Genomic DNA, 124,844 nt, shown 5'->3' on the forward strand with positions numbered 1-124,844 from the left:
AAGATCCACGCGACACCGCAACACAATCCAAACTCGCATGGTACGACTACAGACAGTGATAGTAAGTGTATGGTAACACCCATCCCCCGTATTATTCGTGGTATACATTATGCTCGTTCCCTCCCTTTGAAACCAACCCCCTATAAGGACTGCTTCAATTTCTGAACCATTCTTTCGCGGGTTTTTTGCAAGCTTTTCCTACCTGGGAGACCTTCCTAAATCCGAACACTGCTCCTTGCATCCCTATATCAGGTGAGCTGTCATAAAACCTAATATCTCAAGACAAACATCCCCACTACATCTTAGTTAAGCAGTCAGTCATTAGGCCCACAATACCGTGAACATATTTTTTGTATTCAAAATGGAATCTAAGAACTCATAAGAAATCAAACAGAAATGAAAATATAATTATATTAATGCTTGTTATTAAGTAATGGTATAAGTCCTGTTAGGTCCCTATTAGCACAATTTCAATGGTTACAGCCCAATAGGTCAGAGGTGCCGAAATACTATAGTGTGTCCACAATACCTGTATTTTGTTATCGTCATATTTAGTTCAGACATAATAAAATGAAAGGGTGAAGGTCTGGGAAACGCGAACATTTTTGGAACGTATTTGCGGTATGTAAATCTTCGGTTTATCGGACCCTCGGTATAGAGATCCCCTCGTTTCAACTTTTGTTACTTTTCATGATCACTTGTAACCAAAATCACAGTGGGATAACAGCGAGAACAGGATAATAACAAAAATTGTCTGAACACTTGCACATGAGGTTAGAGTGATTGCATTAGTATGATTTTCGAGATATTTTATACCATTTTTTATTCTTAAGGGGTCAAAAGAGAAGAGAAAAACACTCCCTTTTTAGAAATCTCCGGGTGAAAATCAAATACATCCCACTTTCCTTTCTTTTCTTTTCTTTTTTTTTTGTTTGTTTGAATTCTCTGGCCTGATTTTGTCGCGCAAGAAGTACCCCTTTACCGGAGATACAAACTAAGGCTAGAGGAAGGGGGGGGGGGGGGACGTGACAGGGCTACTCTGTGGTTCAAAGGGAAAGGACCATCATTTTCCATTTCATACCCAGATCAAGTGCAGAGTTTGTCGAGTGTCGACTTTTAATAACATTAGATAGGTGTATTTTGTCGCAGAGAATGATGGGATATCTTTATAGAAGTTTACTCTTTGGAATTGATGAATATCAGGTATAATTGTTGGGATTACAGTCTAATCTATATCTATGCCGTACTAAAAAGTTACATCTGGAACAACCGACCTATCATTCTCTTGATGGTATTGGCATGTGTACATGCATGCATTGCTTTATAACATGTGCTTTGTACTGTTACACTGGACAAACTATGAAAGTGTCTTCCCATCATACAAACGCATATAATGAATGATGGTCCATAAAACAAGTACCTCAATGTCACCTACAAGTTTTTAACGGTTACAGTAATGTTTGATACGATAATCAATTTTTTAATATGTTTAAAACCTGATACGATTTTGTCTTCAATTTTCATTACAAACGAAACATTTCAGGATAGTCTGGTATTGACAGTTTGACTAGTTAGAAATCTATTTAGTCAGGAATCTTTACTATGGTTTCCACAAATGGCAATAAAGCTTGCTGTCCTTTGAGTAAAAGAGTTTAAAATGAATGTGCGAATTTGTTTGTTTTGAGGCAATGTATGGAATGGTGAGGCAATTCGTTCCCTTTGTTTGTTGCTTCATTGTATACCGTTTATACGTTCTGTGATTCGTTAAACTTGTAAGAGATCTTTGTGTATGACGTTAACATAATCATGTCATTGTTTCTGCATTGGCATGGGCCCTGTGTAAAACAACATTTATGTATAGCTGACGGAGGTATGCCAGACAGTGTTGATAAGTAAAGTAAATTTGTCATGGCAGCATATTTTTTTATACGTATAATAGCGATAAAACATAACTGATGTGATTTGACTATATCCCACATATACACACTTTCTTTGGAATGGAATCCATGAATACTTTGTGTTATTTTTTCCCATGATTATCATTTTCTCCATTCCCATTCGTACATTAGACAGTGATAGCTGCATGGTAATACAATAATTGTACGTAGTCAAACGAACGAGTTGCTTTTATTACAAGTGGTGAAACACACATGCAGTATATTTAGGTATATAGAAGCATAATCAAACTCATACCAAGTGTGCGCCTAATTGTCTGAATATGAATTGACTCAAAATCATTAAGAATATTTCTCGAGGGAAGGGCAGCCTGACGTAGGGATTATGTTACTAGGATACCATCTTAGAATTGTTTTTCATGTGCTGTGTAGGCCTAGATAAGTAGAGACATCTTGCGAGGTAATGTCAAATCTTTACAGATGAATTCTTTTTCTTCATACTTCTGCCTATCAAAATATCCTACTTTATCTTCACAACGAGAATGGCGTTAAGGTGCTTCGAAGATTTTGGCTTTAGTGACAACTTAGCGCCCTTATATCGTTCTCACCCGACGATGTAAAATAATGTAGACCAGTTCATGGCAATAGACCAATCGTGTTCAAATCCCACTTTTGATGCCTTCACACACACACACACACACTAACACTAACACACACATAGATGGACAGACAGACATAAAGACAGACAGAGGATGAGGAATGACCTAAATGAGGAAAGATTGAAAAATGTTCCCGTCAAGTATCATTGTCTTCTCGTACATTATCGTACTTGTCGCTTGTTGCGCACTTCAATGTCTATAGTTTGACGTCGTAGATTAATGTCAATAACTCGCAGGATCACCGGACCAGATAATCACTTTATCCGTCTGTTTCCATTCCTTGCCAAGTCACTTACAGATGACGCGTGATCCAGTGTAAAGACTGCACTAAAGAGTCTCGTGTCCTGCTCCAAGGGATCGAATGTGTCGTCATCATCTTGCTCGTCATCCTCTGCATTATCATCACTATTAACCCACTGAAGAGTATTCCCGTGTATACTCCGCCAGGTGTCTATGGGAAATGTGTAATATGGCAAAATCAGCTAGTCCTCAACGGGTTAACACCCCCTCTCTCCATCTCTCCACCATCTACACTGACACACACGAAAACGCATGCTCACAACAATTTTAGAAAGAGTTTGTTGACCAATTATCTCATCTGTGTTCTGCCATACTGTAGTCTATTCCCCGTGAGGATGGTGAGTTAATAATGAGGGTATCAATTTCGGTCATCGTCCATTAGATCACCAAGCCATTTTCCCCGTTTTCTTGTCGACGAAACGATGAGGGTGTTTCAAAATCTAATTTGAAGATATTCTTAGAAGTGTAATGTTAGTGAGTTCTGTAGATAAATTGTGTATGTGCTAAATTATGATAAGGTTGGAACTTAAAAGGATCTTGTCTTTGTCTTCTTCTTGGACTTGTTTCTTGCGTAAACCATTTATTTTTGGAACCCTATTAAACAACCATAATATCATTAATGTTGAGGAAAACTTCATAATTGCTTACGAAGCAAAGGGAGATAATTTCTCCGCAATGCACGCATCATAAAATGTTAATAGTGAATGGTGAAATTCATCGACATCACTGAGTGAAGGGGCAACACACACCGAGTAATTTCCTGCAAAATTTGATAAAGACTTCTTCCTTAATTGCCGCCACATTTCTATTCTTCTTTTTATTTTCTGCCCTATTATTCGCGTTGCATGATTAGTCAATGCTATAGGCAACTATTCAAGCATTTTGATCTTTACCAATATATATATACATGTAGGCCTATATATATATATATTTTTTTTTTGGGGGGGGGAGGGGGCATGCTTCTGAACCTCACAACAGCTTATGTATCTTCTTGATAACATTAATGATTATGTTGTATACCATTAATTTTTTCCGTTATATATTTTGTTATCGCCTTCTCTATTATAATGAGTGTAATTATCCTTTGTTCAACCGGGCCCCATTTATTACAAAAGACCAGAAGTGAAATCATTGTAATTACAGTGTACTGATGATGGCCTCCAATCACATAATTACGCCATCCTGATTTCCCCCATACTTTACCCCTTTTAGCTGACATTGCACAGCGCACGCTTTTAGTGCAAATAGAGATCATTACCGTCATTACCGCAGCAACTCGTCACGACACACTTGTATACGTGTTATAGTTCATCCCAGTATATAGCTTCTTGGAGCTGCAAGTGAGATTACGATATAAAATATCAAGTATCGATAGATTGTGAAAAAAAAATGCTTTAAAATGTTTTCCGTTTGCCACTGAAATATCCACAATTCATTATAGATTTGATTTCCAATCCAACGGGGTAGTAGTATTTTCCCGTTGCCGACAATCGAATGATTCTACTGTCGATATCATTATGCCAACGTTCATTATTCCCATGAATCAGACGAAGGAGTAGGATTACATAATTATTATGGTGGTATAGCAAGGCTCGGGTTTAAAAAACAGAAGGTCTGGGGTTCGGCTTCTGCCCAATGACTAGACAGGACGCGTCCTAGCCCCAAACTTTTCTTTCAAAGGTTTGGGTGATATCTACGCCCTTTTTTGTGTGTATAAAGTAGAAGCATACAAATTATCGCGATCATTGTTTACTATGCATTGCTATTTCAAGAATTATACCATATATAGACCGGGTTATTAAAATATTAAAATGCTTACCGCAATAACAGAAAGTTTTTCCAACAAACAGAGATTTCGCCCAAGGAATGCTATATATAGCCACAACAAATGCATGCATGCATGCTCTCGAACTAACTTTCGTAGACGTGGATGGAATAGCCTGTAACTATAGGTTCCCCTATATTCCCATATCCCCCTCCTGAAAAGAATTGATAGATTTGAATGTACGTAACACGCATGATGTGAACGAAAATTGGATTGAAGACAACAAGGGGCTGCATAATAATGCCTGATGTTTCCTCTAACACAACAGAAAAAAAGTCCGATTTCCATTAAGTTAAATTTCAAAACATGCATTTTATTCTCATTAGTAACCGGGGAACGTGTCGTTCTCTTTGAGATGCATTCTCCTGTGCCGTATAAAAATAAAAATTCTAATCATTACAAATCGCAAGCTCTTAAATTACGCGCCTGTCCTTCGAAGCGAAGTTGCAGACTCTTGCAGCTTGTTAGTCACTGTTAATCAGAAATGCCTATCACGCGCATTTTCGAACCATTTTGGAGTCGCATCCATGCTCCGTGCTAATCGCGTGCGTGAGTGGCAAAACATTCCCAGTGCATTCATCTTCGAAAGTGCTCGAAATATAGCGACGGTTAACTCCCCCGGGGAATTACGTAGGTGCGTTGGTTTGAAGATTTTCAATGCACAGTATACGCTGGTTATTGTTTAACCAAATGCCAGGTCAACCGGGACGGGTTGTGATGAGGGCCTGGACTCGAAGGGGCGGAGAAGGGGATTTTTCCGGACACACCCACTCTCAGACGCTTCTCAAAAAACGGTGATTAACAAGAAAACGACAGAGAGAGAGAAAAAAAACATACACAATCCGTTATCTAAATGTGACGTAGTCACTCATTACAAACTGTAAAAACTCAACATAATTTCAAATATGGTGGACATGAGACAACATCCCTTTTATGGTTATGATGCTAAAATTGTATAACCAGAAAAGTAACGTATGTAAACATATGCATAATTTAACATCAACCTCTTAAGCTGATAAATACCAAATGAATCGCAGCAGATTAATTGCAGAATTAGTGTTCGAAGATATTTCAGTTCTGGCATAAGGAGCTTCGTTTTAAGAGCCTTGTAAGGTCACAAATCTATAAATTGAATAACGTCGCAACAACGGCATATAGTGCGCCTCGATGGAACGTTGTTGAACTAAATAGTGAGCGATCATTGAGAACGAATGTATAGCGTTAGATCAACGTCAACGACTTCGCTCTACAATAATATTGTAGGATTTTTTTCAACGCCAGTGAGGTAGGAATCTCTCTCCATGGCAACCTTGTAAATCGGTACTTTTCAACAGCCAAAAGCCGTTAGCTTCATTAAGCATTCACAGCGGGCAGCCATGAATTGCTTTGCAGCGTAATGATATGCGAAAGGGACTCTGTGAAGTTAGAGGATGAACAATGATACACATGTATAATTAAGATGACATACAAGCTGGATATTGCCTTTCCTTCTGGAATATTATACTTTTCCATTACTTCGTTCTTTTTAATTTGTTCTGACATAACACATTATCTGCATGCGAAGTCTTGGAGCCCTAACCCCCCCCCCCCCAAAAAAAAAAAAAAATAATAATAATAATGAAAATAAAAATAAAATAAAAATAAGAGGAAGATTGAAGGACTTTTTTCAAGGCCAGCATTTTTCTTTTTGTATCGAGATACAGTTTACGTTTATAGGGTTGCATAAGAAAAGCTCACAAAATAGTACGGATATTTTGCTTCACAAAACATATATCTACACTTAATTAGTAGTGTTTTCTTCATATGTGAAATAAGTGATGGCTTGTTTGATTAAATTCGACTTCTCTTTTTTTACAGTGCAATTGTTCCGCTTTTCAACTTCCTAATCCCTAGTACAAACCAATGTACATTTCACACACTCGAAACAATTTCTATAATCACTTGTAAGGAGAAATGGCAACACTAATTAAGCTGAATTATTACTGCTACTCTATGATCATCAAAGGAACTTGTGAATGATATTAAATCAATTATTTTCGAAACTGTTTCCAAAGCACTTGATTCTCAATTCTGAACCCAACAAACTTGACTAAGAGGGGAATACCATGTGAAAAATTATTTCAATTTGAATATATCCACGACACCAAGAGAGTGAAATGAATAGTATAATACACCTGGGTACAAAAGTACTGATATGTCAAATTCATCCTTAAGTAATATCGTCTAAAATTAATTCCAGTTGCAACGTACGATACATCAAAAGACATTGTGCGTTCCCAACCTGCATATCAGGCGACATTTTATAGGCGAGTAACTTGAACTACAATGAAGAAGAATTTCTCACATACAGTCATGTGAAACGTTGCGCTTGCACGCTTATGTTCCAGAATGTGTATTGGTGATGGTCGTATCTACGTGTGTGCGAATGCCACTAATTGATTATACGTCATTGCCATGGTTACCCGTGAGATAAAAATCAAGTTAAGTCGAAGTAATGGGATGCACTGTATGTACGTAATAACAACTGTTGGTCGTTGACAATACTATCAAACTACGCCTCTGATGCAATTTGCTGCAATACATAGCATGAAAACTTCACCCACACACGTAACAGGCAGGAAAATTCTCTCTGAATGAGAGAAATTAAAAAGAAAAAAAAAATGAACGGTTGCGAAAAACAGGATCACACATCGGGACTTGGGTGTAACTGACCCTCCCCGTTTTTTCTGATTTTTATTTTTTACATGCACAACCAGCTGGTTGCTAGGATTTTCTTGGCATTTGTATTCATTGTTATACTTTCCAGCAATTGCCAAGTTTTGAAGAAAAGGGAAGAGCATTTCCATTGCACAAAGTAAAGACCTAATCAAATTTGTGAAAGGTCATCGTTCAAACTGGGATTTTGTGATGGCAATCATCCTAATTTTGTGAGCGAAATATAAAACTCTGCGAAGGAAACAATATTTTGATGTCCGTCTCTTTAAACGTAATCGCTGTCAGTGAATAGTAACGTAAGTAACAGCTCCCCCAATAAACATATTCATATATTTGAGCATGAAAATACTTTAGCCCCCCCCCCTTTTTTTTTTCCACACCGAGCTGACAGTGGGGGGGGGGGGGGGGGGGGGGGGGGACAATGGGAAACGCACAACTTGAGGCGATCCCGGCTTCTTTTCCATAAGAGTCACTCAATGATCCTGGAAGAATGTCATCTGCAAGGGTGGCGGTTCCCCCCCCCCTCTCCCCTCCCCCTCCCCCTCCCCCCTCCCCCCATGAAAGAGCCTTCCAACATGAATAGATAACTCCTGTTGCAAAGTTACGTATTCGCCGGCGATTGAGGGTGGGCTGCGATTGTTAATCAATTACGAAATTTCATTGCACGTGAGACCCTAAAGGGCATAAATCAAAATTATTTGAAAGATAGAAATTGTGTTAGTATATCATAGAGCAATTTTCTTTTCTTCGTACCCCGACCCTCCGTCCTTATGGCATCTTAACAGGAAAATCCACCTCCGTATTCCAGTTGACTTAAATAATAAGAAGAATACATATAAATTGAACAGTAACAAGTCTGATGGAATCGGACCAAAGAAAAAAGAATTAAGGACCACATGTTTTCATGATACTTCGTTATAGATAACAGTATGTAAAGTGATGAGGTGATAGCGTCAGCATCTCACAACCCTCTCATTGGGTAAAAAAGAAGAAGAATATTTTAGGGGCCAATAATTCAACCACTAAGCAAAGCAACTGAATCATTACTATTCCGTTTGTTTGAATTCACCACTTTGATTTGACTCTACTTTAAAAAGATGTTATAGTGTTTTACTTGAAGTGATTCGTTCAACTTTATCAATAATTGTTAATATACAATCCACGTTTCAGGACAAGTAATACAGAAAGAAATAAGCACAAAATGCATGTCATCACCGGCTCATTAAAAGTCGTCAGAAGAGCAAAATCTCTACCTTTTCCCCCTTTGAAGATTCATTAAAATTGATATCCCATGATCTCAACGTTGGGTCCTTGATAGATAGAAATGTAAGTTCGATGTGATTTGTACTCATTAAAAAGTTTGTTGGAACAAAATAAATAACTTGGTGTTTCTCATCCTTGGGGAGTCCGTGTTACTGTGATCCATGACTTCACCTCTTAAAGCGGCTCAAGAAAGTCGTGATTTACGACAAATGACAAGACTACAAGTAAAACACTCCGGCCGCTTTAATTTACTACCTTCTTGCTGTTGTTGAGACTTGCTGCAGTTGCATTGCGTTCTACAGAACACGACTTGGTGATTTTTCCCCTCCAAGTTGCTCCAACACTTTAAAAAAAATTACCATCTGAGAAATTTTATCTGGCAGAGGGTATAGCCGTTAGAAAGGAAATAATCTGCTGAAATTGATATGACAGATCCATTCATGAATACGAATGAAAACTACTGTTTTCTGAGAAATTTCAGTATGACGAAGGTATGTGGTTACGTATAGCGCAAGGTGATTTAAGTTCACACGTTTTCCTTGTTTGTTTGTTTGTTTGTTTGCGTTCTTTTCTTCTGGCAACGAACGCTAGAGCATAAACGCGTCTATAAACTTATGCATAATATTCTCGTTCACTAAGATTGTGATAATGGTAATTGATTCACCCAGGAAATGGCTATCCTGATGCAAGTCACAGCAAGAATGCAAAACGTTCACGAAACTGAAAACTCTTCGGGTTATGGCGTTTTGCTGATGTATGCATAATAAATGAGGAGCAAGCAATTTGACCTATTCCATAAACGGGACCATCACCGATCACGCAAATGATGCCCTGGAGTTCCATCATTAATTCTACTGTATTCTAAACTTCCAAATTTCGTAGGGAGATGGGTTTTTATTGCTTGACATTTTGCGTCAGCATCGTAATCAGATAATGAATTATTCTTGTTGAATAAAAATCCAATTATGTGGGTTGTAATTTTCTCCGGAAAAGAAGTGGTCCTGAGATGATCAAAAAAAAAATCAATCACAAAACACAGAGGCTCTGTATGATTTATTCTGAGAAAGAATAAAAGAAAAGGAATATAATGTGCAGTTCACATCAGGTTGATGATTCTAACATACTTATTACATTGTAACCAAAAGAATGTGTTTCTAGCAATGACTGCAAGATAGTCAGCATTCGATATTAATACATTGAAATAGTCTGTCGTCATTATGACAAGATGTTTTGATCATGTCCATGATTCGAACAGTGAATAGACCTCCAGTGGTAGAAATCAGGCTACCATGTTTAGTTCTATCATGTTTGAACTAACTTGTCTGTCGTTGTGTCGGGTATATACACGTGTATTTGCCTGCCATAAACAGAGATTGCAATATTTTCGGACAGGTGCATGTCCGGGGAAATCGTGTGAGGCGACGGTGAGATATAAATAGCAAATTAGACCGTTTTTCTATCATTCATTTTTGTCCCTTTTGTGTTTGTGTATTGGACAAAAAGAAAGCTCGTGCAGTACGAGAGTTGCATGTTCGTTGGTAGTAATCTAATTCTTAGCAGACATCTATTACACACAAGTTCGTGCCCTTATATCCTACTGTATTTTGTTACGTAATGATCATTGCTTGATATGATTTCTACTCTTTTCAGTGGGAGTTTATTCTACACCTAACACTTCTTCACCTATGGTTTTATTTTCACCTTGTTTTTATGCCCAGATTTCGCCCTGTGCCATTGCTGCAGAAAGCTGTTAATCGAGTGATTCAAGCTAACATCCAGCACTAACGCCTATCAGAAGGAATCGGACTTTACATGATGCTTTAGGCCCTGGCTCATCGCTCCCAAAGAAGAACCATCTCAAAGGGACATTGCCGATATTAGCAGCACTACCAAGTATCAATATAATCGGGAACAGCAACTAAGTGTTCTCGTTTGCGTGAATTTTTTTTTACAGGCACATCGAGAGATATTTCCATCGGAAAGATACACCATTGTGGCAGTTACAGCAACTGTAAACACATTTCTCTTGTGGATTATACCGCTTATTGTATTGTGAGAAATATAATCTCTGATTAACGCAGTCATCGTCCACCGTTGCCAGGCAACTTGACCCTCGACGGATGTTAGCTTGTTAAGTGCAGTCTGTACAATGGGAGTTGTACCTAGCTGCTACCCTACAAAGTCGCAGCGGCGAGTGACGGCCGCCACGCAGCCGTACGACACGCGGCGCTTACTGTCCGAACTCATTACCGTGCAGACTGCGATAGTCTTGAACGAAGACGCTACCAACGAAACTGCCATCCTGCCCCCAGGCGTTGTAGGGGAGGAGAGCGAGCTGGGTGCCGAAAACGCAGACCCCTCTCTACCGGTGACGCCCCAGCGACGGGGCTCCATACGAGAGTCGCGGCGTCGTAGTGTCGAATACACCATCACGAGTAAGACATCGCGTGGTTTCCCTTGCGATCTCAGTTCGACCACTACCACCACCACGACCACCACCTCCAAGTCTGACGTCTCGACGATGAACACGACGCTTGGTCAGACTGCAGCCGACCTCGTAGGCTCGCACATCGCGGCGCACAATCGTGACCTTCAGCGGGCGACAGAAGAAGGGAAGAAGATGCCAAGTATTAGAGAAATGACCGAGACAAGCGTCTGGTAAAAGAGGCTACAATATTTCTTTTTACAACAACCGAAGCAAAATTACTACAACAGTATTAAGTCCCCAGACGGCGCCTGAGTCTAGGTTGGTGATCCGTGCTCTGGAAGAACAGGTGTGCCATTTCGCTGATATCATTGGTCCTCCTCAATGCCATGAGATGACGTTGAATTAACGCAAGTTTCGAGAGGAATCCTAGTCTATTTTTCACTGTTAATTGTGGCTCTTTTCTCTGTGAGGGGTGAACTAGTCTTGCTACCTAGAAATATCTTTGTTAGATAATTATCATTATGTTAATGCACACAGTAACCCACCAAAAATTTCAATCTTCACTGTGAATATGAGTAATGTTATCTTTGTTAGATATCAATACAGTATATTCATACGCACAGTAACCAACCAAAACTATCAACCCTTACTACAAATCTGAATATTTCTTTCGCTCTTTATGTGTTTATGTTTCAGCAGATGATAATTCGTCCAATTTGCAGGGAACAGACAGCATTGCATTCCACGCAAAAAGCCATGATATATATTTTTATAACCTTCACGAGAGTCTATTTAAAGCTATTGACAAGATATTTGTTCGCCGTCCTATTAACGATACTCTGTGCATTACATTACACGTGAAGCGTTGCCTATACTGATTGGTCAAAATTATCATTTACACTCGAAACAAAATCGCATCTCGTTCAGTTTCTCAAGACAAAACTAAACGAACAAACGTGACATGTAATCAGATACGGATCAGAATGAACTGATATTTGGGTTCTTTCATTAGTTGAATGTCTGATATTTACCACTTCCTGATACGTGAGCCTTCTACATCGTAGAACATTAAAGAGAGACCAATCAATGTCAGTTGACTTCAATCTCAGTGCCTATCATAAGGCAGATGTGTTTTAAAATGGTGGAACAGACACACACACACACACACACATATATATATATATATATATATATATATATGTATATATATATATATATATAATATAAGTTCCTACAGGGAGGTTATAGGAGTCTCACATCCCTGGTTCCTGTGGTACACATTAACTGTGAACCTCCAGCCACCTGTAATTCGCACCCCACAATCAAGTGCACCGTATTGTCATTGACGCTCCAGGTTTGACTGTATCACTCGTTGGCAGTTTCTAGCACACACGAGTAGTATTCTTACAGTAGATACACCTGTCAAACCGGTAGTTGAAGGCCGTGCGTGGACGAGCGATCCGCAATATTATGCTAATTTGTTGACATAAGGCAGAAAAACCTCGTAATTTTGTACGTCTTTTCTCCTCCGATGCCGTTGTTAAAGAGATCTTTATTTTTGAAAACGGAGCTTTCATTACACACATTTGTATCATCTTGCTATAATTGTCAAATAATTCCGACAAAGTTCTCTTCTTAAATACAAATATCTTGAAGTTGAAATGTAAATATAGGCACATGTAGTCTTATTTGCCTGATACCAGTAGATCGAAGTTTAGTAAGACAAAAAAATAGAATCTAAAGAATCATTCAGACTCTGTGTGGTGATACGCAAGAACGCAAGATCATTGCTGACGATACCGCATCAGTATTATCTCACGCTGAGCAAACGCACAGGTTTAAACAATTTAAATTTTAGTTCATTAACATCAAACATGTTCTTTTTAAATAAAAGAATAACGATATTGATTTCAATACGGATTTAATTAGACGAAGTTATTACAAGTCAGTGTGAACAGGAGTTATAAATCAGACAAGAGTATTTATACAAACACATAGTATGTGTAGTGTTGGAAAAAGCTTCCTTGCTTATTTTGTGCACGATCTGTTGCGAATGAATTCAGATTCAATGCCCTGACTTGTGGTGCCTTATTGATGCTTGCTTTCGATAAGTAAAGACATTATGTGAATCAGTCCTTGAGAAATTGAGTACAAATTGAATCTTTAAAAGTTTAGTATTCAAATAGCACATTCTGAGAGGTTCAGGTAACTGAAAGGGAAATTCCCGATCAGTTGAATAAAACTCAGTCAGAAAAAAACGTGTAAAATACTTCATAAGAAATAGAATTTGCTCAGAATCGGATAAAATATAGGGGAGATGATATATTGTGAGGGTTTGCTAATTTTTACAAAACAATTATGGCAATTTGTGATTCGATGGCATCATCATCTCACTAATTTGCTTATTTATATTGACTGTTCAAGAACTGGTTTTGTGAAAATTAGCGAACCTTCACTAGTTAATAAGTTTCTCAAAGTTTTTATCTGATTTTGATCACAATTTCATTGTTGTGCGAATTGAAATTACTCTTTCTTATCAGACTATAAACTTGTAATACCATAGTCGGGAATTCATCTCTAACTATTGCAACTTCTTCCATGTGTTATTATGGTTTACTGCCAACAGTGAAGGAGAGTGTGTGTTTCATCGTTCCTGCCTGGTAATGTTTTATATTATGATCGTCAACGTCATTCATCGCTGAGCAGGGGACAATTTCACGCTGCTAACTTACGTCCAGAGCGACAAGGATGCAATGTTGGTAATAAACGATTACGCCGTATAACTCCCGAAAGTATATCATTAAAAACTCAACGGGCCTGCTATCTTCTCAATACAATTAATGTGCGTGTAGTTATCAGATCCTTAATGAAAGTAACCATGGCAATTCCAGTTGCGTAAAAGTTCCACGCTCAGAAGATGGCCACCGTGTATATATAATAGGTATCATTAGTCTCCGACGTAGCCTCTTTCTATCACAACCCCCCTCCCCCTAAAAAACAATTTTACGATAAAACAAAACAAAACAAAAAAGAAAAAAAAATACGGGAAAGAAATCCCTCTTCTCATCAGATCATTTTCCCTTCCCTTTTCATTCTGTCGACTCGTGTTTTGGAAACAGCTTTATAAATGGAAAGATACAAATTGGTGTAAAGGTTCCTTCATGATAGTTATGCAAGAAGCTGTACCCAACTTATGTTTAGTAAGCATATTTGGGCCAACTGATTCCGGTGACAACACATTAAAATAAAGATTTAGCAGAGATATAAAAAGGAAAGATATTATATTCTTTTTTTGGGGGGGGGGGAAAGATGTCAGTAAAAAAAAAACAAAAAAACTTGAGACAATTAAAAAGCGGATCCGAGTTTTGAGAAGACGTTGCATGATATATAAATGATTATTGCATCCGAAAGTATCCTTTTACAATGACATGACTGGAATGGAATCATAAATGCGGTCATTAATACATTCATCACTGAGCAGTAACAAGCATTGCAGTATATACCAATGGCACCTGTAGACCACGGTCAATGTTTGACATACACATATACGTATACAGTACATCTATTGTCGTACTCCCTAGTTTTTTTCTATTGATTGTTATTAGTAAAACGTAAAGTTTTGTCAAATTTCATTAGATTTATCATCGTCAAATTATTGATACATCGTATAGAACGCAAGTGAACGACACCCACTTGGAATCAAATTTCAACTTTGAAAGATTTAGGCCGAATAAAACAATGGGTTTAGAGTTTTATGTAATAACAGCCATGGCTGAAGTGCACTCGGAATTCTGTCTCGCTAAGTTGACCACAAGGCGAGTTGAGACAAACAAACACCGTTGTATTGAGGGAGGTTGCATAATCAAGCAGAGTCGGGCGAACAAGGTGAAGTGGCCATTCCTTTTGTGAATTCTCGATTGCCTATGGGGAAAAATGTGACTGGGCATTATAGAGAATACAGGTTGCAAACTGCGATGCTATCGTATGTCTAAGCCATATGATAAAATATAACATAATATAGTATAGTATAATATAATATAATATAATATGATATGATATAATATGATATATATATATATATATATATATATATATATATATATATATATATATATATATACATACATAGATGTTTTGCGTCCTCTGTCAATGCCGTACGCAGGTAATTATCTGTTAGGTTGAGAGGTATATTATCTAACCTCAACTATTAACTTTGAGCCCCCATCCCACATTAGATTTTTCTAAAAAATACTGTTCATTTCGTATCTGCCTTACTGAGTATTTCGGACCATCTGGGCGTGCGAAGATAATACCAACGGTTTTGAAAGATAACTTATACAGACTAAGCTTAATAATTTGCCATTGAATGCAATTGCCTAAATTTCAGGGTAATGTAATGTCCAAGTTATTCATGAAATTGTTTGACGATTTGAGATGTGTTATCTAATTATTGTCTAAGTAAATTAACAGTGTCGCATGGCATCAATCAAAGTATTCCAGAGTCTTGTAAAGGCCTATATAGAGAAGGACCAGAGGGGAATTTCATGATGCATTTTTTCTGACAAATTTGTCAAAAAAATTTGCTCTCAGCCAATCAGGTGTAAGGACAGTAACCTAGAACAGTTTGTCTGGAAAAAAAAAATATCTGACAAAATGCTTCATGAAATGCCCCCCTGGTCTAAGGGCATATAGTGACAGCTTGCTACATTTCCGAGTATCACGTCACAAAGGCTTGCCAGTCGAAAGTCAAGCACGAATTTTCCCACTCCAATTTTTGATGCGATACCTCATCTCGAGCTATTTTCTGGGGAAAGGTATAAGAGGAATGGCCCAACACTGTATGAGTGTTAGAAACTTACAAACGACCTCAGTCCGTCTTCCGCATAATGGTGATTCATGGCCGAACTTTGATATCCGATATCAAAAGATTCAGGTAGAGTAATTTTAGTTTCTTCCACTAAAACTGTAACGCTAAAAATAGGGAAAATTACGTTACGTTTCTAGCTACTTTTCAAGTATGTATCTAAACCCATAGGAGTGAAAGTTGTCTGAGCGCAACCATGTACAGAGTACATATAGTTTGATCTAAATTACTGTCATTTTTCATAATACTATTTTTCTCCCGAATTGCAATAAAACTATGTGCGATAATCTGGGCAAGGAGTTCTATAATCATCTTGGACATTCCATTGAAATTTCAACGTGCTCTTTGCGAGTTCAAGTTACTCTATGACAACAATGATATTAAAATGATAATGAAAAAGCAATATGCCCTAACCGTAACTAACTTTGATTAACATCAAACATACTGCACATAATTGTTTTGAGATGAATACATTGTTATAAAAAGCCATGGTGGGATAGAACTATATAAGTACATCTGTTACTGAATCCAGGCATCTGCAACTTTTGTAAGCTGTAGCACAAGGCATGGGAAAATTCGAAGGTACGTTAATCCGAAGACGAAATAAGGTTCGTTTAGTATAAACACACTTTCTTTGAAATTAATGAGACTTCGGAATAACGAACTTTTTTTTTTCCAATTTCTGGATGAACGAATCTTCGGTATCACGATCCTGATTTCATTTTCAGGTTAACGAACATTCGGAATTTTCCCTTATAACGATACAAATTGAACGCGTCGTCACTTGGATTACACACCGGTTCATATGCATATTCAAATCTTGTACATATAGTATACTTGAGAGGTTGTTTCTGACAACAATAAAAACTGTCTTGCTATCGAGGCTTGCACGAGATTTTCGCACAAGAGTTTAGTGCTTTATCAAACTCCCTTTCTTTGTGGGAATGCCAAGCAACCCAACCATTTTATCAGAAATGCTTTCGCAGTATGGGCGGCCCATTACATCGGAAGCAGAATCGAATCTTCAAGCGAGATTTTTTTTTTTTTCATACTAAGGAAGTGTCCAGACATGCCCCCAACACAGCAGGCCAAATTTCATGCGTAATCGAATCAGTTGTGGCACATTGCATCTTCACTTACACACACAGCCTGTGTGAAGGTGAAGATGCGACGACAGTCTAGAAGAAATAATTCTTGTTGTGTACTGCAATCGAAGTGTAAAAGAAGTGTTGTCAGTGTAGATCCGTGTGTTATCACTGTTTGCAGAAGCTACCCGGCGAAGGCAGCAAAATTTTCGAGCTCCGGCTGCGGGCGCAATTCAGAAGAAAACAGGTCATTGGACCTGATGTTAAAGTGAAAAACCACTCGATGTTCAATTAGAACTTTAAAGGGACTGTGCAATAGCATTTTTGACTTGCATTGATCCATAACACCCTGATCACCACTTTTGGCCAAATGAATATCTAAACATGTGCCATATATCTTATAATAATTTTTCTATTTTTCTTCAGATTCCTTCTTCAGAATATGCTGTGTGGGTGTTTTTTTTTTTCTCCAGATTTAGACATCATTTTCGGCCACATAAATGATGCTGAGGGTACAATATATCATGATTTCACACAGGTCAACGTGCATTTCGTTGCATATTTAATTGATTGACATGATTGAGTGGAATAAGATAATCAGAATGGTAAAAGTTTAGTCCGATACAAGTTAAATCAGACATATAAAAAAATGAGATATGAAATCTTGATTTTTGCAGGTTTTCTCTCACTGTCATGACTGCCGCAGTTTAAATATGATGTCATCACCTCACAACTTGGTTTGCACAGAAATCCTTATAAAAATCTTGTTTTTGGTCTCAAACCAAGTGAATATAACCCCTTCCTATATAGTCAATGTTTTATAGTTGATGATATGACTTTTCGATACTAATAATAGATTTTCTCGATTTCATCTCCAAGAAGTGAATTTATTGAAGATTCCATACCTTTCTATATTGCCTAATTTTACAGCATTTTAGAGCTCTAGTGCTTTTTCTCACTTGACTTTATACTGGTTCAGTCAATGTTTACCATCGAGGGGTTTTGTGTTTGTTAGCTTTTAATTTTTGGTCAAATCTAAAAATTGTTTACAGGTATAAGACTATGTTTCATTTTGATCAAACACATGAATATTCAAAGGAGAACCTGTAAAACAGAGATGTGAAAAATCGATGAAAACATTAAGATCGATATTCAACGATGCCGTATACATGTCATGTAATGTATCAGTGGAAATTTGTTCGCTGATCACTACATTCTTTTATACGTTGCTTCACTGCATTGATTGAATTTGAATTACGTTGAACTCAGTTGTATTCCACCTGCAGCTCAACAACAAATAAAATGTGGTTACCATTTGTCCTTTACATCGGTTAACCTGTAAAACAGAGATGTGAAAAATCGATGAAAACATTAAGATCGATATTCAACGATGCCGTATACATGTCATGTAATGTATCAGTGGAAATTTGTTCGCTGATCACTACATTCTTTTATACGTTGCTTCACTGCATTGATTGAATTTGAATTACGTTGAACTCAGTTGTATTCCACCTGCAGCTCAACAACAAATAAAATGTGGTTACCATTTGTCCTTTACATCGGTTAAGTAATAGTCAAACTGTTTTTACTGTATATATTGAGTAAAGAGTGCAACACACGTATGTGATCATAATTATATTCTATATAAAAACTGTCCTGTCATGTCCGTTTGTTCCCCGTGGTGTATCTCGTAGCTAAATTAATGTGATGTGATTTGACAACTTCTTCAACATGACAAGGTGGTAATATGAAAGGGTTACAGCTCGTTATTCCGAAGGTTCGTTATTCCGAAGGCTATTTAGTCCGAAGATTCGTTATTCCGAAGGTTCGTTATTCCGAATTTCATTTTCAGATTAACGAATCTTCGGAATAACGAACCTTCGGAATAACGCCACAAATGTTCGGATTAACGAACCCTTTTTCATTTTCGGATTAACGAATCTCTAGGTATAGGGAATTTGCGTGTTTCGGATTAACGAACCTTCGGAATAACGAACCTTCGGAATAGCGAACCTTCGGAATAACGAACAGCACCCATATGAAAGTGGACAGTGATGGAGTGTGTTGCAGTGACGGTGATGACAGATGTCACATGAGTGGTAGCACACGCCAATAATGGCATAAAAATACTGTAGTGTATTTAAAAAGAAAACAAACATGTTGATGTTTTCAAGAACTGGATATCTATAGAATAAAAGAATTCGTACAGATAAGGAATGTGATCCGAATGGATCCTCGGATCACCTAATAACACAGGCAACACAGAGAGAATACGTACATAAAAACAAACAATAGTTAGGTATACAAACATAACGCACACCCTTGTAATGGCTGACATTCTATCTAACGTTATTTTACCAGAACATGTCGCACATTCAGACATATAGCTTATAGGCGCACTACAGAATACCATTGAGCTACAGAACATAAGGCTTCCTCATATTGTAATCCGTGCTATACATGCATCATTTTTATTGACAATGAATCGCCTGGTAAAGAAATATGGGTCTAAAATCCTTCTTTAGGTTATGTCATTTGATATTTCTCCTTGCCCCTATAGATGCTTACAAACTTCAGTGGACTTGTTAAACTGAGGCCCACGCAGTCATTTGGGTTCATTAGGATGCTATAGAGGGGATGCTTCATGGCTAAGATTGACGCACACTCCACGCTATTACCATGGACACCAATCTCGCATAGAAGCAATGCATACCAATTGAACATTATCATATTCTTTTTTAACCTGGAAAGGGAGAAAATACCTATGTTTTCATAACATGTTATACAACCAGTGTTGTATGATTATTTCAAAGATGCCCACCACACAAACTAAGCCACTCACTCAGACACACACGATTTTGACATGCATTACGTAATACATTGTACAGGTGAAGTGGAGGATAGATGGAGGGAGAGGAGAGAGAAGATGCGTGAAGGAAGGTGAAGGAAGGTATGTTAAAGGGGAAATCCAGTCCAAATGTAAGTTAGTCTCATTAGAAAGAGTAAAATATTATGAGTTCAACAGTAAAATTTTGATCGACATCGGGTGAAAAATAAGGAACTTATGACATTTTGAAGTTTTGCTAATTTTTCAGGAAACAGTTCTTGAACGGTAAATATGAATATGCAAATCGCAAAGTAAGCATGTAATCCCCTCACAACTCCTTATATAGTTTGTACATAAAATTGCGAAATTTCCAGTTTTTCATTCAAACGCAATTATGCCCGAGACTCAACCTAACTGATCATTATTCTGCGATTTTTCAACCAGGAATAGCATCATGTTTCAGACTTCAATGACAGAAATATTGAATTTTCATCATTTTTTTTTTTTTTTTGGTACAAGATCAATGGAAAATTGTGAGGTTATGACATGGTTAGCTCACTCATTTGCATATTCATATCCACTGTACAAGAACTGTTTTGCAAACATTAGCAAAATTTCAAAATGTCATAACTTCCTTGTTTTTCTTCCGATTTCGGTCAAATTTTTACTGTTGAACAACTTTACTCTTTTTTAATCAGACTAACTTATACTTGTATTTGGACTGGATTTCTCCTTTAAAAAACAAAGATAGCGATGGAGAGAGAGAGACGAGATTTTGTTCCTTGTTAAAGAGATATCATAATAGAAACAGGCAGTAATCACAAGCTTTGCATCAAGGTGACGGGTTTGGACTGCACCATGCACAAGGGCGGATCCAGGAATTCCGTAAAGGGGAGGCGCCTTTAAAAAATCAAAGGGGACGCACGCCCCCCCCCCCCCCATTATTCTGTTCTTTTAAGAGGGGGTGCGCGTCCGGTGGCCCCCCCCCCCCCTCTCTCTCTCTCTCTCTCTCTGGATCCGCCACTGATGCATTGATCTGACAGTGATCGATATAGGCATACAGTAGATTCCCGTTATAACGAATTCCTGGGGACCGGCAGTTTTCTTTCGTTATATCGAAATTTCGTTATAACCGAACAAATAAACAATAAAATACATAAAGCGGATAATGTTCCTGCCTGAATTTGTACTTCCTTGTAACCGGAATTTCGCTATAACCGTGTTCGTCATAACGGGAGTGCACTGTAATGAGTTTTAGTGCACGCGCTGACCGAGAAACGGTTGTATCCAGTCCTCTTTTCAAGATTACCCTACTGTTATTATTTGCTACAGTCTTCTCCAAAAATAATGACACAAGCCTACTTCCATTGTCCTGAACAAAACTCATGCAGGCCGACATAATGATTGTGTACCCCATGTTCATAACATTATTCATTCTCGTCCAGCTGTGATGGTAAAATAATATGCCTATACAGTATAATAAATACGCAAACCCCTTTAAAACAAACAAAACAAAAACAAAACAAACAAACGAAAACTTACCACGACCATGCTGGTATAGTATATTTACATAATATGAGTCTTTCTGTTACCGATGTACTTTGTAGTTGTTGTTTTTTATCCTTGAATAAATGCACTCGAATTACTTTCTTCGAATATTGTTTATATTTGCCTTTCATCGCAATGTGATTTTTGAGCGAAAATTATGTAACACAAAGTAATGAGAGAATGACCAGTGTTAGTAAGAAGAAATCATGTCTTAAAGATGATATTCACGCATGAACAGTAGGCCTATACAGTCCGACCTCTCCTATCCGGTCTCCCTTTATCCGGATCTCTCTATTATCCGGATATGGATCTCGCCGTGATCCTTTTTCAAACAAAAAAAACAACTAATAATTACGGGGGAAAGGAGGATTTCAATCTCAAACAAAATTCCTACACAAACTGACTTGGATTAGATATCATCCTCAACATATAGTTTCATACATTCACATCAAATTTTCATCTAAATAACGTACATTCAGACATTCACTACCCCAAAATCACTGCAAAATTCTGGACAGATAACTTTTCATTAAATGAGGGCACAGTCCAGGCAATCGTTTATCGAGCAAATTATCTGAGAATTCTGAATGCTGACCAGCTGATGAGGACGTGACATGTTCAAGCAAAATTGATGTGCACGACTGTATAGTTATATACCATTGGGCAGGCTGCTGAGTGTATTGGTCTTGAGTCTCCCATAGGCTATCCGGCCAAATCTCTCATCCGGATGAGCGCCGGTCCCGACGTGTCCAGATAGGAGAGGTCGGACTTTACATTCTTATCAACAATGAACACAATAGGAACTCATCTAGTTCACACTTTTTGTGTATATCTAGATCTCAAACTCCAAGTAACGAATGTAAAAGAGGGGTAATTAAAGCCTAAGCTTGCTTTGTATGTGTTTAGTTTATGGATGGGGCACAACAAGTGTACACATTTACAATTTTACATGCCTGCCCTACCGTAAATACGGATCGAATAGATGGGGGAGAAATCCACGACACTTAACCGTGGTATTCTTACGCAATCCGTATAGAAAACCCGGCTTGCATTATCCATTGCGCACTCCAGTCTTTTGAACTTTAATCCCCGCCCATACTGGAAGAATACTTTGGTTTCAAAGTTCCTGTTCAGTGACAGGTAAGGTCTACCAATAGGTGTATTGAAATTGCCATCGCTGTTCAAAACCTGTTGTATATAATCACTCGAGCTCTGGGATTGACATGTAGTTTCGAGGGGGTTAATGCGTCAAAATTCCTTTTCAGCGACGGATAAGGCCTACCAACAGGTGTATTGAAATTGCCATCACCATTCACATCCTATTGTACACAGAATCACTGGAACTCTGGGATTGTGGTTTCGAGGGGGGTTAAGTTTGCATTGTACCTACATTGTGGACACTTAATCCAGACAATAGAGGGTTTGGTCTCCACGCGCAAGACTTTTTCACATTACCCAACATAATGTGGTTGTGCTGTTTGAATGCTGTCCTTTCTAGATTTTAGAGAAAGCGGCTGGTAAGAAAAGACTAGGCTACTTTGGAAACCATTCATGCAGAACACCAAGAAGTCAATAAAAGAGATGCAACCCCCGGATGGTCGGGCGGAATTCTCCCTGGTGGTCGTCACGAGCGGACGTGCAGCACAAGCGCCCCACGACACCCCAGATATGAACAAACACACACCACCACCACCATACACACGCCCAGCAGCCCACATCACCATCGCAACACTATCTCGAACAAACCCTACAGCGAAACTGCTGAAGCGCGACATGCATGCCACGATACCACAGATGGCAACAAACAGCAACAAACACACACACCACTTACCACAGATGGAAACAAGAAGGAACAACACGCACACACCACCGCCATCATCCTCACTCACCCTAGCAACCCACATCACCATCACACCACTTAGTATCCCGAACACAAACCCTACAGCGGAACTGCTGAAGCGTGACACGCATGCATCTGCAGCCAACAGCAGACACGCCACATTTCACCCTTCGAACGTTCATGGTTCATTTTTCTCCAACAGGCAAAAAGTTTTTAGAGGCTGCTGACACGACATTTGATGATGATATGCAACTCGTGAAATCCTTGGGCACTTTGAGATATTCAAGATGGCAGCCAAAATAGCTACCGAAAATTATTTAAAAAGAAATGACTTGTTCAGATCTGCATCCGAACATCAATGATTCAACTTTAACAAATCAATTTGTTCTAACTTTCAACATTTATAGAGAAATATGGTCTGTCTGGGTTCCAGGGGCTGAACCTTGTTTTACTGTCCGCCAAATGTTTTAAATAGTTATACCCTATTTTTAGGGTGCTGAATCTGCATGATGCAAGCCATGTATTCCTGAGGGTTTTGAAATAAATGTATTGAAAATGCCCAACAAAGTGGGCGTCAAAACTGAAATGTTGTTATTTCCTTAATAAACCCTATTTCGAGGGAACTGAATCTGAATATTGATGATGCAGCTTTTTCGTCCTTACATGTTTTGAGATAATTAACCCTAACTAGGCTGGAGGGGGGGGGGGCACGACGTTCCGCGCGATGTATCGCCATCTCAAAAAGCTATCGCCGCGATGTTTTGTGACCATTTTCTTTCGAGTCTCCCGCATCTTTTGACACCAAATTTGCAATGGCCGGGTGCGCGGTTCCGAAGTTACGCACAATTATGTACACGCATGTCAGACCAAAAATTGCTCAAAAAGGTGAATGCATGTACAATTTCAATGCAAACTGTGCTTACAGGCAAATTTCAGAAAGCATGATTATTTTTGGAATCTGTTGATTAAAATCAATTAATAACATAATTTCACATTCGGAACAATATCACGCACAAATTTCATCGAAAAAGTCAACTTCACAGTAGTTTAGATTACATCACAGGCAATGTGTGTGCCAATTTTTGTCGCGATCGCGCGGTCGACGGCTGAGATCTGGAGGTCCCCCACCATTTCAGTTTCTGGTGGCCATTTTCAAAATCTCAAAACCCTCAAGGATACAAGAGTTGCATAATCTACATTCTGATCCAACATAGGGTAAAACTATTAAAAAACATCAGGCGGACAGTAAAACAAGGTTCAGCCTCTGGCACCCAGACAAACCAAGAAGGTAACAGTTGCAAGTAAGTTAGCAGGATTGTTATACTGTCACACTTCATGGTATACCGTCAGCACTAATTGGCTAAATCCCACTACAAGGCCTAGCAGCGTGTTATCCAGCTCTTTGTCAACGACATTCAAGTCTCATCTGCGGTGCACTGGACAAAGACATGAAGTTCTTCAGTTGTGCTTACTATTCTTTTTTTTTTTAATGTGTTAGCTTGTGAGTATTATGTGTATGTGTATGTGTGTGTGTGTGTGTGTGTGTGTGTGTGTGTGTGTGTGTGAACATGTGTGCAATAATTACAATACAAGATATATTAGATAACGGTCATTTGAGATCTCAGTCACATTTTCAAAGCTTGGGTCTTGGTTTTAAGGTAGAAGAATTGCTTAAACTGAATGATATATTTAATGCTATACCCCAGAAATGGAAGGACTTTATGAGAGCAGGTACACTTCAGCAAGTTGATTCCACAAACTTTGACTTAAAATTGATTTTTTCTGGTCAGAGAGTAAATTTGCAAGTTTTAAAATCGAGAAAAATATATGAGGCTATGGTGGAAGATTTACAGTCATCTTATGTTTTACAAATTAAAGATGACCACAGTAGCTATGATTATACAAACAAAGAAATAAAAGATCTTTTTATTAAACCGAGTAAGTGTACATTGATAAGAAAATATAGAGAATTTCAATTTATGATGTTACATGGCGTAGTTTACACTCAGGAGCGTTTAATGAAGTTTGGTTTTGTAACAGACAGCCTTTGTTCCTTCTGCCAACATGAGCCTGAAACTTATCTGCACTTATTTTTACACTGTGTTAAAGTGAACCCGTTATGGGAATTCATAATTAATTATTTTGATATAAATGAGTTAAGGAATATGGATTGGAGAGATATATTTGGGGGAATCTCGGGTTATTCAAATAGATCAAAATGTGTAAATACCTTGATTATCTTAATAAAATACATCATTTTTAAATCTAGAATGGGAAATAAGTTACCCACTGGAGAAAAGATGCAAAAGATTATTGTTGAATTAATAAATGAGGAAAAAATCCTTGCGACCAAGGCTGGGAAGCTACATGTACATTTACAAAAATGGGAATATTTTGAGACTTCGTTGAATAAACCAGTCTGAAGCTACGTGCAACGTCTGTGACTTTTATGAAAATAGTAATGTTTCCATAGTATTCCAGTCTTTCTTTTCTTCATTTTTTTTCCTTTCCTTCATTCCTCCTCCTCTTCTTCTTCTTCTTCTTCTTTTTTTTTTTCTCTTGTGTTGTTTTGTATTTTCTCCCCCTCCTTTCCCATGCGTTCCTGTCAGCCTGTTGGCGGGCTGATTATATAACTATATTTACTATATTGTGATGTGTAGGCAAGAGCAGTTAACCAAATTAGGTGCATGTGTATGTGTGTGTGTGTATGGGTGTGTTTGTGTGTGTTTGTGTGTTGCAGGTGTACAGATAGGGGTGGGGGAGGAAACAGGAAGGGAGGGAACTGGTGGGGGTGGTCATAGGGACTCAGGAAGGGATATGAGTTAGTAGGTGGGCGGGTATTGGTTGATAAATAATATGGTTCCATTATTTATTACTGTATAATTTTGCTGCATAATTCATTTGGATGATTATTAAGATTAATGCTAGAAGAATTGAATTATCACTGTTAAATTTAAGCAATTTTTTTTTTTTTGAGAGCACAGGGGAAGTGACTGTATGTAAATTGATAATTGTTCATGAAAATGTAATTTTTGTTATGTCATTATGTACAGCAATAGCAAATTTGCTATTATGATCACAAATGTATATTTTCGTCATTTCAATTGTAGCAAATGAAAATTGTTATCTTTTTTCTATTACTTTGAATGGAACAGAATAAACATCGTTGAAAAACAAAAAAAAAAGTGCATGTGTACTTGAGATAGTGTGTGTTCATGTTGTGGTGTGCCAGTGTGTGTTTATGTGAGTGGGAGGCAGTGACAAATATTTTGAGGTAAAAAAAAAAAGATGGTTATAAAGGTGGGTTTGTACAATCAAATTTATCAATTGACATAACTCTCTCAATGAATGACCAGTAAATGTTATATTGTTGCTGTGCAGGAATTGTGAAAATGTACTCTAGGATTATCATTTCTTTTAATTTTACAACTTATCACCACAAATACTAAAACAAGTTCAAACAAAGAATAGCATATATTTATTGATTCCTGCTCAAATTCTCATTATCTCAGGTCTCATATACAATGCACATATTGCATTCTCCTGCATATAAGCATTGGAATTATGAATATAATTCCTACTGCATATGATAATACTTCTACTGGTCAAGAGAATTACAAATTCATCAAAGTAAAATTGATAATCCTATATCTCTGATACTTACTCGCTCTATCTCCACCATGATGTTATTATGAAATTTGGCAACTAACATTTTTTAATATCTGCACATGCATATGTGTATTTGTGAAGATCCTGAAAATAGATTTTTATCCCCTGTACATTCTTTCAATTACTGAATAAGCTGTAATTTTTGTGAGGGTTTAATTTTTGCGAATTACAGTAGGACCGCGAATTTAACAACATGCGAAAACATTGCTATGCGCTAGGGAAATACAGTGTAGCGCATTTACAATAGCCTATGTGTCAATTTGCGAAAACAACATCTCACGAAAATGACTATTACCTCCCCATTTGCGAAAATATCTGCACATGGAAATTTCAACCTATACAGTACTTCATCTGCCTATGAAAATTCATAACAATACTGAAGCAGAGCTGTAAACATTGAAAAATCAAACTCAGGGTGATTTCAGAAAGCTGTTGAGGAGACACTCAAGTGTGTTACATGCATCTTAAAAGGCAAAGCTGATTCCAAAACCAAGGTGGCATTATCATTCTTTGTCACTTTTTTTTCATAAACAGAGAGAGACTTGGTAAGTCTGCTAAGCTGAGGTTAGTATTGACATGAGTGACAACCTTAAAGGGATAGTACAGAATCGGTTGAGATGGGGCTACAGGTTTCCAATTTTTTTTATGACGATTTTTTTTTTTTTTTTGTGATGAGAAACCTCTTATGAAATATAAAAGGGCATATAATCCTAAGAGGAATTCAAAGTTTATTTGTTGAAAACTGGTTTTGGCTGAGATATCCCAAACAAGGCAATCCTAATAAAAGGTGGGACCCACCTTTTATTAGGATTGCTTTATCTCTGTTTTTGGATGTTTCAGCCATTTCAAAACCAATTTTCATCATATGAACTTGAATTCCTCTTGAATTATATGCTCTTTAACATTTCATACAGTGGTTTCTTGATAGTAGTATCTTGCAAAAAGTTAAAGGCTAAATCCTCACCTTAACCAGTACTGTACCATCCCTCTTATCCAACTTACTGATGACAATCGAGAAAGAATGAAGAAGACTGACAACTCATCAACAAAAAAGTCTCACGAATCCTGAGATACTATAAATTGATGATTTAACAATTTTACAGCATCATTATGTACTGACTGATTGAAGCAAGAGTCTGAAATACAAGAAACCTAATCTGCAATCACACTCAGATACTCCAAGGTAGATAGACATTTGGTCACCCGGTGATAACTTAACCTCTCATTAGCAATGCCAGCAACTTCGCAACTCTATCAGCAGATTAAAAAAGCAGGCTAATAAGGAGTATATTTCATTATGCAAACAACAGGCAAAACTTAATACTGTAAACAAAATACTTCTTTCTACAATCAATGTCCAACACATGTCACGGAGACTACAGAAGTAAGTGTGAAGATTGAAAAAATGTTTCACTTCTGCAGCATTACTTCTGCTTGATTGCCATAAAACTATCTGCTGCTGTCCCAAACTTTCATGTCATTTCAGTTTTCTGGGAAGGGGGGGGGGGGGAGGAGAGAGGGTTGTTTCACGAAGAATTTAAGTCTAAATAAAAAATTATGATTGACTTAAAATTACAGTATGCCGTTGGTTTCCTCTTTCAGTTTTATGCAATGTTTTCAGAATCCACTTCCAATCTTTATCAAAATTTACAAAAATAATCCTTTTTGTCTCTAACTGTAGTTGGTTAATTCCTGTATGTAAAAGTATTCAACATTTTCAGTCTTATTCATGAAAGTTATAATATTACTGAAGTCACACACAGGTTACCATAACTTTAAGTTGAACTTAAAATTGAAGTTTGGCTTCATTCTTTGTGAAACAACCCCCCTGGTCTATCAAGATATATATTTACCAAACTGATTAAAAGTCTTTCCAAACTAACAAAAGCTTAAAAAGGCTCATAATTATATTCGAATGTAGCAATGGTTTCACAGCATAAACGTCTCAAGTAAAAAAGGAAAAAAAAATCAATTTCACTGATATAATCTAATACAAGTTTGAAAGACTTGTCACTCTTTTTACGAATGACCTCTATGTTTATTACACATTGTTTGAAGTGTAAATACCATTCCAAACGTGATCTGAAGCGGAGTTACCATTTATTTATGAAACTTGGGTAAAACTGGTTAGATGATCCTGGATTCACACACAAGTTTCTAAAAATCTAGCTTATTGAATAAGAATCACATTTACCATGATATGACCTAGCCAAATGTGCTGCCTCTCTACAGAGATGCCAAATGAAGTGACATGGAAGTAATCACCCACGATAGTTGGTGGCTATACCATATTAAATCCATCCCTCATCTCTACTGGGACGTCACTTACTCCCTTCTGCGGCCAATCATCACAGAGAGAGCGAGAAAGAGAGAGGGGGAGACAACAGACTTGTGACCTTCTGGTCCCCTGTGGAGACCATTAATCTTTCACCTCGACCAAGGGTCAGGAAGCTCTAGACCCTCCTTGGATTCAAAGAAGGTGTACGACAAAGTGATAACATTGACCTTTTCCATCTTGGGGTCATCGCTGAACTCGGGGTCGATGTAGAAAAACACAGGCATGTCCACCTACAATTACAAGAAGAAGAAAACAAAAACAGCTTTGCCTCGGTAAATGTGGTAAGAAATACTCTTACTGAGATGTAATCATGATAAACTACAGTGCACTGCATTACCTTTAGATACAGATTTGAATGGGAAAAAAAAATCCAGCATGTGACAAAATTTCTGCATAGACAGAAACATTCACCAATAACACAACTGCATGGATGGAAGGGCATACATTTCTAGGATAGATGGACATCTGGAATGTTTTATTTTGTGTGTGTGTGTGTGTGTGTGTGTGTGTGTGTGCTGCTGCTGTGGCTACAAAAAGGAGAAGGAAGAAAAAAACAGCAGATGAAGAGTTCACTCAAGTTGCTAGGGGATACTAGAGTGAACTCATACGATAACACTGATGATGTGTTGGCGATTACCCTGATTGACCATTCTCACCACAGTTTCTCTTTTTTCTGGTGTTGTAATGGTGAGTGTTACACCTCATTTGAACTTTTGAAAACAGCTTAGAACTTTAATGAGGACTCTCAGCCTGTATTGAAGGTTGGTCCTTAGCAACACTATGTGTCTGACTTAAATCCATATCCCTTTGCTGAAGGCCTGTTTTGTCCAATATTCAACATAATGATGTATGTTTTGCATACATTTTCTGTCGCTAGTATCGTCTATTTGAAGGCTATCTACCGAGTAGTCCCAGTCATTAATCCATATGTGAGTACTGGGGTCAACGTATCAGTAGGCCCCTCCTTGTCTCAAACTTGTCCTTCTCGCTGGTTCTACATTCCATATTATGTTATCTGGGTCCTGGCACATAACAACAGCCGGCACTACAATGCCAAAGCAGGGTTTGAGACGGAAGCAAAATATGGACAGAGAGAGCTCATGTGATACAGCAGCTGCAGCTACAACAGGTGATTCCATTGCCATGCCCCCATCTGCAGGGATTGATGACCCTTTTCAGAGTTCAGCTTTTCTCCAGCATATCGATTATGTGATCCAAACCGTGGTACAGAAAGTCATGGAGATATAAATGACGAAATATGTTTGTGATATGGAAAAGCATGAAACCAAATTATAAGATATGATAGAAGAAAAGCTTTCTTGTCTTCATGATCTAGAAATCTTCATTGACGCCAAGTTACGTGAGTTTGAATCGGTGAAGAAGTCAGTTGAGAGGGTCAAGGAGGAGGTCAAGATGATTATGCGTGATACAATATTCTTGCAGAAACAATGCTCGCATTCTTGGCATCAAAAAAACACCAAATGAAAGCACTGACGAGGTTGTGATTACCGTTTGCTGCGAGCATCAGAGCAAATCTTGTTCCGCATTATATTATTTTTTATTTACATCAGTGACAGTTGTAATTCATCTCAGCTTTAAAGTTTTATACTTTTCGCAGACAACACCATCTGTTCGTATTATCAAATAGTGATATAGCGATACTAATTAATTTATTCAAGGAGGAACTGAGAGTATTTAACAAATGGTTGAATAATAAAAATTTAGTTTGGAACAGTAAAAAAGACAAAATATGTAATTCACTAAAAAATGTAAACAGTAATATTACCATTAATTTAAATAATCATGATATACTATGTGTTGCTTCTGTAAAGTTTTTAGGTGTATAATTATATTAATGATAAACTAACATGGCATGAACACATTGGTGCCATCTGCAACAGCATAGCCAAATGTATTGATGTTCTGCATTGCCTTACACATTTTCCATGTTTTAAGTATTTTGATAATGATACATCTTATTTGATATCGATTCTCATATCAACTACTGCAAAGTAGCTTTGATTGTTTGAAGAAAAGGTGGTTTATGTTACAGAAAAAAGTTGTTCGATTAATTTCAAATGACCCTTTTAATGCCCATACATTGCCAATTTTCATCTTGAATCACAACTACTAAATGTTATGTAATCAGTCTGCTCAACATGGTCATTTTCATCTATTTGTGCTCCAAAGTTTTACTGCCTGCAGTTATGTTAAGATATTCTAATTTCAATTATAGAGTATATGACTATCATACATAAAATCCCTGTCATCCTCACCTTCCTTTCATTTGAACAAATGCTTATAGAAACACAATCTTTTATGAATGCCCCATCCTTTGGAACAATTCACTACCAGATCTTCAAAATATCTCATTTTTAATGGTTTAAAAAATGCTTAAAAAGTTCATCTTTTAAGTTTGTCTTCTTAATATTACTGACTTTGTATGCTACTTTATCAATGTTATCTACTCTTTATAATTGTTAAATGGTTGAGTTTGAGTTCTGTGTCCTTCAAGTGATATTTTTACTTCCAGAGTTAATGTGTCATTGGACTTTTACTTCTTATTCTTGATCCCCATTCACACGAAATATGTTCTTAATGTTTGTAATTGCCTGCTTCTTTGTATTTTAATGTATTTCCATGATAAATGAAATAATCTGAACTGAATGAAACTGGCTACTGGTTTCTTTCACAGGTTCTCCATTTGTTTCCAAAAAACAGCTCAGTCAATCACATTGTTTGGCAGTTTCAAAAACGAGCAAGTAAAGCAACATATGAAGTACTTATACATTGTCATTTATATGTTATCCAGACATCAACAGTTGCCCATGGTAGATGCTGGCAGGTACCTGTTCATGGGGATTTAGTCGCTGCTCCTCAAAGCAGAAGCACTGGATCTTGTTGAAGTACTGGCCAGCGTCAAATGGAACTACATTGTAGGTTGAGATGCCAACGATGGGTTTGTCTGTGGGGTTCATGGCCGAGTAGAAAGCCAGGGCAGTCTCTCCTGGGACAAGCTAAGTTAGATAAGCATCAAGAATACTGCTGAGAATCAATCATTATAGCTCAAAAAACAAGTGTGTCTTCTTATTTTATACACATCCGACAGAACTGATGGATATCACAGGGTCTTCAAACATTACATGGTGAAAGCTGAACATGTGTTCAAACTTAAAGGCAGTAATATATCACAATAACAAAGTAAAAGCTGCTTAGCTAGTATCAGGATAATTGTGTAGTTGAAGTTAGTATCTACCTGAAGTAAAGATACACCTTGCATCAACTCAATTTTGTTCTTTTTTCTGCTTCCTGTAATATGATAAATAACAAACAAGAAAATGATCTTGAATACAAGTAAAATGCAAACACAATGTCATGAAAACGTACATGAATGTGTACATTTTCATTTCATAAGACTACATCATAGGACCACTGAATTTCAAGTTAGAAACAGATTAGCTAAGATCCTGCACTACCATTATATAAAATGTAAGTTGGTCCATAACCACTTTCTTTTCTACTTCCACTGAAAGAGCTTCACCGGTTCGTTACACTATGTCTTGGAGGCATATGAAATATATTCCTTTCAACGCAAGTATCCTTTCCCATTCTCTTCCACTGACCTCAGCCATTAACTCACTATATTTCTATGATGTGACTAAACTTTGATCAAATACATTTACAAATATGATACCGAGAGGACAAACGGTGAAAAAAAAAGCAAACCTTAATCTCAGTCTGCTGTGGTCGAAAGTTCCAGCGCATACTGGCGGCTGTGTCTGCATTGAAACGGATTGCTATCTGCCTGTCCTTGACAGGTTGCATGGTCTCCACTAGTTCCACGTTGTGCCCTATGGTGGCTTGACCCCCAAGTCCGGTAGCCTGCAGGGTGGTTCAAAATCGTACTGGGTTATAATCAATTTTGATAAACTCCTCAAACTTGAGAGAACATTCCAAGATGCTTTCTATGGACAAAATGGCAATATTCTAAATACAGTTATTTTTGGTCACAGAGATTAAAGACTTTGCCTCGTGTGATACTCGACTTACAAGGCGGTCAAAACTGAGTGTATTAGTAGACCTTGAAGTAGTAACACTTCTGTGGATCTCAACATCATCACAGAATCCCACTCATAGATTTTCCTACACTATGATGTTGACTGCAGTTGAAAATACAGTGAAGCACTTGTTCAATCACATGGCTAGTAAGGATGATAGTCATTTATCAGAGTAAATCAAATATCAGTGATGAGGATGCCATCTTTATACGTTGATATTCATGGAAACTTATTGTGACTTTTTGACAGTAGGATAAAAGGCTAATGCTGGATTTGCAACATTGCCCACAGATGTCTCGGAGTTGTTCACAGCAAACATACATGTATATGTATGGCTAACACACTACATTCTTTTCTTCCAAACACATTTGTCTCTCTCTGTAGAAGTTTCTTGAAACATTCCATGACAACGATAGTGATAATACCATCCGAACGATACTCGAGAAAATTGACAATTCTAGCCAGACTATATATTTATAGAGATATTGCCTAATAGTATGAATCAGCTTTAACACTTCACAGAGTCACACCCAGGTGGCTTTGTGATGCCAAGCAACAGCGTCTATTCCCACACTCACCTGGCAAAAGACTGTGTAGAGTGGTACGGCTGCATAGGAAAAGCCAACGACAAGTACCGCCCCAGCGATGACATACAGCATGACCGATCTATTCCTGTGTTGCCACGGATTTTGGGAACCTCCAGTGCTCATGTGTCGAATCAATGTTCCACTGGGCATAAATGCAGTCCTATTGAGGCAGCCCTTTAGGGGAGATGTGGATGGCAGTCTCTGGAAAGCATAAGAGATTGAGATGGGGAGCGTCTGCACCGCTGACGATCGTAAATATCTGATATGCCTCATACAACAATTTTCCAGCGACACAGAGGAGGTTATCAGTGAACTCTGTTTCCATGGTAACGCAGGAGCTGGTTTCATGCAAGAAAGATGAGTCACTGACCTAGTCCCTGTGGGAGAACCAGCTATTCTGGGAAAACTCAGAGCTCTGTTGCTACAGCACCAAGTCTTCAAGTTTGCACTCCTTTGGCCATGTCTGACTAAGGCTCTGGTGAGACCTGCCACATGTGAGGGATAATGTAGAAACATTGCTCCTACAGAAGAAACAACAAGAAAAACGCGTGGAGATAAACGCATGACAATACACATCGAAATAGCAATGCTATCAGTAAATGCTAAGAACTATGTAGTCTACAGTACACCGGCTAACTACAGACAAAGTCGACACATGTTCGGAATCATTCTGTTCATCCTAATAAGCTGGATATACAAAATGCATAAGGAGTGCATTAAGTGACTAAAAACAGATTTCAGACTATAAAATTTACGAATTTAGATTTCTTTAAAATTACATTTGGTAAACGGATTGAAAAACTGAAAGTTCTGGGTTTGGAAACACTTACATAAAGGAGACAAAGACCAGAGGTTTACAAAATTAATTTATAAGCTAATTAAAGGGATCAAGCATTTTGATATTTAAATTTTTTTTTTTTTTGAAATTAGCAGGTAGCTTAAGAATCAAAGGCCACAGCATGAGTGACAAAAACCTAAGTACACTGTAGATGCCTCGTCAGAATTCGTTGGTTCTCCTTTCGAAGTTGCAACAACTGGAACTCCTTACCAGACATAGCAGTTAGCACATCAAGTGTTCATCAGTTTAAAGCTATTAATTTGAGAAACACTGGAACAGGCTGTTCTGAACAGCCATCCCTTACAATGCAGCTCATATCAGAGGAATGGTGAAACCTTGAAGGGCAAAGCAGTTCTGCTTTATAATGTCTCTACATCCAAGTAAGTCCAAGCAAGCAATTGATTAAGGACATTATAGAGTAGGTTACAGAATTAAAGAGCTGGTAAAGAATTTATTATAAAGGTCTAAGAAGGAGAGATATTCTGTCTGTTTGTTTCTGAATGGTATAAGATGTAACATACACAATATCAGTTTTTAACTGCTTCACTTGAAGACTAACTACTAGTTAATCAACACTGTTGAAAAAGAACTTTGACCAGATTTGGTATGGTTTTAAATACAAAAAGTAAAATAAAAAGTAATACAAACTCTAGCATGAAGCCTGGATATGACTGGATGGCAAATTACTGTGCACTAGCTCATAGCTGCTGCAAGAAGAAAAAGTTCCTTTTGTACCCCCTTATAAGAAAAAAAAAAAATCACATTTTTATGTTTTTTGTTTGTTTGTTGCCCCATTCAAACAGTTTATATTTAATTGTGTGTTGTGTGGGGGTGTTTTGATAAACTTTGTAGGATATTTTATTTTAAATTCAACCCCCAACACAACAGTAAGTCCAACCCTACCCCTAAACGTTACAACTCAGCAAAATATGTGTAGCCAAAAGGACTCTGGCTGCTGGAATGAAGCATATTTACAAAACCCCATTTCTGGGATTCTGTGGCATGCAACTCGAAGGAACAAACAACTATATAAAAAAAAAACACAACAACAACAGGACAGACCACGGGTATTCACATACCAATACAATGGTAATGCAATGTCAATGCAATAACTTATGTCGGATGACATTGTATTGCCTGCATATATATTGCCAATGGCAATGCAATGTCACACTGAAAAAAATCTTCATATGTGGGACTAAGCCCTTCACCGCCCCATCGATCCCGTTAGAATATCTGCACCATGCCCGTTTACATTCCCGTTTCACAAACTTACATGCCCCTAATTGAACACATTTATTCTCAAGTACTTACAAATATTTCCCTTCCCTGACAAGAGACTGAGACGAGATACAGTCACCACCTTGATCAATGTTGAGGAGCAGACGGTTTTCACTGGTAACAGTAACGTGTGGGTACAGTACACGTAATACATGTATTGAGCAGTTCGGCGTGTTGATGTAACAACGTGATTGCTGAAGTACGCATGCGTGTCAAATGTATTATGCAATGCATGTAGATTGATGCATCAGTTGCGATGAAACAACGATGAGGTTATCGAGACCCATGATACTAGTACAACGAAAAGTATTATCGATCAATTTCATTTTTATTTTTTTATTATTATTTTTTTTTTTTTTGCATGGGTGATTATTAACCCATAAGTACTGGGGTGATTTTGCTGCAGAAATGTCCTTGTCCTCATTTATGTAGCTATTTTGAATCTTACTGCAGATCCCTATCAAAGAAATTAATGTTAATCGAAAAAATTGACAAATTTGAGAGAAAAACACAAGGTTTGAACTTCTAATACATGTTGCCTATGTAAGAATCATTTATAAGATTTAGAAATTGTAGGCATTTGATAATTCTGCGACTATAATTAATCATCGTAATGTATATGACCAACATACATATGTAGTTTCAAAGAGAAAAGTTTTAATTCTGCTTTATGAGACACTAAGAGGGAATCTTTAATATAAAACTATAGAGACCCTACAGTTCCAAACCACTCTTGACAGACTTGTTTTCTTGGACTTCATAAATCAAATAAGGCTTACGATGCCTTTCAAAGAGAATGTGATGATCAAAGAGTTCATGTAATATATCAATTAACACAAACACTTCAGAACAACAGTAATAGTAAGAAACCTACCCATGTAGTAAATGTATGGTATTTGAAGAGTTTTTGTTTGTTTTGTTGTTTTTGCACTCTGAAGATGTAAAGAAGAGGGGCTGTCAATGAATTCATCTTTTCATACTAACAGACCAGGATGTAATGCGACAGAGGAGAAAATGAATATGTGTAGTACCGGTACATGTACCTCGTCTATTGTTAGTAACCACCTGGAAATGTACGAGTGTCTAATGTGAGAATCCATGTTTATTTGGTTGAACAGGTAGGAGAAATGTATACATGGTGCGTCAGTCGTATAGGCTATGGCGTGGGTATAGAGTACATGTATATACACATATATCATGTGCTCTCTAGCTTTTCTTCAAGTTTTTGGTATAATTTTTTGTCTGTCCTGATTCTGATATATGCACACAAACTACACGCACGGACGGACGCACACACACACACACATACAGATACAGTGGACTCCCATTATAAGGAAGTCCTCAGGACCAGCAGTTTTCTTTCGTTATATCAAAATTTCGTTCTAACCGAACAAATAAACAATTAAAAAAATAGAGCGGATAATGCTGTGGCATGAATTTTTACTTCATTGTAACTGGAATTTCATTACAACCATGTTCGTTATAAGGGGAGTATATTCAATTCAATTTATTCGGCACAAAATAAATCAAAAGTACATTATGTACACAGTAAAAACAAAAACAATGTGTATAAACATACATGCACATATTTGGAAATTAATGCCGGGACCCCGGGAGTGCACTGTATATATACATTGTATATACATATTATGTAAATATATATAGATAAATGGTACTTGTAGTCCGTGTGTTGGTACCAGTACAGAAAAGATGTCTATATATTGATTATATATATATATATATAATGATACTTGCAGTCCACGTGTTGGTACCAGTACAGAAAAGATGACGAAGTAGGGTGGTAATGCATTTCAGTCCAACAGTGCTATTTTAAACCAAATTTTTGAGGAAGACGTATGTATTCATCAAAAATTTGGTCTGAATAAATAGCACTGTTGGACTGAAATGCATTACCATCCTACTTCGTCATCTGTTCTTATATATATACACGTGTATATATATGTATAAGAAGACTGAATACAAGAACCGACATATGCCATTTTTCTTTTTTTAAGTCCTCACGGAACAGAGAAAAAATCTTTTCAATGATCAAGACATCAAAGTCATCATATATATTTTTGATAGTTTTCTGTCCTTCAGATTTAATCTCAAATATCTCATTTTGATGAATATAATCAGTTTTTGCATTCAAACTTCATATATCCATTGGTCTCCATAAACACTGTATAGTAATTGGTCATTATGCAGTAATGTAACTAATGAATTAGGATCAAAATCTTTATATTGCAAATGGAATTTTTTGAAATTGAAATTGAAGCAATTTGTGTGAATATTTTTATTACAATCTCTCAACTATGTATATATATATATATATATATATATATATATATATATATATAGTCATTTACCTTGGGCGCATGGAGACCGCCACCATCGAATTCACGCCCTGCTGGACGATCTTCAGGCTGACTAGCATAGAGCACTTCTTCCTGAATCCATCACAAACTCTTCACACTTATATATATTATATATATATATACATATATATATTATATATATATATATATATATATATATATATATATATATATATATATATATATATATATATATGTACACACACACATATATATACATGGGCCGTGACGCGAGAAAAGGGCCCTTGGGCATTAGACGCGAAAATTCCTCCACTTGGAAGAACGGAGCGGAAGTTAGAAATGCAATACGCGCAAAAAAAAAGATCAACTAGCTAACTGCGCACATGCATTACGTCATCAAAAAAGCTGACAGGATTTGGAGAAAAGGTTTGCATATCTAAATACGTCAGAGTTCCTTCCACAAAGTGGAGGTGAAAATTCATTTTCGGTATTTAATGCCCCAAGGGCTCTTTTCTCGCGTCACGGCCCATATATATACATATATATATATATATATATATATATATATATATATATATATATACACACACACACAAACACACACACACACACACGTCAATACATTATTCTATGCAAGTTTAATATACACACCTGTACTAGCATTTATCACATCATAACTATAACAGCTGTTACATGTAAAATGGCTCTGTTGGTTCATGACTGACTGTTAAGTAATCTGTTTCATTCAAAAAATGCACATGGAAACTCTTAAATTGTATATATTGATATATGAACACATATAATAATGTGCCTTATTCAAATGTTTACAGTACACTCAAACACAAAAGATACGCACTTACAAACATACAGCATACTAGCTTTCAAAACATTCTTTTTTTGCTGACATAAAAAGAAAATGCACATCATAACTCCCATAACTCACTACCATCACATTCAAAAACAATCAAACAAATACACGTAACAAAGGACAGCTTTGAGAAATACATGTCATATTGTACATTGCACATACTGAAACAAATGTGAGAACCTCGCCACATTAGGCCGCCATACAAAACAAGAAATGAACTGGACATATATCTGCAATACTAAAAAATACAACAAAACAACAACAAAACAAAGTATACCAAAACAATTTTAGCGCTGTCAGCAACCAAACTGACACTTCTCATAACTGCCGTTATCTTCATAACTTCCTTGGGCAGTAGCTCTCTCCACAAAGCTACAGGAGCTTTAAAAAAAAAACACTAAAGGAAAGTCTAACAGCATGAGAACAGCACATGCCACATTGAATCTAAAATTGTGTTCTGGTTAAGCAAATAAAACAAAGATTCATTCATCAAGTGTATTCTTTCTGTGATTGCCTTTTCCAGAAGCAAGGTGAGCGAATCTGATTTTGCATGGAACTGTGTCATCACATCCATGATATAAACTTGTCACATGCTTGTAACTACACTTGCAATCACTTTGTTGATGATATTAGATCACACAAACTAGCACTGAAGGTTCGAGTAGATCACATATGAAACCGCTATGGAAAGCTTTTCAGTGTCTTACATGCTGTGTCACAGCCTGTGATGTCAAACACACAGACACACACACACACACAGACACACACACAGACAGACAGACAGACACAGAAACACACAAACAAAAACAAAGCATGGATGACGGCATTGATGCTTACACGAGCTAGCAGCATAGGATCTCAAGTTTCATAAACTGCAGTCATGAAGTACTAAGCACCATCCTGTTCTAGCCTGTACAATCACAGTGTACACCACATGAACACCACCCCCTCTCCCTCCCTATTCCCCAAGTACAGTAACCATTACAACAACTTGCATCTAAACGGTAGAAAGCAGATTCCTCTGCCTTCTAAATATTTCCTGGCATGTACTCAGAGATCGACGTCTAACTTAAACTGGTCTCTCTCATCATCAACATGTCACACAGACCTGATTGTGTACAAGTAAAATTTAAGGAGGTTTGCTCTAAGAAAAAAGAAGAGGTTAAAGGGATCGTATAGTTTTGGCCGAGACCTAATTTCAGGTTTCTAACATTTTTTGGTGAGGTAATGAGAAACCTCTTATGAAATATGAAAGAGAATGTAATTCTATGAGGAATTCAACGTTTATTTGATGAAAATTGGTTTTGAAATGGCTGAGATATCCAAAACAGAGTAATTATAATAAAGTGTGGGACCCACACTTTATTACGATCGCTTTGTTTTACTTTGTTTTAGGGTGTTTCAGTTATTCCAAACCCAATTTTCATCAAATAAACTTTGAATTCCTCTTAAGATGGTATGCTCTGTACTATATCGTAAGTGTTTTCTTGGTATCTCGCAAAAATTTAAAAGCCAAATTTTCATCTCCACCAAAACTGTACTATCCCTTTAACACAAGACAACTCCAAGTCTTCAATACAGAACTCACCTGTAATGTGAGATACAGTCTGAGTATGCTCTCCTGATAACAAAGACACAAGACAATAGAAGCATGAACAGACATGCAGTACCTGTTGCATGCTTTAGAGATTACTAGAAGTAGCACTGGCTGTCATGCGGTAGCTTGGTGGTCTAGTGGATGTGACGCCTGTCCGGTGGTCAGGAGGTCATGGGTTCGAATCCAGCCTGAGTCTGTGTGCCCATGATTTTTTTATCATGGCTACAACTTAACACTGATAAATTTGGTGCTTAGCTACGTCAATGTAGGACAAGTTGTCAATCAGTTGCAATAAAAACAACAGTTCTTAGGCATTGATCACAATTCAAAGTTCCTGTCCCCCGATTCTAACTGCTGCTTCATGTGGACTACAAAATTTCTTTACACACATACGTACTTGTACTTAGATAAAATTATGTTACAGGTAACTGGCATCTTACTTTCCTGTTGGGACAAAGTTTTGTCAAATTACACTTACTGCCTTATGCATACTGCTGTAATCAATGTCAACTTCAACAGTCACATTTCAAAGAGTAATGTCACACAAAGAACTCTAATTTTTCAAATCCAGGTTAAACAACCTGAGCATTTCACTAACAAGTGTGCAGTATACCGTTCTTCAAGAGCAGGGAGGTTCCCAGTGCTAAAGAAGTATTGTCATCCACCTCCTCTCTTGAAGAGCAAGGAGAAAAAAATCAACAAGATTACTACATCTACCAACACTGGAACCAACAAAACAAGATCCCAAAAGCAAATTATGTAATCCATACTCATCCACTTCCAAGGCATTCATGCAAGCCTTGAAGACTGTAAACATCAAATGTGCAGTGTCACCATTAACTTGAACCAAATTTTCTTGAATTAATGATCTTTCTTATTTGGATATGCATCATAGTGTAAAAACCACATGACCATGGCTTCTCATTACCAGGTAAGCAGACTCAGCAAACTCTGTTTCTTTAGAAACAAAATGGTAAATTGGATAAATTCACATACATGTATTATAAAAGAGACTTTCTATGCCAAACATTTAAAAGAAAAACACAAAATACTTAACTCTTGTAAAACAGATAATTTTTTTGTTAAAGCAAAGTTCTCATATTTTTCTTCTTTTTTTGAGCATTTTTCTTGATGCCTGTATCAGTACATCACTCAATTCAGCTGTGAGGTAAACCCCTTGCCTCAAAAATAATTCAGAATAATAAAAGAACATGAATATACACACCAAATCTGCTGGTTTTGTTTTTGTTTTGCATTACCTAATATAAAATATCCCTCATCTTGTGAATAATTTTTTCCTTTCTTAACTTTGTTTTTTAATTTGGCATGTCTTAAATCACAAAGTCTAATAGCACATGAATTTAACAGTTTTCTTACCAGAACTTGATCAACACCAGAAAACAGTTATCATTACTGAGCAGGTTCTAATTTCATCCCACAAGTAAAAAGCGTATGAGATTGTGTCACATTGTACACATCCAGGGACACTTTTTGAACTTTGAAGAAAAACAGAATCATTGACAGTCAAATTGCATCACTGCCACAGTGAAATCTGACACATGGCACTCAAAGCATTCTTGATTTCCTTATGTTTCATAACCTAAGAGCGAAACATACTTTTGTAACTCTCATTGGGCAACTAGATTGATATGTGTACCACTTTTGTTTTTGCTGCTTCAACAAGCATAAAGGTGATAACAAAGGCTTCCAGCTGACTGGTTCAGAACAAGTCAGAGGACAAAAAGACAAACTTATCATTTGTAAAAACAGATTTTGTAACGACATACTTTGCTCTCACTTAAGATCCTGCAAAAATGAGAAATCATACTAACATCTCTTTTCTGAATATTGCTGGCACACTTAAAATACTGATACTTTGCTTTCCCATAGCTACTTGTTTGCTATCCCTATTGTCTGTATGCTATTTGTCTTTATGTTTACTGCTCTTCTTTGACTTTTTGGACTTTTTATGCTTGTGTCTGTGGGATGAAGAACTCTTTTCACTTTCATCACGCTTCTTGCTGCTGCTGCTCTTCTTCTTGTGCTTCTTGTGGTGCTTCTTGTGTTTGCGATGTTTTCTGTGACTCTTCTCCTGCTCAGAACTACCATCAGTCCTTGTGGGGCTGACAGATGCACTCCTGTCCTCCTCCTCCTCTTCTTCCTCTTCCTCCTCCTCTTCTTCTTCACTCTGCGTAGAATGGTCAGATTCCTCGTCACCAGCGCTGGAACGCGCTTTCTTTGTTGCCTCATGATGAGCGTCCACGTCCTCTGCATCTTCCTCATAGTCCGGATTGAATTGCTCCTCATCATGACCCAGATCGACCGACAGCCTTGCTGTCTTGCCCTTTTTTGCATCTTGGTCATCTTGGACTGACTTGCATCCTTCATCTTCCGGGTCATCAGGTTGTGCAGACTCTTTCTTCTCTTTCATGTCACTAGCTTCATCGTTAGATTCTTTTTCTTTATTTTCAACTTCACTATGTTTAGGTTCTTCTATTTTTTCATCTGTCTCCATGGGCTTTTCTTCCGTCTCCACCGGTTTATCATCGTCTTCATCATCACTCTGCCTTTCCACTTTAATTTTCTTGATATGATCCTTCTCTGCATCTCCACTGCTTTTTCTTTTCAAAGACTTTTCCTTCTTAACTTTCACTTTTTTCACCTTCTTCTTCCCTTTTTCTTTTTTATGCGTGCCCTCGTCATCACCGTCTTTATGCTTGTCGGGTTTGAGTCGCTCTGACTTTTCAGACTTGACCTTCACTGGCTTGGAATCAATCTGCGTGACTGTCCTCTTGTATGTTTTTGGCTCACCTTTCCTAGAAGGGGACCTGTCACGGGGCCTGTCTGGTGACCTTGCAACCACAACTCGTCTGCTGTCAGTGACTGTCGCACCGAGTCTGCCTTCTAATTTTGATCCTTTAGGAAGTGGTGAATCAATCATCTTTGCCATCTTGGACTTTGGACTCAACCCTGCAGAACTAGTGCTTGAGTAATCTACTATGTTGATTGTGGATTTCAGCGGGCTTTTCAAGGGTCCACCAGATGAGAAGACATCATCATGAATGACTTCAACGGCAACAGATTTAGGCTTCTTCTTCTTCACCTTCTTTACTTTCTGGTCACTGATCTCAGGCTCAACATCCTTGGATTTCTTGATTTTCTTTTTATCCTTTTCAAACTTCTCATCATTTTTATCTCCTTCCTCTACTTCAACACCCGACTCCTGGCTGTTGTCTTCTTCAGCTTTAGGTTTGCGCTTTTTGACCTTCTTTGTTTTTTCCTTGATTTCCTTCTGCTTCTTCCTCTTCTTTGCTTTCTTAACACTTGTCTCTGCATTGGAAGACTTCAAGACCTCATTACTAGACTGCTGCTGTTCATGCTGGTCTTCCCCAGGGCTTCGAGATCTGTTACGTACATTCTGATCTTGTTTCTCCACTCCATCCACTGATGACTCCCTTTCTTCGTTTCTCTTTTCACTGTGCCTTCGCTTCGGCTTGTGTTTTGTCTCTCTGTCTTTGTGTTTTGTTTCTTTGTCTCTTTCCCTCTCTTCTTTGTATTTCTCATCTCCAATTCTCTCCTGACGCATCCGCTCTTCCCGGTCGTTGTCGTTTTCTTCCTTTCTTCTCCGTTTGCTTTTACTATCTTCCTCTCGCTTCTTTGAAGATTCTCTGTCATCTTCCTTGTCATATTCTCTGCTTCTCCCTCTCTCCCTTCCTGAATCTTGTGTTTGATCGCGACCAATTTCCCTTTCCTTGTCTCTGTCATAGTCTCGTTCTCTGTCCCTCTCTGACTCCCTGTCATGCTCTTGATGTCTTTCTCTGTCCCGATCATCGTCCCTGTCCCTTGTGTATTCTCTGTCGTGATCCCTTTCCCTTTCATATCTTTCCTGCTCAAAGTTTCTCTCATAGTTCCTGTCCCTCTCTCGGTCGACTCTGTCATCGTAGTGCCTTTCTCGTTCTCTTTCATAGTCTCTTTCGCGGTAACGATCTCTATTTCTGCCGAGGTCCCGTTCCCTGTCTGGGTGCCTGTCTCTGTCTCTGTTGTAAGCCCGTTCTGCTTCATATCTCTCCCGTTCCCTCTCGTATCTTTCCCTGTCCCTGTCATAGAATCTATCCCTGTCAGGATCATGCCTGTATCTCTCCCTGTCATAACGCTCCCATGAGATTTCTTGCAGTCTTTCTCGTTCATAGCGATCTCTGTCACTATCCCTTCCTCTTTCTCTGTTATATTCCCGACCTCGGTCACGGTCAATGTTCCCACCTCTGTCATGGTCAGTGTCCCGACTTCTATCGTGGTCAGTGTTGCCACCTCTGTCACGATCAGTGTTTCCACCTCTTTCACGGTCAGTGTCCCGACTTCTGTCATGGTCTGACTCTCGAGCGCGATCGCGATCAGCATCCCGACCTCTGTCCCGGTCAACCTCATGACCTCTCTCGCGGTTGTCTTCCCTTGGTCTGTCACGGTCATTCTCACGACTGTTGTCACGATCATTCTCTCGACTTCTGTCACGGTCGTATTCACTATCTTTTACATTCTCCTTCCTCCTTTGCCGGTCCTTAGGTTTATCATCTCCTTTTTCTTGAGAAGTCTTTTTCCTTCCATCCTCCTCTTTGTCTTTTTCTTTCTTATCCTTATCTTTCTCCTTATTGTCACTCTTACTTGATTCTTTTACATCTACATCAGTATTCTTGACAGCATTTTCCTCATTTGGTCCAGACTTGTGTTTCTCTTTGTCCCTACTGTCCCTGTTCTTCTCTCTGTACATTTTTGAGTCTGACTCTCTGGCCTTTCGATCCGTGTTCTGATCCCTATCTCTTGTCCTCTCTCTGTCATGATCCCTTCCTCTCCGGTTCCACCCCTGACGCCCTCTGTAGTCTTCACCAGGGTATTCTCCTTCCGGAAACAGAGGTGGAGGACCACCCTCACTACCTTGAGGTGGAAAGCGTGACCCTGGCTGGGAGAACCTGGGACCCTGAGACGGACCCCAGTACGGTGCATTGTCCCTGTGTCCCTCATACGTTTGGCTATAGGCCATATCCATTCGTGGTGGAGGTGGACCTTGGGGGGCAAAGTTTGGAGAGTTTGGGTCAAAAGGAGGAAAGTTTGGAGGTGGGCCAAGGGGAGGGCCATGGGGAGGCATATTGTGTGGTGGTGGAATATTGGGTGGAATATTGTGGGGTGGTGGAATATTGTGCGGTCCAGGTGGTAGGTGAGGAGGAACCATGCCTTGCCCAGGGGGGCCTCCTGCTTGGGCATTGGGTGGGCCTCCTGGTGGTCCACTGGGAGGATTGTTGAATGAAGCATACTGTGGTGGCTCACCATACCTCTGATCAAAGTGATCAAAGGGTCTGTGCCTCGGCTCATATCGTGAGAACCTTGGACCATATCGGGGATGGCCACGGGGTTGAAAGTGACGTTGATTGTAGTAGCCTCCTCTACCCCTTCGCCTGAAATCTGGTGGTGGAGATTGAGAGTGACCTCTCCTCGGGGGAAACTGTCTGCCCCGTGGATCAAACCTGTCACGTGACCGTCGCCGCCTTGGTGAAAAAGACCGATCTCGCGAGTCTGGTCTAATTCTCCTGGATCTGGACCAGGATCTTGAATATGGAGAACGAGACCGCGATCTTGACCTGGACCCTGACCATGAAGTATAACTAGATCCAGACCTGGACCTCGAACGAGACCGGGAGCGGGACCAGGATCCAGAGCTGCTGGTCCATGAGCGCGAGCTTCTTGAGTAGGAGTATGAGCTGTGTGGTGATTGCAACACCCTTTTCTGATCTTGGCAAAATTTTTCCATTTCCTGAGCAACATCATCTGCTTCCTTATCATGTGAATGATACCTGTAGAAAAAGACATAACATGAAGAGCACATTTTTATTGGTCACTGAAGCAATTACACAAAATGATGATGTTCATCTAAGTACAATGATGCCATTGTTGAAGGACCCTGTAGTGCAAGGAATGAATATAAACTGGTGCCTGATTTTTACCCATTTCAAGAGTTACAGTACAATGCACCCATGCAGAATGAGTATTGAAATCTGATGAACTCATTTCTTATTGAAATATTGGTAAGTCATGTGCTTTGCAGCAGATGTCACTGCTAATAATGCAGTGAACTCCATGTAAGCACTTCACATGCTCACTTGGATTACGACTTTGTGAGCACAATGAAATCAAACTTTAGCAGCTCTATAACACAAACATGGCGATGTGTGCAAAATCCTCTGCCACCTTGTAGAGCCATCAATATCTTTTTTCCCGCATCAGTTTTGAGAGATTGCAAATTTAAAATTTTGTCATAAGATAGAGAGAGATTTCAGCTTGCCCAATAATGCAAGTTCTTTGTGAAATTTTTGTAGGGCCTTGTATACACTGCATAAAACACATCTTTAGTTGTCTTAAAAATAGGCCTTAGAGTGTGCATGATAAGATGCTCAAAAACAAGATTGAATGCCTTGAATAAAGCTCACTCGACTTTACTCAGCTGAGGTGACATGAACTTACATTCCAGTACCAGGAGGACCAGTAGGACCTGGAGGCATGCCATGTAAAGGTAGTCCTGGAGGCAAGGTGGCAGGAGGCAGTACTGTTGATCCTGTGGATGATGTCCCTGGGTGTGATGTTGGTGCACCAGATTGTGCCTGTGCTACAGGGTCTTGAGTTGGACGAGCACCAGACTCCTGTCCTGGGTGAGCCTGAGAAGGGGGCTGTTGGGCAGACACTGACCCAGCTGCAGACGAGGGCGGCTGTGGTCCACTGAGGACTTGAGGCAATGGGGTGTTTAATGAGGGTGGTGGTTGGCTGAAAGCAATGTTCACACCTGGTTGGGCCTGCTGTGGAACTTGAGGAGGTGCGTGCCCTGGAGCTTGTGAGGAAGACTGAGTGGTTGTGTGCACAGCGTCCAGTGAGGCACTGTGAGCCTGACCAACGTGTGGCTGGTGCAACTTTAAAGAGTTTTCTTGAGCACCAGCTGCTTGGCTCGATGAGGATGAGACAAGATGTGTTACTGCCATATGGGTTGATGATGGAACAGAGCTAGCCACTTGGGTTGGTGTTGTTGGAACATGCTGCCCTTGACTGGCATGCACAGGAGCTACTGACACCGGATGAGAATGAGCTGTAGATACTGGTTGCTCACTAGCCATCGATGTCACCACTGAACTAGGCACTTGTTGCTGCTGTGATATAGAAGTAACATTGACACCTGACTGAGGAGTGGATTGAAGCAGGGTCTGGGAAGGTACTGATGCAGGCTGGTGTACTGGAGGTGTATGTGTAGCTGTTGATACTGGTGGATGAGAATGTCCTGCATGAACCATTGATGGCTGCTGGCCAGCAAGCTGATTCTGGTGTCCTTGATGAACTTGCGGTGGTTGCTGCTGCTGCTGAACTTGTTGCTGATGGACTTGGGACTGTTGTGGGTGAGGAGGTTGCTGCTGTTGCGTGTGTGGTTGCTGTGGGTGACCCACTGGTTGCCGTTGTTGTTCCTGTGGTTGTTGTGGGTTAACTGGTGGCCGCTGCTGTTGCGCTTGTGGTAGTTGTGGATGTACTGGGGGTAGCTGTTGCTGCACTTGTGGTTGTTGTGGGTGTGCTGAGGGTGGCTGATGTTGCACTTGTGGTTGTTGTGAGTGTACTGGGGGTGGCTGCAGTTGCACTTGTGGTTGCTGTGTGTGTACTGGAGGTTGCTGCTGTTGCACCTGAGGTTGTTGCGGGTTGACTGAGGGTGGCTGCTGTTGTGCATGTGTTTGCTGTGTGTGGACTGGATGTTGCTGCTGTTGCACCTGAGGTTGTTGCGGATTGATTGGAGGTTGCTGCTGTTGCAAACTGGGTGGTTGAGGGTGGATTCCAGGTTGCTGCTGTTGCACTTGTGGTGGCTGTGAGTGGTGTACTTGCACTGCTGGTTGATGTGTCTGCTGTGGTGGTTGGTGTACCTGTGGAGGTGGCTGCTGGTGTACTTGTTGGTGCTGCTGATGCCCTGGGTGTGATGGTTGGGGTGGTTGCTGTGGATGTTGACTGCCTTGCGGCAAATTGGGAATCTGCATTGGTTGCTGATGAACGGGTGGGGGTGGATGTTGAACAGGTGGGGGTGGATGTTGAACGGGTGGCAGCTGCTGCTGACTTTGTGAAACCTGCTGATATCCTTGCGGAGGATGATGACTGTTAGGAGGTGGCTGTTGATGGACAATTTGATGTCCTGGAGGTTGCTGGCTACTATGCTGGGCTTGCTGATACCCATGGTGTGCACCTTGTGCATGTGGTGGCTGCTGATAACTTGGTGCTTGTGGTGGTTGGTTGTTAGCAGGTGGTGGCGGGTGGTATGACTGCTGCTCTTGGGAATGTGGTTGTGATGACGGAGGTCCATGCACACCACGCTGTTGCTGGTGTTCCTGCTGCCGCACATTTGACTCAAAATTAATGTGAGAGCGGTGCCCGTAGTGATTTGAATGTTCATCTCTGCTTTCACGTTTGTAGCTGTGATTGTCATAGTCACTGTAATCATTGTAGTTGCGTGACGAGTGGTATCTGGACTGGTAAGGCCTGTATGAGCCTCTACCCCGATATGAAAAACCACCTAAAAGGGGTAAGAGCAGAGATCTAAATTACAAACCACGGAAGGTTATCAAGAAAACTTCACAAACAGAAGTTAAAAGAATAGTAGTAGTAGTAGTAGTAGTAGTAGTAATGTTGTAGTAACGGTTTATTGACAATTCATTTGCAGCCATGCAGATAACTGGATTGCAGAATTTGTGCATTTCCACTGCATAATAACATACATAGTCATACCATCATACTTCTATTAAAATGTAAGATTATACAATCACAAAAAAGCAACAGCGAGTGAATGATTGATAATGAAGATCAAGATGACTGATAATGGAGATAATAGATTATGAAGGACAAAAGAAAATAAAATAAAAGGGAAAGGTAAGAAGAGAAAATTGAAGAGAGCAAGGAAATATGTAGGAAGTGTCAAACATACAAGTGAAGGGAAAGAAAAATGAGAAAGGCATAACATAAAGGACACAACTTCAACAGGTAAACTGATATTCAAACACTGTCCTTTACTGAGGTATATAGATGAAAAGGGGGACATACCAAAATGTGGACTAACAGACTAATTGTTACCATTTTTGGAATATTACTTGCACAAGTTTCAAGAGCACTAGTGCTTTTAAGTTATCAAAATTGTTTGTCACAACAATGGTCTGTGAAAAGTTCAATTATCAGAGGGTCACAAGGGAGAATCACAGACACAGACAACATTTGGTTCAGTGGGGATTTTGAAGTTCACTACATTGTTTTGACAGAAGTATGTGTGTACATATTTAACATATATTAGGTGAAATGGTGAGAATTGTCTCTAGCATTTCTATGGTAACAACCCCAATTTCTTTTGTCAATCTGGAAGTATGCATTACACTTACCTTGATATCTCTGGTTGTCATGATATTCACGTGATTGTTCCAAGGTTGGCAAGGTTCTTGTCTGTTAAAAAGACAATATAAATGAGAAACAATCATAAATTTTCACTAGTTCTGCGTAAGAAACACATGTATCTGTCACGATTTATTACGCGATGCACATGTGCTATACTAATTGATGAAATAATAAAAAGGTGAATCTCTGTTTGATATTGTCACAGTCGCCAAACAATACAGAACTTTTCTTTTGTGGCAGGAAAGTAATGCAATTGAAATTCTAACACACGAATGTGAACTATCATATATGACATTTACAATGATTGCACTGATTTACATTCTATTCAATCTTATCAAAGAGGATGAAGTCACACAAAGATCCTACCCTCTGTTCCCAATGCTCTCGATGATCACTCCTGTGGGTGGGGTCAGGTTGAGATGATACCGGTGGCTGGGGTGGGGCTGGCTCTGACACTGGTTCCTGAGGGACTGACTTTGGCTTGGATCTCCTTACATAGTTTGTCTCACTTTGGAAGTTTAGCACATACTGTGTACAGAACAGATTGAGAATCTCATTAGCAAACTGACAGATGTCATTTATTTCACAGGCATATTTCACGAATTAGGAGTTGTACGGCGATTTTCAGTTTGCCATCGGGAATGTAAAGATCATACTGCTTGCATGCCCTCGGAATATAGGCATGCATATGTACAAAGTAGGCTAGGTATTTGTGTGCAGCTGCTGCCTGCCCATGTTGCATGTAGGCAAGTACTCATGCAACCGGAGGGTGACGTTTTGGCAGGTTGTTAAAGGGTGTGTACAGTTCTGGTCGAGGTGAAGATTTAGCTTTTAGTTTTAACGTTTTGTGAGATATTCAGAAACCACTCTATGAGATGTGAAAGAGCATGCAGTTCTAAGGGGTATCAAAAGTTTATTCGATGAAAATCGGTTTTGAAATGGCTGAGATATCCAAAAACAAGGTGATAGAAAGAGATACTAATAAAGTTGGGGCATGTCGCCTTTTATTATTAGCACTTTTTTGGACATCTCAGCCATTTGAAAACCAATTTTCATCAAATAAAACGTTGAATCCTTCTTAGAATTACATGCTCTTTCATATTTCATAAGAGGCTTTTCATCATCTCACTTAGGAATGTTCACAACAAGAATCCTTACCTCAACCAGTACTGTACAGTCCCTTTAAAGTTGCAAATTTTATTGATTGATTAAATTCACGAAAATATAGGCCTAAGCCCCACAAAGTGTTCGGCATCTACAGTAAATTCATGCTCTATCTCTCTCATGCATTACTTGTGCTAATGATGTTGCTAAATAGATTGGATTCCTCTGGACTACTCTGAGCTGCATATGTTCTGGTGAAATAATAACTTGAAATAGTGTAATAATTTTTAAAAAGCATTACTTGAGTTTTTTGAATGCCCAGGTGGGCAGCAAATTCTATCGGACCACCTACATTTCCCCTTGCTACCGAGGCTTTAAAGTGATCTACTATGAACAAAGCAGACAGAATTTGATCACTAATACCATGCGGAAATGGTCTACTATGTGCCTCCTGATGAGACAGAATGCACTGATAAGGTACTAACCTTCCGTAGTTGTTGATTTGGCACGAGGGAGTTTGGCGAGACGTCCTGTTCATGGCAGTTGGGACACTCGTGGTCGTCTGTCTCAAGCAGAGCATTGCGGATGCCTGAATTCAGAGGGACAAAGTGGGTGAAAATGACGTAAGTCAATCCTGTTACTATACTTAATTTCTAATGTACTTTTAATCTTGAACAAAAGACATGATAATCATCTAATTTTTCAGCAAACTGCTAATGATCATATTTGTAGAGAAATCAAAATTATATTCATCTCATTAACAACAACAAAATGTATTGTATTCATATGCGCAGATTCTCTGATGAATCATATCTAGAAAATATTTGTGCTGTCTCATCTTAATACTGACTCTCAAAATATGAGGCTAGATGGTGATTTCACTTTCCATTTGGAAAAGGTTTGAGAAAGTTTGTTTTTTTCATTCATCTCCCTCCTTTTATAATTTTAAAATTCTAATCTTTCTTTTTGTTCTTCTTTCTCTTTGAAACTGAAACTACATCTCAGCATTGTCTCCTCTGAATAGTGTTTTGGACTGTAGAGTTAAGTGAAGATGATGTGCACACTGACATAAATGAAGGGATGTGGGACTGAATGGGGAAGCTATTTTTGTCTAATGAGAAATATATAATCTCAGGCATGTAGTTACGAATGTTTCTACTGTTACAGAGTATAGAGGTATTCTGCAGCTGAGCTTGAAACTGGGGGAGGGGGGGGGGGGGGGGGCATTTCATCAAATGCTTTGTCAGATATTTCATTCTGACAAACTGTTCTAAGCTACTGAAATCCTTGCACCTGATTGGCCGAGAGCCAATTTTTCAGAAAGAATATCTGATAAAAAGCTCGATGAAATGCCCCCCCCCCCCCCCCCCCAGTAAGACTCATAAACGTACAGAGTTGCCTTCTCTGGATACACAGAAAAAATCAATGAGGTTATGGAAGATACTTACAGTCGTCACAGAAGCTGTTTCCACAGCAGGGGATGAGGACTGCTTCTGTCATCAGGTTTTTGCAGATCTTACACACCAGCTCCTCCGGTATCTCTGGCTCCTCTTCCACCGGTTCTGGGGAGTTCCCCTTCACAAACGGTGGTCTCTCCTTCTTCCCGATGAGGATTGCTTGTCTGAAGGCAGTCATCATGGGTAAAGAAAAGAATAAGGTATGGAATATACTGATGGAAAGGTTTGCCATTTCAAACAGTGAATATTGACAGTCAAACCAGAATATTTTATACCATCTGTCACATTTCACTCATACTTTTGCTGATGATGATACTCTATTATTTCTTTCTTCTTGAAAGTGACTTGACATAAAGAGCACACAAAACTATTTGACAAGCATGAAAACTAGTACTAATGAAACGCATATCTAATCAAATGAGAAACAAAAACAAAACAGAGTAAAGATATGTAGTCCTAAAAATCAATTATTGATAAATTTTATACCTATCACCAAGTCTTAGTCACTGGCTATGTGAAGACATGTACATCTACAGGTAACACTCCCATTTTCACACTGCATTTGGCGTAACTGCACATCAATTTACACTACAGCACCTTATCGAATAAGTGGAGTCGCAAGGCAAAGACTACTCACACTAGACTGCATTTTAGCAACATAACATAATACTGCAATTACTATCATACGTGGAAGCAAAAGCAAGAAAAAAATGATTAATGAAGTAATTAGTCTTTACCATAAATCATACTACAATAAAGTCTTTACTTTTTCTACAAGCTGTAATAGAAATGAAAATAAAAAGTTGACTTACAGATCCATCTTGGGTATGTTCAGAACTGACAGGTATGATTTTGGGATGCCTGCTTTAGTCTTCATTTGGAATCCAGCATACCTCTGCTTCTGATCTTCTTCCTAAACACAGACAACATTGGACAGTTTGAGAACAGATGATGTGAGAAATGTCAATAAACGTTGGCAAATTACTTGAGGATTACAGTAGAGCTCTACATCAGTGAAGACCTGGTGGCCCACGGCCACTAGAAATTAAGGTCAGGCCAACAAATTTCCAACAGGGCACCTTTTGGTGGCCTGATTGGGTAGCTATAATTCAAAATTAATTTTTATTATTTCCTAATATTTTGGGCCACTATATTTGTCTTCTGCCCATGAACATTTCAAACTCAAGATTTCAGTAGCTTGGACTAGCAGAAAAACAAGAGTAAAATAAAATAGTGTCAAGCCCTGATTATAGTCTTATGTATGTACCACAGTATCACAAAAAAAAAGCTTTCTGCAAACTAAGACAAATAATATCAACCAATGCTAAAACATTTTAGATGTGGACACTTTGTTAAAGTCAGACAACACTGTATTGTTATCTTGCTTGCAAGTAAACCCATGCAGAGGCAAACTATAACCAATTACAAAACGGATAATATGCCAATGATCTAAATCCAATACTCACATCTCCAATAAAGGGGCACTTCTGTTTGTAGTGACCTGGCTTCCCACATCGGTGGCATGTGTAGTTTCGTGGAGGTGCAGCATTGCGATTCATGCGTCTTGTGTCGATATACCTATGAAGGAAAATCATCATGTATCAACTCTCATACACTGATAAGCAAGAGCTGTTAAATGACCTAGTCAATTGATTCAATGTAGCATCAAAATCTTTTTGGTCTTATTCAAATCAAATATAAGTGATATAAAGATCGCTAAAACAAATACTAGTAATAACAGCATACCACCAAGTAGTCAAATACATAGCTCAAGGCACTGAGTGCTTTATAACAATCATAAGACCAGCACTTTTAGAGGGATCATTGTAGCATTCAGAGGGCCTAATACTAGTAACTCAAATCAACACAAAAGATTACACAAGGCAAACTTTGTCTTTGGTGATAGTATTCCTTCCACACCAATCCCTGCGGTTTGGGTGGCAGGTTCTAATTACACAGTTTCCCATGTGTATTGAAATTTACTTGATCGCCTCAGGGAGGTGGGGTCTCTTCTCACCTCCCTGATTGGCTCTAGGACACACACAAATGCTTTCATCCATATTCTCCCCCCCCCCCCCTTTCTTCTCTCCCCTCTGCCCATCTGTTCATCTATGAATGCATTCATCTATATAATCCACATGAGTAAAATGCTAGAAATGACCTGTCTATCCTATCTATTTATATATCAATCCTATCTATCTATTTATCTATCAATCCATTTATCTATTTATAAATTTTGCTATCGTACCTACCTGTCATCATACCCATCATACCCTTCACAAGTCAAAACAAGGTCAGTGCAAGAGCTTCTCACACTTCAAGGATTCTACTCTAAACGAATACAGCTACTGGCCCAAGATTAAGGGAAAGCCTGGAACCAAGGCTACCCTCAGGCCATTGCCGACCACTCTGTCCTACCTTGATGGGTCATACTCCTGTCCAGCTTGAAGGACCATGGCAGCTATCTTGTCTTCCTCGGGAGCATTGGCAGTCACGAGATCAGCTCTCTGTAGCAACAAGGGCATTTTAAACAGCATTTCAATGGCTAACAAGTCAAGTTATTGTGGAAATACAAACCTTGGTATCCTACTTTGCCTTGTCATTTTATCTTCCTGTTAAAAGTCAGAAATAAGATTTTAAGGCAAAGCACTTGTCAAAAATAATAAAAAAGGGAAAGGAAAATGAATTTGAATAAAGTCAGCAATATAAAAGCCAGAGAAAAGGAATATCTCAACAGGAATTGACCCTGTCATAAGAATGGTAAAACAGATTTGTATTATCTTCCAATTACTTTAAAATCACTTCCATCTTTTGAATTATCTTTTTTTTAATCTTTTTTTTTTAAGGGTCATTATGTGTCTGATGCCCACATCATTCAATTGTGAATATTATCTCTCAACTTTATCAACTGAGATCAGTTAAAGTTTTCCCTTGTGATCTTTGATAACGAAAATTTGATGAATGAACCATGTGTCCCTACATCTGCATATAAGTCAATAATATCTGTATCAATGCGAGTTAACTACATGATAGCTACACCCAACAGCCCTAAACACAAATAGTATAATCATTGCTCATGATATGGTATGGTAACATATTCTTGCAATGGTATACTATAAAGAACATGATTAAAATACTAAATCTGATTTTGGCCTCCTCGTATGTGTTGATGTCAGTCTTGTCTTCTTTGCAGTGCTCTATTTTGATCAACATCTGGTTTGTTGTATCAACAAGACAAGAACTTTTGTTTTGAGAACTTTTCAACTTTTTCTCACTCCAAGTACGCGTACACATTCCAACAACCCGAGAAATGAAGCAAACTCACTGCCGCAGAACAAATGAAATGTGTCAAACAGGAACACTCACCTTGCTCAATTCTGCAATAGCTAGCTTGTGACCCTGCATGGACCAAATAAAGTTTTTCATTAAAGACATACAAAAATTATGACATAAAAAGAGAAACAAAACAGAAAACTGAAATGAATTGAAGATGTGTGCAAAGATGCATTTGACAGAGCTAACGAAAGAGAAGATGGATTCCAAAGTCCCTATATCCATGGCTCGACACTAACTTTTTTGTTTGGTGGCCCGATGGGGCCACCAAAATCATAAATTTCACATTTTTGGTGGCCCGAGAGAAAAATTTGGTGTCCCGAAAAAAAAAAAAAAACATTAAAAGTTCTTTTTTTTTTAATGAGTCAAATATTTAAGTTTTATGATAGTAAGAATTACAAGTTGGACATTGTAATACTATCTACTCATAAATAAACTTCAACAAACTTGCAACACTCACTCTCAGGCACTCATTCAGTCCTTTTCATCCATCCTTTAAACAAATTTAACTGCTAATTTCCGGCGCAAAAAATTACGAATTTATTGACATACTTTTCAAAAAATATTGGTGGCCCAAGGCGGGCCACCAAATTTGCCCTTTTTTAAAATTTGGTGGCGCGACTTTCATTTTTGGTGGACCCTGGGCCACCGGGCCACCGTTAGTGTTGAGCCCTGCTATATCCATCCAGCATTATTGATGGCTTCCTAGCTCAGTGTTGCTTTGTCTCTTCTCTACATCAAATTCTCTCTCATTTCAAAATTAAACTTTCCAAATATAAGTGATATTCTTTTGGACCACAATAAAGGCAAGTTGTTTTCATGCCTGATAAAATAAAACTCATTTGTAAAGCCAAATATTTTCCCCTAAAATCTATGCCCTGCTTTTAGAAGATTTAAGAAAGATTTTGGCCTTGCTTTTCAGCATTATGATTACAACTTTTATTGAAAAGTTTCTGCCTGATTCATTGTCAAGAGGGGAAAAAAGTTTCTATGTTTATTTTTCAGGCTTTCAATTCAAATGCGATATTTGATGCACAAACAGGTCCCCTACCCCTACCAAAGCCCTAAGGAGCTAATGCAGCTGGAACGCTCATCAGCGGTGGAGAAGTTAAATCCATGGCATCCCACGGAACATACAGATAGACATAGATACATTTCAGTTCTTCAGTGCACCACACAGAAAAACTTCAACAATTGCCAAAGATGTTTCCAAATGAGCAAGCCTTGAGTGAAGACTACTTGCTTGTAGTTTGAATACTCCTGCCACACTGACGATGGTCCATTCCGGTGGGACCGTCGTTTTCTGTAGCACCGTTTGAGTCAAGGGGCCACATTGCATACATGGACTGCAATTAGGGTGTGATGAAAGTGTAACTACATGTATACTTTCAAACAACTTTGAAATGCCACTAAAGCCCATTTTGGTTCGACCCCAAATTTGACCGTTGTGACGATAGCGTAATAAGTGCTCTTAATTCGCATGCAGCAAAACAGAGAGATTTTATGCATGTACGTGTATCTACATACTGCCAGTGGTGAAGTTGGCAATGTGTTCGCAGTATGGCACATATTGTGCCTTGGTCATCAGTGTGATGGTTGAATAGTCTTCACTCAAGGTCGATGTGTAAAATAATCTACACAGAAGATACTGCATTTTCTTAGATCTATTAAAATAACATATCTACACAGAAGATAAAGCAATTTCTTTGATCTTCTTAATCTATCAACAAGATGGCTTCTTTTGAATGTGATGGATGTAACTAAAGCTGGGCCTTTCTTTGGGGCTTTTTCTTGCCCTCAAGTTTCGAGATTTGTATGTTACTTAATCATTCTGCTTGAACAGACATTTGCATTACATTTTGATGGAAGACGAGGGGAAAAAATGGATTAGCAACACTAAAACATGACTACCACTTCTCAATCAAATTTGAAACTGAGAGGAAGGAAAATGAAAACGGTGCAAAAGTTTGATGGCATGTGCAAATGTACTGAAAATAAACTGCTTCTGTCAACTCTGTCCTACAATCTTATCCTTCAGAAATAAAAATAAATAAATAAATTTGGTTGATATATAGGTTTTAAAAAAGCAGTGTAGGGAAATGAGATGAACAAAATGAATATGTATTAGCTAAAAATGAATGGCCATTCTTCATGTTAAATAGAACTTAAAAAAAAAAAAAAAAAAAAAACATATCCAGCCAAATAATTGTAAAGGTTCCACTTCTCAAAAAGAATAATACAGGACACATAAGTAGAACCATTTTCTTTCCTTTGTCTGATGGAAAACTATTCTTTCTTTCCTTGTGTGTGTGTGTGTGTGTGTGTGTGTGTGTGTGTGTGTGTGTGTCTGTCTGTTTTTAATTTTTTTTTTTGAAGGGGGGGTAGGCTAGGGGGTTCAGGAGGGGAGAGTAAACTCATTTATAGAAGCAGCACTACTACATATTCTGAGATTGGCATTTTATAGAATATGCATCTACTGCGGAAGATCCCAATTGAAGATGCGAAGGTGCTCGAAGGCGCTCCTCTGATGAGGGTGGCATCCACACTGGCAAGACATCTTCTTGAAGGACCAAGAGTGCTATTATCACATCACATCATCTCGCACAGAAGTTATGCAGTAACGCTTTGGGATGTTGGCCCTTACCAGTCTTTCGTACACAACAGTAAGTTTCCGGACATAAAATTGGTGACCCAATCCAAAGTAAGAAGCTGCAGTTTTCATATTTTCTCTCATCATTCTCTCATTGTTGTTGTTAAACACAAAACAAAATGGTTGAAGGTCATTACTCTGTTACGAACTTTGAAAAGAACAAGCCAGAAACTGTATGTCTGGGAACATAAAAAACAATAACAATAAGTTGTGCATTCTCCACATCATGCAGCTATTTCAATGTGTAGGGGAAGGGACTCAATTTCATTTCCATATGCTCTCCCTTTTTTCAATGGAAGATTATTCAGCATTCAGATCTTGGTTGCCATAGTTCCAGTGAAAACAGGGGCCCGTTGCATAAAACTCCAACCGGATTTTTTTCCGGTTGAAATCACAAAATTCCGGTTGGAAGCTTCCAACCAGAGTTTTTATGCAACGGATTTTACATTCTTATGTTAGCAACCTTAAAAAATTCAGGTTGGGCAAATCCCAACCTGAATTTTTTAAGGTTGCTAAAAAAGTTTTATGCAACGGGCCCCAGATGAACATTGACAATTTTGTCTTCCAGGATTTCGAGTTTGTTTTGTCATAGCTGTGTATGTCGGAAATACTGGAAGGCGTAATGGCAGCATAAATCCACGCCAAGTAGTCCCCATGACTCTTACAGTATGGTAGATGTTCATGCCTGCGATGTGACAGCCATAAGATTCACATTACATGCAGGAGGTAAAAATACAACTAAGTCTGTAAACGCCGACATTTTTGCGCCACATTAATTTTCGCGCTACTTTTGGCTAGTACTAATTAAAAACCCTGCAAAAATACCTTTGCGGTTTTCTATGCACATTTTGAATGAGTGGAATCACGTGCCTCAATGGTACAAGTGTGTGTGTGTGAGTGCATGTGCACATGTATGAGGGCATTTGTGTATTTGTGTATGCTGTAGTTTCTGTGAAGGCTATACATTCAAATGGATCGGGCAGCACTTCAACTTTTATGGATGGAAATGTCAATTCAAACTCTCTTTTCTGTGAATTGAATGAAAACCTATGAGTAGGCAATTTCACAGCGCAAATTCACGAACCCGCGAATATGTTCTTAAGACACTCGGCGTGGAAAATTAATTGTGCGAAAATATTGACGTTTACAGTGGCACTTACAGATCACGTACCCTTTCTCACTCTCGCACAAAAGCTTTCGGGAACTTTCTCAATTTTCATCATCACACAATACTCAGTAGAAAGTGCAAAGGTAAATTTGTCCTCACATTTACTACCACATGACTGACGAGATGTTGCAGAGTGCTGGGGAAGAAACATTATTTCCCCCAAGTCCAAGCACATGCCCATCTCTTTTTGGAAATTCCAGTAGCTTTCTATCTAGTTCATAAACAGTTCTTTCTCCATCTTCCTTGCTTAACTTTTCTCCACGTGTGTATACGTGTTATGTGTTTGTGTGTGAGTATGTGAATGTGAGTATGCTATTTATGTGTAGAATAACAAAAATTCTTATTATATCTTTTACAAATGCTTCAATTGTGACCGTGCATCACAAAACGAACAAAAAGTCGCACCCCTTGAATTTATGTGAGGACTCAAAAAAGGTGAAATGGGTCAACCAAGTCAATCTTGAGTTTTTCATATTTTCTGAAAGAGCTATCCTTCTTCTACATTATTCTTAAGTTTGGGATCATAACATGAATGGGAAAGTGTGTTTTCAGCAGTTTTTCTGCAACCCATTTTTGGGGGAGAATAGAATGATCAGGTATGTCTTTCATTTCATTTCTTGAAATCCTTTACACACTCTTCACTTTCAAGTCTAATAACTTTTGAAAGGATAATGCTACTGCTTTAAAAGTTAGCATTAATCATGGACAGAATGTGTTAATAGGACATGCCTAATTTCAGCTTAATCTGGTAAACCCTTCATTGTTGTTGCTCCAGTGGTTTACTTCCTGTTTTTTGTCCCTTTCATTCCACAGCTCACACGGATTGGTAAAAATTAAGCGCTTGAATAGACCCTGCACTTCAGAGCCTCTTTTCTCAGTTCACACTTTTCCAGAGAGTGTGTTTTCTTTCTAGTATTTACATGTAGATAGGTTAGGGGAGTCCATTTGAATTGAGTGATACATCATTTTAAAGCTAAGAGTCTGCTCTTTAAGAATCTACTCTCAACTAAAAATCCATATCAGGCGACTTTTTGTTCATTTTGTGATGCAGGGTCACAATTGGTAATGCTATCATGTACTGTTAATACACACATTTGTAGTCATGTTTTGTTACCTCCATCAAGGAAGAAGTGTATGTTTTTTATCGGCACTGGTTTGTCTGTGTGCAAAATAAATCAAAAAGTTGTGAACAGATTTGGACGAAACTTGCAGGAAAAGCTGATGACACAAGGAACAGATGATTAAATTTTCGTAGTGATCTGGGAATTTCTTTGAATTTTTGAAGGTCTTTTTCATCTTTCGGCAAATAAGGTCAATGAACTTGGGGGTTTGAGCTGCGCAAACTTGAAGCTTGCATACACGCAGTAAAGCGCATGCTCTGCTCAGTGCCGCGCAGCATGCAGGAAACTGATGAGGTAAACAAAGGCACAGGCTTCTTCATCATTGGGAAATTAGCCAATTCTCAGCATGCATGTATGGGTGGAAATGAGCTGCTTGGAGGAGGTCTGTGCTCAAGAGTGCTTCTCTAGTTTCAAATGACTACATTCCCACTATCTAATCGCAGCGGAGGGGTGCAATTAACTCGCCGTTTTCATTTTGGCATGACCTCTCTTTCCTCTAGTGTGAACACATTTCGCACGAAAGGGGGAAAGTGTCGCTGTAAAACTGCTGTAACTTCACTATTACTTCGTAGTTTTTGATGATCCAAACAGTTATGAAAAGTAAAAACCTCATTTTAACCTGCCATTGTTACTTTGTTTAAATAACGACGATAAAATATTCCAAAATGGAGCAAAACTTCACTTTCAAAACAGAAAATTATTGTCAAAAATAGTTGCTAAAATTTCACATTTTCACTTTGTGAACAACAAAAAACTTACAAGTATGTTACTAAGTATGTATTTCTTTACGGAACTCTAAGACATCACATTCGAGAAGTCATGCGTCCGGATATGTCTGGAAATAATTAGAAGAGGTGCACTTTCTACCTTCGTTCCGAGCACAATATTTTGTAGTCTCTCCCACACGGGAAGACAGGGTACAGTCCCATGTACCCACATTTTTGTGGTGCTCATATCACCCATACTATGATCATAACTCGTACCGGGAACTCGTAGTTGTGTTGTTGGTGCAAAAATCCAAAATCTGTGTGAAGTGCGATGGATCCAATGTCACGAATTTACAAGTGGTATCATAGTTGGTAGATATTAACTTTTTTTTTCTGGCTTTCTATCTTTAGGCCAGTTTTGATGAAGTAAGTGCTTGTTTATGGGTGCGAAGTCCTCAGCGGTACTCTACTACTTATCATGGACCTACCATGTACTTATCGACACCCCGCAGCCCACACTCATGTACTAGCCAGCATCGCACAGTATTAACAGCAGTACAGTGGCATCGACCAATCAGCTCGCTGGATTGGTGCAGCGTGGGAAAGTCCATTCATTGTGCAAGTGCAAATCAGTTTTTCTTAGAATATCACGTCATTATTCTTGTTTGCTGCTCCCGCACAATTTGAGATTTCTGACAAAATACCTAATTCATTCTCACTTGGAACTTCAACAATAGGTCTTCGGCAAAGTGAACAGGGCTACAGTAACGTCTTCACGTCTTATGAATGCGACCAGATGTGTCTGGAAATAATCGGACAGTAGTTTTCCGAGACAGCGAAACATGAAATGTTAAATAACATCAAAAATTCTACATCATTTCTAGTGATTTTTCGTATGTGGATAGAAATCATAATTTTACATCAATAATGAAAGTTTGAGCGATTTCGGTAAGTATATAGTGGAGATATGAGAAGGTGAAATTTTGGTGAAAATGAGAACGCCCGATTCGGAGTGCCTCGATGACGGTTGAAAATTCAAAACGTTTGTGGGTTTCGGGGAAGTTAATTATAGTCGTCCGCTGCGACTGTATCATGCAATTTGTTACATATGCCACAATTGACCAATAGTATGTGATCATAAAATTGTTGTGCCTGTATATTAGAATTTACATCATATCAGAAATTGTGATAGTTGTGGTGACTGGATCAGATCTGATCAGATCTATATTCAATTGTGGTAATCGCATTGATCGTAAACAAAATGTTTGATCCATCCAAAACTTGTCTACAATCAACACAACTGCCATGACTGACCACTAGATCTGATATAGCACCACAAATTTTCACAAATTGTAAAAGACACACACAACAATTCTACGATCAGCTACCGAGTCAATTGTGGCATTCGCATTAGATCACGCAATAGTGGGATACTGTGAAAGTGGATATTTTCGCGCGACTAATTTTTCGCGCTTAGCCGGGTCAGAAGAGTTTCGCGTGTTTTTAATTCCGCGGAATCAAGACATCACTCACAGGAACGTATGGCAAGCAAAAATATTCGCATGCTTTTATTTTCGTGCTAGTTTCTCGTTGCGTGAAATGCGCGAAAATTTCAACACCGCGAAAATTTCCACTTTTACAGTAGTGGGAACATAGCATTACTGCCTATTATGTCGGTAAATACATAGGACAGCAAACCAAAGTCTTGAACTCAGTCTTGGTTAAAGCACCTGTTTCAGTATGTTTCATTTTCTCCACATTTCTATCATATTTCCAGTAACTTTTATAACTGCTTCCGCCAAGGAAGGAGGAGGTTAAGTGATCATCGGCGTTGGTTTGTCCATTTGCAAAATGACTCAAAAAATTGTGAACACATTTGAATGTAACTTGCAGGATAAGTCGATGACACAAGTAACAGATAATTTAAGTTTGGTAACGATCTGGGAATTTTTGTGGATTTTTGAAGGATTTTTTATCGTTTGGCATACAAGGTCAATGAACTTGGGAGTTCTAGCTGCACGTACTGGAGTTTTACCTATGCGCACTAAAGCGCGTGCTCTGCTTGGGCAAGGCATCGCGCAGCTGGAAGCTGATAACGTAGACAAAAAGCTTTTATTTTCAGAAATGCATACGTGTATACGTAGAATTGAGCTGCTGGCTTGGCAGAGGTCTGCGCTCTTCCAGTGCTTTTCTAGTTTAGTATTTTGATGTGTAAATTGAAATATGTATATTGTTAATTTCTATTCAATAATTCAAGAGAATCTTTACAAGCCTTGATGATTGTACCGGTTAACACTTTGTAAACATTTGATACTGTATTTTCAAACAATTTAATTACTGAAGGCATGAATTGAGTATGAACTAAAATGAATTTTCTGGCTCAGTCAGTTCTCAGAAGTTAGGAACTGTCTTACAAAGTATAACTGTATTGGGTAGTCCTTTATGCTGCTACAATACTGTCAATTGCGCTGTATATACAGAGGAGACTAATCATGATCCAGCACACTCAGAAGTCATCTTATGTTCTTTGAGTGTGTGTTTTAACAGCAACCTCCTTAACCTTAAAAGGGCGGGGGGGATTCCACCCCCTCGAAGCTTCACGCAGTAATTCTGTAACACGAGACCTTGTCATGAGGCTTCTTGACTTTTTTCTTTCAAGTTTCGCGCAACTTTTGAGACCAAATTTGCAATGTCTGCGTACCATTATGAAGCCCGCCCATCTTTATCATGACATGTCACCTCAAAGCGGGCACAATTTTGTGATTTTGTGTACATTTCCTATGGAAAACAGTGCTCTATCATGAAACTTGTGAAACCCTATTTTTCCTATTCATCACTTGATGATAAAAATATGCTAATTATGGTAGAAAAGTGGTCCATGACAATTTCCATTGCAAAAACAAAGAAAAAAAAAAACAGCCCTGCTGTCGGGTGTGTGATGCAGAGTCGCATCTACACTCTATCCATATCAACTGAAATGCTAGCACAACATAAGTACTATCAAATCTGTATAAAAATGGCTTATCACTTTGTGGCAACCATTTGATGTTGCAGGGTTTGTTTGTTTTGTTTTGTTCTTTTTTTTGGGTGGGGGGGGGGGGGGGGTTCTCGCACTAATTCCAGTTCACCTTCAACACATACTTGCAGGCTACTAGCCAATATAAAAAGTAGAGAATACTTGATATGGCGACCGGTACATCTCCGCCACAATGCATGATTCTCTCAATAGGTAGAGAGTATGTATTGACAAGGTGGGATAACAGTTTCATATAATTGGCAAAAATCTAAATGACATGCTTGTCTATAATGTGTCAAGTATTTACTTTCCTTGAACTAGGTCCATTTGGATGAATGGCTAAATTGCAGGTATTTGGTGATTTTAGCATTTTCACTTGACCTTTGACCCTTGCCCTTTGACCCCATGGCCCCAAATTCTTCAAATAATCACTAGCTGGTGGCATAAATTTTTATTACAATAATTATTTACAACTCTGCGAGTTATTTCCAAAATACAGGAAAAATTGACATTTGAATAATTTCCCTTGACCTTTGACCCTATAGCCAAAATCTTTCCCTAAAGAATCATTGTGCAGTAATGTATGCAATACACCTAGTGTTATCAAGTTCATGTGTTGAGTAATCTCCACAGTATGGAGAAGTGTAATTTCGGCACTAAATAGTACAATGTCGGCATTTTAACCTGAACTTTAACCCCATGACCCCTAAATTCCTAAAGAATCATTGTCAAGCAGTGCATGCATATGTGCTAAATTTTTACAATACATTGAGCCATTTCCAAGAAATGGAGAGAAAAAGGTGAAGTTTTAGCATTTTCACTTGCTCTTTGACCCCATGGCCCAAAACTCTACCAGAGAATCTTTATGTGGTAATAAATGTTTACTCTAAGTTTAAAAGAAATAAGAATAAGAATAAGAATAACCTTCCGGCACTGCATGGATATGGGGGAATTAGTTAAATCTTGAGAATTTGACCTTGACCTTGAACAAAAAAAGTCCCAAGAGAAACATTGACAGGATGTACATGTATGCATATAGATGCACTAAGTTTCATGTAGATTCCTTGAGCTATTTCCAAGATATGAACAAGTAAAATTTTAGCATTCCCACTTGACCTTTGACCCCATGGGCCAAAACTTTCCCTGCAGGATCTTTATTGGGTAATATGTGTGTATACTAAGTTTAAAAAAAAAACACATTAAGGCATTGCATAGATATGGGGGAAATAGTGAAATTTTGAAAAGTTAACATGGACCTTTGACCTTGAGCATGTACACCCAAAAGTTGATGGGTAAAACTTCCTCCAATCATACAGATGCTAAGTTTCATCAGGATACCTCCGTTTTTTAAGTTATGCTATCCACAAAATTGATTACAGACAGATGGACAAAGGACAGATGGACAACCGAAAACATAATGCCTCCAACAACACTTCGTGTTGAAGGCATAAAAAGAAGATGAAATGTAAAATCTGACCCCAATTCACTCCCTGGGGACACCCTGGGTCTACCATTAATAACCTTGAAAGCACATCACCGTAAGTATTTACTCAACATACTTCTGGTTTTAAGGAAGTTTCATTTTCTTTTTTTTTTCTTTTTTTTTTCTTTTTTTTTTTGGGGGGGGGGGGTCCTCAAATTAAGGGGTTTTGGAGTCCCCTGGGGGTTCTCAGGAGTTGGGGCATGTCCATTTGTATATCCATTTTCTGTCATTGGTGACAATGCCTACCAAGTCTAGTGAAAATTTTGATTGTGTGTTTTTTAGATGCTGAAAATGTGAAAATTAGGCCCTATGATCAAATCCCTCTACACCCAACCCCCAGCCCATCATTCATCTGATTCTGGAAAGGATGACTTCTGATTCCTTTATTTGGGGGACTTTGTCTCCCCCCCCCCCCCCAAAAAAAAAAAACAAACAAACAAAACAAAACAAAACAACACTGGGCATCAAAGTGGGGAATCAATGGTGCGTATTTGCACAAATATATACTATATATGCCGAATATTTCGCAAGGTTTTTAATTTCGCGAATTTCGCGAGTTGGGTGCTATTCGCAAAATTAAATACACGCGAAAATATTGACTCTGATTCTGATGTAAATGTGACGTACGCGTGCACACTTCTCTGTTCGGTCCAGGACTCCACAATTGTGAATTCAACCACTCATGAAATCGTCGGGAATTCCCGATTCGCGAAAATTTAGACTCGCGAAATATATGGCGTATACAGTATTCTACACTCTTAGCAATAATGCTTGCGACGTTTGGGATAAATTTGATCATGCATTTTTAAGTAGATGAAAATGTAAAATTTGGTCCTACTTTGGAACCCCCCCCCCCCCCCCCAAGGAGGCACCCCTAGATTTGCCACGAACAGACTTGAAACTACAGTCAACAATTAACTAATAGCTATATCACTTTTGGTTCAGGAGCAAAAGATTTTTTAAGTGTCCTTAGTTTGGGGGGGCCCACAAGGGGATTTTACGGCAGCACAATTTCATGTTTGACGCAGTTCAATTAAATAATTATATTGACAACATTATGTACCGTATCTGCATTCTATGTCAACCATATGACCTATAACCTACTGTAGACCAAGGTTGAATCCCACTTTAAACTCATCTATGGTGTAGCTAGACCTTAAGTTTAATTTTGTATTCTGCTAGGGAGATTTTCTTAAACCCCAAGTCTATTTCAGGATTAAATTAAACCTGAGACAGACTTGGGTCTAAATTGAGTTTAACTGCTCATGAGCAATTCATGAACAAGTTTGGCAACCATAGTGCGCTCAGTGCAAGAAGAAACTCTGCCATTCCAAGTACTCTTTGCAGTGTATCAGCCACGAGTGCGACTTTCTTGGACTGTGAATAGTTTTACCGGTAAATATCAAATAAGTGCATGCTGTATTTAAGCCTTGTACGTTAGGTTTTACGAGCATTTGGTTGTGACGACTCCTATCAGTATACTGTACCTCCTTGCTTGTGTGTACTATATACATAGTGTGGCGCACATCAAGATACCTATGGGAAGCAAAGTGCTATTCCTAGCCAGCCAGCCACTGTGCCGCACCGGTGGCGCCGCTGGATATTGATCGAATTGTGAATTTGGAATGGATTGATTGACCAAACCGGGACCTTTACATAGGAAAGTAAATAAAAGCCCTTCTTCGAAGGCAGGCACTTCAGTATATGAACAATTGTGAGAATAAAATGGAACTCATTTTAAGATTTATAAAACACTGTCTCGAATTTAGAAATCACAAGTAGAACCTAGAATGTAGTCTATTCAAGTAGATCTAGTTCTCTGATTCTAGATCTAAATTTCTAGGCCTAGATCTACCTCGGGTTCTATCCTCTAGACCCCCTACATAAAGTTATAGGTCTAGCCTTAGGCTACTGTAAAACATGATATATTCGCGGCATGAATTTTTCGCGAATTGGAGCCGACGGCCTTTTTTGCGGCATGAAATTTTCGCGAACTACCACTGGCATTCAGTGCATATAGTGTACAAAAGAACTTTCGCGTGCATTTTAATTTCGCGAATCTTCACGCTCGCGAAATTCGCGAAATTAAAATGCACTCGAACATTTCTCGTTTTACAGTATTTTTTGTCATAAATGGTAGTGTATGATGTGCATTGCATTGCATTGCACTGTATCCAGCAATTCGTTCCCTGCCATCCATCCATGATCCATACAACATATCACACGCTTGCGTGTGGCTACGTTTTGTGTACCACTAGTACTTGTCCGACTGGCCCATTATTACACTGCCTTGTTCAGTCATCAATAGACTCGAATTACACTCGAAATAAAACTCCTCCTGGGTAGATTTAATCTAGACTTGATTTACACCACAGCTGGACTTGGCAGAAGACAAATAAGACTTCACACTAAAGTGGGTTTAAACTTAGCTGTTTTAAACCCATTTAAACCTATTTTATACCAAACATTGGTTTAAACTTAGTATAAGTTTTCAGCAGAATACGGGCCCAAGAGTCTACCAAGCCTTCTCTAACCTGCAAATCTCATTTATGTTTGAAGTAGTGAAAGTGTTTGCACTTCCCAAAATTAGGTCTGATTTGTCCAGCACACAGCCACATTTTATGGCCAGAGTACTTCAACATGCCTTCATACACTGTCCTCATCATCGATCAAAATGAATCACAAGAATCTTACTGTTCAACCATTTAATCAATGCCACGGGGGTATGCGGCAATTTTCGAGTTATTTTGTCACATAATCCAGCTATCCCAATTTTTATCAAATTTACATGAAGTGATGTTGATATCTTTACAATTTTATTTTATTATTTTATATCACTGTAAATCAGACACAATTCTGATATTGGTGTGCAAAGTTCGATATAAATGAAACCAATTCAATTTAAATTCAGTTTAATCAAATTTTGGCAAAAGACTGGTTAATGTAAAGATTTTTAGAAATTCCTTATTTTTTTTTTTTTTTTTGTGTGTGTGTGTGTGTGTGGGGGGGGGGGGGGGCTATGAGTTAAATGGTACCATAAAGCAATACCCATTTGAAAAATTGATATCCTATCCCCCCATCCCTCCTTGGTAAATTTGGTAAAAATCTGTCATTGGGTTAAAAAAAAAGAGATGAAAATATAAAAAGTTTATCAACAACAAATGCCAGACGAAGAATGATCATAATAGCTCACCTGAGCCTACTGCTCAGGCGAGTTAAAAAGGAAAAGAGGAAAAACAAGAAAACTGTGCAGTGTGGCATGAACACAGTACGCATTTTTACATCTCATGTGCAAGTCCACACAAGATTTTGGTGGAAATTTCAATCATTTGTACTTTTTTTTTGTGTGTGTGTGCCAACTCCTAAAGTTAGTCTCCATTTTTGTTGAGCACCCTATACACAGAACTTAATGGTAAGGGGAAAAAAAGGGTAGAAAAGATACACAAAAGTGGGACAACCTCTCTAGAGGTCCAATAAGACATTGAGTAAAAATCTATGAAGTCATAGTCTATCCAAAAGGACCAGCCAGTGTTAGATACAAAATTTGCTTGCTAAGCACTTTTGTCTTAATGACCAGTAATGGCGATAGTAATCAAAATGGTGATATGAATACTGCATAAGCTGAAACTTTTACAGAGGTTTCATTTTCATGAACTCTGCAAATCTCTGAACTGTGAAGATGACACAAGAATATAAGAATGGGCAAAAAGTGATTTCTTTAAAAAAAAAAAATTAAGCCATGCTGGCACTGGAGTTCAGTGAATTTATTAACAACTGTACAACAGTAGGTCGAGCACACTGTGTGGGCTATGACATAGCGATATCTGGGGCACAACTCATTAGTCTAGTACTTTTGCATGCGAAATACACTACAGTCAACCTCGCATAAGTCGACATAATCGGGACTGAGCAAAACACGTCGACTTATGCGAAAGTCGACTTACGTGTAAGTCGACATTTTGTCGACTTATAAATAAAAACTAATTTGCCCTGTACAGAGTAAGATTTGGATCATGATGCGCATATCCAAATCTTATTCCTTTCGCCGCCAAAATATGCCTACTGGCATTAGCAATAATAATGTTTTAGTTCATGCATAAATCTCTCGCGGATTAGGAAGGACAATGCACAATTCCCAAATTTCTAGAGAGAATTGAGACAGCGGGATCGGAAACCTGAGCCCGTTTCTAGACACTTTACGTTTTAAACTTGATTTGAAAAATCAAACACAAATTCCCAAAATTGCATGCAACTTTGCAATTTAAATTCAAGTGCGTTGCTGCAAAGATGTGCCTGTGAGTTCGTAAGATTCTGTCGACATGATTTTTCAGAGCTGAGTCGAAGTATGTATGATTTTCCTTCCCTACGTCACCATATTTGTTTTACTTAAAATCATATTGCCATACTCTGAAAATGAATTGTTCTGCCTCTCCGATCCGCAACATTACCGCTCTGTACGGCGTAGGTCCGTCTGAGAAAAAAAAGAAAGAAGAAAAATTTGTTAATCCGAAAACAATATCTTATTTTCGGATTAACTAACCTTCGTAAAATCGAACCTCTTTCCATTGTCGGACTAATTTAACTTTGGACTGAGATTTAAACCTTCGGCATAGCGAACTCTAACAATATTTGTTACCATTTTTTCATTGACATTTCGTGAAGCAGCATGCGTTTCGGTAGTTTGAAACGTGTAAATGTTGCGATGTTGTTCCCCTGCTAGTGCAGACTAAGTTCGGTCACGGCGAAAGTTCGATAGTTTGATATTTTAAATTTGCCTACGAAATAAAAAATAATGCAAGTCTTTTCAACACTAACGCACTTCCGTAGATTTTTAGTGATGCGTTTAAACGCAGTTTCTAGTTTCGTACGAAAACCGCAAGTCTTTTCTGCAACGCTCTTGCATTTAACTACAGCATTGCGTGTGATTTGATGGACTTACATTTGATTTTTAAAATTGCCTTTAAACGCAAATGAGTTTCAGTTTCTTACAATTTTCTAATTCATATGATTATCAAAAGCAAGTCTTTTCAGCGTTCTGTGTGATTTGAATGACTTGCATTTGATTTTCAGTGTTGCGTTTAATTTTTAATTTTGCGTACGAAATAAATAATGCAAGTCTTTTCAACAATAACGCACTTCTGTAGATTTTTAGAGATGCGTTTAACGCAGTTTCTAGTTATGTACGAAAACCGCAAGTCTTCTCTGCAACGCTCTTGCGTTTAAATACAGCGTTGCGTGTGATTTGATGGACTTGCATTTGATTTTCAGAGTTGCGTTTCAACCCAATTAAGTTTCAGGTTCGTACAATTATTTTCTAGTTTCATAATCATTATGATTATCAAACACAAAGTCTTTTCAGCAACGCACTTGCATTTAAATGCGAATTTGCGTGTGATGCGATACACCTGCATTTGATTTTGACGTTTGCACTGTAAGTTGCATCACGCTGACCTGCACCAAAACGATACACACAGACACAAACACCTGTACTACGTGTAGTACTCCAGTGTAAATGAGTGTATACCCTTTCTATTCAGGCGTACAAGACAATGGATGCATGGCGCGAACGCTACCGCGCCATACACTAGTGAATTAGCGAGAAGAAATGCTGCGAATCGGAGCGGGAAAACAATTCTTTTTCAGAGAACTGCGATAAGAAGTTGAGCGAAAAATTATGTCGACTTTGACGAGGGAATTAACACGTATTTCAGCTCAGTTGGCACTGAAAATCATGTCGACTTACGCGAGTTGTCAACTTATAAATGTCGACTAATACGAGGAAATTTTCAAGGAATAACAAAGGCAAAAATCAGGACTTTTCTATCGTGTCGAATTAAACGAGTTGTCGACTTATGCGATGTCGACTTAAGCGAGGTTTACTGTATTTGTTTATATACAGAGAATCACCACGTAAAAAGTATTCAGTTCTACTACTGTCACTTGTTTCATATTCGTTTTTATTTATTTTGTGAAAGGTGAAGTACCGATTCCTAGACCCTCGCAATTATGAAATTAACACACAGAAATGTTGGACATGAGTCATTTCACAAAAAAATCAGCTCGTCAAGTAATTATGATAAAAAATAGCATTCAGAGAGGCTAGGTTCTTCTACATGTTTGCTATTTCAGGTGGTGAAGTTGAAAACCATCCTTGACTTTACTGTATACCTGTTCTGAACAATCATCCTTGCTATCAATTTCAATGATAGAAAAATAAATTCAGTGATAGGTTGGTAAATGATAAGACACAAATACACATAATGCATGGTCACTGTAATTATAATTTATTATTCATTATATAAAAGAGTATCATATTTTAAAGAGAAAACAAAAATGCACATCACTTTCACCTAACAACAGTCCACAGCAGTTTTCATTACAAGGACAACCACTCATATCAAAATATCCAAATCTGCTTGCCTGCTGACAAAACATGAGTATAAACAGCAGATTCTTGCACAAACACTTAACCTTATACACAAATACACAAGTTGGCTTAATATTCTGCATTTCTGATTTGAGCCAAACTTTCTATGTGCTTGTGTTCAGGGAGATGGCTAGGAGTTTGTACAATGTTGTACATGTATGCTACGTACATTGTGTGTACTTAAACGCATGATATCATGGCAATAAATTTCGCAAATTGCTAATGGCACTCAATGCATACAACGTAAAGCGTAGACAAAAAATTTTACACACATTTCTATTTCGTGAATGGGCTTGCAAAATTCATGAAATCAAATGCATGTGAACATTTCTGCTTTTACAGTGTATTAGCCACAGCAGTAGAAGAATCAAATGTCAAAGACAGTCGATGCGCAATTTTTGATTCTGTGCGTAAAAAACTACCGACCTCCAAGCTGTCCATGGTTGTATACAGCAGAAACCAATCTGATCTACACCAAAAAAGATACCAGGTATTTGTGTGGTGCATACAAATGTACTTCTGTTTAATAATGTACAAATTGTACAGGATGTATAACCCAAGTAAAACAAAGACTCTTCTACATGATATATAGTACTCATACACTGTACACACAGTAAAGAATGGAATTAAGGTTTAAAGCAATGACATGAAGAACAATACAGTGTACTCCCATTATAACGACTGCAGTTAAAACAAACACAGTTACATGTATAACAAAATTCTTGTTGTAACAACAAAGTAAAAATTCAGATCCCAAAATTACCATGTTCTCTTTGTATACTTTACTGTTCGGTTGTAACAAAATGAAAGAAAACTGCCGGTCCCAAGGACTTTGTTATAATAGGAGTCTACTGTACATTGTGTTACTCTTGCCAAGATCATGCCCTTTTAATAGAAAGTTGCTTTGAGGGTAATGTTTGAAAGATTTCATACTGGCTGAAAGGCTTGATATGATTGCATGTGATTATTATATCCTGTCATCACTCATTATTATTGATCAGATTATTACTTTACTGCGGTACAAAACTTTCCTTTGGTTATTATTGGTCCAGGAAGAAGGTCCAGTATAATATGTAGCATTCTGCAACATATTAATGTGTATATATACAGTATTGGCACACTGGTTTAGTGAAGAAAAGATTGATTAACAAAATAATGTAATAAAAATCCCTAACCATGCCATAGTTCCTAACATCCTTCATTTCAAGTCAATCAATCATCATTGATGGCATCAATCCTCAATACAATGTAATTATGGCCATTTAGAATTCTCACCTACATTGTACATATAAATTTATGCAACATTTATTTTCTACCGATCAAATATCAAATACTGCTTGAGCACAATAAAACAAACTGTACAACTGTAAATATATTTTATGTTTACAACAGATGTTTTATGCTTTAAGTTACACCATGTGCGTTGTACACTAGCCATGAAATGTGCAGATGAAAATACAGTAAAGTACATAATCAGGAAAGTTTGCAGTGTGGAAATCTGAACATAACTGCTGGCTATGAACATTTTTCCAATAATTAGCCCTTCTCTCACATGATAGAAATGGAAGTAAACATAAACATGCACAAACACATTTTCAAGATGGGGGCATGCCAGAAGTTTTACAGGTGTACTGTAAGTGCAGGAAGATATTCACTGTATGATGTCTATTTCAAGGCCAAGTTGAGTGTTACAGTAATCTTGTCAGAATGTTTAGCTTGGAGTTATCTTTAACAGACATATCTGTTTAAATCTACTTGAAGGCTCCTTACATCAGCTTAATCCATGGCACAATGTATAGATGCAGTATAAATGAACATGCAAAATGTATAGTCATGTACAACAGTTTTGTGTGTACAGCTGTGTATAACAATGAAAATCAGTTATGAAATGGCTGAGATATCCAAAACAAAGTTAAATGATCCTAATAAAAGGTGAGTCCCACCTTTCATTACAAGTCTTTTTTTTTTCTTTTTTTTAAGATATCTCAGCCATTTCACAATTTGCATAAAATAACCTTTAAATTCCTCTTTGAATTGTATGCTCTTTTATACTACAGAAGGTTTCCCATGATCTTCCAAAAAAGTTGGAAACCTCAAGCCCTATCTCAACCAAAACTATACCTGATGCTGTATTTGAGCATAAAAACTTGTATACAATGTAAAGCTTTGTCTCTCTCTCTCTTATCAGGACGCCACCATGGCCAGTTAATCTTGGTCAAACTGTATTTCCATGACATAACTCTGAATGCCAGCAATTTACAATTTCCATTGCCAGTTAAAGTGCAGAAGTCTGAAAGAGGAATGTATGTGTGTGTGTGTGTTGTTTGTGTTGTGTGTGTATCCCTGTTCATTTTACAATGATGAAGTTTTAAGCTTTCTGTACACTTGTTGTAACAACCTACAAAATAATTTGTATTTAGAATTTTGGTTTATTTCTTTACTTTATAAAAATATGTTAACAACATTACTCTGCACTAAGTCCACACTTGAATTTCACTTCATCCGTTCTGGTGCTAAGGGGGGGGGGGGGGGAAATATGTTTCAATTAAACCTCTAGCACACACAAAAAAGTATGTCCAATTGATATTGATACACTGGAGTAGAAAGCAAAAACTCAAAACATTCTCTTTTTTATCTGCACCATTGGTTGAGGTCTGTATTTTCCACATTGCACACAAAGAGTCTGAACATTAGCATCTTAATTTATACACACAGTCGGGATAAAATAATCTTGACACAGATGCACTGCAGCAGCTTTCATATATATTTCATGAAGTCATTTTTTTTTCTCCTTAATTCAATATCCCCACGGATATCTGTACATGACTTGTTGAAGAGATGAACTATGCAAGTACAATGTACTTGGACATCGAAGAAAATGATAAAAGTGGTCCATGTATTGCAATGTCCCATCATTTATAATGATCCATGGCATCATCATTTTTATGTAGTGCTTCATTCTCAGTCCTTAGAAATGATCACATATTCATCAGGAATTCAGTATTCATCCTTTTCGGTGATCTTCATTCGATGGTCCAAGGTAAGCACTAAATACATCATTTTAACACATCTCAAACGCAGTCCACAAGAGAATGTTAACATAATATTCTATCACACTGTGTATCAATCTGGCTTCTCCAGAAAACATTACAACATTTTCATGAATTATCTGATCATGCTCATTTTACAAATGTGACATACAGAATGCACATAATATAATTCATCAGGAATATGAAAATAAAGCGAAAAAGGAAACAAATGATTTGAAGTCTTGCAACAAACTCGACACCACTGTATCAACATAATGTCTCCCCACACCACACTATCCTCCTCCTCTCTGTACAACCGTTACATTTGGTCAAAGTGTGATTACAGGAATCGGTCAGATGCTCTTTTAATGATACACTGTACATTCATGCGACATCAATTTAAAATGAACAAAAAAGTAAAAACTTCAACAAAGCAACAACAAAAAAACAAAACAAAAAAAAGGTCATGTAAAACTATTACATGAATTTGAGCTGTTGGTTGATATTGATTTGGGATGGCCACTGGTCTTGGCAAGATAATCCCAGTATCACACACAAGGGATTCCTTGGCCTATAATGCAGAAGTAAAGATTTTTGTGTAATTTTTCACTCTTAGCCAGCTCTAAATGAATTTCGCTTGTTTGAATTTCTGAATAATCCATCTACAAAACAGCATAACATAAAACAAGAAAAAAATTTCACTTGCTTTTGAGCAAATTTTATGTCACATAAAATGCACAAAAATTTCCAGGTTTACAGTATAGTGGACTCCCATTATGACAAATTCCTCGGGACCAGCAGTTTTTTTTTTCATTTTATCAAGATTTTGTTATAGCAGAACAGCTAAACAATTAAAAAAAAAAACCAGAGTGGATAATGTTGTGGCCTGAATTTTTACTTCATTGTAACCAGAATTTTGTTACAACAGTGTTCTTTATAATGGGTGTGCACTGTATTTCTTGTATTATCATATATTTTAATGACAAAAACTGCTGCCTGCCAGAATTCATATTGCTCTGGCAGTCTTTGTCTCCGGGATACGCTGGTATAATCTGAACTCAAAAGGCTCGAATTCACGAAGGTGGTACAAATGAAACCATTTAAACCATGGACAAAAACCATGGAGCGCCAAGTGTCGCATGGAATATTTCGTTACGAAATCAGTAATTTCGTCGATAAAACGATTATTTTGTAACGAAATGACATTTTGTAACTAAATGAACATTTTGTCCACAAAATGATAATTTCGTTTACCAATACAGTAATTTTGTCGACGAAATAACCAATTTCGTAATGAAATATTCTGTGCGACACTTGGCGCTCCATGGTTATTGTCCATGGTTTAAACCATGGTTTCATTTGTACCACCTTCGTGAATTCGGGCCAAAGAGATTAACTCCTGCATGTCCAATAATTGTACCAAGACTTCTGTATCTCCCAGCAAGAATCCCTTTTATCACTTAAATCATGAAAAAGATAATGTCTCAAGCACCCTTCGGGCGGAGGCATAAAAAAAAACAAAAAAAAAAAAAAACATGGCTTTGTCCTCACAGCAGACTTCCATGCCTTACCATGACATAAACGTAATGCTAAACTTCATAATCATGCCCCAGTTATCAAGTGATCGTGGGAAGACAGATAATAAACTGAACACACCTTGCCTTTGGCATCACTTGCAGGGTGTTGGTATCTAAAATACATACAGACAGACAGACAGACAGGCACACCCACACATTACACTGTATACACACCCACATCTGGACATAACAAAATGATTTCCATCTGTCAATCTACTGCATTTACACACTAGATAGTATTCATAACAAATTGCATTTTCTCACCACCAGTAAAAACACAACATGCAGGAAGAATAAAAGTACCTGCAATCCACAGACCAAAACAGGTCTTGGTTTATGAGGCACACGGTAAAGTTTGTCCCTTCACATATCAACTTTTACCTCTTCCTTAAAATCCATTATGAATAAGACATTGTCTCTTCTACTACAAATACTCATGGATTGTTTCAAAAAGAGCATTTTTATGATTTCAAGAATGTCTTTCATGTTGAGCCTTATAACGATCTCAAAAATGTTGTCACAGTACATCCCATCTTATTCACATTTCACTCATTTTTGTTTTGATTTTTACTGAATTAAAAAAAAATAAAAACTTACACAATTACAAAAACTTTGAATGTATTCCCCCAAAAAATTGTGGTATACATAAGTTGCTAAAAAAAAAAAAACCTGTCTGTCATTTAATTAAAATACATCAGAGAGCCAATATCAAGCTGAAAATGGGATATGATATGGACACTGGAAAAAAAAAATCTCCCTTTTCCTATCAAATCAGGACTTGGGGGAAAAAAAGAAGAAGAAATGTATACACAATGGCATTTATAACATAGCCAACTGTAGAAAATTAAATGACTATACAACTAGTGTGACAAAAAACCTTGTCAATGAATTCACCTAAAACAGTGATACAAATACTTTCCATAACCTGGAAGATCTTGACAGTTAATCTGCCTTCAACGGCAGATTTTAGCAAAAACGCTACATTTTTTCAAAGCAATTTATTCACAGAAATGCAGAGATTTGCACCATTACACATAAAAGTGTAATATTCAGTCACGAAACTCCTACATAATTCCATATCAAACATATCATCATTAATCATATCCATGAACACTCATTCATCGAGTGAAGATTGCAAGAGTACACAACTGGTTACTTTACAATAGTAAAAAGAAAAAGTCATTCTTTGAATGTGCAAATAGGAAGTCATGATAAGTCACAATCTGTGGGCTAATCATTATATGAATGGTCATGAATGCGACAAATTGCATTCACTCACTTAGTTCCCTACAAGTGAAATAAATGGACTGAAAGAACAATCCAACTCTAATGATACACACATAGAAGGTCAAATGTGCCTTTCCACTTGTTGATTGTATTAGTAAACAGCATGACACTATGGGGGGAACTGGAAAAGTTCATAAAACAAAAGAAGTATTGGGGTCAAATCAAGATGAGTCATCAAAAAAAAAAAAGGAAAAAAGTTAATTCCATTAGCTAGGAAGACAAATTGCAGAACAAACACAATGTGCACCTCACCTGACAGAATGATATACATTCAATACTTGCAATTCTTTTTCGTGAATAAGGAAAAGGGAATGATACCACCAGGTCTGATTACGTACTGCTTTAGATGAGCCATCTTCCATTTTTGTTGGTGCCCTGCATGGAGATATAAGAAGATAAACATTTTACAGTTTTACATATCTATGATGATCACTGATCTAATGTGATTGAAAGAGGAACGTCTTGCATGGTTCCTTCTGAGGTTTACGTTGTATCATTTTATGTTGGCGTTTTAACAAACTGTTAATTCTGAATCACCTCTATCTCTCCACTTGTCAAAATTTTCTCGTTGCCAGTAACACTTGTGAGAACACGGTGTCAAATTCACCACAGTATGATGATCAGTACACTTTAGTTGTGTGCGACAACTTAACAGCAGAGATTATTGCAGCTGTGCTATACATTGAAATCTAAACACAAGGAACAGAAATATGTTTCATACAACTGACAGCATGTAAACTATCAGACACTGTGCTCAGTAGAAATGGTAAACTGTACACTTCCTTTCATTATTGGTAGTTCCTTTTTTGACATCATACCAGGATCAATTCTGTGTACAGTACTAAGTTAACACTGTTTATGGCCACAATGTGTAATGCATTTCATTTTGAACAGGCTTGATATGCACATTTTATGGAAGCAGCAGTTCTAAATGACAATACAGATTAATTACTAGAACTTACGCAACAAGGTTAGGCCGCATGCCACCTATTGGGACCCTCTTGACCTGCACTGAAGCATTCCTTGGGATCAGATCCTCCTCATTCTTGTATTCTATCAAAGAGATAAAAGGCAAAATCAAAGGGGTTATGAAAGGACACATATACGAATAACTGGATAAAATTTGCAATAAATTACAGCAAGCTAGAAGAAATGCATTCCTGACACACTTTGAGATCCTTATTGACACACACACACACACACACACACACACACAAGTCCATATAAAAAACTGAAGAATTCTATACAAGCACAGTTGTATGTCTATCAAGTGGCAGAGTAATTTGCATACAATCTCACAGAATTGTGAGGATTCCAAGAAATGCACAGCTCCTGCACATCATGTATATTGCCACTGATAAACAACACCCTTGGATGGACCATTTGCACTTGCATGGCAACATGTCTCTTTACATTGTATTTCTCTTCATACTGTATATTATGTTTCTACCTACAGAAGTTTGTGTGACCACACTACCCCTATTTTTTAATGAGCCAACTAGTGGAAGCCTTATCTTAATGTTCATGGAACTGTTAACTATCCAAAGTATGAACAATGTATGGGCCTGAATCGTGAATGGGCCAGCCCTCTACTAAACCTGCCTGCAATGCCAGAGCTTGTATCCACAAGATTATGCATCTGGAAAAATATCAAACAAAATAAACAAAACACCATCAATTACCGCACTCACCTTCTGATGTTTGTGCATTAGTCACTTGAAGGTCAAATTCTGCTCGGCCAATTTTCTTCTGCTCCATGATGGCCTTTTTAAGGTCTGCCAGTGATATGTGGAGCCCATCAAAAGTAACAGTATCATAGTCGATACTACTTTTGAACTTGTAGTGGACAGAAGACATGATGGTAGATGCTGATCAGCGTCCTCCTGGTACTCCGAAGTGATGAAGGTTGGAAAATCCTGTGTAGATATAAGTAAAGAATGAAAGCACATAAATTTATGAGGTTGGAAAATACAGTCACCTCAAATGTAAACAATCTCAAATGTAAACAATCTTTAACTTATTCCAATTGCTGCAAACAAATTCTACACAATGAATTCATATTACATATTGAGAAATGCTGCTGCTTCCCCAGTACCGGTACCGTACTTGTTATCTCATGGTTCCTGAAAAGTTTGGTGTTCAGAGGTAATTAGCTCCACTCCTGCGCTCATACTTCATCCAGATTGAGGCACTGTCTGCACATACAGTAGCGAGACTGCAAAGATTGCAAACTTTCTTGCAATACAAAATTGTGTCTCACAGCTAGCTTTAGCAGGCAGGGATAATTTTGCTCAATACATACATACAATATGTATACACACACATACATATACACACACACACAAATTCGACCTCAAGAAAAAGTTGACATCAATAATATGCTGACTTTCAGTTTATGAAGATAGCTTTGTAATATAGAGAAATTAAATTTCATCAGTTCTGTGCACTCCTGAGCTTGCAAGCTGCATAAGTAGGAAATGGGAGAGAATTTGCTGGGTTCCCCCTTGAGAGATCACAAAACTTGGCAAACATACATTTACAATGTATTCTCTGTGTGTGTGTGTGTGTGTGTGTGTGTGTGTGTGTGTGTGTATGTTTATCTCCTTTCTGTTGTTCATTTTCAAATGAACATTGTAAGGCACTGTGCATGTGCCGTACTCATGAATATTCATAATTTGCTCATGATTGGTACAGTACAGAAGGAAAGGAGACACAATGTAATTGGTAGGGTGTCTGGTGGAATATTTTTGTAATTTTTGAAATTCCATGAAATGCAAATTGTGAGCTTTTTCATATGAGAATTATGTGCATTGTCAAGACATGTTTCAAATTAAACAATGAAATGATGTTTCTATCTCAAGAAAGTTACTTTTCATATCACTTCAATATTGCAACTGTTTTTGCCGAATATGAGCAAAAAGGTGTCCAAATCATGTTTGCACACAATGCTGAAAAGCTGCATACACGTGTGGATCTCAAGCAATTGGATGATCATAGAGCAAATAGTTTATACTGCAACAAGCACAGTACCAGCGCACAAGGCCTTCCCCCACCCCCCCCCCCCCCCCCCCCACTGTATGATCATACAATTATACTGCATGTGCTGTGCGTGTATGCGTACACTCTCACTTGCTACCCTTCCACAAACAGTTGTTCACATTTGCAGTCCAATGGGCTCTGTGCCATTCCTCGTCTGATGGCAAGTTTCACTACCACTACTGCAACCCTAACACTGCGAGCGCCAATATGCTTGCACTGCAAGTGAGGGGAGAGAGCAAGCATGCTGTAAGCTTTGTCAGGTCTGCCAGTCACTGCACAATGAGCACATGGTCCAGCAGCCGCTCACATGATTACGTACAGGCTTGGGACTGATGCTACTAATACCACTATTCGAATACACATTTAATGCCAAAGAGCCTATCACAATCTTTTAACAAAATCGAAGTTGAAGTTCAGTCACAAAAATTGGTATTCATCTACACTACTGTACATGTACTCACAATTTGCTGTTCAGTACAGGGGAAACTCGGTATAACGAACACTGCTATAACGAGATATCGGTTATTACGAGGAAATTTTACCGGTCCCAAATTTCCTTCCACACAAGTCTATGTAAAATGCTACTCTTATAGCGAGATCGGCTATAACGAAATAACTGGTATAACGAGATAAATTTTGTGACTTCCAAACAGAGAAAAACATAGCCAATCAAACCTGTTATAGCGAGGTAAAGCAAAATGTCCTCGGGTAAAGCTTTACTTCGCCTGTGCTATCACCTTCCGAGATTGTAAAGCTCGATGCGCCAAAAACTGTCTTGTACACACATATTTTTTTCAGTGCACTCCAGCTACTTCAGCACCGCATGCATGTTGTACGTGTATGTGTGTGTGTGCGCGCACACTGATACATGCAGAAAATGTGGTGGGACGGCCATATGTATACATGACATCATCATGGCTATTAGCAGGTGTGAGGCAATCTGATGCTGTGATTGGCTTTCTACGTAGGGAATTCCCCATCTTCACACACACGCAGTCATAATGTACATACAGAATGTGTCACATACACACACAGCATTGTGCAGACCATATTCCACACACCCATACCATAACCCGATACTAATCCACAGACGATCTTGACACAATCGCAAGCTATATAATTTACAGATTCAAACTCTACAATTAATAAGAAACACATTCTTGATATTGGATTTCATTGGCGAAAAACATCTTCTTACCCATACAGGTGAGTAATTCCCTCACACACATTATCAAGTTATCAGTATTGATTGAAAGATGATGGGTAGTCCCACATGTGCAAATTAATGTCTTTATGTTATCCTTTCTTTTATGCCTACTGATATAACGAGATATCGGCTATAACGAGGAAAATGACTCGGTCCCAACCATCTCGTTATATCGAGTTTCCACTGTATCATTCTCATGTATGGCAGAAATTGCCTTGTGCACCACTAGTGTTCTTTTGTACTGTTAAACAGCTGCGACTCTCAAACATAGACCCCGTTTACAGTGCCGGGCTGGACCAAGCCGCGGCCGAGCCCCGCAATCTTGTCCGTTTACACTGCCGGGCTCAGGCGCGCTTTTAATTCAAAACTTTCAATATTTTGTCGTAGTGGCGCTCTGCTTGTATAACAAACGCAATTTGGTATAGTCTGGCTTTCAGACCCTTTGCCAACTGGATTCTGTGGCGACGAAGTTGCCGTTCGGGCAAAGGTCTTCGCCGAAGGAAAAATCCTTTGCAGGATAAAACCACCTTAAACTATATGTACTAGTTTTCAACATTGAGGGGGTTAATATCCTGAATAGCGAAATAGTACGGGCAGAGGGTTTGGAAGCCAGACTAAAATTGGCCGCGCATTTGGCCCAGTTTGCGTTTACACTGAGAAAAGGCCAGGCTCGGCCGCGGCTGAGACCACCTCCAGAGCGTGGCCAATTTTGGCCCCATTTTTGGCCTTTTGCTTGTTTACACGGAAATGAAGGCGGGCTCGGCCGCGGCCGAGCCATGGCCGAGCCCCGCACTGTAAACAGGGTCATAGATTCAGGCATGAGACAGAGAAAAGTTGAAAAAAGAGGAGAAGAGTTTGCGAGGGAGCGTAGCGACCGAGCGGGGGGAGGGTGTGGGAGGGGGTGTCCCCACTCCCACGGTGAGGACTTTTTGAAATTCAAGGTATGAAAAAACTCATTTTAATGCATTTTACAACTGAAATTTACTATTGTTATGAGGTACATTTTACAGAGAAACATTGTGATAATTGAACTCATAAATGACACTTCCAAAATCTAAAGGAAATAATAGTATGCTTAACTGTTGAATACCTAGGACCTACTCAAATGTGAGGCCATAATAAATCACAGTAATGTACACCCAGGTGACGTCTTGCTGGATTCAGTTCATACGGGTACAAAAAAAAAAAAAATCACAGCTTAGCATTGCCATTGTTGGCTGTCTTTACCTCAGTCCATTAACAGTTTACAGTGCGCAGACCAGGCAAAGTATTGCTGATCTTGTACTTGGTCCATGTACGTCCATGCAACAGCTAACTTAGACTGCCTATAATACCTTACAGGAGGTACAAAAATTTGTAGACCCGGTTAAGTCCATAAACATTTTCTCGTTGAAGAAAGAAATATTCTCACCGGTCCACAAAATCACGATGACAAATGTAACGTTAGGTCACGCCAACGTAATCAGCGGGATACAAAAGCAGCGCATCGCGTTGACCGAAAGATCGGTCTGTATCTGTCCGTCGGGGAATGTTCCGCGGAGACTGCGTCTGGCTTCACGGATCCCTACGGAGGTCTACGCATCGCGTAGACAGAAAGATCCATCTGTCCGGAGGACTCTTTTATATTTTGCCATAACGCTGTCCTCCGTATACGGAGGAGATCCGTGAAGCCAGACGCAGTCTCCGCGGAACATTCCCCGCCCGACGGACAGATACAGACCGATCTTTCGGTCAACGCATCGCGCTGAATGCTGCGGCAGCATGCATGCCGAAGCTCCTTGATAGTAATGATACACGTAATACGCAGTTACAGCCTCACGTGTGCATCATATCACACCACACTGCAAGCTACACTAGTATAGTAGCTACAACTTGATCGACACGCACGTTTCACATCCATTTCACGCATGAAACATGCAACATCGCACAGCTGCCCGCTGACAAAATGCACTCATCACCATTCACACACGGCGAGATATGGTGGCTGCAAAAAAAAAAAAAGAAAAGAAAAAGTGGAAAATCACGGAAATTTTCCCGACTGTGTATTTTCTAACCAGAATTTCAAAATCCGCGGAAATCCGCGGATCCGCGGAGAAATCTCATGCCTGTAGATTCTACAGTGTATATTCATCTGTTTGCTTGGTTAACTCATATATGATCATAAGAAATCCACATATTTTGAGTTCTCCAATGAAACTAAGTCTAGGGCATTGGTAGCATGAGGCACTTTGTCATCCCCTTCAAGTATTCACACACAAGTCATGAGTACACAAGTCATCTTTAACCTACAAACCTTGTATTGTAGGTCTCTACATCTACAGAGCATGAACTACTAAAGAATTGCTAATCATTTTTTATACATACAGTGTATCACGGAAGTCACATTTTGGTTGCCAAAGCGCAAATACTTTCAAATAAACTTACGACCACCAGATATGTTCAATGCGTGTTGAGCAATGGGCACGCATTTTGTCCAAAAGTTGACTCCCAATTTTGGTGACAATTTTAAATGTACATTATGTTGGTTAAGGGTCAGAGGTCAAATAAGGTCAGTCACGATTGTGACCTTGCATGGAAAGGGGTTTCTCACGATCAAGACTTGACTTACAAACTCTGTGAATTCTTAACCCTAAAAAGTCTGGAGGGTTGAATCAACCCCCCCCCCCCCTCGATATATTTCGTGACTATTCCGCTGTGCGAAATTTTTTGACCACGCTGTTCGTTGACTTTTTACTTTCAAGTCTTGTGCATCTTTTGACGCCATTTTCGCAAAAATCGTACATATCGTTACAACGCTGCACAACCTTTTTACACGCCTGTCAGACCGAAAATGGCTCAAAAACATGATTTTGTGTATGAAGTCTATGGGCAATTCCGCGGTTAGTAACGTTACATTTGAACAAATTTAGATATTTGTTTTTACTACTAAATTACCATTTATTCATTTCAAGCCAAAATTATGCCAAAAACATGTTCATCATTCCCAGGTTTATGATACAGAAAAGAATGAATACAATCCAAGAAATATTAGAATTTCTATGGCAACTTAAAGGGCTGGTTAGTAACGTTACGAAAAAAGGACATGACAAAAAAATCAATGTCTTGTAACAAAAAGTGTGCAAAAATTCAAGTTACTTCAAACAAAGTGTTGCATTAATTTCAATTATTGCAGCATGACAAATGTTCACACAATGTTTTTTAGCAGTTCGACCAATAATTTCTTAGCTAGACCCCCAAAAGCATGGTTAGTAACGTTACGGTTAGTAACGTTACATTTGTCCGGAGTAATTCCGCAGGTCATTTCACCCTTTTGTAATTGACAAAATGTCACATGACTTCTGGAGTATTTCAATGTATTTGTCTTTTACCCTTTAGCAAAACTTTGAGGAAAAAATTTCAAAGGAACCCACTGTAATTTGCATTTAAGTGAATTTCAGCATCCCCAGTCCCACATGTACATTTTAAATGATGGTTTTAGATCTCGCGAAATCAATCAATATGAAAGATAAAATCTACTGAATTTGAAAGACCTTAATGATTGGTGAACATCCATGGCATTAGTTGATACCTAGATTAAAGAGTAAGATAAAGAGGCACATTTCTTTTATCCATGTCATGTCCACCTAACTGCGGAATTGCCCCTATGCAAATGGAGTTTTCTCACCTTATTCATAAAGATATGATTATTTCACTTTCATAGGCTGAATTCACTTAATCTTAGCATAATTATGCTTGAAAAAGGTTCTGTCAAAAATTTTGTGGAAAAAAGATGATAAAACAAAAGGTCGAAAAAACAAAGAAATATACAAGAAATTCATAAAACAATAAAATACATAAGAAATTAAGTTTGATACCAAATTTTTTTCGAGTACATTGTTAAGAATGCTACAAAGAATGTTATTACCAAAAGTTTGGTTTCTAGGCTTTACAATTGTACTTTCTGATTTAGAGCAAAATGTATGATTGTATGCATATATTAGCATAATTAATTAGTATAATGAAAATGTCAATTTTTTTTTGTATAGTGTGGAAGATTACGCCACAGGTAATGCATGTGCCAATTTTCATGGTGATCGCGCAATCGACGGCGAGATCTCGCCCAAAAAAGCCCGGCGTGGTTAGGGTTAAAAGCTAGAATGTTTATGATTCTATCAGACATGCATTCGAGTTTTCTGAATAGGAAATGAGCCACGAACAGTATTACCGGTAATCTTTTACAGCTTTTTCTCTGGGTATGTACTACTTTATGTGTTGATGTATGGTCACGTGTACGACATATTGACCAAGAAAATCTGGGAACACTGCATGATGAAAAACCTGTACTAAACAAGGAAAAGTAGAAATTATGCGGTGCGTAATATATGTCCCCGCCGGAAGTAGCATTTAGTAGCAAAATGTACAATATAGGTAAAAAGATGAAGGTCAAAGGTCAAAGAAGTCAAAGGTCAAAATTCTATGTAGAAGTTTTGAAGCCCTCACCTAGTGCCATCACATAAAGCAAACGGAATCGAAATCGGGTTAGAAATGGCGAAGGAGTAGCATTTTGTAGCCAATGTACAATATAGGTAAAAAAATCAAGGTCAAAGGTCAAAGAAGTCAAAGGTCAAAATTCTGTGTAGAAGTTTTGAAGCCCTCACCTAGTGCCATCACATAAAGCAAACGGAATTGAAATCGGGTTACAAATGGCAAAGGAGTAGCATTTTGTAGCAAAATGTACAATATAGGTCAAAAATCAAGGTCAAAGGTCAAAGAAGTCAAAGGTCAAAATTCTGTGTAGAAGTTTTGAAGCCCTCACCTAGTGCCATCACATAAAGCAAACGGAATCGAAATCGGGTTAGAAATGGCGAAGGAGTAGCATTTTGTAGGCAACGTACAATATAGGTCAAAAATCAAGGTCAAAGGTCAAAGAAGTCAAAGGTCAAAATTCTGTGTAGAAGTTTTGAAGCCCTCACCTAGTGCCATCACTTAAAGCAAACGGAATTGAAATCGGGTTACAAATGGCGAAGGAGTAGCATTTTGTAGCAAAATGTACAATATAGGTAAAAAGTCAAGGTCAAAGGTCAAAGAAGTCAAAGGTCAAAATTCTGTGTAGAAGTTTTGAAGCCCTCACCTAGTGCCATCATATAAAGCAAACGGAATCAAAATCGGGTTAGAAATGGCGAAGGAGTAGCATTTTGAAGCAAAATGTACAATATAGGTCAAAGGTCAAGGTCAAAGGTCACAATTGAAATTCTGTATACAAATTTCAAAGCTCCCATGTAGTGCTATCATATAAAGCAAACAGAATCAAAATCGGGTTAGAAATGGCGAAGGAGTAGCATTTTGAACATTTTGATCACACACGGACGCACACACGGACGCACACACGGACGGACACACGGACACACGGACGGACACACACACGTACGGAGCCCGTTTCATAGTCCCCTGCTCGAACTCGTTCGGCGGGGGCAATTACTAGTAGCTAATAATTCATAGTTTCAGCTATCAATGGTTTTACCCGATGTGAAAATTCAGTTTAGCTGATTTTGGAAGTAAAGACACAAGAAAAGACCTAAACTTTTAATATTTTAGAAGTTCATAAAACATTTTTAAACACTGGCAATTTCATATGAAGTTTGTGTTTACTGCTGAAATATTTCTTTTAAATGAGTAGTATGTGTATATAAAATATAATAATGAAGACGCACATCAGGTTGGTTTTGTTATGCTGTCTTTTACACATATGGCCATTTGTTAGCAGTGAGAAACATTTTAAAACGATAATGCCCTTGTTCTCTGATACTGGTACAAGGCATATTTTCATCAATTCTTTCACTGCTGAAATTAATTTGCTGGCAAATATTTGGATAGATAAGGCGCAGCTTCCCAATTCTGGTATGTCTTCTAAAAGATGATCAAAGCCATAAAAAGTAGATTGTAATTGCTTTCAGTTACACATTTCGTGTACATTATGTACAGCATATACATCAGATGAACGGCATGCAACATGAATACTATTACTAAATTTTGTATTTTGTATTGATCACAGAAAGAAAGTTAAAGGGATCATATATATACAGTGTAGTTTTGGTTGAGACCTAATTTCAAGTTTCTCAGATTTTTTGGTGAGATAATGAGAAACCTCTCATGAAATCTGAAAGAGCATGTAATTCTATGAGGAATTCAACATTTATTTGATGAAAATTGGTTTTGAAATGGCTGAGATATCCAAAAAAGAGCGATTCTAATAAAGTGTGGGACCCACACTTTTTTACGATCACTTTGTTTAACTTTTTGGGGGGATGTTTCAGTCATTCCAAACCCGATTTTCATCAAATAAACTTTGGATTTTTCTTAAAATGGAATGTTCTGTACTATGTCATAAGTCAGTGTTTTCTTGGTATCTTGCAAAAAGTTCAAAGCCCAATTCTCATCTCCACCAATACTGTACCATCCCTTTAATAGACACACCTTTCCATCAGTCAAAAAAAGGGCATAAATGCTTATTAAAGGAGACCTCTGGATGAGTTTTAGATTTTTTACATTTGAACAACTATAAAATAGTTATACTGAGGACTGAGTTTCAGAATTTATAATTGGGATGAAGGATAAGAATATTTTGAAATTTATAACAAATTGCAATGAACAAGGATGATGACATGGCAGGGTTTAATATATACTGTCACAAGAATGCACGAGTTGGGGCTCACGGAAGCAGTACAAAAAAAAGAAGGCATGCACACATCTGTAGATTGTACACAGGTGAGCTCGTAACAAAGCGGTATTGTAATGGAATTACTGTACTCAGCTACTAATGTACATTTCTGAAGTACAAATGTATGTGAGCCTCCTATGTCATCATCCTTGTTCAGTGTAATCTAACGTTTTTCAAAGTATTGTTTCTCTTCTTAAGAACCACAATAAATTCCACAAATCTATACATGGAGCTGTTGATTTATGCACTACATGATGTGAATTCATGAAAATCGTCTTGAATGCCTCTTTAATAGAATCTATTTTCTGCATAATCTATGCCAATATATAAATGCACAATAATGACCTTAATCAAAAAATAAAAATATCATTCATGCCACGTGTAGACAGTGCTCTGTATGATTATTCAACTGAAAATTTCATAGAATTTCATTTTTTCTTAAATTAGAGTGATACCCCCAGTTTTCGGGCGGCCTCCAGAATTTAGACACCAACTTTAATACGAATTTTGCCATCAAAATTGCAGAATCGTCACAATTTTTTCAAAGCACATGCAAATTAAGTACTGTGTTACGAATCAGGGTCACCCAAAAAGTGCTAAAATTGAGAAATTACCCCATTCTGTTAAGATTTTTCACTTATCGCAAGCTAGCTCAGAGTCAGAGTGTGATGGTATCCTCAAATTTACGAAAAAGAAAAACAAAATCTCCATACGTGCTGATACAGTGATTAAATGTAGGCAGTTTACAGGGAGGGGTTGAATGCAAGTGCCATCTGACCAGAATTCGGACATCAACTAGTCAACAGGCACCACAACGTCCCTGATGCAACCTTGCGCCGACAAGGTAAACATGTATGGGCTCTACATGTACTTTTCAGCAGCCTTGTAGTTGTACTAACATTATTAGCTTACGTCACGATTTGTACCTTGCACACAAATTGACATTTAGGCGCACATAACTGCGTGTCCGGATTCTGACCTAGTGCATTATCAACAAGGTGATATTTTGGGATTTTGTGAAATTTTATGATACAGAAAATCGACACTGACTGTTGATATAGACAGTAGAAAAAAGTACTTTGATTATACTAGATCTCTAGACTCTTGATGTGGATATCATTTTATTTGACTTTAACAAATATTGCAGAAAAGTTTTAAGTTTACCAACATTTTTGTTAGCTAGTTTCACTTTTCAAAGAATGGCCCACACGAGTCATGAATCAAGGACATGCGTGTGAACTAAAAATTCAAGGGGCTGTGCAAACTTGCAACAATTGATGTCAGATGTACGATTTGACCGAAAGATCGGTCTGTATCTGTCCGTCGGGGAATGTTCCGCGGAGACTGCGTCTGGCTTCACGGATCCCCTCTACGGAGGACAACATTAATGGCAAAGAGTCCTCTGGACAGATGGATCTTTCTGTCTAATGAGTATTACGGTGAGACAGGTGTAGATTCTAGAACTCTATTACTACTCAGGATGATATGTGAACAGGTAACCCCGGGACGCTCCGTATACACAGTTACACACTGTGGGAGCGTCCTGAGTCAATAGAGTGCTATATCGGTAAGCTTGAAAAACATACACAGTCTGTCACAGATTTTCGCACCTCCGTAGGTTTCGAATATCACGAGGAAAAAACGTACTTTTATAGTATACATAAGATTCTTATCTAATTAATACCCTTCGTTCACCTTGTTCTTGTTCACATATGTCCAATGATCTTGAAAAAAACGTTTTTTTCACGGCCATATACGGGTCCGTAGTCCTAGCTCCCCATCCCATTCACCATTTTCGAAATCAGTATGCAGTACACTGCGCACGTAAATATTCATGTGCTGAAGGAGTCGCAATGCGTTTAGCCTTCTGACAAGGCGTGCGCGCGCGCACCCACCCAGAAAGCAACGCAATATACAGCGAGAGGGTTTGCCAACAGTATGATAAGGCCTTGCCACAAAGCTACACGACTTGATGGCCAGCGCATGCGCACAAATCTCAAATCCATTTACTGTATAAGATGTAGAATGTTCTAGTTCTCCCGAGTTCCTCTCGACCGAGTCGCATTTAACTCATCAAACCGAGCAGAAAGGGACTATTACCAGAACCAAAAGTTGAACGCAGTCAGTCTTCAACATTACATCTTCACCTGTAAGTCTTCATAATATTGCGGAATTTTTGCGATTTCATATTGATTTTTAGGCGCTATACTTCGCCTGTCATGATCATGTCTGCTCCAATGCGCAGCCCCAACACTGCGTGTTGGGGCTGGTCGCAGTTAGTGAACAGGGGAGCAGGAGCCCCCTCATAAGCGGGTTTTCCGGACTGATGTAGATTCTAACATGTCTAACGTTGTCGTTAATCTGAAATCGGTGTAGAGTCATGGTGTAAGATGCACGAGAAGTGGACAGGAACGGCATAAACGCCATGATATGGCCTATATATGGGCATGGCTGGAAGGCTCATTATTGAGGAGCCCCCCTCAGTCATAATGGGAATGGAGCGGGTTTCCAATTCCGAGACCGATATTGCCTTTGCCATTTTTTTTTTTTTTTTTTTTTTTGGGGGGGGGGGGGGTCTTCACCGTCTAACAGGTTAGACACTTACCGCTGGGTTGACTCCACTTTCTGGATGTTCAGTCAGGCAAATGCCAATCCCAATGCTGTGTAGAATTATTCTACTGGTCTTGCCTCGTGAATGCGACTAGACAAGACTTCCGCCCAAGTACCCGTTGATGACATCTACTAAGCAACGCCTGATCCGCCAGCACTGCACTACACTCCCTAAATATACAAAATGTCGAGTCATGTGTCAGTTACACGAACAAACGTCAACGTAAGCAACTACAACTGTAATTTACAGTAATCAAGTTGTCCAAGTCAATAGGTAGCAATGCTTTTCTTGTCTCATGTCGAAGGGTTCACGACAAGGTTTTTATCACCGCCTGAGCTGAGTCGAAAGACAAAAAGGTCCAACCAGCAAGAATGCAATCCGAGGGAAGGCCGTGCTCCTCTGAGCTCCACGTTCTCATATCTTGCAAGAGTCACATATTTTGCCATATTTTCAACTGGAATATTCTAGAAGTAAAATGTTAGCTGATGGAAATGAAATGCCATAACAATATATAAGGTCTTCCTGAGCGGTAATCGGACTACAACAACACAAGCACCACAGCTCATCATCTGTCTTCTCACAAAGACCGTCGCGTCATAAAGCATCCGTAGGCAATCGACGCAATACCTACGTATTTCTTATACACACCCGACTCGACGACGACGTCCGAAAACTCGATTCTGCTATCAATACAATGGCGACAAACGGGTTTCACAATTTGATCGCAAGCGTGCAGCAAGCAGACGTTTGATTGTATGCACAGCTCACAGGACTAAAAAGTGGCGTGCGTGTTGGCTGCATAAGGTGGTAAAGTTAAAGTTCAGTAAAGTTTGTGCAAGTACGCCCTCTAAAGGGCTGATTTCACGTAGCACACGAGCGATTTGCGAATAAAGACGCGAATGGCAAAATGCAACATTCGTATATTTCTTTTTGCAAAAGATCGCCAAACAAACGCGGGGTTTCGGAAGCGTCGTCGATTGTTCGTGGATGTCGTTTTTACTTCGGCGAGATATGAAAAAAAAATGACATTTTGCGAACCTTTTTCGCACACTGGGTCGTGATTTGCCCGTGATTTTGTTCTCGAACAGACCCCGAAACTCTTCAGAATGTCTCGCGTACATGTTTCGCGAAAGTTCTTCCGATCATTTTGTACAGTACTGGTTGAGGTGAGGATTCAAGTTTATAACATTCCTAAGGATTCAATGTTTGATGAAAATTGGTTATCAAATGGCTGAGATATCCAAGAAAGTGATAATAACAAAAAGGCGACAGGCCCGCCTTTTATTATAGGATCTCTTTGTTTCACCTTACTCAGCCATTTCAAAACCGATTTTCATCAAATAAACTCTTGATACCTCTTAAAAATGACATGCTCTTTGACATCTCATAGATTGGTTTCTGAATATCTCGCAAAACGTTAACTAAATCCTCACCTCAACCAGAACTGTACAGTCTTTTTAACTACAAATTGTTCGCGTATATCTTTTGAGACATTCTCACGAACGTTTGGCGCAATGTTTGGGGCGAATCCGCATGTATAGGCTATGTCCTTTTAAGCTCTACGTTTTCTTTACCCCATATCAAAATCGTAGCATAATATCCACACGACGCAGTGTGCGCAGGGGGGGGGGGATCATTTTTATTGTCGCCGAAGTGAAAACGACATCCGCGAGCAATCTCTGACGAAAATACTTCCGAACCCCCGCGATCGTTCGGCGATCTTTTGCAGACAAAAAAGAAGAAGGAATAAATGAATAAATAAAAGATAAATAATGATGATGATAATAATAATAATAATAATAATAATAATAATAATAATAATAATAATGATATAATAATAATGATAATAATAATAATAATAATAATAATAATAATAATAATGATAATAATAATGTTGGATTTTCTCGTCCTTCGCAAATAGTCTTATGAAGAGCTAGCTTCCAAAAGGCGCCAAATACATAATTTTCAGTGGATTCAGCGCCTTTTGGAATCAAGCTCTTTGCTCCTTGAAATCAACTCTTTACTCATTCATTGCGCCACAAAAAATGGCAGAAAACAGATCAGATTCTTTTAAATCTGGTAAATTCTGTCAATAATATATTGGTCATTAGCTTTTGAACAACATGTAAATACTATTTCGTGAACGTATCATGGAGTAATCTATTCATATATGTATTGTTTTTCATTGCATAAAGTATGTACGGTCTTACTTCTCTATAAAAATATACTCGTCTTTATGTCAGATGAAGGTTTATTTTTACTCTCAGAATCTGAAAGGTGATTGCTGGTGCCATTAATTTTATGTATCTCAATCTCACCTTCTCTCTTCTTCTTATAGGTCCTCTATTCCTCTTCTTCACCTGCTGTTGTTCTTCTGCTTTTCTCTCTTTTTGTTTTGCTTCGTTTTTGGTAGGCCTATAGCTGGTATAAACATTGTGTGAATTATTTCATTGTGTATATAGACGCTAAAAAAAGCCCATGAAAACCGCCTCTCCGATATAGTGGCGAGCCAATGAAGTGAAATGGAGTCAAAAGGGGCCTGAGCTTAATCTCCGTCAGAGGCAAAAATGACAACATCCATTATGTATTCGCAGGGACCGTATTGAAGCAACTAAATAGCATGTCTGGACTATAACTATGCACAACTGCACAACAAGCAATGAAAAGTCTGAGGAGGGATAAAGGGACACAGCACAATGAAAACAAAAGGGGTTGTAGAAGTCAAAGGCAGGGAGAGATGCACTGATGTACAGTGCATCTCTCCCTGCCTTTGACTTCTACAACCCCTTTTGTTTTCATAAAAATAGGCCAAAGGTGGATTCAAGTTAATGGGGTGCGAACAGATAAAAAGCAGAGATGGGTCAGTGATGATCCCAAGAATCTCAGGGCCGGCAACCTGTGAAGGATAAAGATATATAGGGAGGTAATATCAAACAAGCTATTGAAGAACAACAGAAAAGTATAAATAATATAGGAAAAGAATGAAATATAGCAACATTAACAACTTAGAACAAGCAACGAGCCGTAAAACTGGTATGCAAGAAGCCGTGGTGGAAAAAAAAATAGAAACAGAAAGTGATACCCAAACAAAAAATACAAAGTTAATACAAAGCGCTCTATCAAAATAAAATGACTGAAACAAAACACATTGAGGAACCAGTATACATGCTAATATTATGACATCAAAGGATAATAACCGCACAATCACAATCCAGATAAGAGCGCGCTCTGCAGAGATTCCATTACAAAATGTCTGTGACATGGTACAAACAATGTACTTCGATCGGCGATCACATGTAACTTCGTATATGATAGCATGGACCCTACCACAAACATAATGATAGCAAAGGTGATTTCCAGTTGATACACAGGAAGAGAAGTCATTGTATCCGATAAGGGTCTCTTGAAAAACTGTTCATGACGGCGACACATGAAACTTCAGACATTATTTTGCACCACTTGCATCATGCAAGGCCATTTTATACTTCTGTTATTATTTACCTCTTGACAGTCTCACCTCTGACATTAATTTTTACGGCCTATACCTGTCACATTTTACCTGTCACATTTTGCCTGTCACATTTTGCCTGTCACATTAATTTTTACCTCTGACATCAACATCCAAATTTATTTATGCTTCTTTCTGCATGCTCCCACTATATACGCTGTCATTTGGGTGATACAATTGTACTGCCATTAACAGTGCATAATCACAGTGTGTAATAGGGCCTATGTGTGTTATTGCATGACATTTTATTCATCTATTAGTGTCCTTGTTCACTCCTTCGGGGTTTTGCGAAGGATTGTTAATATTGATGGTAATAAATGAAACTAATAAACTTGAAATTTGCCGAAAAACATAGTTTTTCAAATTTGGTTTCAGTCTGTATACTCGTGCAATACGATAAGTACGCGCGGGAAACACCTGTCGTCGCCGAGCTAAATAGAAGGCTGATGTATCGTCACAACTGTCCCACTATTAACATTGAAGAATAAACATGCGCGATCATTATGCAGCATAAATGGGAAATTACAATTTCACGCGAGGTTGGCCCGAATTTGGTTAAAAGTCGATCGAAAGCTAACGCAAATGCGATCTTTGGCAGCCTGAGACACTCGGCACGATTATACCAGAGAGCTATAGGTGGTCTCTCTTCCACCTCCCTGGTTTTATACGATGGCCCTCATGAATATACCGATGTTGTTGTTTTTTTTTACCATCAGAGCCGAAATTGAAAATTTCCTTTATCGTGTGTCCACCTTCGTTGAAACGAGACAGTCTTTCAGTCTATTCATTTTCATTGTCCCTCTCATATAGCCGTACTTTCAATGATAATGCATTGTCTCAAGGGCCGTGGAAGAGGGCTGCAAATAGGGAAAGAACGATACACAGCACCATGAATTTCAATTTATTTCCGGTTCCGCCCTTAGGTTCTTCCCTATTATGGGGGGGGGGGGAATCTTTTGACCTTGAACCCCCCCCCCCCAGTCAACACCACACACACACACACACACACACACACACACACACACACACACACACACACACACATAGGGTAACAGAAACAATGATGAGAATCAGAATTCGCTGATAGAATTAAGTTTCAGTATGGATGTGGATTGGAGAGTACGTTTTGGCCGTATATCGATAGACGGAGATTATAACCCTAAAGTCTAAGCTTATATTTTGACTTTTCCATGCCCATCAAGGGCATTGTACCCCGAGTCTATATAGGGCAATATACCCACTGGGCATGCAATTGAATTAGCCCATTCAGACCCTTCCCCTTCCCCTGAACCTATAATCCTAACCGTAACCCAAACTCCGGGGATTGCCCTTATGGCTTATAACTTCTTATCACCGTCATTATGGCACCTATTGTAACTCAAACTCTACATGACCCTACATTTGAACTTTCTCAAGGTCACCCACTGAGGGCACTATTCACCAAAATATGAAGAGAAATACATGCAATAGAATCATGTTTTTTTTTTTCGTTATAATGTATCCCCAATGTAATTACATGCCTTAATTTACTAAAGACAAGTCATTTTCATCTTATTTATAAAAGATAAGCAGGTCAATTTTACTCTTTGTTAAATTTCTGAAGGTCACCACATGTGGGCGCTATTCGTAAGAATATTAAGAAAAATTAATATATGACTTTTTTTTTCATAATGATGCATTGTTTGGGATAGCATTTCACTTTTATACGTTCACATATTTTCATAGATTTACAGATGGATAATAAATCAATATGAGAAATATACATAGGACAAAATCTTCTAGGCCTTCTATATAAAGGGCAATCTTGAGAAAATACTGTTTTTTCAATCATCTCTAAGACCTGTTAATAATTTGATACCTATGCAACATGAAAAATAAAGGAAATAAGAAAACAATTTCAGGGCCATTCACGATATATTTACTTCATATTTTTGTCCTTCGGCAAATTACAGTCAAGAAAATCACAATTTATCCACTCTCATTTTTTTTTACTGAAATTGGAGCAGAAAAACACGGAAAATCTGACTGATATGGTTGTCAGTTTACGTTTGCCATGGCAACCAGCAACATCCGACAGCTAAATCATAATTATGAACATGTTCGAAATACAATTTCAGGAAAAGTCATCAAATTTGGTTGAAATTGGGTTAAGGGTGTAGGAGTGATACGTTGGGACTAACGGAGCTGCAGCACTTGAATATGTCCCCCATCCCTCACCCTGCAAATAAAGATAAAGGGTGTGTACAGTTCTGGTCGAGGTGAGGATTTAGCTTTTAAAGTTCTGCGAGATATTCAGAAAAACACTCTATGAGATGTCAAAGAGCATGCACTTCTAAGGGGTATTAAAAGTTTATTTGATGAAAATCGGTTTTGAAATGGCCGAGATATCCAAAAACAAGGTGAAACAAAGAGATACTAATAAAAGGCGTGGCCTGTCGCCTTTTTTTATCACTTTTGGGGATATCTCAGCCATTTGAAAACCAATTTTCATCAAATAAACGTTGAATCCTTCTCAAAATTACATGCTCTTTCATATTTCATAAGAGGTTTCTCATTATCTCATGTAGGAATGTTATAAACCTGAATCCCCACCTCAACCAGTACTGTACAGTCCCTTTAACCAACGTAAGTGGCGCACTGTCTTCCACAGTCAGAGCCTTCAAGGCTGTGCTTATAGAGTGGTTATACTCATCAGAGTATGGAGAAGGTATAGCGCTATAGCTAGTATAGTATATAGACCTATACTCTTTGGTACTCATGGCCGGCGGAACGGGGGGGGGGGGGGTTCTCGGGCCACCACTTTTCTTTGCACCGTACAAAGGAATACATAAGGCCTCACCACTTTGGGCCCCCCTTTTTTTTTTACCCCGGAAGTGCGTAAGTGGCACTAGAAAGAAATAGATAGAAACCTTGAAGGGGGAGCGCGGTAAGGCTTTAAAACAAAAGAAAACATAGGGAAGAGTGCGTGCGCCCCTTTAATTTTGTAATGGCGCCCCCTCTTTACGGAATTCCTGGATGCGCCCCTGCATACCACCAAGAAAGAATACGAGATGCACTGTGAAGCCCTCTATGCAACTAAATCTGTTTGTGTAATGATTCAAAGGATTCAAAATTGATTATGATTTTATTTCCATGTAAAGTAATACAAAGTATATACATAACGCTTACATGAGTACAGTAATATTTTAAGGAACTTTGTATCGCATAAGTTTCAACAGAACATGTACTAGTATAATCGGATAAACGATCATTAACTCACTTCTCCCTCTCTCCTATTATAGTGCCTTCCCCTCCCGTCTTTCCCCTCCCCCTCGTTTTTTTGTTTTGTTTTTTTTTTGGGGGGGGGGGGGGTGAGCGATCCCCGTACAATTTTCTTAGATAATATTATAGGCGTATAGGCCGTTTTGTTTGCAACTTCCACATTTTTACAATATCTTTTCCATGAGACGATATGGCGAGCCAATATCATAATATCTGCAATGTATACGCCGAATATTTCGAGAGTGCTATTCGCGAAATTAAAGACACGCGAAAATATGACTCTGATCCCGATGTGAATGTTACGTATACGCGTGTACATTTCTCCGTTCTGTATACAGGATTCCACGATCGCGAATTTAACCACTCGCAAAATCGTCGGGTATTCCCGATTCGCGAAAATTTAGACTCGTGAAATGTATGGCGTATACAGTAGCCCAGCCCATAGCACCTCACGACACAAACAAGAAAAGTCCCGAAGAATATCAGTAATGGAAACCTATTCCCAGGCTGACGGTTCATATAAAATGGCCAATAGCAACGCACTACAATTAACTTTTTTGTTTTGTTTTATAGGCCTATTCGCAAGATGTCAATATTATCATAAATCTGAAGAGTTCAAGTAAATTCATGTATGATTGACTTTAAATGTGGGTTACAAGTCCTTCTTGTGAATGTTTGTTTATCCGAAAATGATATAACGTTATAGTTATTACGAAGGTTTGGTAATTCGAAGACGATCTAATGTTCAATGTATAAAATAATTCTGAAGTTCGATCGTTTATTATAAGGGCCTATTACACACTTTATGAATTAGGCTCCTATATTTTCAATTCCGGAATCATCTGAATTTTAATCTTTTTCATGTTCGGATTACTAAAGTGAATCTTTGGAATGAATGAGCCTTATTTCAGTTTCGGATTGAGGCTTACAGCGAATTATATTTTTCTGAATAACGAACCCTCGGAATCTAAAGCGTCACAATGTTTGGATGAACACAATGTAGGTCCTATGTATAGGAAATAGTGTGTGTTTCTGAAGAGCAAACCTTCACTATCATTTTCGGATTAATGAACCTTCGGAATAACGAACATCACCCCTTTATGTGTGATGGATTGGCACTTTAATGGCAGTGCCTGAGTACAAAAGACGAAACAAAAGGAAAATGCCAATAATTGTATGGAAAGAACAGGCGCCGACCAGGATCTCGCATCGTGTCGTTGCGATTAAAAATGCCGAATCTGATGACCGCGTTCAGTTACCATTTATTTTCATGATCACTGCTCTTTTGCACTTTATCTTTTTGTTATATGTTTCTGTTTGTTTGTTTGTGTGTGTGCGTGTTTTTTTGTTTTTGTTTTCAAGTTGTTTTTGTTTTGTTTTTGTTTTTGTTTTTGTTTTTGTTTTTATGTTTGTTTGTTTGTTTTTTTTTTTGGGGGGGGGGAGGGGGGGGGGGGGGGTCGATTACAGACGAGAAGGGGAACCCCCGCATCCGTCTTCTGTGACTACTAGTACCCTCCTCAACTCATCTCACCCCGTGGTGCACCCCCCCCCCTCCCCATACACACACAATACTCACACACGCTCTCAATTTTGCAAAGTTTGGAGAATATGAATATCATTTTCTTTTATAGGCACAGAAGTAGATCTTACAAGTCAGCAAGCCAGGAAGAACAAAATAAAAAGTTTTCGCCGTCCTGGTCATCGGCCATCCAAAGAGAAGGCGCCTGTCTCCAAAAAGGAGCGCGCCAGTTGCCTTCTGCAATCACTTCAACAGATGCATGCACGGCACACTCTCGGAAGGGTTGTTTGTTTGTTTGTTTGTTTGTTTGTTTGGTTTTTTTTTTTTTTTTTGGCACACAGATTACACAGGGGTACGGGTGTCTGTAAAATCTCCTTGGTTTTTGGAGAAAGTTGCATGCTGTCCGTAAACCGTCGCTGCGCCGACGCCCGTTTGCTCGCGGGCGCTCGGCCAGGGTACCTCGAGTCGATCCCAAGCAGCTGCGAGCGCACTCTATTCGTTTGCGACGGCACCAGCAGAGGAAGTGGTCAACTTCCATGGGCGTCACCAGGGGGGGTGCGTTGGGTGCGAACGCACCCCCCTTCAGATCCTTAAAAAAAAAAAAAAAAAAAAAAAAAATCAGTCTGCGAGCGACCTCAACGCCGGACACTAAATAATTACTCTTTTCTATTTTTTTTTTATATTTTGCACCAGGGACACACACACACACACACACAAATCAATTCGCACCCCTGGTTCTGGCAGCACTGATTTTATCTATTAATATTCTACAGTGTTTACTATTTATCGACCGTACTGTACATCCGTACGATACGGAGCACTTATACACGTTTGCATGTAGGCCTACGTGTGCTACTTACAAGTATGTAGGGTCTATGTACGTTACTTCTGACCAATCCATATTGCCAACCCAAGAGCGAGCCTTAGCCTCATTAGCAAAAGATTTTAAAAAATGGAGGGGCAAGCATATCATTTTGCCCACCTCCCCTCCCCCCCCCCTCCATAATTCCAGAGACGAGAAGATTTTCGTATCTTTTTTTTTGACAGAAAAACAAAAAGTTACCCCCATAAAAATATTGGAGGGGCAAGCATATTTTAATTTTGCCCCCCCCATAATTAATAATTCCCGAAATGAGAAGATTTTCTTGCTTTTGAAAGAAAACAAAAATGTTGCCCCCATAAAAATATTGGAAGGCAAGCGCACCATTTGCCCCACCCCACATAATCATAATTCCCGCAATGAAAAGATTTTCTTGCTTTTTTGTTAGAATTCAAGAAATTTGTCCAATTATTTCACCCAAAAGCAGTGGAGTAACTACGGAGGGGGGGGGGGGGGGTGCGCCCCCCTCCCAATCCGCTGGTAAAAGATAGTATACCGAAATAGTAATTCAGGTGTTAGTAAACTGCTTTTGAATGAAAAGGTGATCAAGAAATAAGATATTTTTCTATGATTTCTTTTAACCATAATTAGATAGGTATATAGTGTGAAACATTGTTCAAAATGCCCGGATCCGACAAGAGATTGTGATTCAGCGTGATTCCTGGTTGGCATTCTGCATATAAGCAGGATGTGCGCAGTGTACTCAGTACATCCGAACGAAGAGTGGCTACAATGTTGCGCAATGTGATGTAGAATGTCAAAGCTAGATCATTGATTTTGCAGTGTTGCTTTACATGCTAGTCTATGTAAAAATGTCTTGCATTGCCAATAAAAAGACTTGACCTGGGCTAATTCCTAACTTTTCCATGTACATATAATACACACACACAAACAAACACGCACAATTAGTTTAGGGGATGCTCTAAAGTGCAGATTTTGGACATCCTTTCCCCGCTTGGTCACTTCGACGCCACCTCGCTGGTCAAACCTCCCACAGTATAAGAACAATGAACATAAACCCACACCCTTGACTACCAATGGGGGATCCAGGGAGAGGGGCGCACCAGGCGCACCAGGCGCACCGGGCGTCCCCCCCCCCCTCCCCCTTTAATTTCCAAAGCGAAAAAAAAAATATAGCTTCAAACGGCAGTTTTTGGACAGTAAAATGTCAAAACTTTCAAGCTCGCTCGCTCCTCTCGCTCGCATTTAATCGTAATGCCATTCTCCTGAAGTTGCTGCTAGTAATTGCCGGCAGTTGCGCCTGGTACGCCCCCCCCCTTAATTTCCAGAGCAAAAAAATATGGCTACAAACGGCAATTTGGGGACTGTAAAATGTCAAAATTTTCAAGCTCGCTCGCTCCGTTCGCTCGCATTTAATCTTTATGCCATTCTTCTGATGTTGCTGCCAGTATACCATTGCCTGCAGTTGCGCCCGTTGCGTTCCCCCCCCCCTTAATTTCCAAAGCGAAAAAATATGGCTAAGAACGGCAGTTCTTGGACTGTAAAATGTAAAATTTTCAAGCTCGCTCTCTTCGCTCGCTCGCATTTAATCGTTATGCAATTCATCTGATGTTGCTGCCAGTAATTGCCAGCAGTTCCGCCCGGTGCCCCTCCCCCTTAATTTCCAAAGCGACAAAATATGGCTAAGAAAAGAGCGGCAGTTTTTGGACGGTAAAATGTAATATTTTCAAGCTCGCTCGTTCCGCTCGCTCGAATGTAATCATTATGCTCTCCTGATAGTGCTGCCAGTATTGCTGCCACCTCCTTTATTTCCAAAACGAAAAAATATGGCTCCAAATGGCAGTTTTGGGTCTGTAAAATGTCAAAATTTTCAAGCTCGCTCTCTTCGCTCGCTCGCATCTAATTGTTATGCCATTCACCTGATGTTGCTGCCAGTAATTGCAAACAGTAAGATGCGCCCGATGTGCCCCCTAAATTTCCAAAGCAAAAAAAAAATACGGCTACAAACGGCAGTTTTTGGACTGTAAAATGTCAAAATTTTCAAGCTCGCTCGCATTTAATTGTTATGCAATTCTCCTGATGTTGCTGCCAGTTATTACCGGCAGTTGCGCCCGTTGCGCCCCCACCCCTCCTTTATTTCGAAAGCGAAAAAATATGGCTCCAAATGGCAGTGTTTGGACTGTAAAATGTCAACATTTTCAAGCTCGCTCTCTTCGCTCGCTCGCATTTAATTGTTATGCCATTCACCTGATGTTGCTGCCAGTAATTGCCAGCAGTTGCGCCCGGTGCGCCCTACCCCCCTTAATTTCCAAAGCAAAAAAAAAAAAATATGGCTACAAACGGCAGTTTTTGGACTGTAAGATGTCAAAATTTTCAAGCTCGCTCGCTCGCTCGCTCGCATTTAATTGTTATGCAATTCTCCTGATGTTGCTGCCAGTAATTACCGGCAGTTGCGCCCGTTGCGCCCCCACCCCTCCTTTATTTCGAAAGCGAAAAAAGATGGCTCCAAATGGCAGCGTTTGGACTAGGACTTGGACTGTAAAATGTCAAAATTTTCAAGCTCGCTCTCTTCGCTCGCTCGCATTTAATTGTTATGCCACTCCTGATGTTGCTGCCAGTAATTGCCAGCAGTTGCGCCCGGTGCGCCCCCCTTAATTTACAAAGCAAAAAAATATGGCTACAAACGGCAGTTTTTGGACTGTAAAATGTCAAAATTTTCAAGCTCGCTCGATCCGCTCGCTCGCATGTAGTCGTTATGCCATTCCCCTGATATCGCTGCCAGTAATTTGTCGTTTCACACCATTTCCATTATCCATTTATATAGGGGTGCAACCCTCTCCGGCACTTACACACACTCCCCCCACCCTTGCTCGCTCCCTCGCATACTACCCCAACCCCCCCCCCCCCCCCCAAGATGAAATCCTAGCTACCGGTGCCCTTTCCCCGCTTGGTTTCCCTAAAAAAACAGTAAAAGTCTAGGGATTGAGAGCTTCCTAATCAAAATGTCTGTCAAAAAAAATCTCGTGAACATTTAGTGTCAAAACGCACCCCCCTTGAAAAAAAGCTGGTGACGCCCCTGACTTCCAAGCTTCCTCAAGCTACGGCGGGGCGCTCCAAACATGCAGCTGATGCATAAAATTCCCGCGGCAGGTGGCAGCGTTTGATGGAGTAGGCACGGTATTACGAGGTGATAAACGATACTTCAGTAAGCTGCGACAGAGCGGAGAAGATTGCGGGAGCGATTCATGAACGCAATCTCACAGAAACCGTCTTTTAACATACGGTGACATTGACTTGACGCTGGGCCCCTCACTCTGACGACAGCAGGGGGTAATCGAGAAGATCAAAAATATGAAACCAAAAATTAACGGGTAGCTCCAGGCCCCGACAAGTGCCTCCGCAGCAATCACCCTCATGTGAGAAGTTGAGCAGCGTGCAGCATCAAGTATGCATGTGCTCACGCATCATCTAGTGACTGCTGGGCGCAATGTTTACGAGAACTCCGAAGTTTGTCTTTTCGCAGTGGGCGGGGCGTAAAAATCCAAACATCCCGCGGTCGGTACATCGATGTGCCCGATGTGCCGAATGTTGTGGGAAAGAGAGACCCCGCTGACATTATCGTTTTTTGTTTTCTCGTTCGCATTTTGGTATCCAGAGTTTGCTCGCCACAGCTGTATGAAAAGGACAAATGGTTTGTTGACATACGGGTGCAAGTTAGTATATTTGATTTTGATTAATTCTCTAAAGGTTGAAACTCACATTCTTGATCCCATCCCTTGTAAGTGCCGATGTTCCTAATGTTTTAATGCCGCGTCGGTGATAAAATTAAGACCGACTTTGTTTCCACTCGATTGATGTACTTTGACATTGTATTATACGCCTACTGAGGGGTTAGTATTCCTGCATGGAATTTATGATAGACAATAAGAAGCACTGATGTTTGCTTCCGCCAGGGATGTGAGAGAAAAATCCTCCCTGCTTCCGCCAAGAAGGTTATCATTATTTTTTTGGCCGTTGTTGCTTTGTTTGCCTGTCTGTCTGTTTGTTTGTTTGTTTGTTTGTTTGTTTGTTTGTTTGTTTGTTGTTTGCAAAATAACTCAAAGGGTTATGAACGTATATTTTGTGGATGAAATTTTAGGATAACTGCACAATAAATCGCCATCACTCTTTTGCACATTGATTCCAAATACGACGGTTAAGTTTTTATGGTAAAGGAATTTATTGCAGATGATATTTATAATAATTATGCATGAATGTGAAATCACCATTAATTGCGGGTAGAAATGAGCTGCTTGGCGGAGTCTCTCCAGATGCTTTTCTAGTCACGTTACGTCTTGTTTTGTTTGTCTATAACGTATTATATACTTTATAGTTTCATATTCAAATTGTGATAAGCAATACCACATGAGGAAACTCTGTATACAGTCTCAGCCCCCCCCCCCCACCCATCCGCAAGCGCGGGTCTGCTTGAACAAAACAAATAGAAGAAAATGGTAAAACAAATTTTCCCAATGCCCCAAATGCAACAGAAAGATGGTATCTCTCTCTCTCTCTCTCTCTCTCTCTCTCTCCCTCTCCCTCTCTCTCTCTCTTCCCTCTCTTTCCGATTTCAAACTTGAAATAAAATCCAATCCGTAAAATGGGCACAATAAATAAAGCCCCCTCCATGCTTGATCGGCCGCTCATGGTTCTAAGTCTGCCTTCGAGAAAATCACGCAACGACTACATAAATTACTGTGCTATTTTCTTTTATTTGTATTAGCAAATCACATGTCTCAGTATCCTGTTGTAAACCCCATGGCATTATCATAATCATTGTGTTATCATATCCATTCACTGCCCTTCATTATTTTGTAATTTGCCGGTGAGCGCTATCCACCTCATGAGTGAAGACGCGCATGCTGCAAACGGGATTTATAGTTATTTACATTCTTACTGAACATTAATCTTTCTTACTCTTTGGAAAGAAAAGATTCCAAATATTTCATCCAGTTCATTCGTATTTGGTTGCCCTCCATACAAATACAGATAGATTTTCAAATAACGGTTGAAGCATATGGGAAAATGACGCAACAGTTTGAAAATTTTATTTGTTTGGAGCTTTTAACCAATGAATGTATCGCCTTATCACTATTTGGATTGAAAATTTCCCAAACATTCTATCAAAAGCGTGCGCTGAATGATTGAAATTCAATACTAAATATGAAGAAGCTCCTTGTCGGGTGAGGGGGGATGACGATATCTTTAATCAATTTATTGGAGTACATGACGTATTCCTAAATAAGCCTCATGACGCAAGGTTCATGCGTGTGTTTGTTTGTTTGTGTGTCTGTATGGGTATACAAAATATACACATATATATGCATATATATATAATTAGATGTGTGTGTTTGTGCACTCTGTCACACACACACGTGTGTGACAGAGGGAGAGAGAGAGAGAGAGAGTTGGGGGGGGGGAGACGTAATGGAGTCGTAACTATAAATACTGGTACCAAACATTATAGCACCAAGATAAGTTTATGATAACGAATACACGGACTCAATCTTAATATAGGGCAGTATATAATACATGCATATTATATGCACACCGTCTTGTCATTATGAGGGAACTCTTTGTAGGCCTACTGTATACTAATCATTTGTTTCACAACCTCATGACGTCCATAATTGGTGTGCATGGACAGACGCATGCACAGTCATTATGCAGAGGAAGAGGAAGGTAGAGACAGATACTATATCAGATAAACATATAGACATAATATAGACAGATATAGATTGCTAAAAATGGCGAGTGAGATGGAGGGAGGGAGGGAGGGAGAGAGGGAGAGAGGAGCCGAGGAGGGTGAATGATGTCCTGGTGAGGTCTGAGAACATAGAGAGTAGCATCCTTGTGGAACGCCTTTGAATAAGCCAGTTCGTATAATAGTTCCACTTTGCGCATGAGCAGAAAAAGGTCATTGGTACCAAAGCGCATGATGGTTTTTAAATTCACGGAGATAAGCATCTGTAGGATATAATGATTATTCATGCAATCCTTGTACATGATACTCGCCATTAGCCTTACATCCACCTGACTGCAAACCTGGTATTTGGCATTACGAATATAAACAGGATTTTAATGCATTCAATACAATACAAAGAAATGGATGCTTCCCCCGAAGGTTGCTTGACGGACCATTCTGGTCACATGGTCTCGCTGTGCAAGATCATTTTTGTTTAACACGAATTCCATAAATTGTTACACCGGGCAAACCTACCGTTATGCATTATGTTGCTTTGAATGTGAGTGAAGTGCCTAACCAACTAAGAAAAAAAGAAAGGTCATTTGTACCAACGTGCAAGGGCGTACCGAGGGGGGTGTTTTGGGTGTTCAAACACCCCCCTTTGCCAAAAGGGGGGTGTTTAAGGTGTTCAAACACCCCCCTTGGGCAAAAGGGATGTGTTTGAGCTATTCAACACCCCTCTTCAGCAATGCTTAGATGTTGACAAATGAAACAAAAGCTGTCTTTACGGCTTTTATTTCCGTTTTGAATTCCGCCTTTCATTTCTTTTGCGTTCATTTTCTCTCTCTCTCTCTCTCTCTCTTCCTTGTTTTAATGTTTGTGTGGATGATGATACATTATGGAGAACATTACATTATATCATACGCACTAAAGAACTCGTGTACAGTACGTATACTACGTTGCTGCACCGGGCGCGAAGCTGACGCGCAAACAGTAGACATTCCCGATCCCTGCTTTGCTTTCTGACCGAATCGCGAAGATACATTGCGCATAATGTTCACTGTTTACCGGTCAAAGAGATTACAATCTCTTTGTTACCGGTGTTATACCGTACGCGGTACCGTAAATTGTGTATGATGCATAATAATATTATGTGTGTACAATGCATGCTACGCTGCAGCCTATTATAGGCACATTGCATGCTAAGTCGGTAGTATCAACTACCAACAGTGGCGTATCTGGGGGGGGGGGGCAAGGGGGCACGTGAAAAAAAAAACGAGAAAAAAGAAGAAGAAGAAGAAGAAGAAGAAGAAGAAGAAGAAAAAAAAAAAACTCGCCCGGACGGGGGGAAGGAGAATGGGGGGGGGGGGGGGGGAGGGGGGCAGAAAACCAAATCAACAAGATAAAAACAAAACATGAATTCCTTGAATTCCATGTTTTGTAACGCTGAAATATAAAAATTTTCGGCTCGCTCGCTGCGCCCGCTCGCCAAAATTTATCAAAAAAAAAAAAAAAAATAAGAAGAACAAAACGTAATGATGACGTGGAAATATAAAAATTTCGGCTCACTCACTCGTAGTAAGTAATTTTCCAAGTCCTTAGTTTGCTGGCATAAATCGTTATCTATGAAACCGTCACTATATCTTGATTAGAATTGTAAGATTTAATAACCAAAAAATGACAAGAATTCCATGTTTTTTAAGGTGAAATACAAAAATTTTCGGCTCGCTCGCTGCGCTCGCTGGCCAAAATTTATCAAAATTTATCAGATTTTATATCACCCTCAAAAAAACCCTTTTAAGTGCTCGAAAAAGCATATCAAGGGGACTTTTTTTAAGTCCCTATACCGGGATGGGATTGGGGTTGAACACTGTTGGTATAAATCGTTATCTATAAGACCGTCACTACATCTTGATTAGAATTGTTATTCGAAGATTTAATAACCAAAAATGACAAGAATTCCATGTTTTGTAAGCTGAAATACAAAAATTTTCGGCTCGCTCGCTGCACTCGCTGGCCAAAATTCTTCAATATCTATTACATTTAAAACACCCTCAAAAGACCCCTTCTATAAGTGCTTGAAAAAGCACATCATGTGGACTTTTTTTTAAGTCCCTACCGGGATGGGGTAGGACACTGTTGGTACAAATCGTTATCTATAAGGCCGTCACTATGATTAGAATTGTAATTCGAAGATTTAATAACCAAAAATGACAAGAATTCCATGTTATGTATAAAGCTGAAATAAAAAAAAAATTCGGCTCGCTTGCTGCGCTCGCTCGCCAAAATATATCAAAATTTAGGGTTGCCTATTACATTTAAATCACCCTCAAAAGACCCCTCTTAAGTGCTTCAAAAACCATATCATGAGGACTCTTTTAAAGTCCCTACCGGGATGGGGTTGGGGTTGAACACTTTTTCAGAAATTAGGGGCGCAATTTTCGCGCTTGCCACGGGCGCCGTTTTCCCTATACGCCACTGACTACCAAGTACAGTCAGTATATTAGTAGCCTACTGGAAGCAGCAAGCTCTGGAAGCTCTGGAAGTAGCAAGTTACTTGCTATACTCAATGTAATTAGTAATAACACATGGACTTGGTAATCGACATGAAAGGATGATCAAGAAAAAAAGATATTTTTCTAAGATTTCTTTTAACCATATAATTAAAGAGGTATAACATTGTTCAAAAAGCCCGGAGACGACAAAAGATTGTGATTCAGCGTGATTCCTGGTTGGCATTTTGAATACAAGCAGGATGTGCGCAGTGTACTCAGAATATCGGAATGGCAAGAAGAGTCGCTGCAATGTTGCGCAATGTTTGATAGGTTGTACACATTTGCTATCAAAGCTTGATCATTGATTTTGCAGTGTTGCTTTACATACTAGTCTATATTAAAATGCCTTGCATTGCCAATAATAAGACTTGACCTTGGCTATTTCCTAACTTTTCCATCTATATGAAACACACACACTCACAAACACAAACAAATTAGGGGATGCTCTATATAAAGTGCAGATTTTGGACATCCTTCTCCCGCTTGGTCACTTCGACGCCCCCTCGCTGGTCATACCTCCCCCAATCATGAACATTAACCGACACCCTTGACTACCAGTGGCGGATCCAGGGGGCGCACCGGGTGCCCCCTCCCTCCAATGCGAAAAAAATATAGCTACAAACGACAGTTTTTGGACGGTAAAATGTCAAAATTTTCAAGCTCGCTCGCTTCGCTCGCTCGCATTTAACCGTTATAATATGCCATTCTCCTGATGTTACTGCCAGTAATTACCAGCAGTTGCGCCCGGTGCGCCCCCCCCCCCCCCGAATTTCCAAAGCGAAAAAATAAAGCTACAAACGGCAGTTTGGGGACTGTAAAATGTCAAAATTTTCAAGCTCGCTCGCTTCGCTCGCTCGCATTTAATCGGTATGCAATTCTCCTGATGTTGCTGTCAGTAACTGCCAGCAGTTGCGCCCGGTGCGCCCCCTCCCCTTAATTTCTAAAGCGAAAAAATATAGCTCAAACGGCAGTTTTGGGACTGTAAAATGTCAAAATTTTCAAGCTCACTCGCTTCGCTCGCTCGCATTTAATCGTTATGCAATTCTCCTGATGTTGCTGTCAGTAATTGCCAGCAGTTGCGCCTGGTGCGTCCCCTCCCCTTAATTTCTAAAGCGAAAAAATATAGCTACAAACGGCAGTTTTGGGACTGTAAAATGTCAAAAATTTCAAGCTCGCTCGCTTCGCTCGCTCGCATTTAACCGTTATATGCAATTCTCCTGATGTTACTGCAAGTAATTGCCAGCAGTTGCGCCCGGTGCGCCCCCCCCCCCGAATTTCCAAAGCGAAAAAATATAGCTACAAACGGCAGTTTGGGGACTGTAAAATGTCAAAATTTTCAAGCTCGCTCGCTTCGCTCGCTCGCATTTAATCGTTATGCAATTCTCCTGATGTTGCTGTCAGTAATTGCCAGCAGTTGCGCCCGGTGCGCCCCCTCCCCTTAATTTCTAAAGTGAAAAAATATAGCTACAAACGGCAGTTTTGGGACTGTAAAATGTCAAAATTTTCAAGCTCGCTCGCTTCGCTCGCTCGCATAATCGTTATGCAATTCTCCTGATGTTGCTGTCAGTAATTGCCAGGAGTTGCGCCCGGTGCGCCCCCTCCCCTTAATTTCTAAAGCGAAAAAATATAGCTACAAACGGCAGTTTTGGGACTGTAAAATGTCAAAATTTTCAAGCTCGCTCGCTTCGCTCGCTCGCATAATCGTTATGCAATTCTCCTGATGTTGCTGTCAGTAATTGCCAGGAGTTGCGCCCGGTGCGCCCCCTCCCCTTAATTTCTAAAGCGAAAAAATATAGCTACAAACGGCAGTTTTGGGACTGTAAAATGTCAAAATTTTCAAGCTCGCTCGCTTCGCTCGCTCGCATTTAATCGTTATGCAATTCTCCTGATGTTGCTGTCAGTAATTGCCAGCAGTTGCGCCTGGTGCGCCCCCTCCCCTTAATTTCTAAAGCGAAAAAATATAGCTACAAACGGCAGTTTTGGGACTGTAAAATGTCAAAAATTTCAAGTTCGCTCGCTTCGCTCGCTCGCATTTAACCGTTATATGCCATTCTCCTGATGTTACTGCAAGTAATTGCCAGCAGTTGCGCCCGGTGCGCCCCCCCCCCCGAATTACCAAAGCGAAAAAATATAGCTACAAACGGCAGTTTTGGGACTGTAAAATGTCAAAATTTTCAAGCTCGCTTGCATTTAATCGTTATGCAATTCTCCTGATGTTGCTGTCAGTAATTGCCAGCAGTTGCGCCCGGTGCGCCCCCTCCCCTTAATTTCTAAAGCGAAAAAATATAGCTACAAACGGCAGTTTTGGGACTGTAAAATGTCAAAATTTTCAAGCTCGCTCGCTTCGCTCGCTCGCATAATCGTTATGCAATTCTCCTGATGTTGCTGTCAGTAATTGCCAGCAGTTGCGCCCGGTGCGCCCCCTCCCCTTAATTTCTAAAGCGAAAAAATATAGCTACAAACGGCAGTTTTGGGACTGTAAAATGTCAAAATTTTCAAGTTCGCTCGCTTCGCTCGCTCGCATTTAATCGTTATGCAATTCTCCTGATGTTGCTGTCAGTAATTGCCAGCAGTTGCGCCCGGTGCGCCCCCTCCCCTTAATTTCTAAAGCGAAAAAATATAGCTACAAACGGCAGTTTTTGGACTGTAAAATGTCAAAATTTTCAAGCTCGCTCGCTTCGCTCGCTCGCATTTTATCGTTATGCAATTCTCCTGATGTTGCTGTCAGTAATTGCCAGCAGTTGCGCCCGGTGCGCCCCCTCCCCTTAATTTCTAAGGCGAAAAAATATAGCTGCAAACGGCAGTTTTGGGACTGTAAAATGTCACAATTTTCAAGCTCGCTCGCTTCGCTCGCTCTCATTTAATCGTTATGCAATTCTCCTGATGTTGCTGCCAGTAATTACCAGCAGTTGCGCCCGGTGCGCCCCCTCCCCTTAATTTCTATAAAAGCGAAAAAATATAGCTGCCAACGGCAGTTTGGGGACTTAAAATGTCAAAAATTTCAAGCTCGCTCGCTTCGCTCGCTCGCATTTAATCGTTATGTCATTCTCCTGATGTTACTGCCAACAACTGCCAGCAGTTGCACCCGGTGCAACCCCCTTAATTTCCAAAGCAAATATATATATATATATATATATATATTATATATACATATATTCTCTACAAACGGCAGTTTGGGGACTGAAAAATGTCAAAATTTTCATTCATCAGTTATGCAATTCTGATGTTGCTTCCACGAGGTGCGCCCCCCCCCCAATGTCTTGACCCACGGTACGCCACTGAACACCCCCCTCTAAAAAATCCTGGGTACGCCTATGCCAACGTGCATATAGAGCTAACTACGAACTGGCTTATCCGATCTTTTGTTCCAGGGAAGCATGTCGCACTGAGGGGAAAACCCCCACGATCTCTGGACCATGCGCTTGCAGATGGTATCCTATCTCCCGAAAGGAAAGCAGAGTAGAGGGCCTATAAGAGAGAGAACCGGTAAATAAAACAAACCAGCTCCGTCAGGATGCCCCACCCCTACAACCCTAAAAGATAAATAAACAATACTGATCATCATAATAGATGGATAAATCAGTAAACATAAAGGAAACAAAATTAATCAAAACAAAATAAATTTATCCCACTGAATTGTTAATAATACCAATAGTGAAAAAAAAAGTCATTTAGATGGATAATTTTGCATCCATCAAAAAGTATAGTGTCTCGCATACCTGGCACAAAATTATGTGCAGCAGTGATCTGAATCATATACACAGATATTTTGAATTTAGTATTATTGTCCAGTGAGGTTAACTCACGGCAAACAATATTTCTGGGATGTGGAATGCGATCCATCGCGGTTCCGGGTTCAATACACTTTTAGTATGATACATACAGCCTTGTACGTAAGCACGATTTACATACTAGTACAGTAGTAATACGTACGTATGGGTACGCCACGGTGTAGGTAATGAGTGACTTGCATAATCGTACGGAGGTTCCAAGTAACATAACTATTAACAGCGGCATTATCACCCGAAACCAGTATATTGAAATAGCTCCTGTTGGTGAAGCGGATGGAAAGAATCGAGATAGAAACGTGCTGAACGTCAATCAAACCTTATCCAGCGAAAGACAATTTGAATCGTCCAGTCAATCGGTAGATTTTATAAATCATAAATCCAGCCGAGCCGCTGGTGTTGCTGTGTGTTGTTATTGCATTCATACTTGCCGCTTCTGCGCTAGGCCTGTGCAGCCGGCTTACACAAGAAAACACCATGTCCTTCTGTTCGTGGTTCAGTGGGGAAAAATACAAAGACCATTTTGAAGATGGTGAGTACATATCTTGTACATTTATTAACAGTAGAGTCACACGCAAACAAGGCTAACCTCATTTTCATGAGACTTGGATATAAAGATATTATTATTGGCTTATTGCATTTTCAAACTTTTGGAGTTGTTGCGATGTTGTTGTACGTTGTTGTTGCATTTTCAAACTATCTGACTTAATATTGGGATAACTCAACAAAGGGCAAATCACAAAACATTAGTTAGTTTGTATGAAAATGTTTATTTTCTGCATTTTCTAACGTGTTTTTTTTTAACATTTCTGTTGTCCTACTTTGTACTATATACTAAGTGTAGTGTCAGTGATGCTGGCAATATCATTGTATCACATCAATCACCCCTCCATTCACTGCTCATTAATGTTTTGTAATTGAGCTACCTGTCTCGGAGCTCCATAAATGTAGTACCTGGTACACAGTGAAGATGTACACAAGGAACAAGGCCACTGAGCACTTTATGGCCCTCTATATTATCGGTACCTCATTCCCCATATGCCAAGGTGATATCCCATGAACCACTGCACACTGAGCAGCTGGCGAGCTTCTCTTACTCACTGTATGGAACGCCGTTTGACAAGTGGTAAAGTCACTAAAAGCCAGCCTCACTCACTGCGCTTCTAGCTGCATAGCTGACACATTGAACACTGTGCGACTGCGATAGCGTGTGTCGTGCCTTTGCTCTCCGCTGCAGGATTATCAAGCTCAGAGACTCCAACTCTCCCGCTTTCGACGGGAGGTCTCCCGCAGAAAGCCCACTTTTGCAAAATCTCCCGTTCTCCCGTTTGAGATTTAATTTCTCCCGCCCTGGCTCTGTGTCTCCCGTTTGAAATGATTTCTGACTTTTTTTCTTCGTATGTTGAAAAATAAGCCTTTAGATAGCACGAGAGAGCATCAAGAACCCTAATCATTAATGGTTAGAGCTTCTAGGGCCCAAGCGGGCCCTGGACCCCGGCCGCAAGGAACTTTGTGCTCGTGATATGCGCTTTGCGCACATCAAGTTGGAGTCTCCCATTTGCTAGGGGTTTCAGGCAGGAGAATCTCCAGATCAGAAGGTGCTTAGGGTTGGAGTCTCTGCAAGCTTAACATTTGTGTTACATCAGAGAAAATTGCTGTGATCATGTTGCGAAATGTGAGAAAGTTGGCAGTAAGTCTGTGATACAATGTAGCTTCCATTTCTGATCCCGACCCCATCACAAATCACGCAACCACCACATTCCCTGCAGGTTTCCAAAATGTAGACAAGAGTGCCTTCATTTATGGCCAAAATTCATGTTTATTTCTGTTATGCTGCCCAGAAAATGGCTTTGAAAGAAGGGTAAGATTAGAGTGTTTATTATCAATACAATGTATTTGTTTTCTTTCTACATATAATGAAAACTGCATGTACAATTTGTATATCAGAATTTGCCCTTTTGTCAGTGTAGTGTGCACTTGTTATGCTATGAAACTTGTATGGAGATGTACAGTGATCAAGGTTGAGCTCAGTAGATTCAGAGTTTCTCTGGCCCCATTCAGATGCGTCTTTTGTGTTAACAAAAAGGTTTGTGAGCCCAACACTGCAAGCTGTATTCATACCTTGAGTCCGATAGATGTTTTCATTGCTCAATGGCACATGTAGTTGACCATGGAAAGGTGCAACACGTACCGCTTGACTGCTTTCGCACAGGTCGAGTACCAACCTGTCCGTTCCTTGTCGACCTGCAAACAGATTCTCATTTGGGGGCATTGAAGGCTAGAGCTCAGAGAATTGCGGGAGGAACAGGTTATTGGTGGAGCTGAGGATTTGGCTTTTAACTTTTTGTGAGATACCAAGAAACCACTTAGTACTGTATGAAATGGTACAGAGCATGCCATTCTAAAAGGAATTCAAAGTCTTGATGAAAATCGGTTTTGGAATGGCTGAGACATCCAAAAACAAAGTAAAATAAAGCGATCATAATGAAATGTGGGTCCCACATTTTATTAGTATTGCACTGTTTTGGGTATCTCTGCCATTTCATAACCAATTTTCATCAAATAAACATTGAATTCCTCTTGGAATTACATGCTCTTTCATATTTCATAAGAGGTTTCTCATTATCTCACCCAAAAAATGTTAAAAACCTGAAGTTAGGTCTCAACCAAAACTATATAGCCCTTTAACTTACAAGGTGACGTCTTTTGAATACAAGTAGAGAGGGTGGAACAAAAGCACAGTAAACTCTTCATGAGCAGAATAGAACAAAAAGGACAAGATTATTGTCAATCGCCTAATCAGTCATTCATTGAACAGTGACCTGTGGACACAATGATAACAATCAAAAACGAGAGAAGCACTCTGATACCCCTTTCTTTTATCGTGGTTCAATTATCCGCATCCAAATAATGCGGATGAAGTAATCAAAATCGCGTTCATATATCCCATGAAGTGCGCACTACTTTTATGAGCGCCCATTCATATAACGGTGCGAAAGACGGGAGTATTTGTCATGGTTACTGCGCACGCCTCTATAATGACGTAATGTTTCCGGTGATATATCCTTAAGCGCGCGCTCGCGAGGGGCCTGGGGACGGGACTCCCGTGTATGCACAGCTCTCGCTCAAGCTCAGCAATCAGCGGTTGTGCGGGAAATCGAGTGACCTTTGACCGAACTGTGGAATGTTAGTCCGCATTTAGTTGTAAAACACGTTCATGTAGACATTCTCGATCAACTCCTCATGCTGCAATAATGCGGATAATAGCAGCATCAAAATAATGCGGACTTTTTTACTCCTCTCCCGTTCATGTAATCAAAATTTTATGACTTATTGCTCCTATTATCCGCATCCACGATTACCTGAAAGGGGTATGAGAGCGCAGACCTCCTTCAAGGAGCTACTTTCCACCAATGATCTTGTTCTTCCATAGAGAGATCTGATTTCCACCCATACATAATGTATACCTCATGCTGAAAATTGCCCAGTTTTCCAATACTGTACAGTTCAAGCCTTTTGTCACATCATCAACCCTCAGGTGTGCAGTGCGCCATGCCTTAAAAAGCAGACACTCGAATAGCACTTTTAGTGCGAATATAAAACCTCAAAAATGCATAGCTTGACCTCCCAAGTTCAGTGGCCCTACCTGCCAAAATATTGAAAATCCTTCATAAAATCCATGCAAATTCGTGGATCACTTCCAAAATGTTATCATCTGTTCCTTGTGTCATTCTCACCTTTCCTGCAAGTTTCATTCAAATCCGTTAACAACTTTTTGAGTTATTTTGCACACGGACAAACGAACAAACCACAGTAATGAAAAACATAACCTCCTCCTTTGGTGGAGGTAATAGTACTGGTTAATTGAATTTATATGATGCTTTGAAGGTGTTTTCTAAGCGCACTGATGCATATACAGGAAAACTTGTAAACACAAGGGCAATGTAAAACAAAAATAACAGTTTTAAATGAATAAAAAATGTTCATTCAAATACAATAAAGAATATCTACTGTAACTAACCTAGTGCGCCTCATTTAAAAAAAAAAATACAACTGGTCAAAAAGATAAGTTTTGAGAAGAATTTCAAATGATTTGAGATTTCTGAATTTAACAAGGAAGTTTATTCCAAATAATGTGGGGGCAATGGAAGAAAAGGCTCAGTCACTGTAACAGGTTTTATACGTATATGATCACTGTGGCTCCATGTCCATGATTGTAATTTGATTGCCTTGTACTGTCCATTTCATGCATTAAACCAGGGAGGTCAACTGCCTGTTTAAACTGTACCCAAACTGTAACTACCAGTAGGTATTATATAACGCCTGAAGAGATCCTTGTCATTTGATTGGTCGTTTGCATTGATCATTCGGCCCATTTCACTATGACGTCATCATCCATGCAATTGTGGCTCCATTTGCTGTGCAATTTTGGATCCATACGATTTGCTCCACTGCACGCTCGCTGAGAGCCCGTCACACTACGCGTGTAAAACGCTTGCGTTTGCAGTGTGTGTATGCGACAGCGCGCTAGCGTAAAGCGCTCAGCGAGCACTCTCGCGATCTCAGATCTCTCTCTGTTTTTAAATTAGTAAAACATCAAATGACAAGGATCTATTTTAGGCGTTATATAAAACAAATGATAAATGTTTTTCATTCGCGGAATGGACAGAATATTTCATTCGGTGAAAGATGAAATGTTTGATCCATTCAACTTGGCTACACCTCGTTGAATGGATCATTTCATCTTTCACCTCATGAAATATTTTGTCCATTGCACTCATAAACATTCATTATTTGTGTACTGTCTCACAAAGGGAACAGTTATATACTGATGTTGCTCCATTTAGGAGTGATAATGTTCATGACTTCCCTCGATACGAAGGTACAATGTAGTCATTGGGCCATTCAGCTTCGTGCTAATGTGAGCAAAATCTATGCTAAAATCATGCATACAAAGCATGTATAGAGCAGTTGAAGATAAATAGATTGGAGATGCTATAGTCATGTGACCAGGATATAATGAGAAAGACACATAGCACGTCATGTCACCTGAATCTGTACAACCATTCATCCACGGAGTTACATTTCCTAGTAATTGTTCTCTCTGTACAGGGTTTCACCAAGTTGTTGATATTGCGGGGCACAATTTTCTTTCAACATAAGTTCCTCCTCAGAGTAACTCTTTATAGGGAACATCCCTAACTGCTGTTTGCGTTGTAATCTTACATACATGTATATAATGCAGGGGCGGGTCTAGGAATTCTGTAAAGGGGAGGCACCTTTACAAAATTAAAGGGAGGCGCGCACTGCCCCATTTTTTCTTTTTATATCTTTTGTTTAACAAAAAATAAAGAAGGAGTGCACGCTCAGTGTGCCCCCCTCTGGATCCGCCACTGTAATGGGTGTATGCAAACAGGGTGCCAGTGTTGCTGACAGAGATTTGAAAAAGAAGAGGGAAGAAGTGTAAATGCTCACAGAAGAAATAAATTACCTCAAAGTCTCACTAGTCAAGTCATACATTGTACCTCTTATGGGTTAGTTATTCATTGCACATCTCACTCCTGCTAAGTAAAAAATGAACTGTGAGAGTTGAGAAATCCCCATTTGAACTCACCTCTTGAGTCAAATCTATCTTTTTGTATTCCACGTCTTCTTTTCCCCCTTTTTTTCCCTCAAACTTCTTCCTCTCTATTCTTTTCTAGTTCTTCTTCTATACATATATACTGGTCAACATTCCAATTTGGGCCTAATTATGCTGTTTTATAATGACATCTGTGATGTAAATATACATAATATGTTCACAGTGAGTTTGTGGACTTATTATGAGCTTTCACATCACTGCATAATATAGAGTTACAGCTATCTGTATATGATTATGTTTTTCTTGTTTCAAATACATTCGTATCAATATAGCAACACATAATACTCTTTAAATCTACTTTACAATTTGTCTCTCATTTTTTTTAGATTAAATAGCCACAAGCGCAGGAAACACAAACTCTTTGAATTGTGTTCTGTGTGTCTTTGATATTTTCAGAGTATTAGTTGTTGAAAGGTGCACTGCAGAGTATTTTAACATGGTTGTTTTTCTCCACAGGTGTCTATGTGTGTGCAGAGTGTGGACATGAGCTCTTCTCTAGTAGAACCAAGTTCAAGCACAACTCACCTTGGCCGGCTTTCACTCAGACTGTCAGGGCAGACAGTGTCAGTAAGCGATTTGAGAGTCCGGGAGCTCTAAAAGTAAGTCATCATACATTAACCAAAGCTTGAATCTCATAAACGAGTATCCTTAATTTACCATTATCTCATCTCAATGTCATCTTCATTACTTTTTGCAACATTAGCAGCAGCAGCAGCAGCATTGTTTTGAGTACCGGTTTTGCTTTGCACTGAGTCCATAATACTAGTGAATAACAATGATGATGATAGTAATAATAACAATAATAATAATAATAATAATAATAATAATAATAATAATAATAATAATAATAATGATAATAATAATTGCAACATTAGCAGCAGCAGCAGCAGCATTGTTTTGAGTACCGGTTTTGCTTTGCACTGAGTCCATAATACTAGTGAATAACAATGATGATGATAATAATAATAATAATAATAATAATAATAATAATAATAATAATAATGATAATTATAATAATAATAATAATAATAATATTATTATTATTATTATTATAATTATTACTATTATTAGTATTATATTATCTTATTATTGTTATTATTATTATTATACAAATTGTAATAATAATCATAATAATAGTAATGATAGGTATAATTTATTAACCACTTCATACAGGTGATTTGAAGCACATTGATTCAGAATAGAAAAGTTCGAGTGAAATACAGTTTATGATTACGAACAGAATTTATATTCTGTTGAACACAATGAGGGATCATTTGTTTGCATTTCAAATGGCTTTTTAAACTTGAAATCAGGCTTTTCAAACAAAATCCTTTTTAAATTTTCTCATATACAAAATGAGTGATGAATATGTGGACATCCATGCATACATACAGCTGTTTAAAAAAAAAAAAAAAAAAAAAAAAGGTCTTTGTGATACTGACCAAGCTGACAAGCATGTACAATGATATCGCTTTTACTCTATGTGAGAAAGGTATAGGTGTGTGGAGACAGCCAACACTGAACATCTTGCTAAGAGGCTAATAAATGCAGAAAAGAAATTCTAAACATAGGGAGAAATCAAGCGTGCAAACTATTTGTCACTCCAGCAAAGGTCATATAAACCACATCAAATTTAGCAAAAATATCATAATTTTAGGAAATCTTTCTACCTAGCAAATTTATTCAAATTCCTACTTACTCTAGATAGCAAGGAGTGTGGACATATTCTATGACAGCAAGTAGTAGTTATTGTGTGTGTGGTTGTTTTTTTTTTTAACTTCCTGGGCATTATTCAGTAATGAATGAATATCATATCTTTGACCCTGAAATCATTTGCTAGAATAGCTAAAATGTTTAACAAGGAAATAAGGTAGAATATCATTATGTGGAAAAAAAATACTGTCGTTAATGAATATATTGTGAGCGAATGAGTGAATCACAGTCTGTCCAAATCCCTGTTATAAGATTCTTTGTTTTCTCTTTCCACTATTACATTATACATTGTGACTGCATTTCTGGTAGCACACATTATGCATGTTTTGTTTGTGATTGTCCATGTCGCACCCAATACTTCAACATGTCCCTCTGTGTAAATGTCTCCCTCTTCAGTACTTCACCCTCTTATCCCTTGTGTTTACTCTCTACTGCTTGGCTTTACAATGATCAACATTGAGATCTTACCCATCCTCCAGTTCATGTCATTATAAAGTAGCCTGTCTTCCAGCCTCTTGTATAAATTAATTTGTTAAGATAAAAGATGTTAGGTTTTAGTCTTATAAATTTATCATGTATGTTTGAGGGGGAAAAAATTATCAGTCATTTTTCCTGTCATACACTCCCCAAGTCCCGTGAAAGATTAAAATTGAAGAGAATTTTCAAACAAAGAGAGTTGAACCACAGAAAAATACTAAACTTTATGATTCTTTGATCCTTTAACATTCAGCAATTTATAATGTAAGTAAGGGCAGTGCTACAGCATTAATAAGCATGTACAATGTATCAAAAGAAATTTATAGAAATCTCCGTATGTGCATTGGTATTCATACATTAATAAATTCTAATAATTTTGAGAAAATTTGAACCAGATTATATCAACATTGTGAGGCTGCCATGGAAACTGTCATCCTGAACAGGTCATGACCAGAGTTCTTTTTAATGTTCTTCTGACACAGGTTTCATGTGGGAAGTGCGGCAATGGCCTTGGTCATGAATTCTTGAGGGGAGGTCCAGACGGCGAGGCATCACGCTTCTGAATATTCTCGTCTTCCCTTAGATTCAAGAAAGGGAAGACGAAGGGAAACAAGGCACCAGGTATGGTTGGAAGTGAAATTCCATTTATCCACAGTATGCGTACAATTTTTGTGAGTGCATGGTCATTTTTCTTTCTGAAAAAGCAAAGGAATAAATTTTTTTCTATCAGAGGGACAGTTCTGCAGTGATAAAGTTAGATTTTACCTTTTTTTAACCTGTTGAGGATGGGCTGATTTTGCTACGATATGCATTTCCCCACAGACACTTGCCGAGAATACTTGGGACTTGTTCTCAACAGGTTAAGTGTGTGTAGTGAGCATTGAGAGCTGCTTCATCAATGAACAAAAATGTATATATTATGTGCCTTATTATGTGCAAAAGTATTGCCATTGTTAGCATGAATTGCATTAAAGCAATACATCGTTTGATCTTGCTAGTAAATCCTATCTCCTACATAAGGATATTCTTTTTCTCTCTGCTATGAAATGGTGTGTTCTAGAAGAACTTGAATATTTTTTTTGCTTTCTTTTGGCTTGTTTATTGAAATAACACAGTTCATAACACAGTTCTGGTAAGATTTCTTATAAATGGTAAGATTTCTTATAAATCGAGTTGACTTCTCTCCAATAACAACACTTTTTTCATCACCTTTATTGGGTTTTATGATTTTCTTTTGATTGTTCTGTTTCCAGTTGTTCAGAACGGGCAGGATTGCGGGTCCTGATCTTAGATCCGATCACCTCACCAATTGCCTTCATAATCTGTCGGTCGTCTCGTCTTTGGGAGCAGATCAGTCTTTCATGCGACGGTTGCTTCACGTCCGGTCCTTACCAGCATCTTTCATAGACTCACAGAGCAGCTATGATCAGCAAAGGCTTTTACTCTCTTTTTTTTAAGTCTTTTAATTTGTAGTCCTCCTGCTTGGGTCTGAATTTCTCCTTCTCAAACATTATGTAATCTGTGTAGAAATGCATTTTCACTGTTTGAATTTGGTTTTGAATAAAACAAAAACAAACAAAGCTTTGGGCTGCGATGATACATAATAGATGCATGAACCACTGATCGTGATCACATTAAAGGACGAGTTCACCTTCATAGACATGTGGGTTGAGTGAATGCAGCTATATTAGGAGAACACATCAGTGAGAGTTTGAGGAAACTTGGACTTGCACTTTATTAAAAAAGTAAAGTTTTGTGAAATTCTTTTTTTATTTTCCTTACATCGTTGTACGCATGTGACATCATGCACTGTAGTAGTCTTCTCATCCAGGCGTGACTGCGTAGATGCTTTAAAAATTCACAACTTTTGAACGGATCGTCCGATTTTCCCTAAACTTTCACTGATGTGCTGTACTAGTGTTGTTGCCTTCACTCAATCCACGTGCATATGAAGGTGGACTTGTCCTTTAACTACTGCATTTCATGCATCATACACTATCCACAAAACATAGTTGCAGGCATTGCAGTGCTTGTTTTACAACCCCTGCCTGCAAGGTTCTTTTCACTCATGATGTGTGTTTCACACACATTTGTCAACATTTCGTAGTCTCCAGTTTGAGAAGTGATTCTTGTTTGAGAATTTCCAGTCCAGGATATGCTGTAGGGCTGAAGTCTTTGGCATACTATGGCTGCATTCCTCTATGGTTGAATTGTTCAAAACTCAGGAATATGTTACGACTACACTCATATTACTTATACAGAACTCGTCTTAGCATTGCAGCATTACCAAAAGATTACATCAGCTACATGAATACAAGTATACATACATATACACTGTACATATATACATGATTTTGTACAAATTGTATTTACAGTAACCCACCTTTCCAGGACAAACAGCAGCACTAAACATCATATTGTCCACTTTATTTTCAATAGCAATAAACTAGCCCATTTAGCTTTGTACTATCTTCAACAATCTGATATTCTCAGGACAAACGGTAGCTTTCCTGTCCAAGAAAACCATGTTGAAGACTGCTGTTAATGAGAACCAAGTCAGGGTGTGCAAACTCTGTGTGAATTTTACACTCTGCTGAACAAGTACAAAGATACGAACATAAAAATGTTTTGGGGAAATACTTATGACAATATGTATAGAAATGCCCCCACTTGTAATACTACAAGCTGGTGTGGAAGCTAATGTTGCATATTTGTTTTTGTTTCTTTGTTGGTGAAGCAACTGACTTCTTGTAAAGATGAATTTGTGAAGAGACCGAAGATTTTCCAAGAACGTCCAGAGAGCAGTTTCATGCGTTGGATGACGTGGTGCAATTAAATTTGTATTAAAAAAAGGTTGCAGCATTGATGGTAAGATCACACATGTTCTGCAGACTTTCTTGGAAAACCTTTATGTCCACTTAGATTTTTCTGCACCATATTAAAGTGGCTGAACCAGCTCCCTGCAAAGACCCAGGCAAGATTTTGAAGAGATGCAATTGACTTTGGTGATCGGCTTTGAAGTGGTATGTCCACTTCAATATATGACTTTGTTTTTAAAAACAGCCATAGTAGCATACCCAACTTAAGTACACTTCTTATTTTCAAGCTCTTAATTAGTCCCTCTTGCCATTAGACTAGCTTTTTTTTATCATGTCTAGTTGAGCTTTTGGTGCAAGATTGGCCTTCCAAAGGATGTTGTGTACAACATTGCAGGTTATACATACTAGTGGATAGCTTGTGCATTAGAGCAGTACCAAATCAAAAATTGGTACCATTGGTATTGAGGTATGTAACTTGATGCACAAGATCCCATACAGGTATATGTTGCCAATTTCATAGTGTAGTCTGCTTGGTCAAGACAGTGCTGTGAACTAGATTTCCATCTTGTGCACTGCATTAGCACGATAATGTGTGAAGTATTGGCCTTTGCAATATTGCGTAATTGATAATGAGGTGTTGAAACACTTTGCCATGTCTTTTGCAGTACTATTTTTTCTTTACCATTTTCATGTGCAAAGTGTTGGAGGTATTAATGAGAGTATGATAACTGTGCCATTCTAACATAGATGGATAGTATTGCAATGGATAGACAAGTATTCTTATATGGTACTAGTATTTAATACCTGATGGATAGA

At 38.8% G+C, this 124,844-nt stretch overlaps 3 protein-coding genes across 3 annotated transcripts; 1 reads left to right on the forward strand and 2 right to left on the reverse strand.

The window, feature by feature from the left end:
* Positions 1 to 29,264: 29,264 nt before the first annotated feature.
* Positions 29,265 to 34,112, reverse strand: LOC139743248 (cytochrome c oxidase assembly protein COX11, mitochondrial-like). The gene is made up of 4 exons (XM_071653745.1): positions 33,893 to 34,112; positions 32,983 to 33,138; positions 32,106 to 32,273; positions 29,265 to 29,486 (listed from the first exon to the last, which is right to left on the reverse strand). The coding sequence occupies exons 1-4, from the start codon at positions 34,049 to 34,051 to the stop codon at positions 29,346 to 29,348; spliced, it is 624 nt and encodes a 207-aa protein (XP_071509846.1). The 5' UTR covers positions 34,052 to 34,112; the 3' UTR covers positions 29,265 to 29,345.
* A 6,564-nt stretch (positions 34,113 to 40,676) lies between these two features.
* LOC139743230 (uncharacterized) lies at positions 40,677 to 92,616 on the reverse strand. The gene is made up of 16 exons (XM_071653724.1): positions 92,176 to 92,616; positions 80,319 to 80,543; positions 79,590 to 79,680; positions 78,966 to 79,002; positions 56,196 to 56,228; positions 55,248 to 55,336; positions 54,296 to 54,407; positions 53,642 to 53,742; positions 52,821 to 52,993; positions 51,858 to 51,961; positions 50,635 to 50,796; positions 50,256 to 50,316; positions 48,976 to 49,402; positions 48,040 to 48,878; positions 47,335 to 47,836; positions 40,677 to 46,667 (listed from the first exon to the last, which is right to left on the reverse strand). The coding sequence occupies exons 2-16, from the start codon at positions 80,482 to 80,484 to the stop codon at positions 42,746 to 42,748; spliced, it is 6,819 nt and encodes a 2,272-aa protein (XP_071509825.1). The 5' UTR covers positions 80,485 to 80,543; positions 92,176 to 92,616; the 3' UTR covers positions 40,677 to 42,745.
* A 21,239-nt stretch (positions 92,617 to 113,855) lies between these two features.
* Positions 113,856 to 122,646, forward strand: LOC139743239 (methionine-R-sulfoxide reductase B1-A-like). Its single transcript, XM_071653735.1, has 4 exons — positions 113,856 to 113,910; positions 119,476 to 119,618; positions 121,692 to 121,830; positions 122,463 to 122,646. The coding sequence occupies exons 1-4, from the start codon at positions 113,856 to 113,858 to the stop codon at positions 122,492 to 122,494; spliced, it is 369 nt and encodes a 122-aa protein (XP_071509836.1). The 3' UTR covers positions 122,495 to 122,646.
* Positions 122,647 to 124,844: the final 2,198 nt, after the last annotated feature.

This window comes from Diadema antillarum, unplaced genomic scaffold (genome assembly GCF_040938485.1).
Source record: "Diadema antillarum isolate AM-2024a unplaced genomic scaffold, OU_Dant_1.0 seq00001060_RagTag, whole genome shotgun sequence".
Taxonomy (NCBI): domain Eukaryota; kingdom Metazoa; phylum Echinodermata; class Echinoidea; order Diadematoida; family Diadematidae; genus Diadema; species Diadema antillarum.

Coding starts and splice junctions, on each gene's coding strand:
- LOC139743248 (XM_071653745.1), bottom strand. CDS start 34,051: ATGCCCAGTGGAACATTGATTCGACACATGAGCACTGGAGGTTCCCAA. Junction 33,139..33,892: donor TCTACACAGTCTTTTGCCAG/GTGAGTGTGGGA, acceptor ACCACCCTGCAG/GCTACCGGACTTGGGGGTCA. Junction 32,274..32,982: donor CACAGCAGACTGAGATTAAG/GTTTGCTTTTTT, acceptor TATCTAACTTAG/CTTGTCCCAGGAGAGACTGC.
- LOC139743230 (XM_071653724.1), bottom strand. CDS start 80,484: ATGTCTTCTGTCCACTACAAGTTCAAAAGTAGTATCGACTATGATACT. Junction 56,229..78,965: donor AAGATGGCTCATCTAAAGCA/GTACGTAATCAG, acceptor TGGTCCATGCAG/GGTCACAAGCTAGCTATTGC. Junction 50,797..51,857: donor CAAATCAACAACTACGGAAG/GTTAGTACCTTA, acceptor TTCTGTACACAG/TATGTGCTAAACTTCCAAAG.